The sequence below is a fragment of the Salvelinus fontinalis genome, chromosome 29 (assembly GCF_029448725.1).
Source record: "Salvelinus fontinalis isolate EN_2023a chromosome 29, ASM2944872v1, whole genome shotgun sequence".
NCBI lineage: Eukaryota > Metazoa > Chordata > Actinopteri > Salmoniformes > Salmonidae > Salvelinus > Salvelinus fontinalis.
Genome location: NC_074693.1, coordinates 32129721 through 32273899, shown reverse-complemented (window position 1 = coordinate 32273899; position 144179 = coordinate 32129721). Strand labels below are relative to the sequence as shown.

The window sequence follows — 144179 nt, the reverse complement described above, 5'->3', positions numbered from 1 at the left end:
TGTGCCATGCCCGCCACAGGAGTCGCTAGTGCACGATGAGACAGGGATATCCCTGCCAGCCAAACCCTCCCTAACCCGGACGATGCTGGGCCAATTGTGCGTCACCCCATGGGCCTCCCGGTCGCACCTGGCAGAGCCTGGGCTCGAACCCAGAATCTCTGGTGGCACCTTAGACCACTGTGCCACCCGGGAGGCCCCTTATGATGCATATTTAGTGTGGGCTATATATAGTACTCTGCATTTGTGTAAAGGTTAGGTTACTTGGTCCAACACTCAAGGGTGTGGGGCCAGCCAGCCTCATTATTGCAATAATTAATCGATATTGAATAAAGATGATTGTTTGAAGAAATTACAGTGATTGACACTATCAAACACATCAGCAAGTGGCCACTCCATAAAAAGTGTAGGGCCAAGGGTTATTTCAACATAACTGTACCAAGGTGTTGTCGTATGTAAACAAGTGGTGCTCCAAAATAGGAAGATCTGTCTCACTGTCTGGAGGTTCTGGCTGGTATGATTGGATAGAGAGCACCCAGATTATAAAGCATGTCAGTGGGCATTGGGCAATCGGGCGGGATTGTAATCCATACCCAACTCTCCAGCCAGTAAATCGTGATGAACTCACTTACCAAAATAATCCTATTTACACTCTGTAGACAATTTTGATACAAGAATAAATGTTTCTGACTCATATCAATGCCACATAGGCCATTTACCCAAACCAGAAGCCATGGATTACAGGCAACATCCACACTGAGCTAAAGGCTAGAGCTGCCGCTTTCAAGAAGCAGGACTCTATCCCGGAAGCTTATAAGAACTCCCGCTATGCCCTCCGACGAACCATCAAACAGGCAAAGCGTCAATATAGGACTAAGATCGAATCGTATTACACCAGCTCCGACGCTCGTCGGATGTGGCAGGGCTTGCTAACTATTACAGACTACAAAAGGAAGCACAGCTGCCCAGTGACACGAGTCTACCAGACCAGCTAAATGACTTCTAAGCTCGCTTCAAGGCAAGTAACACTGACACATGCATGAGAATATCAACTGTTCCGGATGACTGTGATCACGCTCTCCGCAGCCGATATGAGTAAGACCTTTAAATAGGTCAATTAAGTTTTCCAATGACAAAACAGTGGTAGGCCTGATCACCGACAATGATGAAAAGGAGGACCAAGCACACCCTCTCAACTTCTTTGGCACTCCGGTACCGCTTGCCGAGTGGTAGCAGAGAGAACAGTCTATGACTAGGGTGGCTAGAGTCTTTGACAATTTTTAGGGCCTTCCTCTGACACCGCCTGGTATAGAGGTCCTAGAAAGCAGGAAGCTTGGCCCCAGTGACATACTGGGACGTTCGCACTACCCTCTGTAGTGCCTTGCGGTCGGAGGCCAAGCAGTTGCCATACCAGGCAGTGATGCAACCAGTCAGGATGCTCTTGATGGTGCAGCTGTAGAGCCTTTTGAGGATCTGAGGACCCATGCCAAATCTTTTCATTCTCCTTAGGGGGAATAGGTTTTGTCATGCCCGCGTCACGACTGTCTTGGTGTGCTTGGACCATGTTAGTTTGTTGGTGATGTGGACACCAAGGAACTTGAAGATCTCAACCTGCTCCCCTACAGTCCCGTCGATGAGAATGGGGGCGTGCTCGGTCCTATTTTTCCTGTAGTCCACAATTATCTCCTTTGTCTTGATCATGTTGAGGGAGAGGTTGTTGTCCTGGCACCACACGGCCAGGTCTCTGACCTCCTCCATCTCGTTGTTGTCGGTGATCAGGCCTACCACTGTTGTGTCATCGGCAAATGTAATGATGGTGTTGGAGTTGTGCCTGGCCGTGCAGTCATGAGTGAACAGGGAGTATAGGATGGGGCTGAGCATGCACCCCCGAGGGGTGAGGGCCCTCGGAGTGTGGTGTCAGGAAAATAACCTCACACTCAACGTCAACAAAACAAAGGAGATGATTGTGGACTTCAGGAAACATCAGAGGGAGCACCCCCCTATCCACATCAATGGGACAGTAGTGGAGAGGGTAGTAAGTTTTAAGTTCCTCAGTGTACACATCACGGACAAACTGAATTGGTCCACCCACACGGACAGCGTTGTGAAGAAGGCGCAGCAGCGCCTCTTCAACCTCAGGAGGCTGAAGAAATTTGGCTTGTCACCAAAAGCACTCACAAACTTCTACAGATGCACAATCGAAAGCATCCTGTCGGGCTGTATCACCACCGTAAGGCTCTCCAGAGGGTAGTGAGGTCTGCACAACGCATCACCGGGGGCAAACTACCTGCCCTCCAGGACACCTACACCACCCGATGTCACAGGAAGGCCATAAAGATCATCAAGGACAACAACCACCCGAGCCACTGCCTGTTCACCCCGCTATCGTCCAGAAGGCGAGGTCAGTACAGGTGCATCAAAGCAGGGACCGAGAGACTGAAAAACAGCTTCTATCTCAAGGCCATCAGACTGTTAAACAGCCACCACTAACATTTAGTGGCCGCTGCCAACATACTGACTCAACTCCAGCCACTTTAATAATGGGAATTTATGGAAATTTATGTAAAAATGTATCACTGGCCACTTTAAACAATGCCACTTAATATAATGTTTACATACCCTACATTACTCATCTCATATGTATATGTATATACTGTACTCTATATCATCTACTGCATCTAGCCATCTTTATGTAATACATGTATCACTAGCCACTTTAAACTATGCCACTTTATGTTTATGTACCTTACATTACTCATCTCATATGTATATACTGTACTCTATACCATCTACTGCATCTTGCCTATGCCGTTCTGTACCATCACTCATTCATATATCTTCATGTACATATTCTTTATCCCTTTACACTTGTGTGTATAAGGTAGTAGTTGTGGAATTGTTAGGTTAGATTACTCGTTGGTTATTACTGCATTGTCGGAACTAGAAGCACAAGCATTTCGCTACACTCGCATTAACATCTGCTAACCATGTGTATGTGACAAATAACTTTTGTTTTGATTTGTGTTGAGGATCAGGGTGGCGAATGTGTTGTTACCTTCCCTTATCACCTGGGGTGGCCCGTCAGGCTGTCCAGGATCCAGTTGCAGAGGGAGGTGTTAATTCCCAGGGTCCTTAGCTTATTGATGAGCTTTGAGGGTACTATGGTGTTGAACGCTGAGCTGTAGTCAATGAATAGCATTCTCACATAGGTGTTCCTTTAGTCCAGGTGGGAAAGAGCAGTGTGGAGTGCAATAGAGGATGCATCATTTGTGGATTTGTTTGGGCGGTATGCAAATTGGAGTGGATACAGGGTTTCTGGGATGATGGTGTTCATGTGAGCCATGACCAGTCTTTCAAAGCACTTCATGGCTACAGACGTGAGTGCTACGGGTCGGGAATCATTTAGGCAGGTTACCTTAGTGTTCTTGGGCACAGGCACTATGGTGGTCTGCTTAAAACATGTTGGTATTACAGACTCGGACAGGGAGAAGTTGAAAATGTCAGTGAAGACACTTGCTAGTTGGTCAGCGCATGCTCGCAGTACACATCCTGGTAAGCCGTCTGGCGCTGCGGCCTTCTGAATGTTGACCCATCTAAAGGTCTTACTCACAATGGCTGCGGAGAGCGTGATCACACAGTCTTCTGGTACAGCTGGTTCTCTAATGCATGTTTCAGTGTTATTTGCCTCGAAGCGAGCATATAAGTAGTTCAGCTGGTCCGGTAGGCTCGTGTCACTGGGCAGCTCTCGGCTGTGCTTCCCTTAGTAGTCTGTAATGGTTTGCAGGCCCTGCCACATCCGATGAGCGTCAGAGCCGGTGTAGTACGACTCGATCTTAGTCCTGTATTGACGCTTTGCCTGTTTGATGGTTTGACTCAGCAGACATTCATTTACTCAATAAATGTTTATTTTGTTCGATAAAGTCTCTTTATATACAAAAACCTCCGTTTTGTTTGCGCGTTTTCTTCAGTAATCCACAGGCTCAAACGCAGTCAAAACAGGAAGACAAAAAAATCCAAATTGTATCCGTAAAGTTCATAGAAACATGTCAAACGATGTTCATATTCAATCCTCAGGTTGGTTTTAGCCTAAATAATCGATAATAATACAACTGGACAATAACGTCGTCAATTTAAAAGGTAAACAACAATTGCTCTCTCTCTGTCGAGCGCATGAAAAAGCTCTGCGACACTTTAGCGTCCAGTCATTCCGAATGCTCTTATTCCCTCATTTTTCAGAATACAAGCCTGAAACTATTTCTAAAGACTGTTGACATCTAGTGGAAGGCATAGAAACTGCGGTTTGAGTCCTAAGTCAATGGATATTGTTATGGCATTGAATAGAGAACTACAAAACCACAAAGAAAAAGAAATCAGTTCTGTTATACTCACAGACTCTATTTTAACAGTTTTGGGAACCTTAGAGTGTTTTCTATCCAAATCTACCAGTTATATGCATATCTTATCTTCTGCACCCGAGAAGCAGGCAGTTTAAATTGGGCATGCATTTCATCCAAAATTCCGAATGCTGCCCCCTACCCTAGTGAATTTAAAGTCCCTGGCTACTAGGAGCACCGCCTCTGGGTGAGGGTTTTCTTGTTTGCTTATGGCGGAATACAGCTCATTCAATGCTATCTTGGTGCCAGCAAGAGAACAGCTACAAAGAATATAGATGAAAACTCTCTCGATAGGTAATGTGGTCTGCGGCTTATCATGAGAAACTCTACCTCAGGCGAGCAATGGCTCAAGACTTCCTTAGATATCGTGCACCAGCTGTTGTTTACAAAAATACATAGACCACCGCCCCTTGTCTTACCAGACGCCGCTGTTCTATCCTGCTGGTACATCATGTAACCAGCCAGCTCTATGTTGATATTGTTGTCGTTCAGTCACGACTCCCTGAATATATGATATAAGTTATGATGTTAAAGTTTTTAATGTCCTGTTGGTAGTTTAATCTTCCCAATAATTCATCCATTTTATTGTCCATATATTGCATGTTTGCGAGCAGAATTGAGGGGAGTGGGGGTTTATTCAATCGCCTCCTACTCCTCAGAAGGCAGCCCGCCCTCCGGCCTCTCTTTCTCCGCCTCTTCTTCACGCAGATCACTGGGGTCGGGGCCTGTTCCCAAGGGAGCCGTATATCCTCCGTCTCAGGCTCATCAGAGTCGTGAAAGTAGAAAAATGATTCTGATAGTCCATGGTGAGTAATCGCAGTCCTGATGTCTAGAAGTTCTTTTCAGTCATAAGAGACGGTAGCGGCAACATTATGTACAAAAATAGTTTAAAAAAAATAAGTTACAAACAACGCAGATAAACATTTTTAAAAACACAATGAGTTGGGGGCACGTAAAACATCTGCCTTCTGCTCCGGCGCCATTTTAGCGAACCTTCACCCCAGTCTCAGGTCCTGAGCACTCTGGAGCAGGCTTTCATCAAGGACCAATCAAGTTATAGAAACATCTCAAGGATGATCAATGGAAACAGGATGCACCTGAGCTGAATTTCAAGTCTCATAGCAAAGGGTCTTACTTTGTAAATACTTACGTAAATAAGGTATTTCAGTATTAGATTTTTTATACATTTGCAAACATTGCTAAAAACCTGTTTTTGCTTTGTCATTATGGTGTACTGTGTGTAAATTGATGAGGGAAAAATGTATTTAATCAAATTTAGAATAAGGCTGTAATGTAACAAAATGTGGAAAAAGTCACGGAGAATGAATATTATCCGAATGCACTATATGTACATTAGTGATGTGCATCTTTCCCTTTCAAGACAATTCGATACATGGTCTTCGATAGGATACAGGAACAATAAATGTTAGTTTGAAACGATTTGGTGTGATTCGGTTTGATTCGAGAACGAATCGATGCGATTCGGTTCGATGTGATACGGTACGATTCGATGCACTAGCATTTGTTGCATAAACACATTCATTTTCCATTTGAAATTAAAATCTGCTGCTGATGGAGTCCATGAGCTGGGCCTCTCTGAGCATCTGGATCTGTGTGCGTGTGTGTGTGTGTACGTGCGTGCGTGTGTGTGTAAATGATGTACATATGTCTATGCTGTATGTCCTGTAGTCATCTGATCAGAGCCATAAGGGATAACATAAGGGAGACAAGGGTCCAAACACTTAAAGACACACCCTATCGCCTCAGCCCTCAAATTAAGTGGGCACTTCTGATGACGTATCATTGACCACCCTTGGTCAGAAATTCGTCACCCGTTCATCCCACGATGATTGTGTTTTCATCCACCGGTAGCTTGTGGGTGCTTTAAATGCCCTACAGTCAATTATGAGTGCATATCTACTTATATTAAATATATCACTATTAATATATGCCTACTGTATGATAGCTAGCAAATTAATTAGCTAACTAACGTTAGCCTGCCTAGCTGGAACTTCTGAAGAAGGGAAATGTTTTATTTCTACAATTTCCAAAAGATAACCAAACAAAAACATATTTCCTTTTTTGAGACGTGTTTGTGCCGTCATGTGCATTAGTAGCACAATTTCTAACTTTTTTGCATTCGTTTTTACTTACACTTGTATGTTGACTTCTCCATTGATGTTGTTTTTAAGTTTTAGCGGACTTTTCTTAGCGGATGTACAATCGTCACAAATTGAATTATGGGGAGTTTTAGGACCCGGAGTGAACATAACTGTACACTCGCAAAGCCAACTAAAAACGAAGACTGAGGGGCTTACGTTGCAAACTTCCCTTGCTTGGCTAATCATTTGGACCGCCTTCCAAGATGGCGACGGGGATTCCCCCAAGGGCATAAGACAAGGGTAAGTAGACGAGGGTGTTTCTTTTAAGTGTTTGGACCGCAGCCTAAGCATCTACCACCCAACTACCACTATCAAATTAGGATAGGGGGGGGGGGGGTGTATGTAGTCTTTTTTGTCCCCCCACTTTGGTTCTGAAATCACCATCACCCAGCTAATTAACTTGTCATTTTTGCAGATTAAGTATTTCAACTGAACCGATAAATATCGAGCAGAACTTCAGATAGCAAAACTTTGGTATCAAAACTACCAAAACTATTGCTGATGGTGAACCTGAACAATCCCAAAATATATATTGTAAGCCCCGTTCAGTAGGTAGGCTATAGCCAGATGAGAGTCTCCGGTAGCTTACTTTTATTTTGGGAAAACACCATTTTCAACAGTGCATAGATAAAAATAGCCTAGCAAATTACATAGGTTGTCACTCAATTAATAAAAGCTAATATGGTAAAAGACATTTCAGCGTTTGAATGCTGAAGATGCCGCACAGATGTGCAAGATCAGGAAGAGGCCACCTACCTTGCATTGGTCAGCGCGCAAAGCTGGCCACAGTGAGGGGACACTGATATTGCCTAGGTTGTTCGGCATGCAAAAGGACTTGTAGATCAATGACTGTCAACACAGTTACATGCTTAGTTCGACACTGAAGGAGAGGACGCATCAGTTGTCACAAAATATGAGGTATTTTCGGAAGGTAGAAAGAAAGTAATATAAGCAAAACATTTCTGTGAATGTAATTTGGATCGGTTTGGGGCCCGCCAACCAATTAAATCTTAAACATTTGAAATGGGGACCGGTGAATCGTTACATCCCTAAAGTAGGCCTACACGCATCTCTGGAATTTGTTTAATTAATAAGGCATTACATGCATTTTAGCAAAGATGCAAATATTCTACATGTGTTTGAAATACATTGAAATACAAAATCTGTATGGGGTCTTGATAATGGACCTTGTTTTATTTCCTTAGACACCTGAGCAACATTCTATAGGCTACTTGGCTTCAAACCTCACCTTCAGCTTGCAAGAAAAGGGGAGAAAACCTTTTATAGCAGGCTACTACCTGAAATTGTCCAGTTGGACTGCTGATTTTCACTTCTATTTCAACCTATTTTCACCTGTTTGCTTCTATTAAACGTACCGATTAGGCAGAAGGCAGTAGTGGGTCTGTGTGTTGAGAATGTAGGCCCAGAGAACAGTGTTACAAAGGAGACTTCAATAGCAATTTCCTTATGGGGCTCCCTACAGGGCCAGCATTTACTATAGCCCAGGAAAACCACACTGTGGGCTTATTAACACATATACCCAGAGACAGACATACACAGTGCAAATAGACCCACACATACTGTATACAAACAAACACATACACACACTGATGGCACATCAGTGTCCTGCTGTTCTCATGCGGAGAGAGCTGTGGAGGACGTCCACACACCACATTAGCTGATGTCATCAGCAGAGAGAGACATAACATTCCACAGCAGTACTCCGCTGTGTTCACTGACTGAATGGAGTGGAAAGGGAAGCGACACACTTTTTATATATTCATTCAAATAATACTCCCTTTCAATTGGAATACCTGGATAACCAGGAAGTATAACTGTTCCATATGCCTGCCACAGCCGACCTGGGATTTGAACCCATGCCACAACGGACGACAAACAGCACGGTCAATATCACTGACCCAGAACAGCCAAGGCATATGTGGTCCCAGGGTGACAGTACTTCAGGTTTCAGGAAAGCAGTAGCCATACTAACTGAGGTAAAAGTTGAGGAGTAGAGGTCTTCACGGATCCGCCTGTACCCGAATACCTGAGACCCTGTCTGGGACCCGAGCGGGTTCGGATCGAGAATTCAAAAAAATGTTGCGGATCTGATATGATTTTCAAGGGTCTCAAGTATGTGTAATTTGAACTGAAGGGCTCGTACAGATCCGATTTATAACTGCTGCAGTAGAGAGAGAGAGAAATAATTTATGCTACTACTCTATCTTTTCACAATAGTGTACATTGTTGTTGTTGTTGGCCAATCATAAGTCATCAAATCTGCAAGAGGCTACAGTCATAGAGCCTCCATGTGGGGCAAAAGTTAGGAGATATCTAATCAATGGAAGATGGAATTAAAATGACGGAATTAAAAGTTAAAGGTGAAGGATAGGCTACACTGACCAAGAGCAAACAGGTATGCTGCTACTTAATATTCTGAATGAAGTTGTTGTAATTTGTAACTGTAGGATGAGAAAGGGCATTCACTGCAGCCTCAATTAACCTAGCTAGATAACGTTAGCTACGTAGCTTAACTAGCTTCTCTTGGTTTGATGCAGTCAAGACAGCTACTACGTAATCATATTTGATGATAAATTACCTAGCTATGGCAGCTATTAGTCTACTATAGCGCGAGTTGGCTTGGTTGGATGCTGTCTCTCCCTGCTCCCTCCCTGTGTCACTCGCTCACAGTATGCCCCCTCCCCCGCATGCTATAGCGGCACCTCTCTCTCCCTCATCTCACGCTTTATCAGCGCCAGTTAATAAAGTAGAGTGAAAATGATTTTTTCTGCTGCTTCCCTCACTCGGATCAGACCAGGTCTGAATCCGACCAGGTCTATACGGAGCGTGTCTAGTTGTCCTCAGGTCTGTTCGGAACAGGTCTCTTTTTGGACCTGTGAAGACCTTTATTGAGGAGTAGTGGATAAAGTTAGAGGTGTTATAGACTGATAAGGTCATTGAGTTGTCATGGCGATGGTAAATCAGGCCCTATAGCTTAGCCACTGTAGCTAAAAGAGTTTGGCTGTGATATAGAGAGTTTGGCTGTGATATAATCCAGCCTTATACATCATTAGGCTGACCTTTGAATAGATTACATTAAGTCCTGTTAATGATCAGTTACAGTTGTATGAAAAAGTTTGGGCACCCCTGACAATTTCCATGATTTCCATTTATAAATAATTCGGTGTTTGGATCAGCAATTTCATTTTGATCTATCAAATAACTGATGGACACAGTAATATTTCAGTAGTGAAATGAGGTTTATTGGATTAACAGAAAATATGCAATATGCATCAAAAAAAAATTAGACAGGTGCATAAATTTGGGCACCCCAATAGAAAAATATCAATATTTAGTAGAGCCTCCTTTTGCTAAAATAACAGCCTCTAGACGCTTCCCATAGCCTCTAATGAGTGTCTGGATTCTGGATGAAGGTTTTTTGGACCATTCCTCCTTACAAAACATCTCCAGTTCAGTTAGGTTTGATGGTTGCCGAACATGGACAGCCCGCTTCAAATCATCCCACAGATTCTCAATGATATTCAGGTCTGGGGACTGGGATGGCCATTCCAGAACATTGTACTTGTTCCTCTGCATAAATGCCCGGGTAGATTTTGAGCAGTGTTTTGGGTCGTTGTCTTGTTGAAATATCCAGCGCCGGCGTAACTTCAACTTTGTGACTGATTCTTCAACATTATTCCCAAGAATCTGCTGATATTGAGTGGAATCCATGCGACCCTCAACTTTAACAAGATTCCCAGTACCGACACTGGCCCCACAGCCCCACAGCATGATGGAACCCCCACCAAATTTTACTGTGGGTAGCAAGTGTTTTTCTTGGAACGCTGTGTTCTTTTGCCGCCATGCATAACGTCCCTTGTTATGACCAAATAACTAAATCTTTGTTTCATCAGTCCACAGCACCTTATTCCAAAATGAAGCTGGCTTGTCCAAATGTGCGTCTGCATACTTCAAGCGACTCTGTTTGTGGCGTGTGTGCAGAAAAGGCTTATTTCGTATCACTCTCTCATACAGCTTCTCCTTGTGCAAAGTCCGCTGAATTGTTGAACGATGCACAGTGACACCATCTGCAGCAAGATGATGTTGTAGGTCTTTGGAGGTGGTCTGTGGGCTGTGTTTGACCGTTCTCACCATCCTTCGCCTTTGCCTCTCCGATATTTTACTTGGCCTGCCACTTCTGGCCTTAACAAGAACTGTGCCTGTGGTCTTCCATTTCCTCACTATGTTCCTCACAGTGGACACTGACAGCTTAAATCTCTGCGATAGCTTTTTGTAGCCTTCCTCTAAACCATAATGTTGAACAATCTTTGTTTTCAGGTCATTTGAGAGTTGTTTTGAGGCCTCCTCTCTTCAGAGGAGAGTCAAAGAGAACAACAACTTGCAATTGGCCACCTTAAATACCTTTTCTCATGATTGGATGCACTTGTCTATGAAGTTCAAGGCTTAATGAGCTCACCAAACCAATTGTGTGCTCCAATTAATCAGTGCTAAGTAGTTACAGGTATTCAAATCAACAGAATGACAAGGGTGCCCACATTTTGCATAGCCTATTTTTCACATCTGATTTAATTTCATACAACTTAATATTGCTACACTAAAAATCTTTGTCTGGACAATACCCCAGTACTCAGCTTTTATTAGAAAATGAATGGCATGCCACTGTGATCATTGTCTGTGACGACAGAGTAAATTATTATGCAGCCTCAGAGGGGTGCCCAAACTTTTTCATACGACTGTATACCTCCAGGCATTACAGGCTAGATTCGTAGCATGACTCGTCCTACAGTCATCTTTCTTTTGCCCCTTGGATTTGAAGCCTGCTGCCCAGGGAGTTGACTAATCCTACCGATTATACAATAGACTCAGGTCCTCCTGAGGACATCATGCCCATGCTTGATACAAACTTGTCCACCTTCTTCTCTCTCTCTCTCTCTCTCTCTCTCTCGCTCTCTCTCTCTCTCTCTCTCTCTCTCTCTATCTCTCTCTCTCTCTCATTGGAGAAAATATAATCACTGCATTCTATACTGCAGTTTATTTGAGGCCACATTATCTCTCTCTCTCTCTCTCTCTGTCTCTTTCTGTATCTCTCTGTCTCTCTCTCTCATTGGAGAAAATATAATCACTGCATTCAATACTGCAGGTTATTTGAGGCCACACATTATCAGTTTTCTCTCTCATTCCCTCTCTCTCCCTCCCTCCATCACAACGGACTATTTATTTATTTCTCTCTGCCCTGTGAGAGAGATGTGTGTCATTACTATTCATGAAGGGAGCCATCTCTTCTAGCACAGATAGAGACAGAGAAATAAGAGAAGCAGAGAGGGGGGGGGGGCAAAGAGTCAGAGACACACACAGCGAGAGCGATGGACTGCAGAGTCAGACTACACGTAATGTTATCCAACGGAGTCACCTCATAAAAATCTATGAAAAACTGGAGAGGGATGGACAATTTGTCACAACTTTCAATTTCTTTTTTAACACCTGACAATACGAGTATAGGGTGCAATTGGTTGACATTGAAGTGGTCTGGAAGGCTTATTGGAGTGGGCGAACTGTCAACACTTTCTACAGAAGTAGACTAAAAGCTTTTAAAGGACAGAGAGACATAAACAGAGTTAATCATTGGGAATAATACAATACAATCCCAACACCTCACATAACAGCACACACTATCAAACTCAATCACCACCATTACTTCTATTTCTGTCTCTGGGATTGGACAACAAATAAACAAACCCCAAAGAACATACGTTCACCCATCAGCGCTTAGCTGTCAATATCTCACGTTCTGTCTCCCACCTACTCCTACTCCTCTTTTCTTCATCTCTCCTTCATTCTGTCTCCCAGTCTTTCTCGCGCGCGCTCCCTCTCTTTCACTCCTCTTTCTCCCCATCTCTTTTTCACTCTTTCTCCCCCCCAGAGTAAATCAGCCTCTGCACAAGGCAGGGCATGTTAGAAGTCAAATCTGGAAAGCGGCAGCACCTGTCCTCTTTTCTCATCTCTTACCGGCTTTAAGCTCATTTCAAAGGCTGTGAACCACCCCCAACTCCCCCTACCTCCCCCTACTCCCCCTCCCAGCCTCTGTACTGAACAGGACATAATGACACTCCTTTAGCAGAGATGGAGATTTCAGCAGTACTGAGAACCAGAGCAGAGTGGTAAGAGGAAGTAAAGGAAGTGACAGACAGAAAGAGGGAGAAAAGGAGAGAGGGCATGAGGACATGAGGACATCAGGCCCTGTGGGAGACTCCCATAATGATATGGATTACTATACTCCATTGTGACCGGTAGACTCCATTTTGATTACATGGCATATGAACACGGTGTACCTTTAGAATCCTCCACAAAAAATGTGCCCCTGTGTCCTCCAACACCACCTGCACACCCCAGCAGGACCTCACAGGAGTAATACCTCTCAATGCTCTACAGGGAGAAAGAGAGAAAGAGTGAGAGATAAGAGAGACCTACATAGAGACAGGCATATATAAAGAGAGATGTAGAGAGACAGAGACATCGAATCATTGGTAAGAGGTAGCAAGAACACCCTAACAGGATAATACCTGCATTTAGTACAGACTCTGCTCAGTGAGAGAGAATGATCAGCACTACTTCCCTGTGAGGCGACCAGTTCATCTCAGCCTTGTTATGTGCTGCCAGTTTCATCTGGGTGACAGCTCATTTCCTCTGAAATACCTGCCTTCCTACAAACTCAGGGGCCAACGCCAACACTATCCCTTATTGGAACCTTTCTTTGTCTCTCTCTCTCTTTGCTCTCTCTCTCTTTGCTCTCTCTCTTTGCTCTCTCTCTCTCTTTGTCTCTCCCTCTCTCTTTGCTCTCTCTCTTTGCTCTCTCTGCTCTCCCTCTGTCTCTCTCTCTCTTTGCTCTCTTTCTCTTTGCTCTCTCTCTCTTTGCTCTCTCTCTCTCTCTGCTCTCCCTCTGTCTCTCTCTCTCTTTGCTCTCTCTCTCTCTTTGCCATCTCTCTCTCTCTCTTTGCTCAATTCAATTCAGTTTGCTTTATTGGCATGACGTAACAATGTACATTTTGCTAAAGCTTACTTTGGATATTTACAATATGAAAAATTATGAGAATCAAAATTGACAACAGTAACAACAATAACCAAGTGTCAAAATAACCATACATTGAACAGTAACAATAAGCATACAGTAGAGTACATGTGCAAGTTGATTGGTCTGTCAGACACTGTCCCTCAACTTATGGCAGGCAGCAATGTAGTGTGCTGCCAACCCACAGTTCTCTGCGTCCTCCCCCAACAGCACGGGGAGCCTACTCTCATCAGAGAGGTCTTTTTATTTTTAAACCTAAGTAATTGTAGTGTGTGCAGTACTCTATTTATTTTGTACCAATTGAGAACTTTGGTCTAATTCCCTGAGATCTGGATCTTCTCTGGAAAATCGTTATTTTAGTCTTTTTGGGGTTTACTGCAGGGCCCAGGTCTGGCAGTACTACTCTAGCAGGTCCAGGCTCTGCTGTAGGCCATGTGCTGTGGGTGGCAGCAGGCATAGGTCATTTGCGAAGAGTAGGTATTTAACCTCTGAATTGTGGAGACTAACACCAGGGGCTGAGGATTTTTCTAGAATAGTGGCCAATTCGTTGATGTAAATATTAAAGAGTGCAGGGCTCAGATTGCAACCCTGGCGAAGGCCCCGCCCCTGGTTAAAGAATTCTGTTCTTTTCTTGCCAATTTTTATGTCATATGTTTTACCCCCTACACCACTTTCAATAACTTTGTAGAACAGTCCTGTATGCCAAACAGAATCAAATGTTTTTTGGAAGTCGATAAGGCAAGCGTATATTTTGGTATTATTTTGGTGGACATGTTTATCCATTAGGGTGTGTAGGGTGTAAATATGATCAGTTGTGCGATGTTTTGGTATAAATCCAATTTGGCTTTTACTCAAGACATTGTGCTTATTAAGGAAGTTTCTCTCTCTCTCTCTTTGCTCTCTCTTTCTCTCTTTGCTCTCTCTCTTTTCTCTCTCTCTCTCTCTTTGCTCTCTCTCTCTCTCTTTCTCTCTGCCCTTTTTCTCTAATGTTCTCTTTCTTTTTCAACCCCTCTCACTCTCACCTGTATTCTCCCTTGCTGGGTTCTCAGAAGTCATGGAAGGTCTTTTCTGTTCATTTGTGGTGGGGTGAGGTAGGTGCAAAGGTAAAGAGATGCTCTTGGTGACATGTTGTACAGTATATTCAGTCTCGACAGACACAAAGGAAGACAAGAACATGAAAGAACATACGTTGAAACACACACACACACAAACACACACACATTCAGGAAGACACAGATAGGTCCTCAGATGAATGAACATACTTTGAAACACACACACACACACACACACAGGCAGGCCCAGTCCCAGACATAGAGAAGAATGAATGGGCCAGTTTAAATCAGCCAAGCTGCTGCTGCACACTGAATACCAATACCTTGATCGAGCACAGCTATGAATGGAGCATACACACACTGACACACACAACCACACACACACACAAATGCCCTCGGCCAGAAACGTAATCATGTGTACATGTATATGTACAAACAAATTGATCTTGCGTCACGCTGTCTCCTTTTCTTTAACTTCATGAGAGCATCTCATACAGTCTCATATATCCTTTTCTCTGTCACACGCTCTGCTTTTCCATTGAATGGAAGGAGGAAAGGAGGGGGGAACATAGTGTTCACAGAGAAATGTGAAGACGGGGGGAAGCTCCAGTATGATCAGCTTTAAGAGCTACACCATCTCTACCAAATCAAATGACAGCCCCCAAGAGACCTCCTCTCTCCTCTCTTTCTGGAGCCGGGCCCGAAGATAGTGATTTCATTTTCGTAAATCTTTCTCTCTTTCTCTCTTTCTTTGTCTTAGACACATGCACACACACTTTTTCACAACCAAACACACTTCCCATATGCATCACTCCACCTCTCTCTCTCTCATTCTCATTCTCTCTCTCCTTCCCTCTGTGTTTTCAATCACATAGCTTTTATAAAGGCCTACCTATGATTGTGTAGAGCGAAGGCGGAGGTAGAAGGCGGGGATGGGGCATAAGAATGAAACTGGTCTTCATAAGAGCTGAGTCATCAGGCGAACATTATTTCTCTCACTGTGCCAAGTCGCAGGGAGTATTGATATTTCCTCAGTCTAAGATGGCCGCCTGCCGCCAGCGTCGTGATTGAGTGCTGTGATTTCCCCATCGCAGGAATAAACCAACACTTATCGACATAAATACATCTTTTGAATTGCAAATACAGTCAATTTGGAAGATTTACAGTGATATTTTACCCCAGAAAGCACACCTTTCTCTGCGTTTCTCCACAGCACAGAACACAAAAGCTATCGCCAATGAGCTCCAGAATAGTAAAGACTTTAAGGCACAGGTGAGTCATTGTAGCACTGTCTTGAGAAATGGGAAGAGAACCAAAATATGCAGTTCTTATTCAAAGAGGTACATTACATTTTCAGTGAGCCGCCAACATACTTTGTTCTTCAATTTCAGCTGCCATTGTGTTGATATAGGACACATAAAGAAGATGAAAATACTGCATGATTCAAAAAATACATGATTATACCTCTCTCTTTCTTTAACTCTCGCTTCAGTGCAGTAGGGACTTGGCAGGTGAAGGGGCGTCCAGGTGGTAGGTGGTATTCCCACAGGAGAAGTCCCATGGTGGGGCTGATGGATGACTCGCTGTACCCTCTCTCTGGGAGTCCCCAGAATCAACCTAACTTCATCTCCTCCTGCTGTTAGAATAGGACAATGATTAACATCCTGGCCACCGGCAAGTACCACAGAAACACACTTTCAGGGCACCAGTTTGAGGAGCTCAGGTCGGTAGAAGAGCTTGCTTTAAACACTGACTAGCGTGAAAAGAGCAATCGGAGCATTGAGAGGGGTGGAGACAGAACTGCAGTGAGTATGAGAGTTGAATATCCAAAAGACAAACTGATCAAACCTACATGTACATTTAGAGTAACTTTGGGTGAACTCCTGAGGTGTTGTTCGCCTATTGATATGATGAGGCAGGCAGCCAATTAGAGTGGAGAGATGGTGTGGACTGATTAGCAGGCCACAGCTGAAGAGGATGGGGGGGGCACAAGCAAGGGGTGGACACTAGGGGGGCTTCTGAATTTATTTAAGTGGATCACAGGAAATCAAACCAGCTCATTAATTTATAGCCTTGTGTGTCACTTGTTACTGCAGAGCTGATCCTCATTCTGATGTTTTACATTTAGACCCAGGCTGAGCTCTGACTGGGAGAACTGATCAGCCTTGTTATAAGTCTGCAGTCAGATGATCGCCCTGTCATAATCGATTGATCCCACAGCCAGTCAGTCGGTAAGCATTTTTCGTTTGTATAACGCCTGGCTGTCAAAGAGTCATTGAGCACAGGCCCAGGTATGAATAGTCAAACCCAGAGACTACATATTATGATGAGCCCTGATTGGCCTACATTTCAGACCTCATTAAAAACTGAAAGTCATACTGCAGGTTGAAAAAAGAAAACAATGTGAGGATAAATGAATGCACAGAAAATCTCAATTGTTTTCTAGTTCCTAGAAGTAAAGAATGTAAGATGACTTTTCTTTGTGATCAAATGAATGATAAGCTAAACAATGGCAACGCGGATCTTAGTGCAGTGAAGTTCAAGTGCAGTTCAACACTTGCAACGTAGATCAATGCTGCAAACCAATGTAAACGTACCGACATTTTGAATTTTTAAACTGTCATTGAAGTCTCCATCATCCAGACGGTGAAACTCATATCTGCTGCTGGCAACTATGTTCCGTTTTTTACATTTGTTTTCGTAGTGGATTTCTGCCATGAACAACAAAACAACACAAAGGAACTAACTAGGGAGAAGCTGACACGCTAAATACCCAGGGGGAGAGAGAGGAGAATGTTTTAAGTGTGTTTAAACCCAAACAATGTGTTGTTTTTTTGTTTCACCGAATATAATAAATATAATAACTTTAATCCCTGAGTATACACAAGAGTGCTCATTAATTCCATCTCCATGGAGACCAGCACATTAGCACCGCAAACAAGGATCAAAACAACACAATGTTTATCTCTGTCCCTCTGTCACTCTCCCACAATGCAACCCGATAAACACCCAGACAAAAAATAGAACAAAGACTGTGTGAGGATGAAGGAGAATTACCCACCTAGAAAAGTCTAATACAAACATCAGGAGGGATGTGATTAAACATAATCTGCCATATACTCATTATTAAGGTTGTTTTCACGGTCAAATTGTTTGTTTGCTAAATCACAAGATGGAACGACCTTTGTTGATGTCATGGTTGCGATGAGAACAAAATCAGTTCATGTGCACGAATACACTATTATGTGTTTACCACTGAGGCACACACAGTGGTAAACGAACTGATATTCAACACACACAGAGATTTGAGGGTGATTGGTAACCCGTCCGTCAATCTGTCTGTGTGGGATGAAAGATTAGAGGAGGTAGGACTGGCCCACACCTGAGGAACGGGAGGGAGAAGGTCACCAATTAAAAGCCCAGTCACTAACCAGATGTGCCACAGGCAGAGGTCAGAGGTCAAAGATAGTTAGTACTTGAATTATGCATTTCACTGACTCTGGCTCAACCGTCACCCAAGGGCCACACACTCACACATATCACACATACTGTACATGCACACACACCTTAGAACTCTACTAATGAGCGTAGGTGGGGAGGCATCAAAGGTGAGGTTATTAATACTCCAAGGCTTCACTTAATATTTCAGTGACAGTAAAACTCTGCTAACATTCTCAATGAAGGTAAATCACATAGACCATTAACAGACCTGCTGTGTTCAAATAGTTTGCAAATAGACAAATCTATCACATACTTTGATGGTTTGATTGAATCTGCCTGGAGTGCTAGATGAGCGGGATTTGCCCGTTTGTCACTATTCCAATGGTTCCATTGTGCAAGGCCAGCTCAACAAAACCCAACAAAAGAATTTAAAGATTTTTCTGAAATCAAGTACTATTTGAACCCAGGTATGTTATCAAAGACCGTTGTACAGGCCACTTGTCACCTAAAACACTCACAAATCTTTACAGATGCACAATCGAGAGCATCCTGTCGGGCTGTATCACCGCCTGGTATGGCAACTGCACCGCCCTCAAAGGCAAGGCTCTCCAGAGGGTAGTGCGGTCTGCACAACGCATCACCGGGGGCAAACTACCTGCTTCCAGGACACCTACACCACCCGATGTCACAGGAAGGCCAAAGAGATAATCAAGGACAACAACCACCCGAGCCACTGCCTGTTCACCCCGCTATCATCCAGAAGGCGAGGTCAGTACAGGTGCATCAAAGCTGGGACCGAGAGATTGAAAAACAGCTTCTATCTCAAGGCCATCAGACTGTTAACTTCTCTGGGATATGTGGGACGCTAACGTCCCACTTGGCCAAAAGCCAGTCAAAATGCAGAGCGCCAAATTCAAATAAATTACTATAAAAATCTAACTTTCATGAAATCACACATTAAAGACACCAAAGTAAAGCTACACTTGTTGTGAATCCAGACAACATGTCTGATTTCAAAAAGGATTTATGGCGAAAGCACACCTTGCGATTATGTTAGGTCAGTACATAGCCATAGAAAAACCCAGCCATTTTTCCAGCCAAAGAGAAGAGTAACAAAAAGCAGAAATAGAGATAAAATGAATCACTAACCTTTGATGATCTTCATCAGATGACACTCATAGGACTTCATGTTACACAATACATATATGTTTTGTTCGGTAAAGTTCATATTTATATCCAAAAATCTGAGTTTAGGTGGGACGCTACTGTCTCACTTGGCCAAAACCAGAGAAAATGCAGAGCACCAAATTCAAATAAATTACTATAAAAATCAAACTTTCATTAAATCACACATGAAAGATACCAAATTAAAGCTACACTGGTTGTGAATCCAGCCAACATGTCAGAATTCAAATAGGCTGTTCGGCGAAAGCAAACAATGCTATTATCTGAGTTAGCACCATAGTAAACAAAGAGAGAGAAGCATATTTCAACCCTGCAGGCGCGACACAAAACCCAGAAATAAAAATATAATTCATGCCTTACCTTTGACGAGCTTCTGTTGTTGGCACTCCAATATGTCCCATAAACATCACAAATGGTCCTTTTGTTCGATTAATTCCGTCAATATATATCCAAAATGTCAATTTATTTGGCGCGTTTGATCCAGAAAAACACTGGTTCCAACTTGTGAAACGTGACTACAAAATGTCTCAAAAGTTACCTGTAAACTTTGCCAAAACATTTCAAACTACTTTTGTAATACAACTTTCGGTATTTTTTTACGTAAATAATCAATCAAATTGAAGACGGGATGATCTGTGTTCAATACAGGATTAAAACCAACTGTAGCTAGCTTTCTGGTCACGCGCCTCTAACAAACAGGACACTTCGAGTGACCCTCGTTCAAGATGGCCGTACTTCTTCATTACACAAAGGAAAAACCCTCAACCAATTTCTAAAGACTGTTGACATCCAGTGGAAGCGGTAGGAACTGCAAGAAGGTCAATTAGAAATATGTATTCCCAATGAAAATCCATTGAAAAGAGAGTGACCTCAAAAACAAAAAATTCTGAATGGTTTGTCCTCTGCTAAATAAGTTCTGTTATACTCACAGACATGTTTTCTATCCAAATCTACTAATAATATGCATATCTTATCTTCTCGGGATGAGTAGCTGGCAGTTGAATTTGGGTATGCTTTTCATCCAAACGTGAAAATGCTGCCGCCTATCCTAGAGAAGTTAAACAGCCATCGCTAACATAAAGAGGCTGCTATCAACATACAGACTTAAATCTCCGCCCACTTTAATAAATGGATCGTTAATCAATTTAAATAACGCCACTTTAATAATGTTAACATATCCTACATCACTCATCTCATATGTATATACTGCTCTATACCATCTACTGCATCTTTCCTATGCCGAACGGCCATCGCTCATCCATATATTTATATGTACATATTCTTATTCATCCCTTACATTTGTGTGTATAAGGTAGTTGTTGTGAATTTGTTAGATTACTTGTTAGATATTACTGCATTGTCGGAACTAGAAGCACAATCATTTTGCTACACTCACATTATTTTATTTCTTTATTTCACCTTTATTTAACCAGATAGGCCAGATGAGAACAAATTCTCATTTACAACTGCGACCTGGCCAAGATAAAGCAAAACAGTGCGACACAAACTCCAACACAGAGTTACATATGGAATAAACAAACATACAGTCAATAACACAATAGAAAATTCTTTTTTTGCAGCTCTTTCAGAACATCAGCTATCTGGATTTGGGTGAAGGAGAAATGGGGAGGCTTGGGCAAGTTGCTGTGGGGGTTGCAGGGCTGTTGACCCGGGGTAGGGGTAGCCAGGTGGAAAGCATGACCAGCCGTATAAAAATGCTGATTTAAATTCTCAATTATTGTGGGTTTATCGGTGACAGTGTTTCCTAGCCTCAGTGTAGTGGGCAGCTGGGAGGAGGTGCTCTTATTCTCCATGGACTTTACAGTGTCCCAGAACTTTTTGGAGTTTGTGCTACAGGATGCAATTTTCTGTTTGAAAAAGCTAGCCTTTGCTTTCCTAACTGCCTGTGTATATTGTTTCCTAACTTCCCTGAAAAGTTGCATATCACGGTGGCTATTCCATGCTAATCCAGTATGCCACAGGATGTTTTTGTGCTGGTCAAGGGCAGTCAGGTCTGGAGTGAACCAAGAGCTATATCTGTTCCTGATTCAAACATTTTTGAATGGGGCATGCTTATTTAAGATGGTGAGGAAAGCACTTTTAAAGAATAACCAGGCATCCTCTACTGAAGGAACAAGGTTAATATCCTCCCAGGATACCCAGGGCAGGTCGATTAGAAAGGCCTGCTCGCTGAAGTGTTTTAGGGAGCGTTTGACAGTGATGAGGGGTGGTCGTTTGACCGCTGCCTCATTACGGATGCAGGCAATGAGGCAGTGATCGCTGAGATCCTGGTTGAAGACAGCAGAGGTGTATTTGGAGGGCAGGTTGGTTAGGATGATATCTATGAGGGTGCCCATGTTTACGGATTTGGGGTTGTAACTGGTAGGTACATTGATCATTTGTGTGAGATTGAGGGCATCTAGCTTAGATTGTAGGACAGCCGGGGTGTTAAGCATGTCCCAGTTTAGATCACCTAACAGTACGAGCTCTGACGATAGATGGGGGGCAATCAATTCACATATGGTGTCCAGGGCACAGCTGGGGGCAGAAGGTGGTCTATTGCAAGCGGCAACGGTGAGAGACTTGTTTCTGGAAAGGTGAAAAAAGTAGAAGCTCAAATTGTTTGGGCACAGACCTGGATAGTATGACAGAACTCTGCAGGCTATCTCTACAGTAGAATGCAACTCCACCCCCTTTGGCAGTTCTATCTTATCGGAAAATGTTATAGTTAGGGATGGAAATTTCAGGATTTTGGTGGACTTCCTAAGCCAGGATTCAGACACGGCTAGGACATCCGGGTTGGCAGAGTGTGCTAAGGAAGTGAATAAAACAAACTTAGGGAGGGGGATTCTAATGTTAACATGCATGAAACCAAGGCTTTTACGGTTACAGAAGTCAACAAATGAGAGCGCCTGGGGAATGGGAGAGGAGCTAGGTGCTGCAGGGCCTGGATTAACCTCTACATCACCAGAGGAACAGAGGAGGAGTAGGATAAGGGTACAGCTAAAGGCTATAAGAACTGGTCATCTAGTGCGTTCCGAACAGGGAGAAAAAGGAGCAGGTTTCTGGGCGCAGAAGAATAGATTCAAGGCATAATGTACAGACAAGGGTATTGTAGGATGTGAATACAGTAGAGGTAAACCAAGGCATTGAGTGACGATGAGAGAGGTATTGTCTCTAGACACCATTTAAACCAGGTGATGGTTTAAACCAGGGTGATGGTTTAAACCAGGGAGGTTGAACAAAAGGGTTAGCTAAGGCATATTGAGCAGGGCTGGAGGTTACGTCGGCAGACCAGTCGTGATGGATCGGCAGGACTCTGTGTAGGTAAAGGGTCCAGGCCAATTAGCAAAATAGGTATTGTAGCCCACGAAAATTGGCTGATGGACCTCTTCAGCTAACAGTCCGATATGCTCTCGACAGCTAGTGGGCCATGGCTAGCAGGCTAGCAGATGGGCATTCAGGGTACGTCGCAAAAGAGGACCCTGTTGAAAATCCCCTCGGGCGGATTACACAAGTAGACCAGTTGCGAAGGATCGGCGGGGCTCCGTATCGGCAGTAAAAGGGGTCCAGGCCAATTGCCAGGTATTAGGTATTGTAGCCCAAGTAGTGGCTGATGGACCTCTTCAGCTAGCCGGGAGATGGGCCTAGCATAGGCTAGCTCCAGGCTAATTGGTGCTTCCTTTGGGACAGAAACGTTAGCCAGGAGTAGCCACTCGGATAGCAGCTAGCTAGCTGCGATGATCCAGGTGAAGAGGTTCTGTCACGTTCCTGACCTATTTCTGTTAGTTTGTTGTATGTGTTAGTTGGTCAGGACGTGAGTTTGGGTGGGCATTCTATGTTGTCTGTTTCTATGTTGGTTTAAGGGTTGCCTGGTATGGCTCTCAATTAGAGGCAGGTGTTTGGCGTTCCTCTAATTGAGAGTCATATTTAGGTAGGTTGTTTCACAGTGTTCGTTGTGGGTGGTTGTCTCCTGTGTCAGTGTTTGTCGCACCATACGGGACTCTTCGGTATGTTTGTACATCGTCATTTTTGTGTAGTCTATTTTCCCTGTCCGTGCGTTCTTCGTGTTTTATTGTAAGTTCGTATGTCTAGGTTTGTCTACACATTCGTTTTGTTATTTTGTTAGTTAATTCAAGTATAGTTCGTTTTCTGTCTTCGTTGTCTTGTCGTGTCTTAATTAAATCATGTCATTTCACAACGCTGCGCCTTGGTTCAATCACTACTCCTCCTCTTCAGATGAAGAGGAAGAGGATTACCGTTACAGAACCACCCACCAAATTACCAGAACCAAGCAGCGTATGTTCGAGCAGGGTAATACACAGGACTACTGGACTTGTGAGGACGAGCTGGATGGAAAAAGTCCTTGGGCGCACATTGGGGAATATCGCCGCGCTCGTGAGGAGATGGAAGCAGCGCGAGCCCAGGAGTGGTGGTATGAGGAGGCAGCAAAGAGACGTGGCTGGAAACAGGAGAATGAAGCTCAAAAGGGCTAAGAGGTAGTGGGCCAAGGGCAGGTAGGAGACCTGCGCCCATTTCCCAGGCTAACCGTGGAGAGCGGGAGTACGGGCAGATGCCGTGTTACGCAGTAGAGCGTACGGTGTCTCCTGTACGTGTGCATAGCCCGGTGCGGGATATTCCACCTCCCCGCACTGGTAGGGCTAGATTGAGCATTGAGCCAAGTGCCATGAAGCCGGCTCTACATATCTGGCCACCAGTACGTCTCCTTAGGCCGGCTTACATGGCACCAGCCTTACGCATGGTGTCCCCGGTTCGCCTACATAGCCCGGTGTGGGTTATTCCACCTCCCCGCACTGGTCGGGCGACGGGGAGCATTCAGCCAGGTAAGGTTGGGCAGGCTCAGTGTTCAAGGGAGCCAATAAGCCTGCACGGTCCGGTATTTCCGGCGCTACCTCCCCGCCCCAGCCAATTACCACCAGTCTACACCACGCACCAGGCTTCCAGTGCGTTTTCAGAGCCCTGTTCCTCCTCCACGCACTCTCTCTATAGTGCGTGTCTCCAGCCCAGTGCCTCCAGTTCCGGCACCACGCACTAAGCCACCTGTGCGTCTCCAGAGCCCTGTACACACTGTTCCTTCTCCCCGTACTCGTCCTGAGGTGCGTGCCCTTAGCCTGGTACCACCAGTGCCGGTACCACGCACTAGGCCTATAGTGCGCTTTGAGAATTCAGTGTGCCCTGTCCCTGCTCCCCGCACTAGGCTTGAAGTGCGTGTCTCCAGTCCGGTGCCTCCAGTTCCGGCACCACGCACCAGGCCTACAGTGCGTCTCAGCCGGCCAGAGTCTGCCGTCTGCTCAACGGCGCCTGAACTGTCCGTCTGCCAAGCTCCGCATGAACTGCTCGTCTGTATTGAGCCTTCAAAGCCGCCCGTCTGCCATGAGCCTGCAAAGCCGCCCGTCTGCCATGAGCCTACAGAGCCTTCTGCCAGACTGGAGCCGCTAGAGCCTTCCGCCAGACTGGAGCCGCTAGAGCCTTCTACCAGACAGGAGCAGCCAAAGCCTTCCGCTAGACAGGATCAGTCTGAGCCATCCGTCTCCTCAGCGCCGTCTGAGTCATCCGTCTCCTCAGCGCCATCTGAGCCATCCGTCTCCCCAGCGCCATCTGAGCCATCCGTCTCCCCAGCGCCGTCTGAGCCATCCGTCTCCCCAGCGCCGTCTGAGCCATCCGTCTGCCCAGTGCCGTCTGAGCCATCCGTCTGTCCCGAGCCATTAGAGCCGCCCGTCTGTCCCGAGCCGTCAGAGCCGTTAGTCAGTCAGGAGCCGCTAGAGCCATTCGTCAGTCAGGATCTGCCAGAGCCACCAACCAGACAGGATCTGCCAGAGCCGCTAGAGCCAGACAGGATCTGCCAGAGCCGCCAACCAGACAGGATCTGCCAGAGCCGCCAACCACACAGGATCTGCCAGAGCCGCCAGCCAGCCATGAGCGTCCAGAGCCGCCAGCCAGCCATGAGCGTCCAGAGCCGTCAGCCAGCCATGAGCGTCCAGAGCCGTCAGCCAGCCATGAGCGTCCAGAGCCGTCAGCCAGCCATGAGCGTCCAGAGCCGTCAGCCAGCCATGAGCGTCCAGAGCCGTCAGCCAGCCATGAGCGTCCAGAGCCGTCAGCCAGCCATGAGCGTCCAGAGCCATCCAACAGCCATGAGCGTCCAGAGCCGTCAGCCAGCCATGAGCGTCCAGAGCCGTCAGCCAGCCATGAGCGTCCAGAGCCGTCAGCCAGCCATGAGCGTCCAGAGCCGTCATCCAGCCATGAGCGTCCAGAGCCGTCAGCCAGCCATGAGCGTCCAGAGCCGTCAGCCAGCCCGGAGCTGCCAGTTATCCGGAACTGCCCCTCAGTCCAGAGCTGTCTCTCTGTCCGGAGCTGCCTTTCAGTCCGGAGTTGCCCCTCAGTCCAGAGCTGTCTCTCTGTCCGGAGCTGCCTTTCAGTCCGGAGTTGCCCCTCTATCCTGAGCTACCTCTCTATCCTGAGCTACCTCTCTATCCTGAGCTACCTTGTCTTGGTGTTGCCCCTTATATTAGGTGGGTGGAGAGAGAGGGGGGTCATTCTAAGGGGGAGATGCAAGCTGGGATTGACTATGGTGGGGTGGGGACCTCGTCCTGAGCCTGAGCCACCACCGTGGTCAGATGCCCACCCAGACCCTCCCCTATACTTTGTGCTGGTGCGCCCGGAGTTCGCACCTTAGGGGGGGGGTTATGTCACGTTCCTGACCTATTTCTGTTAGTTTGTTGTATGTGTTAGTTGGTCAGGACGTGAGTTTGGGTGGGCATTCTATGTTGTCTGTTTCTATGTTGGTTTAAGGGTTGCCTGGTATGGCTCTCAATTAGAGGCAGGTGTTTGGCGTTCCTCTAATTGAGAGTCATATTTAGGTAGGTTGTTTCACAGTGTTCGTTGTGGGTGGTTGTCTCCTGTGTCAGTGTTTGTCGCACCATACGGGACTCTTCGGTATGTTTGTACATCGTCATTTTTGTGTAGTCTATTTTCCCCGTCCGTGCGTTCTTCGTGTTTTATTGTAAGTTCGTATGTCTAGGTTTGTCTACACATTCGTTTTGTTATTTTGTTAGTTAATTCAAGTATAGTTCGTTTTCTGTCTTCGTTGTCTTGTCGTGTCTTAATTAAATCATGTCATTTCACAACGCTGCGCCTTGGTTCAATCACTACTCCTCCTCTTCGGATGAAGAGGAGGAGAATATTACCGTTACAGGTTCAGAGCTTTCGGTAGGAATCCGGAGATGTGGGGAAAAAGGAGTCCGATAAGCTCTAGGTTGAATCGCGCTGTGCAGGATGGCAGGAGTTGTCCGGGCTAAAGGTTAGCTGATGACCACTAGCAGTGGCTAGCTGACTACTAGCTAGTAGCTAGTTAGCTGGCTAGCTTCTGTTGGGGGTTCCGGTTCGAAAGTAAAGAAAATAGCAGATCCACATAACATTGGGTGAGGAGACAGGAGTTGGAGTTGGACGTTAAAAAATATTTTTTATATACAGTAATCCCTCGTTTATCGCGGGGGTTACGTTCCGAAAATGACCCGCGATAAGTGAAATCCGCGAAATAGAAAACTTTTTTTTTTTTACAATTAGCAACTATTACATGTATACAAATACAGTGACTCACGTGTAGGCCGTTTCACTGCTCTTCAGAGCGTTTCGTCGACATTATGGGTTTAGGAGATGTTCGAAATTACAAGATAATTTGGCCAACTTAATGTAAATTTGCCAAGCTGTTTTATGTACGTACACATAACTGCACGAGACGACAAAATGATAGCACAATTCGTAGCATGTTTTGATACAAGAAGCGGGAGTGAGTTTTTAGCGAATCAGAATGCAGAGCACAATGCACCAAAAAAAAAAAAAAAATCCGCGAAATAGCGAATCCGCGATAAGTGAACCGCGAAGTGGCGAGGGATCACTGTATATACGAAATATATGCGAAGAAAATGCGAAGAAAAAAATATATAAAAAAATTTAAATATACAACCATGTGTATGTGACCAATAACATTTGATTTGATTTGATGGTGCATTGGACTACTCTATCAGTCTGTGTGTTTTGGTGTGTCAATGACTGTGTATGGTAGTTCATGTTGAAGATTACTACTTGGGTAGTTGAAATGATGATGGGAGGTCATATTCTCTCCACTTTCCCTCAAATTACCTCCACGTCCTTTTGGGTCTCATTAAAAAGCCATTCCCCAATATGTCACTCACAGCCCCACCGTATGGTTGGCATTAACAATGAAAGCAATGGAAAAAAGAGCTCTTAGTTCATTATCATTTTAGTGAGGCGAGGATTATCAGTCTTCAGTGCCTCTCGATGTATCCTTTCCTCTCCACCTCTCTCCTTTCCTTCTCTGTCACTATTCTTCAGTCCAAGGCAGGGCTAACACAGGAATACATGTTTCATTAGTTGTATGTATATGGTATACACCATTTAACGAAATGCTTACTTGCAGGTTCCTTCTCGACAACGCAACAACAATAAGAAATAATAGAAGATAAGAACATGAACATAAAGTAAACGGCTCAGTAGAATAGAATAAACATTTTAGCATAAGTATAATACAGGAAGGCACAATTTATAGTCCAATATTTGTTTAAATTGTGAGGTATTAGCAATACTAAATAATAGTATGGTAGCAACAATTGTTGTGTGTGTGTAGCTACAATGTGTGTGTGTGGGGGAGTGTGTGTGTGTGTGTGTGTGTGTGTGTGTGTGTGTGTGTGTGTGTGTGTGTGTGTGTGTGTGTGTGTGTGTGTGTGTGTGTGTGTGTGTGTGTGTGTGTGTGTGTGTGTGTGTGTGTGTGTGTATGTGTGTGGGTGGGTGTGTGCGTGCGTGTGTGCGTGAGTGGGAAAGTGCATGTGTACTACGGTGTGGAGAGTCAGTCCAGTTCAAGAGTTCAGCAGTCTGATGGCTTGTAGATAGAAACTGTTTCTGAACCTGTTGGTATCAGGGGACAAGGGGGTGACAGAGAGTATCTAGGAGAGAGAGGCAGTGGGTGTCTACCATGTTAAAGGTTCTGAGTATAGCAAGGCTGTAGGAGGTAGAGAGGAGAGGAGAGGACAACAGAGATAGGGGGAGGAGGTGACAGGATGTGGTTGAGAAAAGTGGATTGTGTGTCATCTTGAAGGTCACGGATGACATCTTTGATTAGCAGAGTTTGGTCACTGAGACAGAGTTTGGTCAGTGTGTGCGTGCAAGAGTGTGTGAGGGGGGGGGGGGTTGTGGGTGTGGGTGTGTGCTAAGGTGCAGAGAGTCAGTGCAGCTGGTCAGGAAAGTTAAAGTGTTCACCAGTCTGAAAGCTTGAAGATAGAAACTGTCTCTGATCCTGTCGGTATCATGCCTCACTCCTTCCCAATGGTAAGGGAGTGAACAGCTCGTGGCTGGGATGTGTGGGGTCCATGATGATGCTGGGGGACTTCCTCAGGCATCGTTTCAAGCAGATGTCCTGGATGGGTGGGTGCACGGTCCCAGTGATGTACTGGGGCGTCTTTACCACCCGCTAGAGAGCCTTGCGGTTGTGGAGAGAGCAATTTCCGTACCAAGCCGTGATGCAACAGGTCAGGGTGCTCTCGATGGTGCAGTAGTAGTATTTGGAAAGGACCCGGGGTGGCATGCCGAATTTCTTCAGGCGCTTTAGGAAGTAGAGGCGCTGTTGAACCCTTTTGACAAGATTGGTGTTGTTGGTCCATGTCAAGTCCTCAGTGATGTGGATGCTGAGCAGTGCATGCTCCCCAGAGGAGAGAGGGGAGAACCATCCTCCTCAGTGAATTTCAGAAAAATTCAAAAATTGAAACAATAAAAAAGATGGCATTTTTAGATAAAACTATACCAAATATATTCACATCACCGAATAATTGACTTAAACACACTGTTTTTCAATGAAGGTCTGCAGTAGCCTTAACAGCACTCTGTAGGGTAGCACCATGGTATAGCTGGAGGACAGCTAGCTTCCATCCTCCTCTGGTTACTTTGACCTCAATACATAACCTAGGAGGCTCGTGGTTCTCACCCCCTTCCATAGACTTACACAGTAATTATGACAACTTCTGGAGGACATCCTCCAACCTATCATAGCTCTTGCAGCATGAACTGACGTGTTGTCATACACTACTGATGTACAGAAATATAGCCCCTGAGAAATACAGCACCTGAGAAATACAGCCCCTGAGAAATACAGCCCCTGTGAGAGTCAATGCAGCCATTTATCTGTTCATTGTGTCAGAGAAGCTTCTCAATCAGAGACTCTGTCCAGGAGGAACTAAATGAGCGCTACTGTCAATAGACAGGCGTGAATTTCCCTTGCTTTCTCATTTCAAATGGATCCAGAAGAGGTTTGTTCTTACACTAACATCTAAAGGTTGTGACATTAAAGGTAGCATTAGGATGTCGGTGTAGGGTGTAGGGGGGAACCTACGAGGGGACAAGGGGGTGACATAGAGTGTCTAGGAGAGAGAGGCAGTGGGTGTCTAGCATGTTAAAGGTTCTGAGTATAGCAAGGATGTGGGGGATAGGAGAGGACAGGAGAGAAGAGAGGACAAAGTGGGTGACAGGATGTGGCTGAGAAAAGTGGATTGTCTGTCATCTTGAAGGTCACGGGTGCCATCTTTGATTAGCAGAGTTTGGTCACTGTGTGTGTGTGTGTGTAGTGTGTGTGTGTGTGTGTGTTTACACATGTGTGTGTATGCAAGTGATCTGTGTGTCGGTATGTGTGTCTCAGTCTGTGTGGGTTTGTGTGTGTCGGAAATCAGAATAATTTCCTGCTGCAAGGCACAGGCTGTCAGCACAATTGATGGGAACCCAATTAGTTTATTTTTCACATTTAATTTCTCCTTTTGTGGCACTGCAAATTGTCAGCTGCCTTCCTCCGTGCCGCGACCATGCCGCGTCTCCTTTTAATAGACTTTCCTTATCACTTTCTGAGGGCAGAAGGGAAGAATGTAATGGATAGAGCAGCCAATTAGATACATCCATATCCTTCTTTATAACACAGCCTCTGTTTATCATCTGTTTATTATCTAGTTCCTGACATTTAGATTATTCTGAGTTTGTTTGTTTGTTTCCAGGAAGCAAAATATAGTGTTTATTTCATCCACTTTAAAGTTTAAACCCCTTGCTTTGATCGCATATCATTTGAGATTCTGTATACTGATGTTTTAGGGGCACGAAAACTTCCAAAACACCCAAAACATAATGTGCCTTAATACATATTGTTGGCAATTGTTTCTGTGTTTTTCTGTTTCTGTCTGTGTCTGGGTTCATCTGGTATGTACGTGTTTGTGTGGGTGTGTACAGGGCCTTGACTTTTTCCACATGTTGTTGTGGTACAGCCTGAAATGTATTGAATAGAGATTTTGTATCACTGGCCTACACACAATACCCCATGATGTCAAAGTGAAATTATGTTTTTTAGAAACATTTTTAAATTAAATCAAAATGAAAAGCTGAAATGTTTAAAGACAATACAGCTATTCTCATTTGCTTAGACACAATTTTAAAAACTCACACCCAAACATCTAACCTCTGCGTCCCAATTCAAACTTTGCCCTCAGACAACACACACAAGCTGTCAAAAACACAGACTGCATGACTGTCTGTTAAACACTGGAGTAATTCATTCAAAACACTGCTACTAAAATGTTTAGAATAGGTTTTCAGAGAAATAGTCTGGAACTTTGTAGAATAACAGCACTGACTATCCAGATAACACTTTCAGGAACAAGTTACTCAGCATCAGCGCCCTCATCATCTCGTCTCAAGTCTGGCTCAGCCCATAATATCTCATCAACGTCACACATTGTTTGCTCTTGCCAGGCAGCGTGGGAAAAATGCTCTTATGTGCCTTAGAAAACCCTGGATAGACTCCACAGAAACATCACCACAGGCGTCCACCATTGCCTCCAGGAGGTTTTGCTGTGCGTAGGGGTTGTGGTCATAAACTCTCCACCACCATGCTGAGAAAAATTCCTCAATCGGATGCAGAAATGGGGAATATACTGGCAAACAAAGAACGGTGAACCTGGGGTGGTCATGGAACCAGGTGCAAATCAGAGAAGCCAAGTGGAAACTCATGTTATCCCAAATGACAGCATATTGGGCTTGCTCTGGTTGCCCTGGCTCCCCTTCCTGTTGAATAATGTTATTGTGCAGCTGATGTAGAAATTGAAGGAGTTGTGTCGTGTTGTATGGACCCACTTTGACATGGCGGTGGAGGACACCATGATTGCTGATGGCTGCACTTAGGGTGACGCTGCCTCCTCTCTGGCCAGGAACTTGTATGGTGGCACATTGACCAATGAAGTTGCGCCCCCTTTTGCGCCTTTTTGTTAGGTTGAACCCTGCCTCGTCGATGAAGATATACTCCTGTGGGTCAGCCATGGCATCAAGCTCAAAGTTTCTCTAAAGAAGTCGAAAAACACACATTTTACTGTTCTATAAATACAGTACTGTAGTGTACTACTGTACTGGAATGAAAGATTGTGTACTGCAGTTACTGTAACACATTGCTATACAGTACTGTATTGATATGATGGAGAGATGGTCCATACTCTACATACTGTAAAAATGATGTACAGTATAGCAACTACCTGCACATATTGGAATCGATGCTCCTTAACCTCTCTAGGGTATGTGGGAAGGTAGCTTCTCACCTCGTCAACAGCCGGGGCGCCAAATTCAAAACAACAGAAATCCCATAATTAAAATTCCTCAAACATACAAGTATTTTACACCATTTTAAAGATACACTTGTTGTAAATCCAGCCACAGTGTCCGAATTCAAAAAGGCTTTACGACGAAAGAACACCAAACGATTATGTTAGGTCAGAGCCAAGTCACAGAAAAACACAGCCATTTTTCCAGCCAAAGAGAGGAGTCACAAAAAGCAGAAATAGAGATACAATGAATCACTAACCTTTGATGATCTTCATCAGATGACACTCATAGGACTTCATGTTACACAATACATGTATGTTTTGTTCGGTAAAGTTTATATTTATATCCAAAAATCTGAGTTTACATTGGCGCGTTATGTTCAGTAGTTCCAAAACATCTGGTGATTTTGCAGAGAGCCACATCAATTTACAGAAATACTCATAATAAGCATTGCTAAAAGATACAACTGTTATGCATTGAATTTTAGATCCACTTCTACTTAATGCAACCGCTGTGTCAGATTTCAAAAAAACTTTGCGGAAAAAGCACACCAGGCAATAATCTGAGTACAGCGCTCAGAGACCAACACAACCCAAAGAGATATCCGCCATGTTGTGTAGTCAACAGATGTCAGAATAGCATTATAAATATTCACTTACCTTTGATGATCTTCATCAGAATGCACTCCCAGGAATCCCAGTTCCACAATAAATGTTTGTTTTGTTCGATGAAGTCCATCATTTATGTCCAAATACATCCTTCTTTTTGCGCGTTTAGCCCAGTAATCAAAATTCATGACGCGCGATCACTAGTTTCAGACGAAAAGTCAAAGAGTTCCGTTACAGTCCGTAGAAACATGTCAAACGATGTACAGAATCCATCTTTAGGATGTTTTTAACATAAATCTTCAATAATGTTCCAACCGGAGAATTCCTTTGTCTTCAGAAATGCAATGGAACGCAAGCTAACTCTCACATGAACGCTTATGGTCAGCTCGTGGCTCTCTGGCAGACCTCTGACTCATTCCCCTCTCATTCGACCCCACTTCACAGTAGAAGCCTCAAACAAGGTTCTAAAGACTGTTGACATCTAGTGGAAGCCTTACGAAGTGCAATATGACCCCATTTCCACAGTATCTTGGATAAGCAAAGAGTTGAAAAACCACAAACCTCAGATTTCCCACTTCCTTGCTGGTTTTTCTCTCAGGTTTTTGCCTGCCATATGAGTTCTGTTTTACTCACAGACATCATTCAAACAGTTTTAGAAACTCCAGAGTGTTTTCTGTCCAAATCTACTAAAAATATGCATATCCTGGCAGTTTACTCTGGGCACGCTTTTCATCCGGACGTGAAAATACTGCCCCCTACCCCAAAGAAGGGGGTGCTTTTCTCAATAGGGGGTGCTGCTGGGACTTTGTAATATTTACGTTCCCAAATTAAACTGCCTCGTACTCAATTCTTGCTCGTACACTATGCATATTATTATTACTATTGGATAGAAAACACTCTCTAGTTTCTAAAACCGTTTGAATTATTTCTCTGAGTGAAACAGAACTCATTCTGCAGCACATTTCCTGTCAGGGAGTGAGATTTCAGAAATCGAGGTCCCTGTTCTGAGGCCAGTTTATAAGTCCCCATGTAAGCCATCGGGCTACATGCACTGCATACGCCTTCCTCTAGATGTCAGTAAGCGGGGCGAATTTGAATGGAGTGGATTGCGCAATCTGGGCCACTATAAATGATCATGGAACGGAAGTACCATTCTTTTCAACTCGGCATCTGGCGCAAGGGGACATCACAATGGCGTCCTGCAAACGCTTTCGTTTTAGCAGTTCTATATCTCCGGTCATGTTTTTATACGTTATATGTGTTAACCTTTCACGAGTATCTACCCCGGGTCCGGGATCACCCCCCACCCCCCCCCCCACACTGAGTAGCATAGCCTAGCATAGCGTCACAATTAAATAGTAGCATCTAAATATCATTAAATCACAAGTCCAAGACACCTAATGAAAGATACAGATCTTGTGAATAAAGCCACCATTTCAGATTTTTAAATGTTTTACAGGGAAGACAAAATATGTAAATCTATTAGCTAACCACGTTAGCAAAAGACACCACTTTTCTAACTCCATCAGTTTCTTACTCCATCAGGTGCTATCACCAATTTGGCTAAACTAAGATATTGATAGCCACTAACCAAGAAAAAACCTCATCAGATGACAGTCTGATAACATATTTATGGTATAGGATAGGTTTTGTTAGAAAAATGTGCATATTTCAGGTAGATATCATAGTTTACAATTGCACCCACCGTCACAAATGGACTAGAATAAATACATAGAGCAACGTGTTTACCTAATTACTAATCATCAAACATTTCGTAAAAATACACAGCATACACTAATCGAAAGACACAGATCCTGTGAATACAGACAATATTTCAGATTTTCTAAGTGTCTTACAGCGAAAACACAATAAATCGTTATATTAGCATACCACATATGCAAACGTTACCAGAGCATTGATTCTAGCCAAAGAGAGCGATAACGTAAACATCGCCAAAATATATTAATTTTTTCACTAACCTTCTCAGAATTCTTCAGATGACACTCCTGTAACATCACATTACAACATACATATACAGTTTGTTCGAAAATGTGCATATTTAGCCACCAAAATCATGGTTAGACAATGACAAAAGTTGCCCAGCTGGTCAGACAATGTCGTGCGCCATATTAGACAGTGATCTAGTCGTATACATAAATACTCATAAACGTGACTAAAAAATATAGGGTGGACAGCGATTGATAGACAATTTAATTCTTAATACAATCGCTGATTTACATTTTTGAAATTATCCTTACTTTTCAATACAGTTTGCGCCAAGCGAAGCTACGTCAAACAAAATGGCGTCATAAGCGATTAACATTTCTCGACAGAAACACGATTTATCATAATAAATTGTTCCTACTTTGAGCTGTTCTTCCATCAGAATCTTGGGCAAAGAATCCTTTCTTGGGTCTAATCGTCTTTTGGTCGAAAGCTGTCCTCTTGCCATGTAGAAATGCCCATTGCGTTCGGCATGAACTGGAACCGTGCCCAGAGATTCACAGTGTCTCAGAAATAAATGTCCCAAAATCGCACTAAACGGATATAAATTGCTATAAAACGGTTTAAATTAACTACCTTATGATGTTTTTAACTCCTATAACGAGTAGAAACATGACCGGAGAAATATAACTGGCTACACTAATGCTTGGAAAAAGAGCAGGTCTGTGTCCACCGCTCTCCCGACGCATCTGGAAAAGAGTTCCTACCTACACGTTTTGTTTTATAGGGGCTGTGATTGCGCAATCGATACCATTCAAATCGTCATCATGTAAAGGCATCCAGGGGAAGACGTAAGCAGTGTCCGTATCCTGATAGCGTTCACAGTGGCCTTTAAACTGACTCCAGATCAGGGGCCAAAATGTGTGAAATCTGACTCCATGTCAGGGAAATTGCTGTAGAATGAGTTCTGTTCCACTCAGAGACAAAATTCCAACGCCTATAGAAACTAGAGAGTGTTTTCTATCCAATAATAGTAATAATATGCATATTGTACGAGCAAGAATTTAGTAGGAAGCCGTTTAATCTGTAATGCAATTATGCTAATGAGAAAACAGCACCCCCTGTAGTCGCAAGAAGTTAAAGACATCATAAGTTAGTTAATTTAAACCGACTTGTAGCAGTGTATATCAGTTTATTGCGATTTTCCTGGATTTCTTTGTGACGCGCTTTCACTAGTTGGGCACCTCTCCAGTGGGTGGCTATCGTTAGCTGCTATTTCTCAATGAGAAGAGGACATCTTTCAACCAAAAGACGATTGTTCTGGAGAAAGGACACCTTGCCCAAGATTCTGATGGAAGCTCGGCAAATAGTAAGCAATCTTTATGTTGTTAATTCGTATTTATGTTGACAAATGTCAAATAATAATTCCGCCATGAATTTCGGTGCGGTCTCGCTTTAGCGCACGCTGTATGCTGAAGTAACGTTCATTTTAAAAATGTAACACAGCGATTGCATTAAGGACTAATTTGTCTTTCATTTGCTGTCCAACTTGTATTTTTTAGTCAAGTTTATGAATAGTTTTTGATTAGAATAGGTGCCTCTCCAAGATGGTGCCGGAGAGATTGCTTGAAGTTTTGGCCACTAATCACATTGTATAACCACGAATTGTGCCACTAAATATGCACATTTTCGAACAAACTCTATATGCATTGTGTAATATGATCTTATAGGACTGTCATCTGAAGAATTCTGAGAAGGTTAGTGAAAAAATTAATATATTTTGGTGGTTTATACGTTATCGCTATTTTTGACTTGAATCACTGCTGTTGTGATGTTTGCTATTGTGGTAAGCTAATATAACGCTATATTGTGTTTTCGCTGTAAAACACTTAGAAAATCTGAAATATTGGCTGGATTCACAAGATCTGTGTCTTTCATTTGCAGTACGCTGTGTATTTTTAAGAAATGTTTTATGATGAGTAATTAGATAATACACGATGGTCTCTGTAGTTATTCTAGTTGCTTTGGTGAGAGTTGTGATAGTGGCTGCAATGGTAAACTATGATTTATACCTGAAATATGCACATTTTTCTAACAAAACATATGCTATACAATAAATATGTTATCAGACTGTCATCTGAGGAAGTTGTTTCTTGGTTAGTGGCTATTTATATCTTTATTTGGTCGAAATTGTGATAGCTACCTATGCAGGAAAATAATAGTGGACAAAAAAAGTTGTGTCTTTTGCTATCGTGGTTAGCTAATAGATTTACATATTGTGTCTTCCCTGTAAAACATTTTAAAAATCAGAAATGATGGCTGGATTCACAAGATGTGTATCTTTCATCTGGTGTCTTGGACTTGTGATTTAATGATATTTAGATGCTACTATTTACTTGTGACGCTATGCTAGGCTATGCTAGTCAGCTTTTTTACTGGTGGGGGTGCTCCCGGACCCGGGATTGGGAGGAAGTAGAAGTTAACTCTATTTGAATTCCTTTCAAATGGCACACGGTACAGCTGCTTTGTCCTTATGTGGTTCTTCTGAACGATCCGGTCAATGGTGGAAATGCTGATGCTGTCAATTCCTTGGAAGACTACCTGGTCTTCAACTATTTGGGTTTGAATTTCCCTCAAACGGAGGATATTATTGGCAATCACCATATTCGCCAGGGCAGTCTCCTGCTCAGCTGTGAGAAGTCTCCGCCTACCTCCAATAGATGGCCGACTCTCAGTTCTGCAAAAATGACATTTGACCATTAATGACCTATGTTCATCCATTACTGTGTTAAAAACTACACTGAGAACAAAGTGGAGATTCAGTCTATATGCACTACAACATCACATGTATCACAGTAACTACAAGGCAAATGACCTGTTTTCTCTTCTGAAAGTTCCCGACAATGGATACAACCGTGTAACGGCTTAGGTTGGGTTGCACTAGCTGTCCAGCTTCTCTCATAGTCCTCTCATGTATGAGCACATGATGAACTAGGGTGTCACGGATTTCATCTGAGATTACTTGTCTTTGTTGTTGTTCTCCTCGTCCTCGTCCTTGTCCTCGTCCTTTTCCTCTCTGTTGTCATGCAACTTCAGCATTGTTAGGATCCATTCTTCCAAAACGCATGGACATGCCTCTAGGCCCTATTTATTGATCCTGCGATTCTGATTGGTGTGTTAACAATTTTGAGCCTTAGTGTTTGCAGCTGGAGAAAGGTATGCTCTTTGAGTTTAGGTTGTGGTGACTTGAGTTAAATATATTGAGAGCATGTGTTTGCTGAATGAAAATATAGTGCAATGAATGATTTATTATCCCATTTTTGTGTAAGGTTTTGCAGAAAGAGTTTTGAATATTGAAATGTATGGAAACAGGTGAATAGTGTTTACGGTTATGGGAAATGTGTGTGTTTTTTAGAATGATGTAAGGGTATGGGTTTTTGTGCTACAGGAACCAGTTTTTGTGTTTAAGCTATCGAGAAAAACTGTAAGTATTCAACCTCTTTGTTATGGCAAGCCTACTTCAGGAGTAAAATAAGCTGCATAGTAAGTTGCATGGACTAACTCTATGTGCAACCCCACACCTACAATTATCTGTTCGGTCCCTCAGTCGAGCAGTGAATTTCAAACGCAGATTCAAACACAAAGACCAGGGAGGTTTTCCAATGCCTCGCAAAGAAGGGCACATATTGGTAGATAGGTAAAAAAAAACAAATATTAAACAGACATTGAATATCCCTTTGAACATGGTGAAGTTATTAATTACAGTTTGGATGGTGTATCAAAACACCCAGTTACTACAAAGATACAGGAGTCCTTCCTAACTCAGTTGTTGGAGAGGAAGGAAACCGCTCAGGGATTTTACCATGAGGCCAATGGGAACTTTAAAACAGTTACAGAGTTTAATTTCTGTGATAGGAGAAATGGACTGTCTGAAAATGTGAAGAATTTTTTATTTTATGTGAATCACATTTTATTTGGCGTACCCCTGCCGGCATTGCACGTACCCCCATGTGGGAATACCTGGTCTAGGTTATTGGTTAGAACTTAATACAATGGCAACAGGTCCCTAGCGGACCAACACAATATGACGCATGTTACCCAGTTTCGGAATACCTGCACTACACCATTAAAGATAGGGAATGTTGTAAAATAATTTGTATTTGACTTTCTATGTATAGTATTTATAAATAGATAAAAGACAGCAGTAGAAGAAAGGATAATTATTGAAATAATACATCTTCAAATATAAGGAACTGGAAAACAAAAGTACTCAAAAGCTCGAAATTAGGTAGGAATCAACATGGTAGGGATAAAAACACAGCAAACAAGGGACATAGAAGGCACAGTATGTGGGTATGTACCGGTGAATATGTGTGGGGGAGTGTGGTTGTGATGGAAGATGAGGTGTGTGTTTTTGTGATTGGAAAGTGTGGTGAGTTAAGTGAGTGAAAAAGGAAAATGGTTGCAAATGCCAGAGCCCATGTGTATCTGCGGGCAGGAGTAGTGACAGAGAGAGTTTTCAATTTTGTACAGATAAGGGACATACATTTAAGAAATAAATAACAAAATAGTCTATTTATTTATTGTCCTATCATGATGGAATGGTCCCCAGCCCTATACCCTAGACACCCACCTGAGCAACCCACACACTAAGAAGAAGTCCTTATCTGTTTTATAGGCCTAGTGAAAGTAGCCTATACGCAGCCAAGACGTGGTCAGAGACCCACTAAGCAGCACCACCCCCTCAAGAGTCTGAGTATGCCTGGGAGGGTTGATCCAACAAAGCCAAAGCCCCTGGGTGTGTGTGCATAATATACAAGGAATTTTTCAAAGCTGCTAATGAGTACCTTGACGACTTTGTACCTAGCCGGTGGTAATTCCGGTGGAGACCCCCACCTAAGTAGTGGCAGTGCTGGCAACACTAGCTGCAGTAACCCATGGAGAGGGGGTCACACTCAGACAATCAGAGACGGGGAAAATGATTGTGGGCCTGGCGGCACAAAATAATCAACAGGGTTGACTGCTCAGAGATGCTTGGGGAAATGGTCACAACAGGGGACCAGCGTGTGTGTGTTTCGGGGAAGGGGTGTATCTGAGCTCCATCAGCTAGGATTTGACATTGTTTAAGCAAATCTCCCCATTCTTGCTCAATGTTGCATGCCTTCTCAATCAGCTACAACTGTATGCATTCGCACATCAAGTCTTCTCTTGAGTTGGGCTCGGAGATAGAACAACTGTTGAACATCTGAGCTTGTGGTTGTTTGTTGGGGAGAGTGTGTGAATGTATCCCACATCTGTTACTAAGGTGTAATGATGTTAGGGAAGTATAGGATGAATCACAATAATTGTTTCTCAAAATATTAATTGCTTGCCCAAAAAATGAAAATATAGGATGAGGTCAGGGCTTTGTGATGGCCACTCCAATACCTTGACTTTTTTGCTTTTAAGCTATTATGTCACAACTTTGAAAGTATGCTTGGGGTCATTGTCCATTTGGAATACCCTTTTGTGACCAAGCTTTAACTTCTTTGGGCTGCAGGCCCGCAGCCGGGCACAATATGACAACAGCCACTTCAAGTGCAGGGCGCGAAATTCAAAATATATTTTTTTGAAATATTTAACTTTCACACATTAACAAGTCCAATACAGCATATGAAAGATAAACATCTTGTGAATCCAGCCAACATGTCCGATTTTTTTAATGTTTTACAGCGAAAACACCACATGTATTTATGTTAGCTCACCACCAAATACAAAAAAAGGACAGACATTTTTCACAGCACAGGTAGCATGCACAAAGCCAACCTAACTAACCAAGAACCAACCAAACTAACCAAGAAACAACTTCATCAGATGACAGTCTTATAACATGTTATACAGTAAATCTATGTTTTGTTCGAAAAATGTGCATATTTGAGGTATAAATCAGTTTTACATTGCAGCTACCATCACAGCTACCGTCACAAATAGGACCGAAGCAGCCAGAGTAATTACAGACACCAACGTCAAATACCTAAATACTCATCATAAAACATTTCTGAAAAATCGATGGTGTATAGCAAATTAAAGACAAACATCTTGTGAATCCAGCCAATATTTCCGATTTTTTTAAGTGTTTTACAGCAAAAACACAATATAGCATTATATTAGCTTACTACAATAGCCTACCACACTACCGCATTCATTCATCAAGGCACGTTAGCGATAGCAATAGGCACGTTAGCGATAGCGAATAAACCAGCAAAAGATATATCATTTTTGACTAACCTTGATAAGCTTCATCAGATCACAGTCCTATAACATCAGGTTATACATACACTTATGTTTTGTTAAAAAATGTGCATATTTAGAGTTGAAATCAGTGGTTATACATTGTGCTAACAAAGCATCTTTTTCCCAGAATGTGCGGATATTTTTATGGCACTCAACTATTCTGACCAAATAAATATACATAAACGTTACTAAAAAATACATGTTGTATAGGAAATGATAGATACACTAGTTCTTAATGCAATCGCCCTGCAGCCCAAACAGGTTAACTTCCTGACTGATGTCTTGAGATGTTGCTTCAATATTTCCACATCATTTTCTTTCCTCATGATGCCATCTATTTTTTGAAGTGCACCAGTCCCTCCTGCAGCAAAGCACCCCCACAACATGATGCTGCCACCCCCGTGCTTCACGGTTGGGATGGTGTTCTTCGGCTTGCAAGCCTCCCCCTATTTCCTCCAAACATAATGATAGTCATTATGGCCAAACAGTTCTATTTTTGTTTCATCAGACCAGAGGACATTTCTCCAAAAAGTACGATGTTGTCCCCATGTGCAGTTGCAAACCGTAGTCTGGCTTTTTTATGGTGGTTTTGGAGAAGTGGCTTCTTCCTTGCTGAGCGGCCTTTCAGGTTATGTCGGTATAGGACTCGTTTGACTGTGGATATAGATATTTTTGCACCTGTTTCCTCCAGTATCTACACAAGGTCCTTTGCTGTTGTCCTGGGATTGATGTGCACTTTTCACACCAAAGTACGTACATCTCTTGGAGACAGAACGCGCCTCCTTCCTGAGCGGTATGACGGCTGCGTGGTCCCATGGTGTTTTTTTTTCTTTTCTTTTTTTTTCTTTTTTTTTCTTTTTTTAGGGGTGGATCAGCTTAATATTGCGGAAAGAATGTTGCTTCCAATGTAATTGTCTGCATCATTTCCAATCCCCCATATTTTGGGGGGTAAATATATATATCCATTCACGTATGCATACATATGGTCCCATGGTGTTAATACTTGCGTACTATTGTTTGTACCTTCAGGCGTTTGGAAATTGCTCCCAGAGATGAACCAGACTTGTGGAGGTCTACAATTTGTTTTCTGAGGTCTTGGCGGATTTCATTGGATTTTCACCTGATGTCAAGAAAAGAGGCACTGAGTTTGAAGGTAGGCCGTACATCCACAGGTACACCTCCAATTGACTCAAATTATGTCAATTAGCCTATCAGAAGCTTCTAAAGCCATGACATCATTTTCTGGAATTTTCCAAGCTGTTTAAAGACACAGTCAACTTATTGTATGTAAACTTTTGACCCACTGGAATTGTGATACAGTGAATTATAAGTGAAATAATCTGTCTGTAAACAATTGTTGGAAAAATTACTTGTGTCATGCACAAAGTAGATGACCTTAATCGACTTGCCAAAACTATAGTTTGTTAACAAGAAATGTGTGGAGTGGTTGAAAAACGAGTTTTAATGACTCCAACCTAAGTGTATATAAACTCCCGACACCCCTTGGGTACACTGCAGCATCCACCGAGAGGCTTTTGCTGCCAAGGGAATGCCTGACAGCTTGAAAGACATTTTGGACACTACAGTGAAAATGTTTAACTTTGTTAAAGCAAGGTCCCTGAACTCTCGTGTATTATCTGCACTATGCAATGATATGGGCAGCGACCATGTAACGCTTTTACAACATACAGAAGTGCGGTGGATATCAAGGGGCAAAGTATTGACACATTTTTTGGAATTGAAAGACGAGCTGAAAGTTTTCTTTACTGACCATCATTTTCCCTTGTCTGACCGCTTGCATGATGACGAGTTTCTCACACGACTGGCTTATCTGGGTGATGTTTTTTCTCACCTGAACGATCTGAATCTAGGATTACAGGGACTCTCCGCAACTATATTCAATGTGTGGGACGAAATTGAGGCTATGATTAAGAAGTTGGAGCTCTGCTCTGTCTGCATTAAAATGGACAACACACAGGTCTTTCCATCATTGTATGATTTTTTTTGTGTGCAAATTAACTAAAGCTTACGGACAATGTCAAATGTGATATAGCAAAGCACCTGAGTGAGTTGAGTGCGCAGTTACGTAGGTACTTTTCCCAAACGGATGACACAAACAACTGGATGCGTTATCCCTTTCATGCCCTGCCTCCAGTCCACTTCCTCTAAATTGTTTCTGTGAAAATTGAATTTAATCAGAAGCCACTGCCAGATTTCTGGATTGGGCTGCGCTCAGAGTATCCTGCCTTGGCAAATCACGCTGTTAAGACACTGATGCCCTTTGCAACCACGTACCTATGTGAGAGTGGATTCTTGGCCCTCACTAGCATGAAAACTAAACACAGGCTGTGGTGAGTTATTCACACTTTGATGAACAAATGAGGTTTTATATGTAAGATGGCTAAATAAAGAGCAAAGTTATTGATTATTATTCTTTTATTATTTGTGCCCTGGTCCTATAAGAGACCTTTTCACTTCCCACGAGCCGGAATGTGACAAAAACTCACATTAATTCTTATGTTTAATAAATGTATTGTATAGTGTGTGTGTGGCAGGCTTACAATGATGGCAAAAAACAACATTTGAGAGTACGCTGACCTTGGTGCTAGAGGGGGTACGCAGCTGGAAGTTGAATGTTTGATGGGGTACGGGACTATAAATGGTTTGGGTACCACTGGTGTAATGTATTTGTAGTTTATTTCTTTATCAACTGTCGTATTTTATTGTTTTCCTGTTTTTTATTAAAATCCCTACCATGGATAGTAATGGGTGTTCCATTATTTGACTCCTCTATAGGAACGTTGTATAATTTAGAATAGCCATGGAGTAGCCTTGGTGTCTTGGGAAAGTTGGTTATCAATATACATTTTATTTGACTATAAGAGCTACACATTTTAGTCTATTCACTTTGAAGAGTGGGTACCGACACTTTGAAGAGTGGGTACCGACACTTTGAAGAGTGGGTACCGACACTTTGAAGAGTGGGTACCGACACTTTGAAGAGTGGGTACCGACACTTTGAAGAGTGGGTACCGACACTTTGAAGAGTGGGTACCGACACTTTGAAGAGTGGGTACCGACACTTTGAAGAGTGGGTACAGACACAGGTTGAATGTTTGAAGGGGTACAGGACTATAAAAGTTTGTGAACCACTGACCTAGACTGTTTGTGTGTGTGTATCTTATGTTATCATTTAGCTTGTTTGTAAATAAATAATCAACTCAATTTGTGTGGTACGGAATGATTTAGTGAGACCCGGGTTTGTGCAGATTTACAAATTATGTTCAGAATGAGACTGATGAGGAAATGAATTAATTAGTGACTGCTATGAAATCAATATTCTGATATTCTTTGAGTTAAATCAGAAAACGGTAAATCATTAAACAAACTTTTCCTGTGGTGCCCCAGGTTACTGAATTAATGGTTACCTGATTAATTTAATCACGTAATTATAAACATAGTTAATTATTTGATAAATAGCATGTCATCACATTAACGATAATACGTCACAACAATAATGATTATGAATTCAGAGGGCAGAAATGATTAAATATTAAAGCATTCGACTTCTCACTAAATGCTTCAGTCATACAAAAGCTATACTTAAATCCGAACTGGTTCTCTAGCAGATGTTCTAAGAAATGCTCACCCCGTGTTCAAGAATGTCCTTTTTCCATTTATTCAGATTACAACCTCTCATTTTCGGTTATTTGAAAATGAAATAATCTCCAAAATATCACTATTTTTAAAGCAAGTCATAGAAAGTGGATTGCAATTTCAGTTTAATCCACTTTTGAGAAACATCACAGCACAGTTGAACACTGGATGGTGTTCAGAGATAGACAGGGGTTGAGGGTAGCTGAAGGATGGGAATTAAAACAAACAAAAAGATAATTAATGTAAAATATACTGTGTCCGTAAAATGTATATAGTATGTATAAGCTTGAAGTAGAAGCCTAACATGCTGACCAGACCGGACACGTCGTGTGCGCGAGTGTTGCAAAATAAATTTAGAAATCCATGTTATTCAATTATTGCACCCACACTGCTCGCGCACGCCAACAAGCGTCTGCGACGCCAAGGGCTAAAATAGAAGTCGTTCATATTTCTGACGCAGATCGCGCTGAAAGTCCTGCCTCTCCCATCTCCTCATTGGTTTATATAAGCAGGTACCAACGTGCCATCTCCTCATTTGTTATACCCACGTGGGTGATTGAAAGACGAACCTTGTTGCCGGTTGTCGTGGTAATACAATGACAGTTTAGATGCGTTCACCATATAATTTAAACGATGAAAAAGCCTGGAAGGAGGAGAGATGACTAGAAACGATTTGGTTGGTCGTTTAATGTGTGGATTAATTGTCGGAGTAGAGATCCTTGTGCATTTCAGGTAAAATAACAACTCAATGTTTATATCCCAGGACAAATTAGCTAGCAACAGCAAGCTAGCTAAATAGGACAAATTAACGTTAGCTAGCAGGTGCAAGCTAACTAGCTAAATTGCCATACATGTGTAATGCTTTTCGACCTATCCCCAAATTAATGTCATTGGTTCCGAGTTTGTTTTGATATTTAACCTGCGTGTCGGGATCGCGTTTGTTGTGGGGGGGGAAAAATACATTTATGCACGATAGCGCACGATGGCGCACATGCTCAGCCAGTTTGGGTTCCATGTTAGTGTTGTTGTTCATTAGTTTACTCCAATTAGGGGAAGGGTGGTAGGGTTAGGGGGAAATAATAAAGGAAAATATATATTTTTAAATGTATATACAGTACCAGTCAAAGGTTTGGACACACCTACTCATTCAAGGGTTTTTCTTTATTTTTACCTTTTTCTACCTTGTAGAATAATAGTGAAGACATCAAAACTATGAAATAACGCATATGGAATTATGTAGTAACCAAAAAAGTGTTAAACAAATCAAAACATATGCTACATTCTAGATTCTTCAAAGTAGCCACCCTTTGCCTTGATGACAGCTTTACACACTCTTGGCATTCCCTCAACCATCTGGAATGCTTTTCCAACGGTCTTGAACGAGTTCCCACATATACTGAGCACTTGTTATCTGCTTTTCCTTCACTCTGCGGTTCAACTCATCCCAAACCATCTCAATTGGGTTGAGGTTGGGTGATTGTGGAGGCCAGGTCATCTGATACAGCACTCCATCACTCTCCTTCTTGGTCAAATAACCCTTCCACAGCCTGGACGTGTTTTGGGTCATTGTCCTGTTGAAAAACAAATGATAGTCCCACTAAGCGCAAAACAGATGGGATGGTGTATCGCTGCAGAATGCTGTGGTAGCCATGTTGTTTAAATGTGCCTTGAATTCTAAATAAATCACAGACAGTGTCACCAGCAAAGAACCCCCACACCATCACACCTCCTCCTCCATGCTTCACGGTGGGAACTACACAAGCAGAGATAATCCGCTCACCTACTCTTTGTCTCACAAAAAACTCAGACCAAGGGACATATTTCCACCAGTCTAATGTCCATTGCTCGTGTTTCCTTTAGTAGTGGTTTCATTGCAGCAACTCGACCGTGAAGACCTGATTCACGCAGTCTCCTCTGAACAGTTGATGTTGAGATATGTCTGTTATTTGACCTCTGTGAAGAATTTATTTGGGCTACAATTTCTGAGGCTGGTAACTCTAATGAATTTATCCTGTGCAGCAGAGGTATCTCTGGGTCTTCCTGTCCTGTGGCGGCCCTCATGAGAGCTAGTTTCATCATAGCGCTTGATTGTTTTTTGACTGCACTTGAAGAAACTTTCAAAGTCGTTGAAATTTTCCGGATTGACTGACCTTCATGTCTTAAAGTAATGATGGACTGTCGTTTCTCTTCGCTTAATTGAGCTGTTCTTGCCATAATATGGACTTGGTCTTTTACCAAATAGGGCTATCATCTGTATACCATCCCTACCTTGTCACAACAGATGTATGAGAATGTTATTGTATCCATATTGAATTCAGACTGTAACACAATAAACTGTGGAATAAGTCAAGGGGTGTGAATACTCTCTGAAGGCAATGTATGTACATTAGGGATGTGCAAGTGTATGTGTAACACATAGCGCTATGAACTCAATAGGCCTCCCTCTCTCAGTGTGTGATGGGCCATCATTGCCCCCTGCTGTCTGAGTTAAGCAGGGCATGATGCCAGTCATCTAAGGAGAGACATTAGAACCCTCTGTTGTAGACTCAAGGCATCTGTCCATGTGTCTGTGTGTTTCTGAGAATTTGTCGACTAGATGTATTGATGGCACACAGGCCTTTTTTTGCAGACTAACAGGTACCATGACACGTTCCTCTCCTCTTTTTCAAATGTTCTCTATATCTACTGTCATTTTATCAGACTGTCTTACTCTGTCACCATCACTTTCTCCCTTCCTAGTTGATAGCTGTCTAGCTAAGATCAATGACTTCATGTCTCTGCAAGACTGTATTTGGGAGTGAACAGAGCGGTGTAATAGTTCTCTATGGAGTCAGACAGATTCCCACTACCCCTCCCCTTCAGAGGAAGTCCTGCTGAAATAATCATAAATGTGGCATCAAGCGAAATGTCATGTGTCCCTTTTCAGCACAGAGAGAGGGAGAGGGATGGAGGGAAGGAGGTGGGGAGGTAGTGGGGGGGGGGGGGGGGTAGATGAGAGACTGACAACACAGAGGCAGAGTAAAGGACAGCATTTGAACGCCATCGACAGATCTCACATTTCACAGAAGCTTGGGTATACAGAAAGATAAGCAGATGAAAGAACTGTGTGAAAAATGCACAACTAGCCTATAGAAGAAGGGGACTAGATGGGGGACCTTCGGAGGTACACAGGGGGACCACACAGAGCAGTGGGTATATACATGTGGGTGAGGATGGAGTACCTGTGAAGCACTGTCCAGGTGTCCCCTATTCATGTGTTTGTGTTGTATTCGTTTCTTTGTGTTGAGGGTGGAACTGGATATGGGGAGGAACCGAAGTCCTAGTGATGTTTCAAACTGCCAACATAAGTGACGTCTCACAAATATAGAAAGCTTCCTGGTACACGCTGCCCACACACACGCACAGACACACACACACCTCGCTCTATACACACTTTGTGGTGTTGTGTCTTTGCTTATTTGTTTTTTTTTATTTGTTTGTCATTCGTTCTTTTTGTACAAATAACAATTATAACCGTGCAATTCCTTTTCTGCTTCCCTCGGTGTGTCCTGAGAATGTGTTTGTGTAGGCGCCTCTCTTCATGCAGTTCTTTAAGTCTGTGAGTTCTTTGTGTTGTAGTCTCAACACTCAAAAACAGCCAAGAGTAGAAAGTCTATCTTGACTTTTCCGTGATCATTCTACCGACACACTCATCACTCTCTTTCCCTTAAGACAGACTTCATGATCTCCTATTCATCCCTCCATCCATCTCTACAATCCTCTGTGGATACACCCAGAATATGACCACATCTCTCAGTGTCATATGCTGATTATTCATCATCATCACCACCACACACACACACATCAACTTCACACATCTGAGTTTTGTTCATCCTCATCCTTAGTCTGTCAGTGGAGGAGCAGCTGCAGTCCCAGATTGTAGTGGTGCTGCTATCTCTAGATTCTGGTTGATGGATCCTGCTTTGTGCTCAACAGGTCTGCCAGAACCCCTTCACCTGGTTCTCTAGGTTACTGCGCTCATGAACTGAACTGGTCTGAATGGTTAGAGAGTGATCACTTGATCACTTACATACAAGAGAGAAGCTTTGGACTTGCATACTGTAGAACTTCAGCATTCCTAAGGAAAACCTGGAGACTGTTCTGATTGTGACACCTGGAACAGCACAACACACACGAAATCCATACTCAAGCCTCTTTGGGTTTTACCTCTCTTTCGCATTGTTTGTATACGTTCAACTCAATATTGTCACTTGATCTTACATTTACTCACTGTCTGCGTCAAAAAAGACACAAAATGGTATTGTTACATGAGAAGTCTAATGTCCCAATTAGGGTTGTCTTTGTTAGCGTTTGACGTGACGCTGAGACAGACATGACGCCTCCCTTAGGGCATTAATATCTGTTGTTTACTGTGCCGTGTCTAAATTAGCGACCTGACACAATGCGTGTCACACTCTCTAACACGATGCCTGTTCACAAGGTCGTTGAGTCTAAAAACTCCCGGGTGCCATACCCTAGGCCTAGTCACCTCACTGAGTCATCTCAATGGAAATATCCATAAATTGACACAAGAAAAATCTACCTTCTGATTAAAACCGCGGAACTGTAGTTGAGAACGGAGGACCGATCCAGTCGACTGAACTGTCTGTGGTGCTGAAAGTTAGTTCAGATCTATAGGTATATGTTCATCGTACACGGATCGTTATAACATTTAACAATGTATTACACCATAATAGATAATGTTACAAACATGCTAGCTCCTGCAGGCTTAAAGTGTCATATTTTGCACAGTCTGTCCTGGTCTCGCTACAAGGGTTCACAGCTGTTCCCTGAGCTGACAGGTTTGACACTGAAAGTGATTTTCAACTTTCCCCTTCATTCCTATTCAGGTTTGAGAGGTTGACCTCCCGTCAGCTCTACTGCTGTGATTTGGCTGTCAGATAACTAACTCAGTGTGCTGTCAAAGGGAGAAAGACCATTTTTGGGGGGGGGGGGGGGAGTACTGTGGTAAAAACTGGTAGTTACTCCAAGAACTTAGAAGGCATTCCTGTATATAATAACATATGCCTGTCTGAGAAAATATGCATCACTTAACTTGGAGCGAAACTTCATAGAGAGAGGGAGAGAAACAGTAAAAGACAGATGAAAAGATAAACAGATAGAGACAGAGACAGAAAAAGACAAGCAGCCACACACAGAGATCCTCTCTCAAATATACTGCTTTTCTGTGTTGTGTTTTTGTTTTTTTGGGGCCTGTTGAAAGTGTCAGCTGTCGGAAGGTAATGATAGTGATAGCCATGTCCAACTCCGGCCTGCTGGCTGTCTCCTGTCTCTATCGCTGCCAAGCAGCTTTCAGCTCAAGGACACAAGCACTTGAATGGCTGCCGCCCAAAAATGAAAAGGGAGAAGGAGGGATGAAAGAGGAAAGATAGAACGGAGGCACGGTTTGAGGTAGAGGGGCAAGATATCAAGGAGAGATGGGGGAAATAAGAGAAACGGAGAGAGGAGAGACAAATAAATGAGAGATTGGGAAAAAAGAGAGGGAAAAAAAAGAGTGGAGGACAGACAAGACAGTAAGAGATAAGAAGAGGTGCCTTCTCCACAAATCGCTCCTAAATCATCGCCCACCAGTGGAGAGGAGAGTGGGCCGTCACATCTGAGATTTCCATTCCCTGAAAACGCCTGCGTCTAAACAGGCGAGAGGCGGGCGAGGCGAGCGCTCCACGTGGACAGCAACCTGAGCCCTTTAATCGAGTGCCAGAGCGCTCTCATCCCCAAACCCAGGGAGAGGAGGAGGAGAGGGGGCGGAGAGGAGGAGGAGAGGAAGAAAAGCTAGATGAGGCTGTAGCCCCTGAGCTTCTCATTTAAGAAGAAAGAGTCTTTGATTTTTAGCAGCTTATAGCCCGTTGCCCTAGAATGTCATCCAACACGCTGGATCAAATGGCAGCGCAGAGGGAGAATTATAAACTCATCTGGGAACTAAACTCCTGCTTTCTGAAGGGGATTGGGACTGACTATCTTTGATGGTCTTAAAAAAACAGTTAGAAACTAGAGGACGAATCAGGGTCCAGAATGTCAGGTGGAGAAAATTAAAAACCTTGATGGATAAAGTTTACTGGAAAAGAAAGACTGGTTTGTTTTTTCAGCATCTCTGAGAAACTCTTATCTACCGTTGGCGACGTTGAGGTTTTTGTTCTAACTCTTGGAAAGCGTTCAGCTGGCTGCTCACAAAATCCGTACGGAATTATTTGGCCAACATTTTATAATCTAGTCAAGAAGATGAAAAAGCTTATCTAGGCTAACTATCTGTATCTCCTATAGAGATATGGTTTCAAAGATGGGTTCACTGGCAGTATAAGTGCTTTTGAAACCTTAAAGCTCTCTGTATGTAACACTTACATTGGGCAAAGATTTGTTACAACTGAAAACCTTTTTTTAGGCTCCTATCTGTTGGTTAGACGACAGCCAATCCTACAGGTGTGGAGCTGCAGCCTTCTTTCCCATGACTGACAAGCATGTTCATTTTGTTTTCTTGCCAGTTTGTGATGTCCTGCATAATCAACCTCAGGCTTGAGTGAGTTTGTCTTTCCTCCACCCACACTCAGTGACATTTGGTGCAGTTTCTGGTACAACGTGAAATGGAAGATTCTCTGTGATTATTCATATTTTTATAGCTACCTTCTTTCAATCCAACACGATTGTACCATAACATTTCTTGCCTTCCTCTGCTTTGGGCCAATGATTTCCTCTTCACTTCAGCTTGCTCTTTAATACATGCACCTTGTTTGGAGAGCAATTTAGCAGCAGTGTTTATTTTCCTAGGAGAGACATTCAGATTCCGGTTTCTGAGATTCAAAGGGGCCTCCATTTGCTTTGTGGCACCTGTACCCTCCCTACCTGTAATCGCCTTCCTCTTTCTCCTCTCTTTCTCTCTGAAGATATTCATTCGAAGACGTATTAGGGTAAAGGAAGGTCAGTGGTGTCTATTTTCTGTGTGGATGAAACAACCTCAGAAGATGAGTAATTACTGAGTGTCACAATGTAATCAGCAGTGGACAGACACATACCAGAGCTTCTCAGCAGGAACTAGAGGCAGATGATGCCCTCAACTTCACTTCTTTGTTGAAGTAGTTTAAGGGTTCTTTAGAAGGTGGATGGATGGGACCTGACGAATGGCGCAGCGGTCTAAGGCACTGCAATGCAGTGCTTGAGGTGTCACTACAGACCCGGGTTTGATCCCAGGCTGTGTCGCAGTCGGCCACGACAGGGAGACGCATGAGGCAGCGCACAATTAACCCAACGTCGGCCGGGTTCAGGGAGGGTTTGGCGCATGCACGCTGATTTCGGGCGGCAGTTGTACAGTGTTTCCTCCGACACATTGGTGCAGCTGGCTTCCGGGTTGAGCGGGCAGTGTGGCTCGGCAGGGTCGTGTTTCAGAGGACACATGGCTCTCGATCTTCGCCTCTCCCGAGTCAGTACGGGAGTTGAAGCGATGGTACAAGAATGTAACTACCTATTAGTGAGAAAAAAAGGTGTAAAAGTACAATAAAGAAGGTGGATGGACACTGATGACTATTTTGCCGATTTAGTGGGAACTGACCACATCATAGACTTAGATAGACTTTGTATTTTTTTTGTATTTGTCCCATTATGGCATCGGTGAGAGCACGGCCAGTACCATTGAGGCCATCTACATTTTTAAGTAGTACATTTTCTTGCATACTGCCATCTGGAGTGTGTTGTTTGGACATGTAGAAATCCAAGATTGGCCTGATGACCTGATGGCCAGGATGGAATCATGAGTTCCTTCCTTAACCCATAGGAAGTCCCACCCAGTTGGCTACTTCAAAATGGTGGAAGACCTCAATGGCAATGTCCATGCAAGTAGTGATATCTTTTCATCTCTATCGGACCACATTCACAACCATGCATCCACTTGACTACTTCCTGTTCTCTTCCACATTAATTAACATAAAATCAACCAGAATAGATCAAAGTAGTTGCTAGGTAGATAATCAATTACCAATTTAAATTACAAACAAATGATTCACCATGTTTTAGAACTACACAACAGTGACCAACAAAAAAATATAAATGTCTTGCATGAAATCATTCTAGAGTTGAGGATAATTATGTGATGGATCTTGCCATTGAATGTCTTAAACTTAAAAATCAATATTTATTCAATTAGGTGACCTGGACATTTTTAGTTGAGTGTACCTGTTGTGTTTGCAGTATTAGTAGATTTCTGTCATATAAAGGACTTCAATATCTTGGAATTTAAATCACTGTATCAAATACAATATATTGTATACAACACCTAACATATACAGTTGACTGACCATCCTCTTCTGTATTCAATGGCCCCTTTCACATATAAAGAATCACACAACTCACACTGAGGTCTCTCTTTCCAGTCTCCAGTCTGTACTGTGTTTCTGTCTGGGAGAGAAGGAGTGTGTGTGCACAGCCAGGGAGAGAGACTCAATATATCTCACTCTGTATTTCTAAAAGGATGTGTGTGTGTGTGTGTGTGTGTGTGTGTGTGTGTGTTTCTAAAAGGATGTGTGCGTGTGTTGCTGTTGACCTTTGTACCTGAGAAATTGCAGGGTTCTCTAAATATTAGGTCGAGGGTCGATTACTGCTGGTTAGGAACCATTCACAAAATGGTCACATTGAATGTTTTCGTTTCACAACTGGAACCAATATGTTCCCAAAAACACCCTCCCACACCACACACACAGCATGAGTTCATATCTCTCTCTTTCTCACACACACATACACACACACTGTCTGGTTGGTTTTCAATCAGCATGTCCTTGAGAATCACTGAAGGTTGTTTTTCACATCACTCAGTTCCCCTTTCTCTCATTCTCTCTCTCTCTCTTCTGTTTTGCCCGCTCTCCCCTCCCAATTAGATTGCACGTCAGTCAAGGCAATCTGCTCTCCCTCGTTAATAAGCACTCATTAGGGGTGGCCACGCTTGGTTTTCTTAATGAACTGATGAAGTTAAATGAGTTGGAAACGCAGCGTTCAGAGGGAAAAACAGCAGACACCTGAAACAGAGATGAATTGACTGTCTGTGTCTGTGTGTGTGTGGTGAGGGGGGGGGTGCATGTGTGTGTACAGGACACTGACCAACTCAAAAGGCACAGCCATCTGATTATAAAAATCAAGGCCCACGTTTCAATACAATGTATTCTTGTAAATGAACATTCTGAACTTCTGTGAACTTCCATTTGCAGAGCCCCTCAGTCTATCTCAACATAGTTTTGTCATAAATATTATGACATGACATTTGTGCCATGTTGTTTTTAGTGTTATTGATGAACGCAGGAGAGTTGTGTTGCTGCTGTAATGCTACAGAGACAAACACACTGTGCTCTCTTCGTGTCAGCATCCATTCTAGCTCACACCAGGATCCACCAGCCAGCTCCACAGCAGATATTACTCTACCAGCCTTGGTGACCCTGCAGAGAGAGAGAGAGATGGAGAGGCGGAGGGAGGATGGGGAGGGGGAGAGCGAGAAGGAGAGAGACAAAAAGAAAGAGTGGGAGAGAGAGATGGAGAGGAGGAGAGCGGGAGAAGAGAGGCGGGAAAGAAAGAGAAAAGGAGGGAGAGAAGCAGAATCACTCACACAAACCTTTGGATTCACACTTATAACTCAGAAGCATAGAAAATGACAGACCAATCTTCTGTTGCACAACTACATTTCAATGTTTCACATAACAGGAAAGCAGCCCTAACAGTCACAGCATGAAGGTGTTGGAGTAAAACACTTCAGTCAAGGGCAGTTGACTGGCTTGTCAAGGTCATGGACAGAAGAGGAAACAAATGGAAATCTGTTACTGTCTATGCTACTCATATGTGGGAGGGAATGCGTGTGTGTGTGTGTGTGTGTGTGTGTGTGTAACGGATATGAAATGGCTAGCTAGCTAGCGGTGGTGCGCGCTAATAGCCTTTCAATCGGTGACGTCACTTATTCTGAAACCTTGAAGTAATAGTTCCCCTTGTTCTGCAAGGGCCGCGGCCTTTGTGGAGCGATGGGTAACGATGCTTCGTGGGCGACCGTTGTTGATGTGTGTAGAGGGTCCCTGGTTCGCGCCCGCGTCGGGGCGAGGGGACGCCATAAAGTTAAACTGTTACATTGATGCTGTTGACCCGGATCACTGGTTGCTGCGGAAAAGGAGGAGGTTGAAAGGGGGGTGAGTGTAACGGATGTAAAATGGTTAGCTAGTTAGCGGTGGTGCGCGCTAATAGCCTTTCAATCGGTGACGCCACTTATTCTGAAACCTTGAAGTAATAGTTCCCCTTGTTCTGCAAGGGCCGCGGCTTTTGTGGAGCGATGGGTAACGATGCTTCGTGGGTGACTGTTGTTGATGTGTGCACTGGTTCGCGTGAGGGGACGGACTAAAGTTAAACTGTTACGTGTGTGTGTGATACTACTGGATGTAAGGGAAACATTCAATGGCCTCTGTTCTCAAAAGGATTTCTCCAATATGTTCGACCAACAGTAATTACCAATAGACTGGCTGGAAAGGCCACTCTCCCTTCAGAGTCCCCGTTCAAAAAAGCCATCTCTACTTATTGTAGTCGCATATCTGTGCCAGATATAGCTTCCCCATCTCTGAGTGATGCTTTCAAATGTTCCTGCAAACATGATGAACTGGAATTAAACTTTTCTCCCATTTCCTGAAACAGCAATTTCTATGTTAGAATCAATCTTTTTTTTCTCTCTCTTTTTTTCCATCCGGTTGGTTTGATAAACAGCTACTTATCTAGAGTCGAGAGAGAGACCAGAACCAAAGAGAGTGACATAGTCACAGTCACATAGACAAACACACATAAACACAGAGCGAGAAATAGCAAAAGCGAGAGAGAGAGAGAGAGAGAGAGAGAGAGAGAGAGAGAGAGAGAGAGAGAGAGAGAGAGAGAGAAGCATATTTCATTAAGTCTTATTACAAGGTTCTGCCGTCTGTTCCACGACCCACTACAATTTGTAAGCCATTACCACCCTCTAAAAATAACCAACTTAACACACGCCAGAGCAGAGCCAGCCAGGGAAATTTTAATAAACGTCATGTAACCGTTATAACAATCAAATTTAATGGGCCAGCAACACGACCCAATAGTTGCCTCAACACAGTTTGCATAAAGGGATGACAAGTAAACCCAATAACAGAATAATACATTATCATTTTACATATTTAATTCGGAACGCTGAATGTGTTTACTTGCCATATCTTTTCCTTTAACAAAGAGGGAAGGTACAGCGAGGTAAAGGAGGATAAGAGAGAACACAGGAAACAGAGAAACAGAGAAAGGCAGTGAGGGGGAGAAGGAGGATACTCTAGAAAGAAAGGTTAGAGAATAAAAGTGATTTGGAGACGATTGTGGTTAGTTTACAGTAATATATAAGCAGCCTGGAGCAATGGCATATCGGCTACTCTTCCTGTAAACCTAGAAGATGATCTATTCCTGTTCTTTCTGGGGAACAAAATTCAGTTACACTCAACAAAAATATAAACACAACATGTAAAGTGTTGTTCCCATGTTTTATGAGCTGAAAATAAAGATCCCAGAAATGTTCCATACGCACAAAAAGCTTATTTCTCTAAAATGTTGGGCACAAATTGGTTTACATCCCTGTCAGTGAGCATTTGTCCTTTGCCAAGATAATCCATCCACCTGACAGGTGTGGCATATCAAGAAGCTGATTAAACAGCAGGATCATTACACAGACGCACCTTGTGCTGGGGACAATAAAAGGCCACTCTAAAATATGCAGTTTTGTCATACAACACAATGCCACAGATGTCTTAAGTTGAGGAAGCGTGCATTTGGCATGCTGACTGTAGGAAACTGTCGCCAGAGAATTGAATGTTCATTTCTCTACCATAAGCCACCTCCATTGCTGTTTTAGAGAATTTGGCAGTACGTCCAACCAGCCTCACAACCACAGACCACGTGTATGCCGTCGTGCAGTTTGCTGATGTCAACGTTGTGAATAGAGTGCCCCATGGTGTTGGTGGGGTTATGGTATGGGCAGGCATAAGCTACGGACAATGAACACAATTGTATTTTATCGAAGGCAATATGAATGAACAGAGATACTGTGACGGGTTTGGAGGGTTTGGCCGGTGGGGGGCTTTACTTAGCTCATCGCGCTCTAGCCACTCCTTGTGGAGGGCCAGGCGCCTGCAGGCTGACTTCGGTTGTCATTTGAACAGTGTTTCCTCCGACACATTGGTGCAGCTGGCTTCCGGGTTAAGCGGGCGGGTGTTAAGAAGGTCATGTTTCGGAGGACGCATGACCCGACCTCCAGAGCCCTTTAGGGAGTTGCAGCGATGAGACAAGATCGAAATTGGGGGGAAAAGGGGGGAAAAGACCCCAAAAAAAGAACTATAATAATAATGTTGATTGATAAATAGCCTACTCAGGCTGCAGGTAAAACAGAGAAAATGTTGTTACTTAACCATAGTGTGTGAATGTATGCATGCATGCATTGTTTGTGTGTGCATATGCATAAATGCATGCATTCTGTGTGAGTACACGTGTACTCAATTCTCTCTCATTAACCCATATAAATGGAGGCTGTTGTATAAAATGCATACTCTACTGGTTGACTTACCACTACAACAACCGAGTACCAAACAGAGGCGAGACAGAGCCGACAGGACACTGTGTGTGTGTGCGTGCGTGCGTGCCTCAGAGCATCACCTACTTTTAGCCATGTTAGAAGTGGTTTGCTACTATGCATTCTCCTCTTTGACAACCCTCTCCACTACCAGCATCTGAAACCAAAGCACAGAGAGCATCTGTGGTCAAGAGTTAACTAGCACTCACTCTCTTTTGTTCAGTTCATTCACCTTTCACACACACTCCGGTATTTACATTCTCTCCTTTTAACACTCCCTGAGCTGTCCCTCACACCTTGTCACTTCCACTACTAACACACAAACACACATGCATTTTGAAATGTACACTCTTCAAAGCTAATCTACTCCAGCATTGATTTTTCCCACTTTGTTCCTCTTGTTCTCTCAGCTCTCTGTATCGGAGGAGGAGAACAGGGGCCATGTTCAGAAGGAAAGAGGGGAGAGAGAGAGAAAGGAGAGAGGGGGGAAAGTGGAGAGGGGAGGGAGAGAGGTGCAAGAAGAAGGGTTGATGGTTGAGTCGTGTTAGCACCTGCACACACGAAAGTTAAAAATCTATCAATCACAGAGAGGAGGGAAATAAAAAAGGGAGGATGGAGAAAGATAGGACACAAAGACCAAGGTTATCCCCTGTGGATTCTGCCTGAGCTTTTAGAGTGCTCAACCCCTTTGCTTTAGATGTCAAACTCATCAAAAACCTGTTGGTTGTTGAGTGTATTTACGAACAGCTGAATCTGTCCTGAAGGGAACCTCTGTCACCTCCAGCCTTGAGCTACAACACAACAACTCCTCTTCCTTTCAGACACCTCTGGGCTATGAACTTCTCCTGAACCAGAGAAGAACGACAGGAGAGGATAAGCTTTTCAAATGTAGAGGAGAGAGGTGATAGCAGGACTCGAGAGTGTCTTTCAGATCACAGACGACAACCACAGACAACTGGGTTGTGTTCCAGAGAGCTTTCTTGGATTCTGAAACCATCCATCTCTCAGTGTGGAAAGGTTACAAAGTATCCCCTGAGACCTTGGCTGCCCACTCCGGTCTAGTCAGGCCACACCACAGATCAACAGGCGATAGAGAAGGCACCAATGGCTGCTTTCTGTTTTTGAGTCTCTCTCCTTCTCTTCTTCGCTCCCTCAGGCAACACCCTCATTCATCTAACACCTCGCTACACATGGAGAAATAATCAATGCAGGCAAAGTGTAATAGCGGAGAGAAAAATAATCGATAGTCTCACATACATACAATCATGTGTCTGTATGTATGTGTGTAAACTCAGCAAAAAAAGAAACGTCCTCTCACTGTCAACTGCGTTTATCTTCAGCAAACTTAACATGTGTAAATATTTGTATGAACATAACAAGATTCAACAACTGAGACATAAACTGAACAAGTTCCACAGACATGTAACTAACAGGAATGGAATGTGTCCCTGAACAGAGTCAAAATCAAAAGTAACAGTCAGTATCTGGTGTGGCCACCAGCTGCATTAAGTACTGCAGTGGATCTCCTCCTCATGGCCTGCACCAGATTTGCCAGTTCTTGCTGTGAGATGTTACCCCACTCTTCCACCAAGGCACCTGCAAGTTCCCCGACATTTCTGGGGGGAATGGCCCTAGCCCTCACCCTTCAATCCAACAGGTCCCAGACGTGCCCTGGCCACATATGCAGTCCTCATGCCTCCTTGCAGCATGCCTAAGGCACGTTCAAGCAGATGAGCAGGAACCCTGGGTATCTTTCTTTTGGCGTTTTTCAGTCAGTAGAAAGGCCTCTTTAGTTTCCTAAGTTTTCATAACTGTGACCTTAACTGCCTACCGTCTGTAAGCTGTTAGTGTCTTAACGACCGGGTATAATATCAGTCTGTCGGCGTGCAAGGAAGAGGACGTGCTTACTAACTTTACGTTTCTATTGAACATACTACTTTCCGTATGAAATATTATAGTTTATTTACATTTTAGGATACCTGACGATTAAATAGAAACATAGTTTGACTTGTTTGAACACATTTTAGCAGTAGCTTTTTGGACACCTTTGTCTGCAAGTTGAACGAGCGTATAACTGAAATCGATGGCGCCAACTAAAACAGACTTTTTGGGATATAAAGAAGGATTTTATGTAACAAAACGACCATTCGTGTTGTAGCTGGGATCCTTGGGATTGCAAACAGAGAAAGAGTTTCAAAGTAAGTGATTTATTTCATCGCTATTTGTGATTTTATGAAGTCTGTGCTGGTTTGAAAATATGTTGATGTGAGGCGCCGTCCTCAGACAATAGCATGGTATGCTTTCGCTGTAAAGCCTATTGTAAATCGGACAACGCAGTTAGATTAACAATAATTTAAGCTTTCAAATTATATCAGATACTTGTATGTTCATAAATGTTTAATATTACAATTATTCATTTGAATTGCGCGCCCTCCAATTTCACCGGATGTTGTCGACAGGTGTCCCGCTTTACCAATTATCTTTAAAAGACAGGGTCCTGAAAAGGGGACATTTCTTTTTTTGCTGAGTTTATGTATGCACTAGCTAGCTGTGTCTGTTAGGATACTTTTTATTGTAATAACTCTTTATATGTTCAGTGGCAACCCTTCATCCAGGGCAGAGCCCCACCTCTTTACCTTGAGAGATATATATATATATAACGAAACGTCCATTTTTCAGGACACTGTCTTTCAAAGATAATTCCTAAATATCCAAATTACTTCACAGATCTTCATTGACAGGGTGGCTGGAGTCTTGGACAATTTTTCGAGCCTTCCTCTGACACCACCTGGTATAGAGGTCCTGGATGGCAGGAACCTTGGTCCCAGTGATGTCCTGGGCTGTACGCACTACCCTCTGTAGTGCCTTGCGGTCGGCGGCCGAGCAGTTGCCCTACCAGGCAGTGATGCAACCAGTCAGGATGCTATCGATGGTAGAGCTGTAGAACTTTGAGTATCTGAGGACCCATTCTAAATCTTTTCAGTCTCCTGAGGGGGAATAGTTTTTGTCGTGCCCTCTTCACGACTGTCTTGGTGTGTTTGCTCCATGATAGTTTGTTGGTGATATGGACACCAAGGAACCTGAAACTCTCAAACTGCTCCAGTACAGCCCCGTCGATGAGAATTGGGGCGTGCTCGGTCCTCCTTTTCCTGTAGTCCACAATCATCTCCTTTGTATTGATCACGTTGAGGTAGAGGTTGTTATTCTGACAGCACACAGCAAGGTCTCTGACCTCCTCCCCATAGGCTGTCTCATCGTTGTCGGGGATCAGGCTGTTGTGTTGTGTTGTCGAGTAACTTAATGATGGTGTTGGAGTCGTGCCTGGCCATGCATGTTTTGGGTGAACAGGGAGTACAGGATGGGACTGAGCACGCACCCCTGAGGGGCCTCTATGTTGAGGATCAGCATGGCGGATGTGTTGTTACCTACCCTTACCACCTGGAGGCGGCCCTCAGGAAGTCCAGGATCCAGTTGCGGAGGGAGGTGTTTAGTCCCAGGGTCCTTAGCTTAGTGGTGAGTTTTGAGGGCACTATGGTGTTGAACGCTGAGCTGTAGTCAACAAATAGCATTCTCACATAGGTGTTCCTTTAGTCCAGGTGGGAAAGGGTAGTGTGGAGTGCAATAGAGAATGCATCATCTGTGGATCTGTTGGGGCGTTATGCAAATTAGAGTGGGTCTAGGGTTTCTGGGACAATGGTGTTGATGTGAGCCATGGCCAGCCTTTCAAAGCACTTCATGGTTACAGATGTGAGTACTACGGGTCGGTAGTCATTTAGGCAGTTTATCTTAGTGTTCTTGGGCACAGGGACTATGGTGGTCTGCTTGAAACATGTTGGTATTACAGACTCAGTCAGAGACAGGTTGAAAATGTCAATGAAGACACTTGCCAGTTGGTCAGCTCATGCTCGGAGTACAGGTCCTGGTAATTGGCCTTGTGAATGTTTGGCTACGGAGAGCGTGATCACACAGTCATCTGGGACAGCTGATGCTCTCATGCATGATTCAGTGTTGCTTGCCTCGAAGCCAGCATAGAAGTAATTTAGCTTGTATGGTAGGCTCGTGTCACTGGGCAGCTCGCGGCTGTGCTTCCCTTTGTCATCTGTAATAGTTTGCAAGCCCTGCCACATCAAACCAGCGTCGGAGCCAGTGTAGAACAATTCAATCTTAGTCCTGTATTGATGCTTTGCCTGTTTGATGGTTCGTCTGAAGGCATAGCGGGATTTCTTATTAGCGTCCGGGTTAGAGTCCCGCTCCTTGAAAGTGGCAGCTCTACCCTTTAGGTCAGTGCGGATGTTACCTGTAATCCATAGTATCTGGTTGGGGTATGTATGTATGGTCATTGTGGGGACGACGTCATCGATGCACTTATTGATGAAGCCAGTGACTGATGTGGTGTACTCCTCAATGCCATCAGAAGAATCCCGGAACTTATTCCAGTCTGTGCCAGCAAACAATCCTGTAGCTTAGCATCTGCGTCGTCTGACCACTTCTTTATTAGGTCATTGGTGCTTCCTGCTTTAGATTTTGCTTGTAAGCAGGAATCAGGAGGATAGAATTATGGTCAGATTTGGCAAATGGAGGGTGAGGGAGAGGTTTGTACGCGTCTCTGTGTGTGGAGTAAAGGTGGTCTCGAGCTTTTTTTCCTCTGGTTGCACATTTAACATGCTGGTAGAAATGAGGTAAAACAGATTTAATTTTCCCTGCATTAAAGTCCCCGGCCACTAGGAGCACCACCTTTGGATGAGCATTTGCCTGTTTGCTTATGGCCTTATACAGCTCAATGAGTGTGGTCTTAGTGCCAGCATCAGTTTGTGGTGGTAAATAGACAGCTACAAAAAAATATAGATAAACTGTCTTGGCAAAAAATGTGGTCTACAGCTTATCATGAGACACTCTACCTCAGGCGAGCAAAAGCTTGAGACTTCCTTAAAAATATTACATTTTGTGCACCAGCTGTTGTTTACAAATATACACCGCCACCCCTTGTCTTACCGGACTGTTCTATCTTGCCGATGCAGCGTAACCCCCGACAGCTGTATTTTATCCATGTCGTCATTCAGCCACGACTCGGTGAAACATAAGATATTACAATTTTTAATGTCCCATTGGTATGAAATTCCTGATCGTAGCTCGTCTATTTTGTTATCCAATTATTGTACGTTTGCTAATAGGACTGATGGTAGAGGCAGATCACCCACTTGCCGTTGGATGCTTACAAGGCTCCCCGACCTACGTCCCCGATATCTATGTCTCTTTCTCATGCGAATGACAGGGATGTGGGCCTTGTCAGGTGTCTGAAGTAAATCCTTTGCGTCTGAATCGTTAAAGAAAAAATCTTCGTCCCGTACGAGGTGAGTAATCGCTGTCCTGATATCCAGAAGCTTATTTCAGTCACAAAGGAGGGTGGCAGAAACATTATGTATAAAATAAATTACAAATAACGCGAAAAAACACGCACAATAGCACAATTGGTTAAGAGCCCGTAAAACAGCAGTGATCTCCTCTGGAGCCACTCTCACCACTCCTCCGGCGCCACTCTCACACATATATACACAGTACCAGTCAAAGGTTTGGACACACCTACTCATTCAAGGGATTTTCTTTAATTTTACTATTTTTTACATTGTAGAATAATAGTGAAGACATCAAAACTATGAAATAACACATATGGAATCCCGTAGTAAACAAAAAAGTGTTAAACAAATCAAAATATATTTTAAGTAACCAACCTTGCATTGATGTCAGCTTTGCACACTCCTGGCATTCTCTCAACCAGCTTCATGAGGTAGCCACCTGGAATGAATTGCAATTAACAGGTGTGCTTTGTTAAAAGTTAATTTGTTATGGTCAAACACCATTTTGTCCAAAGGTTTACTATGGGTTGGTAACAGGCTGATTAGTTGGCTATTTGAGCCAGTAAAGGAGGCTTTACTATTCTTGGGTAGCGGAATTACTTTTGCTTCCCTCGAAGCCTAGGGTTACACACATTCTAGTAGGCCTAAATTGAAAATATGGCAAATAGGAGTGGCAATATCGTCTGCTATTATCCTCAGTAATATTTAATCCAAGTTGTCAGACCCCAGTGGCATGTCATTGATAGACACCAATCATTTTCTCACCTCTTTCACACTCACTTTACGAAATGCAAAATTACAATGCTGGTATTTCATAATTTCGTCAGATATACTTGGATGTGTAGTGTCACTGTTTGTTGCTGACATGGCATGCCTAAATTTGCTAATCTTGCCAATGAATCATTCAATGTAGTTGGCAATATCTGTTTGTTTTGTGATGAATGAGCCTTTTTCCCAGAATTTCATTTAAGGTGCTCCAAAGCTTTTTAATATCATTCTTCATATCATTTTTCTTTATTTCATAGTGTAGGGTTCAAGTCCGGGCTCTGGCTGGGCCACTCAAGGACATTCAGGGACTTGTCCCAAAGCCACTCCTGCATTTTCCTAAGCGCTCTGGAGCGGGTTTTCATCAAGTATCTCTCCATTTATCTTTGACTTGATCCTGACTAGTCTCCCAGTCCCTGCCGTTGAAAAACATCCCCACAGCATGATGCTGCCACCACCATACTTTTCTGTAGGGATGGTGTCAGGTTTCCTCCAGACGTGATGCTTGGCATTCAGACCAAAGAGTTCAATCTTGGTTTTATCAGACCAGAGAATCTTGTTTATCAAGGTCTGACAGTCTTTAGGTCCCTTTTGGCAAACTCCAAACAGGTTTTCATGTGCATTTTACTGAGAAGTGGCTTCCGTCTGGCCACTCTACCATAAAGGCCTGATTGGTGGAGTGCTGCAGAGATCACTGTCATGATCTCCCACAGAGGAACTGTCTCCATTGGGTTCTTGGTCACCTCCCTGACCAAGGCCCTTCTCCCCCGATTGCTCAGTTTGGCTGGGCGGCCAGCTCTCGGAAGAGTCTTGGTGGTTCCAAACTTCTTCCATTTAAGAATGATGGAGGCCACTGTGTTCTTGGGGACCTTCAATGCTGCATACATTTTTTGGTACCCTTCCCCAGATCTGTGTCTTGACACAATCCTGTCTCAGAGCTCTATGGACAATTTCTTCAACCTCATGGCTTGATTTTTGCTCTGACATGCACTACCAACTGTGGGACCTTATATAGACAGGTGTGTGCCATTCCAAATCATTTAGAGCTTGATTGGCTCAGTGTCATGTCACTCATCGGGACACTACGTCAGTGCAAAATCTATACGGAGAGCTCGATAATTCAAGCCCCTTGGGTGCTGCCATAGAGTTACATTAGAAGTGCCCATCCAAGAAGGCTCAAGGTCATTGGCCACAGATAAAATAACGTCAAATCACGTTATATCTATCGAATATTGTAAGAGCTTTCATTGTCTGCTTATATGCCCCCTTTATTTATCCTACAGTTCAGACTTGGTGTAAAGGGAGAATACTGTAAGAACAGCCCATGTTCTGAATTCCGTCGCTGTACATTTCAAAAGTGCTGAACAAATAGTTATATTGACTACGTCCAACCTAGCTTGCTTATTAATTGTCTCAATCGAAATTACGGATTGCCTCTTATCCGCTCGTCGTTCCCTTATGCCATAGTTTGTACATCTTAATTGTCAGTAGAAACCACATTTGTTTAAGCAAGTCAGCCATATCAGCTATGTTTTTTTAAAGGCAGTAAATTAGACAAAGTGCCCTTATTTTATGACTTTTTGCAAATTCTATCAGTTTCCCACATCGATTCAACGTCATTACAGATTTTTCTTAGTAGAAACGTGAGAACAACGTTGATTTTACCCGTTTTTGCACAGTGGGGATAGACAGAGATAAAGAAACAGCAAGAGAGACAGACACAGAGACACAGAGATACAGAGAGAACTCGTTCACCAATTACCATTGTGCCACAGACTTAACTTCCATCCTGGAACTACATATCAAATGTGAGTGTTCATGGTTTTTTTACTTAACCTTTATTTAACCAGGTAAGACCCATTGGAGGCTGAAAACAATTTTGCGAGGGCGACCTGGCAAGAGGACAAATGTACTTGTCAGTTCAACACTGCACGAATCAAGACATTAGGCTTACTTTTTGATTTGACACAGCGCATACCATATTTATTTCCCATTTCTGGTGGCACAAGACTGTTTCGTGTTTTTCTGAGCACTTGTTGGAAGGGTAGTCAAATGTGGGGTTTGAGCGCCGCCTAGTGCTGAGTACAGATATAACCTGTATAATCTCTAAAAACTCGGTGCACGTCGGCTGCGGCACACACTCAGATCGCAATCACGCACCTATAATAGATCACATATCTAAATGGAGCCCTACATTACCCAGTCTAACAGTTTTAGATGTGATTTGAGATAGTTGTGCTTATATTTGCAGGGATAAAGGCTAAGCATCAGTCAATCTACTCATATAAAGATAGTAAGCGCTTAATTCAGTGTTTTAAAGCTCAGTTTCTCTTTTTCATACATTTTGGCTGACTTTAGTAGCCTACATCAGTCAACCAAATTTCTAATTAATGTCAGATCACATTCACTGTGTATCGGTCTGTAAACGGAGAGTCCACTAAAACTCAATTAAAATGACTTGAGGGCTCTAATGATTAATGTAGCCGAAGGTTAGTGTTAGACAAGGTGGCAAGTCAATGGCCGTTGGCCATAACCTGAATACGTGCAACCACACACACACACTTATAATCAGAAAATATATGCCACTTATGCTTTATCAGCATGTTCAAGGCAATGGCTTGAAAAATCATGAGGAAATCCTCCAATGTTGAGTAGGCTACTACTGGTCATTCATAAACCACTCACTAGAACCAGAGGTCAGGTATGTTTAACATGTTTGACATCTGATTTTAGTTGATATCAAACTGAATCTTTCTCTTGTATAATTGTGTAGCAGGTAGCTACACTATGCATGTGTGTCTGGTTCTGTGCCTATACACCAACTTCACGAAGATAAATTAGCTCCCCCGAGTTTCTCTCTCCCTCCCCTCCTTGACAGTCTTATTTTTCCTAATGTTTCCTAAGATCTAAAAGCTCTTTCAGGATGGGAGAAGAGGAATGAATACATGTTTCTCGTGTCAGACCAACGAGCAATAATTAGCGCCGAGTGGCTGAACCATAAGCGTTCCTTTCAGAAGAAACACATTCTTCATGTTCAAACGCTTGACACACACGTCGCGGGTAGCAGGTTTCTCTGTTGGAGCTAGCACTGTGGAACGTGCTCATTAGGGTAAGGATCTGCTGTATGCCCTCTGAGTCCTCCTGTTCTCCTGCTCGGCTCAGCAGGAATCCATCCCAGACAGGCTTCAGAAAGACACTAATTACAGAAATCTCTGCTCTGGTACTGTAAGCTGTTAGCATGCTGAGGGGAGCGGAGCTCTGCCTGCTCATCCTGTGATGAGGGGACGGGAAGGTGAGACCGAGGTAAAAATCTCATTTTACAACATGTTCTTGTTATAGCTGGTTCTCTTCCTAAATCATATACTGTAAGTGGCATGATCAAGCCATGGTTTCAGTGGCGACTCATCATTCAGGGCAGGGGGCTTGCCTGTTTTGCATGTTATTTTGGCATTAATAAGTGTCATCTATCAGTTTGCAAACAATGTAAAAAATATATATAATTCAGTTAATAAAGCCGCATACAAACATGGTGTCTTTTTTGTTTTCTTGAGTAAGGCAGCTCCAAAATGCAGGTGTTTCAGCCTAGCTCAGTGCTTTCTGTGGTGGGGCAAGCCAGCAGAAAATACGGAGCGTTGCGCCGTGATTGGCTCAGTGTTCTGTCACTCATGGGGAAACTATGTCACCGGGAAGTCTAAGGGGAGACATTGAAAATTCTAGTCCTTTGGCTGCTGCCATAGAATTACATTAGAAGTGCCCATCCAAGAAGGCTCAATGTCATTGGCCACAGATAAAATGACATCAAATCACGTTATATGTACAGTAGCTTTGATTGGACTGATCATGTCAAAATCATACTTTCAAAATCTTAGCTAGCAGTCATCATCATGAATCAAATGGACAATCTACTGGCAAATCCTTTCTAATCCTTGTTATATGAAGAGAAATAATGAAGAGAAATTATAGTTAACCTGTCTAGGATGAGGGTGCCGCTAGCGGCACTCCCCCCCCCCCCCCCACTGAAAAACCAGTGCCGCGAAATTCAAAAAAAATATTTTTTTTAAATATTTAACTTTCACACATTAAAGTCCAATACAGCTAATGAAAGACACAGATCTTGTGAATCCAGTCAACATTTCCGATTTTTAAAATGTTTTACAGGGAAGACACAATATGTAAAGATGTACATCTATTACCTAAAAACACATTAGCATAATCCACCATCTTTTATTTGTCCACCAACACCAGTAGCCATCACCAATTCGGCTAAACTAAGATATTTATAGCCCCTAACCAACAAAAAAACTCATTAGATGACAGTCTGATAACATATTTATGGTATGGGATAGGTTTTGTTAGAAAAAAGTGCATATTTCAGGTATATGGCATAGTTTACAATTGCACCCACCATCACAAATGGACTAGAATAATTACAATGAGCAACGTGTTTACCTAACTACTAATCATCAAACATTTCGTAAAAATACACAGCATACACGAATCGAAAGACACAGATCCTGTGAATACAGACAATATTTCAGATTTTCTAAGTGTCTTACAGCGAAAACACAATAAATCGTTATATTAGCATAGCACATAGCACATAGCAGCCCAGCATTGATTCTAGCCAAAGTGGGCGATAACGTCAACATCGCCAAAAATATATTAATTTTTTCACTAACCTTCTCAGAATTCTTCAGATGACACTCCTGTAACATCATATTACACAATCCATATAGAGTTTGATCGAAAATGTTTATATTTAGCCACCAAAATCATGGTTAGACAATGTGAAATGTAACTCAGCTGGTCAGAATTTGTCCTTGCGCCACTTAGACAGTGATCTACTCTTATACATAAATACTCATAAACGTGACTAAAAAATATAGGGTGGACAGGGATTGATAGACAATTTAATTCTTAATACAATTGCGTTATTACATTTTTTAATTTATCCTTACTTTTCAATACAGTTTGCGCCAAGCGAAGCTACGTCAAAAAACATGGCGTCCTAAGCCACTAAAATGTTTCGACAGAAACACGATTTATCATAATAAAAATGTCCTACCTTGAGCTGTTCTTCCATCAGTATCTTGGGCAAAGGATCCTTTCTTGGGAGAAATCGTCTTTTGGTGGAAAGCTGTCCTCTTGCCATGTGGAAAAGTCAACTGCGTTCGGGATGAACTGAAAAGCGTGCCCAACTTTTCACATCGTTGCAAAAATAAATGTCCCAAAATCGCACTAAACGGATATAAATTGCTATAAAACGCTTTAAATTAACTACCTTATGATGTTTTTAACTCCTATAACGAGTGAAAAGATGACCGGAGAAATATAACAGGCTAAACTAACGCTTGGAACAGGTGCGCGCCGGTGTCCACTTTGCTCATGACGCAGCTCCCAAAGAATGACTAGCTTCAGGGTTTTTTCATTTGTAGGGCCTGTGAACGTGCAATCGACCCCGTTGGAATCGTCATCACGTAAAGGCATCCAGGGGAAGACGTAAGAAGTGTCCGTATAGTCATAGCAACGACAGTGCCCTTTTAAATGACTTCAGAAGAGTGGCCAACATTTCTCAAATCTGACTCCATGTCAGGGAAATTGCTGTAGAATGGGCTCTGTTCCACTTAGAGACAAAATTTCAACTCCTATAGAAACTATAGACTGTTTTCTATCCAATAATAATAATAATATGCATATTGTACGATCAAGGATTTTGTGGGAAGCCGTTTAAAAAATTAGCCACATTAGCATAAGTAGTCTAAACAGCGCCCCCATCCCCAACAGGTTAATACAATCGCGGAATTACATTTTTTAAATTATCCTTACTTTTCAATACAGTTTGCGCCAAGCGAAGCTACGTCAAAAAACATGGCGTCCTAAGCCACTAACATTTTTCGACAGAAACACGATTTATCATAATAAAAATGTCCTACTTTGAGCTGTTTTTCCATCAGTATCTTGGGCAAAGGATCCTTTCTTGGGTCTAATCGTCTTTTGGTGGAAAGCTGTCCTCTTGCCATGTGGAAATGCCAACTGCGTTCGGGATGAACTGGAAGCGTGCCCAGCAATTCACAGCGTTTCAGAAATAAATGTCCCAAAATCGCACTAAACGGATATAAATTGCTATAAAACGCTTTAAATTAACTACCTTATGATGTTTAACTCCCATAACGAGTAGAAACATGACCAGAGTAATATTACTCCCTCCACTAATGCTTGGAACAAGTGCGGGTCGATGTCCTCCAGGCGCATTACGCAGCAAGAAAAGAGTTCCTAGCTACAGGGTTTTTTAATTTGTAGTGCCTGTGAACGCGCAATCGACCCCATTCAAATCGTCATCACGTAAAGGCATCCAGGGGAAGACGTAAGCAGTGTCCGTATACTCATAGCAATAACTGCGGCCTTTTAACTGACTCCAGATCAGGGGCCAAAATTTCTGAAATCTGACTCCATGTCAGGGAAATTGCTGTAGAATGACTTCTGTTCCACTTAGAGACAAAATTTAAACTCCTATAGAAACTATAGACTGTTTTCTATCCAATAATAATAATAATATGCATATTGTACGATCAAGAATTTTGTGGGAAGCCGTTTCAAAAATTACACGATTAGCATAAATAGTGACAACAGCGCCCCCATCCTCAACAGGTTAAAGCGTATCGGTGCTCATCGGCCATTGGACATAAACATTACACAACAAGTTGGAAATCGCAATTTCAACAATGAGTGGTTCGGAAGGAATCAGTGACAGTGGCTGTGTGGTCCCAAATCTGGGATTAAGGGGCTCTTTTCTAAATGTAAAATGGTAAACATTCAACATTGTGTCACATCTACTCCTGCTCCTCCCCTCCGGTGTTCGAAGTCGCCGGTATACTAACCACCGGTCCTGGCAACCATCATTACGCACAACTGGCCTTAATCATTACGTGCACCTGCACGTCATCATGAGGCACACCTGGACTCCATTACATGACTTATTACCTCCCCTATATCTGGCACTCCCTTAGGTTCCTTCTCCAGTCAGTATTGATCCTGTGTTTATGCAAAGACGCTACTGTTGTGTTGTCGCGGTCCATGTTTGTTGTTTTATTAAACGTTTCACCTGATTCACGACTCACAGCGTCTTCGTTACGGAATACTGACTCAAACAATGGAAGCCGCAGTAGAACAAAATATCTCCCAGACGGTCAACGAGCAGGGATACCTTCTACGTCAACAGCAGGAACAGCTGGCACAACTGGGGACGGCTATGGGAGAGGTTCTTCGCAGTGTGCAACGTCTCAAACATACCTGAGAGGCGTTGCCGTCAATTAGCAGAGGATACTCCACAACCAGTGGACCAAGCGAGCCAGCACAACAGCCCATTCAGCAACCTGCTCAGGTCAGCGATGCCCGTTTGTCCCTCCCAGATAAATATGATGGCACCCCATCTAAATGCCGTGGCTTTCTACTTCTACTTTCTGGCTCCTCTACTTTACTCACAAGAGGGGAGCGCCCACCACCAAGAGGTCCAAGGTTGCCACAGTTATTTCTCTGCTGACTGGGTGGGTGGTAGGTAATTGAAGACAGCTGTTTCCCCTGACGAGAGGGAGGGTTCAGAGCTCCAATCATCGATGGGGCTGAACAATCAGCTGCTTGAGAAATCCAGGATTCCATTTCCTGAAATACACACACACACACACACACACACACATACAAACCCACAACAACACAGAAACTGGGGAACGTAACAAGAAGCTTGAGGTCACGGTCAGCCTCACTTCCGGGTACTGGCCTCAGTCCAACGGGCAGGTGGAGAGGATGAACCTGGAGACGGGGAGGTTCCTGAGGTGTCACTGTCAGGACCGGCAGGGAAAGTGGGCTTGATTCCTTCCATGGGCAGAGTACCAGAACTCCCTACGTCACTCCCCCACTGGGTTGACCCACTTCCAGTGTGTTTTGGGTTTCCGCTTGGCCTGCAAGGAACTGAGCCCCCGGTTTGTGGGACCGTTCAAGGTTCTTCGGAGGGTCAATGAGGTGACATATCGGTTATAGCTTCCCAGTGACTACTGTATCTTACCTTCTTTTCATGTCTCCCTTCTCAGGCCAGTGGTTCGTTGGCCCCTTTTTATTTTTATTTTTTATTTCACCTTTATTTAACCAGGTAGGCCAGTTGAGAACAAGTTCTCATTTACAACTGCGATCTGGCCAAGATAAAGCAAAGCAGTGCGACAAAAACAACAACACAGAGTTACACATAAATAAACGTACAGTCAATAAAACAATAGAAATATCTATGTACAGTGTGTGCAAGTGTAGAAGACTAGGGACGTAAAGGCAATAAATAGACCATAGAAGCAAAATAATTACAATTTAGCATTAACACTGGAGTGATAGATGTGCAGATGATGATGTGCAAGTTGAGATACTGGGGTGCAAAAGAGCAAGAAGGTAAGTAGTAATATGGGGATGCGGTAGATTGGTTGTGCTATTTACAGATTGACTATGTACAGATACAGTGATTCAGTACCTGGTGGACTGGGAGGAGTATGGCCCAGAGGAGCGTTTTTTGGTTCCGGTGGAGGACATTCTGGATCCCAACATTATCCATGATTTCCATCTTCGCTGACCGGCCCGCTCCTCGTCCTCGGGGTCGTTCCTCTGGCCAGTATACTAACTACCGGTCCTGGGCTCCATCATTACATGCACGTCATCATGAGGCACACGTGGACTCAATTACCTCACTTATTACCTCCCTTTGGTTCCTTCCCCAGTCAGTATTGATCCTGTGTTTATGCAAAGACGCTACTGTTATGTCTTGTTCCATGTTTGTTGTTTTATTAAACGTTTCACCTGCACCTACTTCTCAACTTACAGCGTCTTCGTTACACATTGGCTGTGCTGTCAATGAAGCATGACTTATGCAGCGCTCAAAACAACTGTTAACTCGTAACTGCGAAAACGTGAGTTCAAGACAACTGGGAAGTCAGGGATAAACGGGCTCGCGACTGGGAAAATACATAATTGTAAATCCATCCTCCAGTTGTTTTGAAAGCACCATAAATCCAGAGAATGCCAGACTTTGATGACAAATTTTGCCCTCGAAGGACCGCTACGCCATCTTCCTGTTCAAGTGAGCACAGCACAAGGTGAGTTCAAAAATGTATTGTATGCTGCTGCATAAATTATGTAATGTGTCGTGGAAATTTCCTGTATTACTCAATAAAGAGAGAGAGCCAACCACACACAAGTCAGAGTTAAATTATATATTCCATTCTTAATATATAATACAAGCTTCACCAAAGCCCTTTAATGACTCTCAGATCAATTCAGTGTCAATAAATGAATTCTCTGAGAGTCCTTTACAAAAAAAATCTTAGTTTCATTTATAGCCAAGATACACCCCTCTCAATTTACAAAGAATCCTTTACCTGAAAGAAGAGTATCCTATCGCTAGACAGCATCAGCTATAAATCATCGTTCAGTTTGATCTCCCAAGACAAGGTTTAAATCTCATGCTTGATACTTCACTGTCTACCAAAACATTCCCTCATCCAATGGCATATATCAATTGTCATTTCTAGATACTCCCAAATCTGGACAAACTCAAAATCAGACAGTGAGCCCCTTAGGTCAAATACTAGGTCAAGATAAGGGCAACCTCAGAGGGGACATACAATGGTTCCAAACATGGCCAAACTCCTTCCCCCTATGAGAAAAGTAGGGAGTGACTGGCGTACAGACATTGTATGAGAACTAACTGGTTCCCCAATTAATAACTCCATCCCTTCACATGGTTTAGGAATAGTTACAAACAACGTTCCCATAAGAAAACAACGTTCCACTCTGTCCTCCTCCCCTTCTAATATTCTACTTAGCACCACATGGTTTAACAGATACATTGACATATGGAGACAAGCCTGACCTCTCCCCTCTCTGGCCCCAAGTTACCAATCCCCAGCTCACAAGATTCTAATGACAAGTATCTCACAAGCATATGTTGAAAATAACATCTTATCTATCTATGTTACTTAGCTAAATCTGATTCTGCCACGACATATGCCAGGGAGACATGTATACTGTAGCTAAGAAATTATTACTAAGTGTATGTTGTGAAGTAAGATGTTAGTAGCCCATGTGCCTCACCATAATAATTTGGTCTATTTACACCTCTTAATTTCACCTACTGTTCTGACTTGGTGCACATGTACAGTGGGGCAAAAAAGTATTTAGTCAGCCACCAATTGTGCATGTTCTCCCACTTAAAAAGATGAGGCCTGTAATTTTCAAAGATACACTTCAACTATGACAGACAAAATGAGAAAAAAATCCAGAAAATCACATTGTAGGATTTTTTATGAATTTATTTGCAAATTATGGTGGAAAATAAGTATTTGGTCAATAACAAAAGTTTCTCAATACTTTTATATACCCTTTGTTGGCAATGAGATCAAACGTTTTCTGTAAGTCTTCACAAGGTTTTCACACACTGTTGCTGGTGTTTTGGCCCATTCCTCCATGCAGTTCTCCTCTAGAGCAGTGATGTTTTGGGGCTGTTGCTGGGCAACACAGACTTTCAACTCCCTCCAAAGATTTTCTATGGGGTTGAGATCTGGAGACTGGCTAGGCCACTCCAGGACCTTGAAATGCTTCTTATGAAGCCACTCCTTCGTTGCCCGGGCGGTGTGTTTGGGATCATTGTCATGCTGAAAGACCCAGCCACGTTTCATCTTCAATGCCCTTGCTGATGGAAGGAGGTTTTCACTCAATCTCACGATACATGGCCCCATTTATTCTTTCCTTTACACGGATCAGTCGTCCTGGTTCCTTTGCAGAAAAACAGCCCCAAAGCATGATGTTTCCACCCCCATGCTTCACAGTAGGTATGGTGTTCTATGGATGCAACTCAGCATTCTTTGTCCTCCAAACACGACGAGTTGAGTTTTTACCAAAAAGTTATATTTTGGTTTCATCTGACCATATGACATTCTCCCAATCTTCTTCTGGATCATCCAAATGCTCTCTAGCAAACTTCCGACGGGCCTGGACATGTACTGGCTTAAGCAGGGGGACACGTCTCGCACTGCAGGATTTGAGTCCCTGGCGGCGTAGTGTGTTACTGATGGTAGGCTTTGTTACTTTGGTCCCAGCTCTCTGCAGGTCATTCACTAGGTCCCCCCGTGTGGTTCTGGGATTTTTGCTCACCGTTCTTGTGATCATTTTGACCCCACGGGGTGAGATCTTGCGTGGAGCCCCAGATCGAGGGAGATTATCAGTGGTCTTGTATGTCTTCCATTTCCTAATAATTGCTCCCACAGTTGATTTCTTCAAACCAAGCTGCTTACCTATTACAGATTCAGTCTTCCCAGCCTGGTGCAGGTCTACAATTTTGTTTCTGGTGTCCTTTGACAGCTCTTTGGTCTTGGCCATAGTGGAGTTTGGAGTGTGACTGTTTGAGGTTGTGGACAGGTGTCTTTTATACTGATAACAAGTTCAAACAGGTGCCATTAATACAGGTAACGAGTGGAGGACAGAGGAGCCTCTTGAAGAAGTTACAGGTCTGTGAGAGCCAAAAATCTTGCTTGTTTGTAGGTGACCAAATGCTTATTTTCCACCATAATTTGCTCATAAATTCATTTAAGTGAGAGAACTTGCACAATTGGTGGCTGACTAAATACTTTTTTGCCCCACTGTAGCCTATAACCTGTTTTTGAGAAATGTAATCATCGAATGTTGGTGTACAGGGAGAACACTGTAAGAATGGGGCCCATGTTCTGAATTCTGTCGCTGTACATTTCAAAAGTGCTAAACAAATAGTTATATTGACTAACGTTACATCCGACCTAGCTCGCTCATTAATGTCTTAATCGAAACTACCGATTTCCTCTTATCCGCTCGTCATCCCCTTATGCCATAGTTTGTACATTTCAATTTACATTAGAAACCACATTTGTTTAAGCAAGTAAGCCGTATCAGCTTTTTTTAAAGGCAGTAAATGAGGCTGAATTAACTGTTTTGTTGACAGACAAGGCTCCACTGATAGCCAGGTGTAGCAGTGATAAGATTTGTGGGCACTGTTTGTCACTGTTATAGTGCAATTAATGCATTGTTCAGAGTTGTGTAGTGGCTTTTCTGGCATGCATCTAACTTTTTGTGTCACGAATCCCGCTTCCTGAGTCTGTTTTTGCCTGTGTTCTGTCCTGGAGTGTTTTTCCGGTGTCCTGGAACGCACCCTGTCTGGTTGCCGGGCGACGTAGCTAGTTGGGAGATCTGATTACCTGCACCTGTATCCCATCAGCTATCTGCACACCTGGTCCTGATCATCCCCCCTCCACTTTATAAGCTCTGACCTGACATCCATTCCCTCCCGGATCGTTAGCCATGAACATCATTCACCCGGAACACTCATCCCATTCTTACCTGGTCGTCGGTGACTTCAGTTACTTCCTTGGATCTGCCTATTCAATCACATCAACTCACCTCCGCTGCCCGCTCCGCCACTTGGATTTTTCTATCACTACATTTAAACTTGTAAATAAATACTCACCTTCGTCTTACTCTCCTTGTCCTGGTCTGCTTCTGGGTTCTACTTTAGAAAAAGCGTGACATTTAGGAACAGTTGAGCTAACGTAGGCTAATGCGATTAGCATGAGGTTGTATGTAACAAGATAATTTCCCAGGATATAGACATATCTAATATTGGCCAAGCTTAAATTCTTGTTAATCTAACTGCACTGTCCAATTGACAGTAGCTATTACAGTGAAATAATACCATGCTATTGTTTGAGGAGAGTGCACATATATGAACTTGAAAAGTTATTAATGAACCAATTAGGCACATTTGGGCAGTCTTGATACGAAATGCAACGGTTCATTCGATCAGTCTAAAACTTTGCACACCCTGCTGCCATCTAGTGGCCAAAATCTAAATTGTGTCTGGGCTGGAATAATACATTATGGCCTTTATCTTGCATTTCAAAGATGATGGTACAAAATAAACACTTAAGGTTTTTTTTCTTTGTATTTTCTTTTACCAGATCTAATGTGTTATCCTACATTCATTTCACATTTCAACAAACTTCAAATTGTTTCCTTTCAAATGGTATCAAGAATATGCATATCCTTGCTTCAACACCTGAGCTACAGGCAGTTAGATTTGGGTATGTTATTTTAGGTGAAAATTGAAAAAAAGGATCTGATCCTTAGGTAAACATACTGTACACTACACTATAACCAAGACAGTGTGTTCGTTTCCAATTCATTGTTAATAGGCCTGTTTTTCAGGCTGAAAGGTGTGAGATACTATCACTGGGGAGATTTTAATTTGTTTTTAATGCATCTGTCTCTTTCTGCCAAGCAGCTGTACTTACAGAACCATTGTCTCCCTCCAAGAAGGGAGATTAAGATGTGATCAGTTTTGCCACCAGAAGCCCTGTCTCGAGAGCAAAGAGACAAGGACATTCGTCTTAATTCAGCCACGCACCTGTCAGCATTACACACACACACACAATATTCCATCTCCTACGTGCCAACATGTGCAGCACTTTTTCTCTACTTTAGCTCCTATTCTCTCCATTTCTGAAACAGCAAAACGTGTGCAGGCAACAAGGAACCTGTTATCTCCTATTTTGAGTGTATTCTGCTGTTCATAAAAATATGACATAAATGCATGTATTTCAAGGCAGAATTGCTGCACTGCAAAACCCCTGTCTGTAATTAACCTGGAGTAAACTTTACTGAAGACTCTACTGTTAGGTTATGTAACATTAGATAAGTTAGTTCCACTTTATCCCGATCCAATAAGACTTGGGGTTCTCAGTATTGCAAACCAATAGATCAGGGATGGACAGGCCCACGGATCAATTGAAAAAATAAAAACAATTGAAACTCAGTCGGTCTCAACTTCCAAGTTAGAATAGTAACATACACAAGGTGCAATTTCAAAATATGGTTGCGCATCAGCAGTTTCTCTTGTTATGTCAGCCACTGAATTAGCCCATGTCAGCTAAACATTTTTAGATTGGTAAATTAGTCTAGTGGGCCAGCTATCTAAATGTTGTAATCATGGTCGAATTACCGGTCGGGAAGCCCCCACAGATTTTGTAAGTCAGTCTCACTCATATCATATTAAAAACTGTCAACATTTCTCTCCACCCTATGGAAAAATGTGTAGAATTGCATAAAATTAGCTGTAAAATGTAGAATTGCATGAAATTTGTTATAAATTTACAAAATCTTATCTCCCACCCATGGAAAAATGTATACAATTGCTCAAAATGAACTCTAAAATGAACTCTAAAACTGAAAAAATATCTCTCCGCTGCCAAGAAGGAGGGCTGATAAAACATTTTGCTCTAAATGTGGGAATGCAAACCTATGAGCAACTGCAGCCCCTCAGACTCCTCCTCCTTGGCTGGTGTCCTTGGAGACTGGAGTTGGCCGGCCTGTCACACCTAGGCCTGATTAACTAATGGGCTACCGGAGCTCCTTAAAAATGAAGCTTCCAGTTCGCTCTCGGTTTGCTGCTGGAGGGAGAACACCAATGGTGAAGCGCTGCTGCTGTCACCACCACTACAGCATCTACCGTCACCTGGACCTGTCACGCCCTGGCCTTAGTATTCTTTGTTTTCTTTATTATTTTAGTTAGGTCAGGGTGTGACATGGGGAATGTTTTTGTTTTGTTGGTTTTGGGTGTTTTTTATGGTATAGGGGTTGTTGTATAGTATATGGGTTTGTGTGGAGTACAGGTGTCTAGTGTTGTCTATGTATGTTTAGTTGTCTAGGAGAGTCTATGGTTGCCTGAATGAGTTCCCAATTAGAGACAGCTGATTTCGGTTGTCTCTGATTGGGAGCCTTATTTAGGGTAGCCATAGGCTCTCATTGGTTGTGGGTAATTGTCTATGTAGAACGTTTGTAGCCTGTATGTATGTGCACAACGTTTGTAGCTTCACGGTCGTTTTGTTGTTTTGTTAGTTTGTATAGAGTTTTGTGTCGTGTTCATCTTCGTGGTGTTAATAAAAGAAGATGGCTTATTTTCCAACTGCTGCATTTTGGTCCGTCAATCCGCCACACGATCGTGACAGAATTACCCACCATAGGACCAAGCGGCATGGAAAGCGGCAACAGGATCTACCTACACAGGATTCATGGACATGGGAGGAGATACTGGATGGTAAGGGGCCGTGGGCTCAACCGGGAGAATATCGCCTTCCTCGTGAAGAGCTGGAGGCAGCTAAAGCCGAGAGGAGGCGATATGAGGAGGCAGCACGGAGACAAGGCTGGAAACCCGTGAGTACAACCCAAAAATTTCTTGAGGGGGGCCTTAAAGGGAGTGTGGCGAAGTCAGGTAGGAAACCTGCGCCTACTCCCTGTACTTACCGTGGAGAGCGAGAGTACGGGCAGACACCGTGTTACGCAGTAGAGCGCACGGTGTCTCCTGTACGCGTGCATAGCCCGGTTCGGTACATTTCAGCTCCACGTATCGGCCGGGCTAGACTGAGCGTTGAGCCGTATGTCATGAAGCCGGCCCAACGCATCTGGTCACCAGTGCGTCTCCTCGGGCCGGCGTACATGGCACCAGCCTTACGCATGGTGTCCCCGGTTCGCCTACATAGGCCGGTGCGGGTTATTCCACCTCCCCGCACTGGTCAGGCGACGGGGAGCATACAACCAGGTAAGGTTGGGCAGGCTCGGCGCTCAAGGGAGCCAGTACGCCTGCATGGTCCGGTATTTCCGGCGCCACCTCCCCGCCCCAACCCAGTACCACCAGTGCCTCCTCCACGCACTAGCTATATGGTGCGTGTCTCCAGCCCTTTACCACCAGTGTCTAAACCACGCACCAAGCCTCCTGTGTGTCCCCAGAGTCCTGTACGTCCTGTTGCTGCTCCCCGCACTAGCCCTGAGATGCGTGTCCCCAGCCCGGTGCCACCAGTCCCGGCACCACGCACCAGGCCTACAGTGCGCCTCAGCCGGCAGGAGTCTGCCGTCTGCACAGCGATGACTGAACTGCCCGTCTGCCAAGCGCCATCTGAGCCATCCGTCTCCCCAGCGCCATCTGAGCCATCCGTCTCCCCAGCGCCATCTGAGCCATCCGTCTCCCCAGCGCCATCTGAGCCATCCGTCTGCAATGAGCCTGCAAAGCCGCCCGTCTGCCATGAGCCTGCAAAGCCGCCCGTCTGCCATGAGCCAACTGAGCCGCCAGCCAGACAGGAGCCGCTAGAGCCGCCAGCCAGACAGGAGCCGCTAGAGCCGTCCGTCAGACAGGATCTGCCAGAGCCGCCAACCAGACAGAATCTGCCAGAGCCGCCAACCAGACAGAATCTGCCAGAGCCGCCAACCAGACAGGATCTGCCAGAGCCGCCAACCAGACAGGATCTGCCAGAGCCGCCAACCAGACAGGATCTGCCAGAGCCGCCAACCAGCCAGGAGCAGCCAGATCAGTCAGCCAGCCATGAGCAGCCAGATCCGTCAGCCAGCCATGAGCAGCCAGATCCGTCAGCCAGCCATGAGCAGCCAGATCCGTCAGCCAGCCATGAGCAGCCAGATCCGTCAGCTAGCCATGAGCAGCCAGATCCGTCAGCTAGCCATGAGCAGCCAGATCCGTCAGCTAGCCATGAGCAGCCAGATCCGTCAGCTAGCCATGAGCAGCCAGATCCGTCAGCTAGCCATGAGCAGCCAGATCCGTCAGCCAGCCATGAGCAGCCAGATCCGTCAGCCAGCCATGAGCAGCCAGATCCGTCAGCCAGCCATGAGCAGCCAGATCCGTCAGCCAGCCATGAGCAGCCAGATCCGTCAGCTAGCCATGAGCAGCCAGATCCGTCAGCTAGCCATGAGCAGCCAGATCCGTCAGCTAGCCATGAGCAGCCAGATCCGTCAGCTAGCCATGAGCAGCCAGATCCGTCAGCTAGCCATGAGCAGCCAGATCCGTCAGCCAGCCATGAGCAGCCAGATCCGTCAGCCAGCCATGAGCAGCCAGATCCGTCAGCCAGCCATGAGCAGCCAGATCTGTCAGCCAGCCATGGGCCGTCCCTCAGTCCGGAGCTGCAGTCCCTCAGTCCGGAGCTGCAGTCCCTCAGTCCGGAGCTGCCATTCCTCAGTCCGGAGCTGCCATTCCTCAGTCCGGAGCTGCCATTCCTCAGTCCGGAGCTGCCCCTTATCCTGGTGCTGCCCCTTATCCTGGTGCTGCCCCTTACCCTGGTGCTGCCCCTGACCCTGGTGCTGCCCCTGACCCTGGTGCTGCCCCTGACCCTGGTGCTGCCCCTGACCCTGGTGCTGCCCCTGACCCTGGTACTGCCCCTGACCCTGGTACTGCCCCTGACCCTGGTACTGCCCCTGATCCTGGTACTGCCCCTGGTACTGCCCCTTACCCTGGTACTGCCCCTTACCCTGGTACTGCCCCTTACCCTGGTACTGCCCCTTAGTCCGGAACTGCCCCTTCATGCAATGGGGTTAATGTGGAGGGGGTCGTTTGGAGGAAGCCTAGGAGGTGGTTAGGTACTGTGGTGACGTGGGGACCGCGACCAGAGCCGGAGCCGCCACCGTGGATGGAAGCCCACCCAGACCCTCCCCTAGACTGTGTATGGTGCGCCCGGAGTTCGCGCCTCAAGGGGGGGGTTATGTCACGCCCTGGCCTTAGTATTCTTTGTTTTCTTTATTATTTTAGTTAGGTCAGGGTGTGACATGGGGAATGTTTTTGTTTTGTTGGTTTTGGGTGTTTTTTATGGTATAGGGGTTGTTGTATAGTATATGGGTTTGTGTGGAGTACAGGTGTCTAGTGTTGTCTATGTATGTTTAGTTGTCTAGGAGAGTCTATGGTTGCCTGAATGAGTTCCCAATTAGAGACAGCTGATTTCGGTTGTCTCTGATTGGGAGCCTTATTTAGGGTAGCCATAGGCTCTCATTGGTTGTGGGTAATTGTCTATGTAGAACGTTTGTAGCCTGTATGTATGTGCACAACGTTTGTAGCTTCACGGTCGTTTTGTTGTTTTGTTAGTTTGTATAGAGTTTTGTGTCGTGTTCATCTTCGTGGTGTTAATAAAAGAAGATGGCTTATTTTCCAACTGCTGCATTTTGGTCCGTCAATCCGCCACACGATCGTGACAGGACCACATCTCATCCAGCCACCAATGACCGGCATTATGAACTCCAGTCTCCAAGGACACCACCAAGGAGGAGGAGTCTACAATAAATCAATTGGAAAGCACAAAAGGAGGCACAGCAAAACATAGAAATTCAACAAACCACAGAAATAAATGCAACATTTTAATAAAATGAGCAAAATATGTTAAAAAGATCAACACAAACTCAAAATAAAAGTAATAAATACACATAAAAGGGGAAACAAGGAAGGGCAAAACGTGACATGTTCTGGGTCAAGCTGTTTGTAGAAAGCTATTTGTCAAAAATTCCAGTTGTTGACATTACACTAAAGTACATTGAGTGAGCACATTGGAGTAGGGAGCATGAAAATAGTCCGTGCTATCGGAATCCTTGGAATGTCCCTACACGGTTGACGCTAATAATTAAATATGTTAGTGTCAGGGCTGCCATGTCTGTGATTTTCCTCAAATTGGGCTACTTTGAAAACGATGTCGGGGGTGAAAATGTATTGGTTGCGTGTTGCGGGTTTTTGGGCTACATCTAAATTGTACCGCTGCCGCCAAAGCAATTTCTTACAAGTATATATTTCACTGTGACCTGCTGATTATCAGGCAGTGAGGCAGACTGTTTCTGAGTGAGGAAGAGGTGGGGACGGCTGTGTGTGTGTGTGTGTGTTGAGAAGACAGTTGGCTGAGTCGAGACAGAGCAGCACGCTCACACGTCCGTAGGCTATTTAGATTGTCATTATGGAGACACCTATTTCCAACCCCTTTTCCATAAAACATTAATTAACGCGCTAGAACTGATGGGCATCAGATTTTAGGCACTTTAGTAAAATTCGCTTGGAAGTGGTTTAGACTGTATTCTAATCATATTAAGCGAAGGGTGTCTTGATTTGCACCCTTTGTACAAAATAATGAAATGCAGTACTACAGGATATTTCTTAACGTAGCTCTTAGCTAACTATAACTTGCATGTTCAAGTATCTCCAACCATGATCAACTGACCATGACCTAACCATCTGGGTGGTATTCCGAGCTGACAAGGTACAAATCTGTCGTTCTGCCCCTGAACAGGCAGTTAACCCACTGTTCCTAGGCCGTCATTGAAAATAAGAATTTGTTCTTAACTGACTTGCCTAGTTAAATAAAGGTATAAAAAAAAAATATATATATATATTCAGCATGTTTACACATATGAATAATACAAAGAGTTTATGCATGCTCAGTTATTGGGTCTCGAGCGCTGCCCGATTAGACATTTTAAATTAAAGTTATGGAACTCCCTCTCGTGCTTCAGTTATGGGGAAAAGTCCACAATGAAATTGACATTAAAAATGTGGAGAATGACACATTTGCATCTGTTGGCCATCAATTACCCTATTCATTTATATGCCAATGTAGGCTACTGTAGTCTACCATTTTATACAATAAATACATTGAAATGACAATATCACTGGAGTCATTGCAAATCAATTTGTGCCTCTTGTGCAGCCTAGCTGGAGCTTGCAAATGGGTTGAATAAATAGCCTATGACTTCAGTTTATTGTTGTAGTCTTGTGTTATTATTAATGGCCATGTTTAGTTAATGAAATTGGAAGTTATCAATTGTGATCATGGTCATAGTTCTATCGCAATTGCCATCAACTGTTGTTAGTGTAACGGATGTGAAGTGGCTAGCTAGTTAGCGGTGGTGCGCGCTAATAGCCTTTCAATCGGTGACGTCACTTGCTCTGAGACCTTGAAGTAGTGGTTCCCCTTGCTCTGCAAGGGCCGCGGCTTTTGTGGAGCGATGGGTAACGATGCTTCGTGGTTGACTGTTGTTGATGTGTGCAGAGGGTCCCTGGTTCGCGCCCGGGTCGGGGTGAGGGAACAGACTAAAGTTAAACTGTTACATTAGAATGCATTAGATTGAAGGTAACGGTCAACCAGATTAGGCTATGTAAGAAATTGTAATAGAGACTGGAAACTAGTAATAACTACATTTCAACATAAGCCATATTTTATACAAAAATACACATACTCCTCATTTCTCTTGGACATATGCTGGACTTATTAAGACACCAACTACAGACATACATAATTCCCCTCCCCCATAATAACCACAGAACACACCCAACACATGGTTGGAGCTCAAGACAAATAACTATCTCAGGAACCAATGGAACGTGGACACCAGGCCTGTTCAGGACTACCCAAGACCCAGATCGACCAATCGGAAGGCCAGACTCGCAGATCTACCTACTTTGCTTGTTGTCTATATAATACTGTACAATTCTTGAAACTACCTCTTTTCCAGACGGTTCAATAAGAATCAGACAGAAAGAGCCTTGCTGCAAGATTTTACTAAGATATCTTTACATGTGATTAAACGGCCTTATTATAAAATTATCCACCTCGTCCTATTGTCTCCTCTTGTTCTCCTGTCAACAGTAAACGTTTTACTAACAGACTTGGTAAGCAGAGGATGGTTTCATCTTTGAATTCGGCCCAATAGAAAATTAATCGGACAGGAGACGAGAGGGAGAAAGATTCCAGAGGAGAGGTGACCTTTTCGAGGGAGAATCGCGATTCAACCCACCCAGGAAACTGATCAGAGAGCTCGAAAATAAAGGGTGAGCAGATGCCTGTTTAATCAAAATCTGTATATTGTATTATAGTCAATATCTAAATTCAATGATCAGTACTACTGTGGTGAGTGTGAATTGTTGCTAAATTTATGTGGAATTGTTTAGAATTTAAGGCATTGTGTACAGATATCTAAGTATTAATAGGTCAAAGACTTATTCACATAGTCTGGCACTACGCGGTATGCTGATCGAGTAGGTGTACAGTGAAGAATAAGCTTTATAACGATTCACACAGTCGGGCCATATTTGACAGTCGATCAGATAGGGGTTACCGTGAAGAATCCATAATTAAAAGATGGGATCCAAATAGCCGGGCAGTAGTTAGATTTGGCAAATCAGCTAAGTGTTACCGTGAAGACCCATAAAAAATATAAAAAAAATATATAACGATTCACAGTCGGGCCATATTTGACAGTCGATCAGATAGGGGTACCGTGAAGAATCCATAATTAATATAATACGATTCAAATAGTCGTGCAGTAGCTATATTTAGCTAGGTGTTACGTGAGAAATCTAATCTGATATTGCATGTGTAAGTTGTGTTGTAATTGTATGTGTAAGTTGTGTTGTCGCAATGTGGGGGATTGAACGTTCCACGAGACCGAATGCTACTAATTAGCTATATGCTAAGTTCAGGCTGCAGTTCATAGTGACCGCCGAATCAGAATCTGTGGGCCGCGGTGAAGCAGCCATTTACGGTTGATGAGTTGACCTGGTTTTTCTCTCTTGTGCTGTTGATAAATCCTTAAGGGTTAGAATTAATTTGACAATTATTTTAGAAGCGCTAGAATATACTAGTATGTTGTCCCCAAAGGAAATGTCTTAAATGTTTTGGCAAAGTATTTAATTAATCGGAAAAAAGTTCAAATTAATCGAAAAAAGTTAAAAGCAATAATATCTTTCGAATAAAAGATCTTATAATTGCCATTCCAATTATATCAGGAGCGCTTGAATTCATTAGTATATTTTTCCAAAAGGAAACTTCTGAAATATATTGCCAAAGTATTCAATTAATTGAATTAGCGAAAAGCAATAATATTTTTATTATAAGTACCTAAAACTGTCATTCCAATTATATCAGGAGCGCGTGAATATATTCGTATATTGTTTCAAAAAGATATAGCTGAAATATTGTTGGAAAACGAAAATAATTCATCGAATACACGGCAATAAAATTCTTTGTCCACGCGGGTCGGACACGAGACTGGGGGGGGGATTAGAGAAAAAATACATCGCTGGTTTCGATCAGTGACGGGCTAAAGTATACAAAGATAATAATAGACCCAGACATAGCTTAACGACAAAATGACCACGACTATCGTCCCCAAACACAAATTCAACGAATATTTAGATCAGAGAATGAAAGACAGAGCAAGCGGGAGATTACACTACAAACCCGTTAAAAGAATTTGGGAGGAAGTGAGGCTGAGATGGACGCAAGCAGGTTTCCTTAGTGGAGTCGCCCCATCAAAAGGGCAACTCCTCATTATGGAGAAAGAATTGGAGGAAGCAGTGAAGCAAGGGATAGAATGTGAAGTTGAGAAGAATAAGAGTCACTTATTTAAAAAGGCAGGAACAAAGCAAAGGGAAAAGGCAGAGGCTGAGATGAAAATAGGATTATGGGCGATTGAGGAAATTAGGAAAGCTCTCCCTTACAGGAAACCTGATACGATGGGGGTGGGCACTGGAGCACCAACTGACACCAAAGAGGGCAGGCCCAACAATAATGACGCCCCACCTACCACCACAGCAGCCCCATCGGCCCCAATCCATCTCAGGGGCACTGTGGGGTTAATGGCAATTCCCCAGGCTCAGTTCAACTCCCATGTGCATCACCACATCACCCAATACAATAAGGATAAGGGAGGGGCTGAAACACAAATCCAGTCCCTACAGGTACAACTTTTGAAACTACAATTGAAAGAGGCCCAGAAAGGAGAGAACCCCAAGAAACAGATGGTGGCTGAAGACCAACAAGAAATCTCACAAATTATTGAAAAAACTGTTTCCCGAATGATACAGCAACAACAACTACCCATCTTCACCCAGCAGGGACCACCTGTACACCCACCCCAGGAGCAGCCATTCCAACTGCCGTATGCCTACCCGCTTCAGCCATACCCTTCGTCGGAACCACCACTACAACCCTACTACCCACTACCACAATCAAACTATTCACCCACATGGGGACAGCCCCAGAGGTACTCTGGATCTTATGGAAGCTGTCATAATTGTAAACAAGCTGGGCATATGGTGCGACAGTGTCCGCACCCAATAACCCCGGCCCAAAGCCAGTTTCTGGCCAAAAGGGGACGAGGATACGCCCCTAGACCAAGGGGGAGTCAGGCCAATGATGTATCAACCACGTGCGGCCCTTCAACCTGCATACAATCACCCCAATCCAGACCCGAATCAGCAATCACCTCCCCCTTTTCAGGGCATGGGTGACGAATATGCCCCATGGCCCTGAAGCTGCTCACCACTAACCTACACTCATCATTGACCTGGACTACTGAAGCATCAAAGGCTTTTGCACTCTTGAAAACAGATCTCTAAGTGGCAGTAGCCCTAACAGCACCTGACTAAAAAAAAAACAAGTTCCATCTGGATGTTTCTGAAAAGGAAGGATTTACATCATCCATCCTTTTCCAGAACCTAGAGGGGGAGAGTAGAGTTTTGAGGTATCACTCCTCCAAACTGGACCACATTGAAGGGCAAACCACATGCTCCAGGTATGTGGCTGCAGTGGCAAAAGCTTTTGGAAAAACAGCCCACATGATAATGTGCCATCCATTGGAAATCCACACCCACCATGGGGTTGCAGCATATCTGATGAGCAAAGAATTCACGTTCAGCGCTGAAAGGAAAACGAAAATCCAGAATAAATGCACACAATCACACATCACATTTGTCAACACTGACAAAAACATGGCAGACGCACTCAATGCTGAAGGTCTACCCCACTCCTGTCCAGAAAGAGCTGCACAGGAACTGAAACGGAGACCTGACCTGGGGAACGAACCACTCACCAACACACACAGATATGGGGAAAGACAATGTGACAAATGGAAAAAGGTACCTGTTAGTTATGGTAGACAGGTTCTCTAAATGGGTTGAGGCAATACCAACAGCAAGGGAGGATGCAAAATAGGTCATTAAGTGGCTGCAAACCGAACTCATGTGTATTGTTTAATGACAAACGCTCCATGTACCAATAGGGTCGGATGTGTAAATGTCAACTGATTAATGGATGTTGTTTAATGATGGGGTTAGTGTACAGGCCACAATCTCATAAGTCTCGTGGAACGCGCCAATCAAATGTATGTGCAGGTTTGAAGTTGATTTGGGTTAAAGTCCTGCCCCTGGCGTTGCTGGCCATGATAGCCTCTCCAGGTGCAGGCACCCATCTCTCTCCTCATGAGACAATGGCTGGAGGAGTCATACTGGGTTCAGCAAGGGAGGGAGGTCATATGCCCGCCCTTGATGTACAACAAATTGTAATGTTTGATAATTGACGGAACTTTCTGCAGCTCTCTCCACACAGATTCACAAGGTCCAACGGGGAAGCTGACGGGAGATCTGGCACCACTGAAGGAAAAATTGGTGACTGGGTGGGGTTAATGTCCACAAGAGAAAGTGGCTAGAACCCAGGTGGACTGGACTGTACGAAGTGAGGGAGGTTACTTCACACTCAGTCCAGGTCAAAGGTAAATCAGGCGCACCTTGGCACCACCTCACACATTGCACTCCAGCCCCAATCCCTTCTAGAACACTGACAGAAGTCAGAGCTGATTTAACCTGTCTAGGATCAGCGTGGCGCTAGCGGCACACCCCCCCCCCCCCAACTGAAAAACCAGTGCCGCGAAATTCAAAAAAAATATTTTTTTTAAATATTTAACTTTCACACATTAAAGTCCAATACAGCTAATGAAAGACACAGATCTTGTGAATCCAGTCAACATTTCCGATTTTTTAAATGTTTTACAGGGAAGACACAATATGTAAAGATGTACATCTATTACCTAAAAACACATTAGCATAATCCACCATCTTTTATTTGTCCACCAACACCAGTAGCCATCACCAATTCGGCTAAACTAAGATATTTATAGCCCCTAACCAACAAAAAAACTCATTAGATGACAGTCTGATAACATATTTATGGTATGGGATAGGTTTTGTTAGAAAAAAGTGCATATTTCAGGTATATGGCATAGTTTACAATTGCACCCACCATCACAAATGGACTAGAATAATTACAATGAGCAACGTGTTTACCTAACTACTAATCATCAAACATTTCGTAAAAATACACAGCATACACGAATCGAAAGACACAGATCCTGTGAATACAGACAATATTTCAGATTTTCTAAGTGTCTTACAGCGAAAACACAATAAATCGTTATATTAGCTTAGCACATAGCAATTAGCAGCCCAGCATTGATTCTAGCCAAAGTGAGCGATAAAAGTCAACATCGCCAAAAGATATTAATTTTTTCACTAACCTTCTCAGAATTCTTCCGATGACACTCCTGTAACATCACATTACAACATGCATATACAGTTTGATCGAAAATGTTTATATTTAGCCACCAAAATCATGGTTAGACAATGTGAAATGTAGCTCAGCTGGTCAGAAAATGTCCTTGCGCCACTTAGACAGTGATCTACTCTTATACATAAATACTCATAAACGTGACTAAAAAATATAGGGTGGACAGGGATTGATAGACAATTTAATTCTTAATACAATTGCGTTATTACATTTTTTTATTTATCCTTACTTTTCAATACAGTTTGCGCCAAGCGAAGCTACGTCAAAAAACATGGCGTCCTAAGCCACTAAAATGTTTCGACAGAAACACGATTTATCATAATAAAAATGTCCTACCTTGAGCTGTTCTTCCATCAGTATCTTGGGCAAAGGATCCTTTCTTGGGAGAAATCGTCTTTTGGTGGAAAGCTGTCCTCTTGCCATGTGGAAATGTCAACTGAGTTCGGGATGAACTGAAAAGCATGCCCAACTTTTCACATCGTTGCAAAAATAAATGTCCCAAAATCGCACTAAACGGATATAAATTGCTATAAAACGCTTTAAATTAACTACCTTATGATGTTTTTAACTCCTATAACGAGTGAAAAGATGACCGGAGAAATATAACAGGCTAAACTAACGCTTGGAACAGGAGAGGGTCGGTGTCTTCCACGCGCGTTACGCAGCAAGAAAAGACTTGCTAGCTAAAGGTTTTTTTCATTTGTAGGGCCTGTGAACGAGCAATCGACCCCGTTGGAATCGTCATCACGTAAAGGCATCCAGGGGAAGACGTAAGAAGTGTCCGTATAGTCATAGCAACGACAGTGCCCTTTTAACTGACTTCAGAAAAGTGGCCAACATTTCTCAAATCTGACTCCATGTCAGGGAAATTGCTGTAGAATGGGCTCTGTTCCACTTAGAGACAAAATTTCAACTCCTATAGAAACTATAGACTGTTTTCTATCCAATAATAATATGCATATTGTACGATCAAGGATTTTGTGGGAAGCCGTTTAAAAAATTAGCCACATTAGCATAAATAGTCTAAACAGCGCCCCCATCCCCAACAGGTTAAACAGCTTAAATTCGATTCCAAATGAAGACATTCCTGACTCAGGTGATGCGGAATCAAACTCCGCCTCCCCTGATAAAGGAACCTCGCCCAGTTAGAGGGATATTTCTCCCTCCCTGGGCAAGGCTAGGGATATCTGGCCCCTTATTTGTGATATTCCTACTGATATTTGGGGTGTCCCTGGGCACTTTCACATGGTTAATAGAATAACTATAACCGGATCCCCATGGATGTATGTCACGGACACTCTAGTCTAACTAGATAATAATAGATTTAAAAAATTAAAAAATTAAAAATTTGGAAAACAATAGTTAAAATAAGAAACTAATATGGCTCAAATTGAGAAGGTTGAATAAGAGTGGGTGGAGAGCTGTGCAGAGAATGGACAGAAGATGGCAGTATTGCAGCACCCAATGGTCTCCCAGTCGACGGGGGGCCTGGTTGAATGCTGGTGACATAATTTTGTTTTTTGGAGTAAACATTAAGGTTAAGGGTTTCCGTGTTCCCAGAGATAAGATATCTTAAAAGAATACACTCATATTGGAATAGGAGTTTTACTTTCTGAGTTTTATTTAGGCAAGGGACTTTGAGAAGATAAAGGGTTATTTTGGTATGTATAGATATGGTATGGAACACGAATGTAGGTGTAACCTTTTGACCTATTTTCTGTTTTCATTGCATTTTCCGGCGACTTGATCACTCGCGGGGAAATGTAGTGAGAATAATGAGATTGTCATTTTGGATACTAGTTTTGAGGTAAATTGATTATAATAGAGTTTATAACTCTTGACCATAAGGTAAGCATTTGTATTGGCCATTAGAAGATAGAGATAGGTTAATTAAGGTTATGTTAGGACTTTAGAGATTGACACTATAAGACCTGTTGTTATTTTTAAATCCATGCAGATAAAGTCAAAACAGTGAGACACTTAGTTAATATTGTAAAGGAACACATAGTTGTTATTGACTATTATTAGAAAAAGGCAGACAGATGGGTCTACCCCGCACTGTTGAGACCTTGAAGGTTTGAGAGCAGAGTGGGGAGGGTGGACCAGGAAATGAGCAAGGTAGGCTGTGAAATAAGATAGGAGAGAAAGGGGTTAACATATATAAGCAGCACAGATACATTTCAAAGTAGATAAGTCACTTGACACAGAATTGGAAAAAAATAGATATGAATGTACGCCCAAGGAAGAATTGGATATGCGGGGAATAAAAGGGACGTTCTTATAATATGATGTACTAAGTCATTATTTAGAGTAGGTAAGGTTGATACCTGGCCAGAGCCAGGTATCAAACGAAGGAGGGTACATTGTGGTCTAGGAAAGGATGGGGCCTATTGGATAATAAACCTATTTAAAATTAAAAATTTCTAGTTAACCAAACCTGTATGTCCAAGAGTTTATGCATTGCAGGTGAATTAAGGGAGAAGGTGAATCACTCGACCTGGGGGCATATCGCACTTGGAGGGTGAGACACACTGACACTGCCGAATGATCACAGAGTTAAGGAGAAGAACCGTTGCTAATAGAGCTCGGGGATCAACTCCTTAATGAACTTCTTGAGAATACAGGGGGTGCTGTTTCGCATTAGCATAATTGCCTCTACAGATTAAACTGCCTCTTATTCAATTATTGCTGTTACTATATGCATATAACCATATACGATTGGATAGAAAACAAGCTATGGTTTCTAAAACCGTTCCAATTTCGTCTCTGAGTGAAACACAGGTCATTTCACAGCACTTTCCCTGAGCCAGAAGAAGATTGCAAGATGTGTATGCTCGCTTCAACGCTCTGCCTATATATGGTCATGCCACCTATGACCCGAAACAGACTTCGTTCTTCTTCCTCTAGGTGTCAGGAAGTTGTCAGAGGAGAAATTTTTTGTTTATCTTGTACTGACGTGAAATAAGACCTATTTCTTTAGCGTGACCGACAACTTCCGGTTTTCTCAGAAGCGCGTCTTAGAGCTGCCATTGTCTTTTGTTATGCTGACGTTACGGATGAAAACTATCTCCGTCTCGAAGTTTGTTTGATACATGTGACCATATCACCGTAATGTATGTTTTTTCAATATAGTTTAATCCGATTATTAGAATTTTTTCGGGAGTTTTGCCGTGTTCCGTTCTTTGAGTTTTTTAACTTTGGACAGGGACCGTGCCAGTCGACCAGTACCCAGGCTAAATGAAGAGGGGAAGTTGCCATTGTGAATGGATTGAACGACTCATCAGGACTAAGGACACCTTGATCAACATTCTGATGAAAGATCAGCAATAGTGAGAACCAATTTACGATGTTATTTCATATATCTGTCGTGCATGTGAACTGGTCGGGCGCGTCCAGCTGGTTCTGGCTGGCCTGGTTATGCTAATTTAGCGCTACATTTTGTTTTCGCTATAAAACATTTAAAAAATCTGAAATATTGTTTGGATTCACCAGATGTTGGGCTTTCAATGTCTGTACGCTGTGTATTTTTTCTGAAATGTTTTAAGACAAGTAATTAGTTATATAACGTTGGTCTCTGTAATTGTTCTAGCTGCATCAGCACTATATCAGATTGCAGCTGCAATGTAGAACTGTGATTTATACCTGAAAAATGCACATTTAAAAAAAAAAAACTATGCTATACCATAAATATGTTATCAGACTGTCATCTTATGAATTTGTTTGTTGGTTTGTGGCTATCAATATCTTAGTTTAGCCGAATTGGTGATAGCACCTGATGGAGTAAGAAACTGTTGGAGTAAGAAAATGGTGTCTTTTGCTAACGTGTTTAGCTAATAGATTTACATATTTTGTCTTCCCTGTAAAACATTTAAAAAATCTGAAATGGTGGTTTTATTCACAAGATCTGTGTCTTTCATTGGGTGTCTTGGACTTGTGATTTAATGATATTTAGATGCTACTATTTAATTGTGACGCTATGCTAGCGATGCTAATCAGTGTGGGGGAGGTGGGGGGTGCTCCCGGATCCGGGTTAGGTACTCTGTAGAGGTTAATGAAGAATTCCCTGCCCCCGACCTTTCCTCACTGTGTTCGTTCATAGAAGTGAAAGTGTTGCTTGATCTCTGGCTGATGATGTGTTCTCTGGGAGAGGGTGGGGTTTTACAGGACTGCTTGTAGTCCTGAGCTGTCTGATCAGGATACGATGGGGATGTTACCATCGCAGTGCTGCCAGAACCACCACCAGTTCCAACGGACCAGGGTTCAGCCGGCCTCCTCCATCACTTCAAGACCAAGTCCCACGCCATCACCTAAGCTCTCCAATCTGGTACAGATAATAAATATAAAAGACATCTCAGATAGTGAACATTTGGGGACTGAAACTGGTTATGAGGAAAGGGAGAATATGTGGTTGGCCTACAAAACACTTAATAGAAAGGACTGTGTCGTATGTGGACATGCCAGACCTATTCTGGCTGCTCACCCATTTGTCCTAAGTAATGGGGAAGGTTGGATGTGCATATTGGAAAAGTTCAAGCCAAATTCAACCCTGTGTAAAACTCTGAGTCTTGTGTTCCCAGTGGTCCCTCCCCAGAAGGTACCGTGGGGAGTTAAGGCATATGGGGGATACAACAGCTGTATCACTGGTACAGGTAGAGGTATAGACTATGGAAGGCTCCCTGCTACTACCTGCATCACTAATACCACTATGAACTAGAGGTGTTGCTGATGTATGGTGGATGTGTGGACCTGCCAGGCGGTTGACCCCATTTTTGAAAGGAAATTGTCGTTGCTCATGTGTTTTGGCCAGTCTGATACCACCATTGCCTATTATTATAGCTAATCAACTTCTGGGAGCTACACAGGACACAGAGGCTTGGGACCAACCCAGGAGACGGCAGAAACGTGACGCTCCTTGGTCCGAGGGTAAAGATAACATGCACACTAACCTGTTGGGGGTCCCAATAGGGGTCCCCCACGAATTCCAGACATTAACCAGGAATGATGGCCTGTGGCATCTGATGCCCATCATTGGCCCAGCTATTGTTGATGCTAAAACAAAAGGTCTGGATCAATTATATCTACTATAATTAATGATGATTTGTTAAACACACCCACACAGGACTTACAGGGATGGCTGAACAATTGGATGCTACCTCACAAACCAGTAGACACAATAGACTAACACTGGACATAAGTCTGGCCAACCAGGGAGGTGTATGTAAAAAGATTGTAGAACAGTGTTGCACGTTTGTTCCTAACAATACTAGTCCGGATGGGAGCATTTCAAAAGCTCTGAGTGGGTTGGCAAGGTTATCAGTGGAGATGAAGGGTCTTGCAGGTGTGGAGGAGAGTGGACTGTTCCCCTGGCTGGGTGGTTGTTTTGGTAAGTACACTGCAATGATGATTACTGGATTTCTGACACTAGTTGTTGTTTTTCATTTCTGTGTTGCCTGTATCATACCTTGTTTGAAGAAGTTTGTTACAGATGTGTAAGGGGCCTCTGGTATGATGCCGTTGCTTGATGCTCCAGTTGGAGAGGCTGATACGAAAACGAGCTTCCGCAGGAGAGTGGGCTGACAGAGGAGGACCCTTGGTTTGCTGTAGATGATGTTGTTGAATGAATAAAAAGTGATGTTTGTCCTCCCTGTTGTGAAGGTTTGAAGTTCCCGGGTGGCGACGAGCCCACCTGGTACAGGTTGTATAGAGGGATGGACCGGAGGGTTTAACATATTCTCGTTTTTTGGTTTACTAATGTGTGGTTGGCCACTCCAGGTGTAGTTATTGGAGTGGTCTCCTTTTTGGTCCTTGCTCAGTTACGACTCAACTTACATTGATGCTATTGGTGTCCCTAGGGGGTGCCAGATGAATATAAACTGGTGGACCAAGTGACAGCTGGGTTTGAATCATCATTTTGTTGGTGGTGTACAGTTAATAAAAATGTGGACAGAATTAACTACATTCATTTTAATGTCCAGAAACTGGGCAATTGGACTCAACAAGGCTTCGAGGCGGTCCATGGACAATTGGCAGCTACGTCCCTGATGGCATTTCAAAATAGAATCGCGGTTGATATGTTATTGGCTGAACGGGGGGGGGGGGTCTGTGCAATGTTTGGTGAACAGTGTTGTACTTTCATTCCCAATAACACAGCTACGGATGGGAGTCTGACTGTAGCATTGGAGGGACTTCGTACCCTTAATGGTAAGATGAATCAGCATTCTGGAGTGGACACTACTATGTGGGACTCATGGATGGATGCTTTTGGTAAATATAAGACGCTGGTTTCCTCCATCCTAGTATCAATTTCTGTTTTTGCGGCCATTCTTGTACTTTGTGGATGCTGTTGCATTCCATGTGCGCGCACACTTGCTAGCCGTGTTATAACTGCCGCCATAGACCCTAATCAGGAAAGGGCCCAAATGTTCCCATTGCTTGATGATGGGGAAGCTGGACCTGTCTATCTATTTGAGGACTAAGATACTTTTATGTCACGTCTCTTGTGAGACGCGAAGAGAGGGAATTAAAAATTAGTCTTCTGACAAATTTTATCCCTTAGCTTTGTCTTTTTATACTTTTATGTCACGTCTCTTGTGAGACGTGAAGAGAGGGAATTAAAAATTTGTCTTCTGACAAATTTTATCCCTTAGCTTTGTCTTTTTATACTTTTATGTCACGTCTCTTGTGAGACGTGAAGAGGGAATTAAAATTTGTCTTCTGACAAATTTTATCCTTTAGTTTTGTTTTTTTATATACTTTTATGTCACGTCTCTTGTGAGACGTGAAGAGAGGGATTTGTAAGAAATTGTAATAGAGACTGGAAACTAGTAATAACTACATTTCAACATAAGCCATATTTTATACAAAAATACACATACTCCTCATTTCTCTTGGACATATTCTGGACTTATTAAGACACCAACTACAGACATACATAATTCCCCTCCCCCATAATAACCACAGAACACACCCAACACATGGTTGGAGCTCAAGACAAATAACTATCTCAGGAACCAATGGAACGTGGACACCAGGCCTGTTCAGGACTACCCAAGACCCAGATCGACCAATCGGAAGGCCAGACTCGCAGATCTACCTACTTTGCTTGTTGTCTATATAATACTGTACAATTCTTGAAACTACCTCTTTTCCGGACGGTTCAATAAGAATCAGACAGAAAGAGCCTTGCTGCAAGATTTTACTAAGATATCTTTACATGTGATTAAACGGCCTTATTATAAAATTATCCACCTCGTCCTATTGTCTCCTCTTGTTCTCCTGTCAACAGTAAACGTTTTACTAACAGCTACAGGTTAAAAAAATCCTTGTTGACAAGCATAGGCCTATTCAGTTCATATCCATATGTTAATACTTGATTCAGTGATTTAAATTAGACCCCATCCTCAGTAGCCTATCCCAGCATGCTATTCAGCAACAGAAGCACTTCTTGCCTCGCTATTCATGTTGAATAAATTATTCTGTCAATTTGAACTAAGCAAGTGTAACGGATGTCGTCGGAAGAGACCAAGGCGCAGCGTTCATAGAGTTCCACATAATTTAATCACGAAGTGAAACTAAAACAGGACAAAACAATAAAGAATACAACGACCGAACAGCGTCGATGTGCAAACTCCCTGCACACAAACAAAGAACAAGATCCCACACAGAAAGAGGGAAAAGGGCAGCCTAAGTATGATCCCCAATCAGAGACAACGATAGCCTCTGATTGAGAACCACACTCGGCCAGAAACAAAGAAATACAAAACCTAGAATGCCCACCCAAATCACACCCTGACCAAAACAAAATAGAGACATAAAAAGGATCTCTAAGTTCAGGGCGTGACAGCAAGCTGCTAAATTGTTAATTTTACATCTTGCCTAGGCTACTGTAGGCGATCTAAAATTAGATGTAAGCCTATAGGCTCCCTGCATCTAGCACTTTATTTAACTAGGCAAATCAGTTAAGAATGAATTCTTATTTACAATGACGGTCTACCCAGGCAAAACCCTCCGCTAACCCGGACGACACTGGACCAATTGTGCGCGCCCTATAGGACTCCCGATCACGGCCGGATGTGATACAGCCTGGGATCGAACCAGGTTCTGTAGTGATGCTGCGCCACTCGGGAGCCCACTAAGCAAACCTTGGCAAAATTGAATTACACGTAAATCTCGCAATTAGACCATTTATATCATCTGGCACATAGTAAAGGCACAATTGCCAGAAAATAGCCTAACATTCGTGTTTTGAAGTTTAAGGGCGAATTATATTTTGTCTTGCAACATATTAAAATTACTTTATTATTTACATTAGCAAGCAATAAATATTATTTTGATGGAAAACCGAATTTTGCTTCTTAGGTTGTTAGAAGTTAAGTCAAGATTCCTTCTTATTTCGCTCGCTAACTTTATAGAAATAGGGTTTATTGGCTAAATGTGACAACTCTTGCTGCGGAAAAAATGGGGTTCTTTTTAAGGCCTTGTGGGCGGGTTTTGTGTAGACATTGGGAAAAATATTTTGCTAGACCTGGCAACCCTGGTTAGGGCGGAGGGGTGTATGGACATCCCAAGGATCCCAGAATGCACTGTGCATAAAAACTGCTGTACAGATCAATCAATAGCCCTTATGCACATTCCATGATCGAACGTTCTAAACACACTTCCTATCGGTTTGGCAATTTCCGGTCAGTGTAGTTGTTATCAACAAAATAACGTTACTACCATTATGTCGCAGTTTTTTACTAGGTGTCTTCAGGACTTGCCTCAAATTAATATTAATGATGTACATCGAATTGTTAAATCAGCCTCCGAGACACCAGCTAGCAAGAATGAAAAGGGGTTCAAGATGTATATAGGAAGCTACAAAGACAACTATGAGGGTGAGTACCAAGACAGTGACAGATATAACATTAGCTAGCTACAATCATTAGCTAGCTAATTTAACTATTAACTGTAGCTAGCTAGTTAATTTGTAAAATTATGTAACGTTGACAGAATCTACCTAAGAATGTGTGTATTTTAGTTAGCTTGGTTAAGTTATGCTTGCTAGCTATATTTGCTAGCTAAAAATAATAACAAAGATACATTGACAGGGGAGATCACCGTGAGGGCTGCCTGTCACAGGTCCATGAGGGAGAGTGAAAAGCCGCACAGCATGAGAGTAGGGAAAGGTTGGTTGGTCTGGTTGGATTTCCTCAGGTTTTTGCCTGCAAAATCAGTTTTGTTATACACAGACAATATTTAGACACTTTTGGAAACTTTAGAGTGTTTTCTATCCGAATCTGTCAATTATATGCATATTCTAGCATCTGGACCTGAGAAATAGGCCGTTTACTTTGGGAACATTATTTTTCCAAACATAAAAATCCTGCCCTCTAGCTTCAAGAGGTTTTAAACATCTCCTGCGAGACACTGTCATTATGGTCAAAACGTGTTGGGAGACTGTGTCAACGTTTAATCTTATCAATAGATATTAATGATGGGTCCCAATCCCAATTTAGAATTGCCCACTTAACAGGTCATTTGGTAAAGATCTGTTGATGCAGTGTTTGGTAATTGTGTTACTGAGACACAATGTATTCCTGTATAGTTAAATGAGCCCCTAGTTAAGAAGACTAGACACTACTATGTTTATTGTTATTTATGGTCCACATCATTCTTGTTTCTCACTTCAGTCTTTCATCGCACTTATCTTCACAGATGGTGTTAAAGCACTCCGTACCAGTGATAGTGGTCCAAAGCCACTGCTCCTGTGTTGCAGGAAGTGCTCTGTGCAATCGTCTAGTGGCCCTTCTTTACCAGACAGCGCACTACTCTCAACTAAACATTCCTGCTGCACCACCAGTTCACAGCTGCACAGACACAGAACAGCGTTGGCACAAGCCAAGAACACTTGTGAGTATCAATATCAATAAAAAAATGCACCTGAAAAGTATTCAGCCTATGTAACAGTAAATCCTTGTTAATTAGGGTGTGAAACCAGGTCCGGTTGATGGGATAGAGTTCTGTAAACCTACCAACTTGTGTGCTGATGGAATAAGGTAAGTTGGAGGTTCCTAGAATGGAAACATTTTGGAAAACATTTTCTTGTGATTGTTTTTGTATCCAAATGATAAGCCTAAACAGTGGCGTCTTTACGATGTAATGACAAATGTTTGGGACAAAGACTGGGGTGAAATATATCATCTATAAATCTGTATATTTTAATTCATTTTATTTGAACTTTCGGGCTTGTGCTGTTTCTGGAAAAGTTACATGAGTCTTTGTCATAGTAATCTCTCCAACCTGATGTTAAGGTTTTAAATATTTTGCAGAAGTTCTCTCTACAAAGCACTCAATAGATACATGCCTGACATGGACCTTCTCCGCGTCTCAGAAACGTATTCCAACTTTTCTCCACTTACTGCCCCTCTTGTGACAACAATGGAAATGTCAGCTGACGTGCCCCTGGTTGAGTCCGCCTTTGGGCCAGTGCAAGCCGGCAGTGTTCTGTCCTATCAGCTTCCACAGCCAAAGACCCGTGAAATTGTGAAGATTGCCGATGCCCCTTCTCCACCAATACTTCCATTAGATGGCTACAGGCTTCAGGCTTCCCAGTGTGCTTGCGTCCTTAGCCATCAGGAGCAGTTCCACCAAGGCATTAGAGACAACCTACGAGATGTCACACAAAGTCGAGGTTGCTACAAGGCGGCAGAGCAGCAGCCCGGAATGGCATCAGCTCAGGAAAATGAGAATAACATCCTCTCGTTTCCGAGAGGTTTGCCATGTCCGGGGAGAGACCTCAGCTGACCACCTAGCTGAGCGGATGTTGAAGGGATCTGGTATGCAGACCATGGAGATGAAGAGGGGGCTAGCCATGGAGCCAGTGGCTGTATAGGAGTACTGCACACTGAAGAATGTTAACTTATTTCCGTGTGGCTTCGTAGTGCACCCAGATGCTCCGTGGTTGGGATCCTCTCCAGATGGCATCATATTTGATCCCAGTGTAAGACCACACTTTGGACTCTTAGAGGTCAAGTGCCCAAATGTACCAAGTTATGTTGACTGCCCTTACCTGAAGATACAGAATAGAGAGCTGAAGTTGAAAAGATCTCATGCTTACTACTGGCAGGTACAAGGTCAAATCGTTCTCACAGGTTGTAGCTGGTGTGACTTTGTCATCTGTGCACAGGAGGACATCCTAGTTGAAAGGATATATAAAGATCTACAGGTTGTAGCTGGTGTGACTTTGTCATCTGTACACAGGAGGACATCCTAGTTGAAAGGATATATAAAGATCTACAGGTTGTAGCTGGTGTGACTTTGTCATCTGTACACAGGAGGACATCCTAGTTGAAAGGATATATAAAGATCTACAGGTTGTAGCTGGTGTGACTTTGTCATCTGTACACAGGAGGACATCCTAGTTGAAAGGATATATAAAGATCTACAGGTTGTAGCTGGTGTGACTTTGTCATCTGTACACAGGAGGACATCCTAGTTGAAAGGATATATAAAGATCTACAGGTTTCAAAAACTATAAGAGGGAAGGTTGACCACTTGTATGTTTACCACTACTTGCAGAAGTGTCTATCTCACACCTGAATGGATCCCCTGCATGGGTGCCAAGTTTAGGGGTTTTATGAAAAAGAAGTATTGATGTTCTTGTGAAAACTACAGTAGAATAGATTTGTTTAAAAAATATATATTTCAGCAAATGTTCAACAGTTCAGTTAATCAATTACACATCTCTAACATTGTATTCAATCTTGCATTCTGGCTACTCTGTGTTTACTTGATTTCTTTCCCCCACCCCTGTTACTCATTGCCTAATTAAAGCCAATACAAGCTCCACACAAACTGATATTCACTGCAACACAAATGATTGATACATGTCGTAGATAAACAAATTATTATGTTGCTGCTAGCAAATAAACACATGTACATTTACACTGGCTTGGCCCATGCTCTGGACCGGATCAGAGACAGCACAGTCCATAGGCAGAGCACCTTGTTCTTCATTGAAGTAGTGTTTCTGAGCCGTTACAGTCAGAGGTTAAAAGGTGAAGGCTGATTGAGGAGGAGCTATGAAGGCACAGATCAGAATCAGAGAGGGGTTGAGTTATTTTAGGTTCCATCATGTCAGTAAAAGCAGGTCATGGTGATAGAAGCCCCTGTACCTCTCTGTAACCAGACAACTAACAGTACACTGATCTATCGAGTGGGCCTGAGGGGGTTTCATAACTAGCTGCATTCACCCACTAATGGTAAATCCTCAGAGGAAGGAATGTGTTTGGTTTTAATTCCACTAGTGGATTAAACTATTATCTAATGACGAGGGGAAGGAAGAAACTAAAAGTTCCCCCCCGTTGGCGCACTGCCTGTTTTAATGAGATTAGGGTTACATAATGTGTTACGTCTTGAGGTTTCCTTATTAAGAATGTGCACACAAACACACAGAAACACTCTGAAAGTGAGGCGGCCGGGCCAGGCAATTTTCTGCTGTTCCCCCTCACATCTCCCTCCCATTCATGGGCAGGAGTACAAGGGGCATTTGGGGTAAATCCTCTGGGGTTGGGAGGCAGCCAAAATGTATAAACCATCAGCATTCAATGTATTCAAAATTGGGATTAGGAGAATGATCTTTTCATTTGACTACCCGACTGACTAATCTCTTCCATACTCCCATCCTTCATTTGATAATTGCCTGGAGCAGTCATGTGATTGTCTCATTCAACGCTGATGTCACCGACATTCCTAAGGAGAGATTCTGTTCTCCAATTGAAATGTAGGCCTGTAAATAGATAGGCAGGGCCTGCTGTGCTGTCAATGCAGTTTTTCTAATGGAGAACAATTGATTTAGTTCTACAGAATAAATGAGTAGGCCTACATACCGATTGTTGAAACGATTTCCTTCGTCTTTTTTGTTGTCCTCTAGGGAGACGTAAAGTATGTATGGCCAACTGACTACACAGATAAAATCATGTTCTTCCGTAGTTGAATAACTTGAGTCAAACAAAATATCCACTCCACTGGCATTACCAGCTACAGTATCTTTAACCTTGTGTTTTGGAAACACCAACACTCAGATGCCACATATCATACAGTGCATTGTGAAAGTATTCAGACCCCATCACTGTTTCAAAATGTTGTTACGTTGTAAAATGGATTAAATGTTTCTCTCCAATCTACACACACAACCCCACAATAACAAAGCAAATGTATTAAAAATGTAAAAATATCACATTTACATAAGTATTCAGACCCTTTACTCAGTACTTTGTTGAAGCACCTTTGGCAGCGATTACAGCCTCGAGTCTTCTTGGGTATGATGCTACAAGCTTGGCACACCTGTATTTGGGGAGTTTCTCACATTATTATTTTCAGATCCTCTCAAGCTGTCAGGTTGGATGGGGAGCGTGGCTGCACAGCTATTTTCAGGTCTCTCCAGAGATGTTCCATCGGGTTCAAGTCCGGGTTCTGGCTGGGCCACTCAAGGACATTCAGAGACTTGTCCCAAAGCCACTCCTGCGTTGTCTTGGCTGTGTGCTTATGGTCGTTGTCCAATTGGAAGGTGAACCTTCGCCCCAGTCTGAGGTCCTGAGCGCTCTGGAGCAGGTTTTAATCAATCAAGGATCTCTCTGTAGTTTGCTCCGTTCATCATTTCCCTCAATCCTGACGAGCCTCCCATACCCTGCCGCTGAAAAACATCCCCACAGGATGATGCTGCCACCACCATGCTTCACCCTAGGGATGATATTGGCCAGATGATGAGCAGTGCCTGGTTTTCTCCAGATGTGACACATTGCATTCAGGCCAAATAGTTCAATCTTGGTTTCATCAGACCAGAGAATTTTGTTTCTCATGGTCTGACAGTCCTTTAACTGCCTTTTGGCAAACTCCAAGCAAGCTGTAATGTGCCTTTTACTGAGGAGTGGCTTCCATCTGGCCACTCTACCATAATTATCCTGTTTGGGCTGCAAGCCCGACGTCGGAACGAAAATGACAACAGCTGCAGGGCGCGAAATTCAAAATCTATTTTTTTTAAATATTTAACTTTCACACATTAACAAGTCCAATACAGCATTTGAAAGATAAACATCTTGTCAATCCAGCCAACATGTCCGATTTTTTAAATGTTTTACAGAGAAAACACCACATATATTTATGTTAGCTCACCACCAAATACAAAAGTGGACAGACACGTATGATTATGATTATGATGTATGAATTATGATTCAAGTAGCATGCACAAGCCAACCGAAATAACCTAAAACCAACCTAAAGAACCCAGAAAAAACTACCTCAGATGACAGTCCTATAACATGTTACACAATAAATCTATGTTTTGTTCATAAAATGTGCATATTTTAGCTATAAATCAGTTTTACATTGATGCTACCATCATTGCTACAGCATAGCTACAGTCTGAAATCAGACGGGAGTAGCCAGAGAAAATACAGACACCAACGTCAACTACTAATTACACCTCATAAAACATTTCAGAAAAACATATGGTGGATAGCTAATGAAAGACAGATATCGTGTGAATAGAGCCAATATTTCCGATTTTTGAAGTGTTTTACAGCGAAAACACAATATATCGTTATTAGCTAACAACATAAGCTAGCATACGGCAGCATTGATTCTAGTCAAGCGCTAGCGTAGCACAGTTAGCACAGTTAGCATAGCACAGTTCGACAGATATATGAAAAAGCATCCCAAATTGGGTCCTTATCTTTGTTGATATTCCATCAGAATGTTGTAACGGGGTCCAATGTCCAGTACAGTCTTTAGTTGGGTTCCAGAACGAAATATTTCCCTCTTTGGTTAGCAAGCACCACGGCTGTGCGGCGCTAATCTTTCTGTCTTCAAAAAATTCTTCCAAAACATCACATCTAAAGTCCAGAATAAATTGCAATAATATAATTAAAGTATATTGAAAAAACATACTTTAGGATGATTTTGTGACATGTATCAAATAATATCGTAGCAAGAGATCATATTCACCTTTATCGAGCTTCTTCCAGGAGCCGAGTCCAAATTCTTCCTCCCGCCCGGAATTTTTTTTTAACTGCGCAGGTCTCACAAGAAGGTGTGGTATTCAGTCCATGGAAGAGATATTCGACTCCTTTCAACTCTCACTTCCGCATTACACCCAGATGAAGGCATATGACGTGTTTCTACGGTCCTAAGTGTCATGACCTTTTATAGACAAGGTCTTAAAGAGACACATCGCATTTTGGAAATCTCAATTCGGCTGGGAAAATGGCTGTAAAAATAGTTCTGTTCGACTTAGAGAAATAATTCAAACCTTTTTAGAAACTATAGACTGTTATCTATCCAACAGTAGTAAATATATGCATATTGTAAAATCAAAAATCTCTTAAGAGGCCGTTTGAAAATGTGCACATATTTTCCAGTTTTTTCAATATTCACCCTGCAGCCTGAAGAAGATAAAGGCCTAATTGGTGGAGTGCTGCACAGATGGCTGTCCTTCTGGAAGGTTCTCTAATCTCCACAGAGGAACTCTGGAGCTCTGTCAGGGTGACCATCGGGTTCTTGGTCACTTCACTGACCAAGGCCCTTCTCCCCCAATTGCACAGAAGAGTCTTGGTGGTTCCAAACTTCCATTTAAGAACAACGGATGCCACTGTGTTCTTGAAGACCTTCAACGCTGCAGACATTTTTTGGTACCCTTCCCCAGATCTGTGCCTCGACACAATCCTGTCTCGGCGCTCTATGGACAATTTCTTCAACCTCATAGCTTGATTTTTGCTCTGACATGCACTGTCAACTGTGGGACCTTATTATAAGACAGGTGTGTGCCATTCCAAATCATGTCCAATCAATTGAATTTACCACAGGTGGACTCCAAGTTGTAGAAACAGCTCAAGGATGATCAATGGAAACAGGATGCACCTGATCTCAATTTCGATTTGCATAGCAAAGGGTCTGAATAATTATATTAATAAGGTATTTTTAATACATTTGCACACAAAAAACGAAACTTGTTTTCGCTTTGTCATTGTGGGGTATTTTGTGTAGATTGAGGATGTTTTATTTCATCCATTTGAGAATAAGGCTGTAACAAAACAAAATATGGAAAAAGTGAAGGGGTTTGAGTACTTTCTGAATGCACTGTATGTATATTCCACATAGTGTACATGCAGTAGTTCATTACTCATGTGCTCAATGGGGCCCTGAAGCATTCCAGTGTGTGTGTGCTCTATGAGCAGCTTATTGAATCACACTCCACTCGGTTCAGTCCCTCCCCTATCACACAGATTAACTAAGGACAAACCGCACTTCTCTCATTTCATTTGATCATTATGTAGTGTGCCATATCTCCTGTGTGTGGTTGTATGCTGTGTGTGTGTGTGGCGCTCACAGAACAGTTATAGTAAGCTATTGTGGCAGCCAGATCAGCAGAGTGGGGGAGAGTGTGACTGGCACTAGTCTATTCAGGAATGCTGAGTAGCTGGCAGAATCCCCTAAACTCTCACACGGAGCAGTCCAGTCACATCCGCCTGCTCTGGAACATTCTATCACGTCATTACATCCGTTTCAGAAGAGTCCAATCTTGCTCAGAAGAAATAGTCTACCCACCAGAACTGGAGATGGAGAGAGAAACAGACCGGAGGAGTGAGGGGGAGAGAGAGAGAGTGAGACAGCGGGAGTGCTCCATGTAGCGCCATGGAGACCGCCTGGACAATGTGTAGAGTGTAAGTCTGAAGCCAGGGTTTGAATAGGAGGGCTGTGTGTGTGTGACAATATTTAAGAGAGCTCTTAGAATAGTCGTAAGAAGATGTCATGCGTTTGAGATTTTATCAAATCCTTGAAGTGTCTAGGTAAATAAAGATGGCTTGAAAGACATCACCCCATAGCACTCACTTCTGTAATCATGAAGTGATTTGAGAGGCTAGTTAAGGATCATACCACCTCTACCTTACCTGACACTCTAGACCCACCTCAATTTGCATACCACCCCAATAGGTCCACAGACGATGCAATCGCCATCGCATTGCACACTGCCCTATCCCATCTCAAGTGTGCGTGCCCAGCCCCCTCCTGTACTCTCTGTTCTCCCATGACTGCGTGGCCATGCACGCCTCCAACTCAATCGTCAAGTTTGCAGATGACATTAGTAGTAGGCCTGATTACCAACAATGACGAGACAGCCCTGGCGGAGTGGTGCCAGGAAAATAATCTCTCCCTCAACGTCATCTAAATGAAGGACTTCAGGAGACAGCAGAGGGAGCATGCCCCTATCCACATCGATGGGACCGCAGTGGAGAAAGTGGAAAGCTTCAAGTTCCTCTTCGTTCACATCACTGACAATCTGAAATGGTCCACCCACACTTATGGTGTGGTGAAGAAGGCGCAACAGCGCATCAAACTTTTACAGATGCACCATTGAGAGCATCCTGTCAGGCTGTATCACCACCTGGTATGGCATCTCCACCACCTGCAACCGCAGAAAGTCCAAAAAGATCATCAAGGACAACAACCACCTGAGCCATGACATGTTCACCCCGCTATCATCCATGTGGTGAGGTCAGCACAGGTGCATCAAAGCTGTGGCCGAGAGACTGAAAAACAGCTTCTATCTCAAGGCCAACAGACTGTTAAATAGCCATCACTTGCCGGCCTCCACCCACCCTGCCCTGAACTTAGTCACTGTCACTAGCCGGCTACCACCCGATTACTCAACCCTGCACCTCAGAGGCTGCTGCCCTATGTACATAGACATGGAATCACTGGCCACTTTAATAATGGAACACTAGTCACTTTAATAATGTTCACATACTGGTTTACTAATTTCACATGTATATATTCTAATTAATGCCATCCTATTCAACTAGTGTGTGTGTGTGTGTGTGTGTGTGTGTGTGTGTGTGTGTGTGTGTGTGTGTGTGTGTGTGTGTGTGTGTGTGTGTGTGTGTGTGTGTGTGTGTATTATACTATTCTGTACTACGTATTCTACAGACAGAATATTTAGTATCCACATACTGTCCATAACGTCTATACATCCCAACCACCCACCCTGGACTGTGACATTGCTGGTCCTCATATTTTGAGATTTCTTAATTCCATTGTTTTACTTTGATTTGTGTGTATTGTTGTGTATTGTTAGAGATTACTGCACTGTTGGAGCTAGGAACACAAGCATTTCACGACACCCGCAATAACATCTGCTAAATATGTGTTTGTAACCAATAAAATTAGATGAGGAGAATAAGTAATAACTCCAGAGGGGATACTGGAACCCCACTAGAGGTCAGTAGATGGTAGCAAATAAATACTGCACTCCTCTCTTCCTCATCTCTCTCTTCTCTCCTCTTCTCTCTCTGGAGAGGTTTATAGTTTTAAACATAATCCTGCATTGGAACACTCTGTCCTGGGTATTGAGTAACTCCCCTACCCATGCCCCCGGAACTCTAAACCTGTGTGTGCATGTGTGTGTGTTACTGCCCACCTCCCACCCCCTGTGGATTTTTCAAGTGTCCAGATACATCTGTCTGTCAGCTCCACCTGACTAGCTGTGAAACCCTCACTGTCACTGTCACTTATGACTAGCAATGATGATGACCTTATAGTCCCCCTCTACTCCTCTAGTCAGTCTCAAGACAGGCTTACTGGGTATAAATTGTCACACCGTCACCAGCTGGAATGTCACACTTGACACAGAACCCTAGAGAGGGACTGAGACGGAGAGAGAGAGAAATTGGGGAAGACCGAATCGGAGAGAACTGAAAGCAGCAGAGAACTGAATTGGGAGGAGTCAGATTGTCCGAATTGAGTGAGAGAGAAAATCAGAAACCCCTGAAGGAGGAGAAAGACAGTGAAGGAGCACATCAAAGTAGAATAGAGCTAGAGAGTTCTGATTTTTTCAGACAAGACTAAACAGTGGTGACAATCACTAAACCACACTGACATATTTTCAGGATGGAGATGATGGGTAAGACCACATATCTGTCTCTCCTTTATATCCAGTCCCTGTCTACTCTCTCTCTCTGTGTGTCCTCTTCCTAGCTATTCACTCACAAAATGGCTTCCAAGGTACGCAGAGGATGAGTCCGAGCCTGACTGTTGTCAAAAGGGTGTGTCCTATGAATTTGCTAGCCTTTCTAATCTGTGGACATTTATTGTGGTAAACGGAGCAAAATAATGTGTTGCGGTTGATTTGTCAACCTAAGAGCATTCCATGCTACACTGATTTAGTCGGATTCAGACATGATCTTTCATGTGAGAGCCTAAGAGACATCTGCACCACAGACAGTCTATGCTGACTGCTGGGTAACTTGACAGGAGTGAACAGGATTACTCTCTGCACTCATGTTTCACAATGTCTCATGAGCTGTCAGGGGAGTTTGTGTATGTAGGTGGGATTATGTGCGCACACGGTTTGTGTACAGTGTTTTGTATCTCTAATATGTTGTCTCTGTGTCCCCAGTGTGTCCGATGGGCAGCAGCAGGCTCTTTGGTACCCTGGCCCAGCAGGACTACTACTCAGAGCACCAGGACTCGGACCAGGACCCAGAGGGCCTGGAGCAGGCCAACCCAGACCAGCTGTTCAGAGACTGTGTGGAAGCCCTCCAGAACCGGCCGGCCTGGCCACACAGGTACCTGGTCTACCTTGCAAACCCAACACACCAGCACCAATACAGGAACCATGAGCAGCAGAACACATCATCCATACAGGTCATGATGTGGAACATCCTAGCTCAAGGTACATAGACCTCTGATGGATGATAGAGTACTGCAGATTACAGACCACCAGAGCATCTGTATGTCTGAGTGTACAAAACATTAGGACCACCTTACTTATATTGAGTTGCACCCATTTTTGCCCTCAGAACAGCCTCAATTCATCAGGGCATGGACTCTACAAGGTGTCAAGTGTTCCACAGGGATGCTGGTCCATGTTGACTCCAATGCTTCCCGCAGTTCTGTCAAGTTGGCTGAATGTCCTTTGGGTAGGGGACCATTCTTGACACACACAGGAAACTGTTGAGCGTAAAAACGAAGAGTTGCAGTTCTTGACACACATACCGCTTGGCACCTATTACCATACCCCGTTCAAAGGTACTTAAATCTTTTGTCTTGCCCATTCACCCTCTAAATGGCACGCACACACAAGCATTTTACAAGTGACATCAATAAGTGATCGTAGCTTTCACCTGGATTCACCTGGTCCGTTTATGTCATGGAAAGAGCAGGTGTTCCTAATGTTTTGTACACTCGGTTGGTATCAAGACTGCAGAACATGGTACTGCTCAGCATTCACGATCAGAAATGGGGAGAAGTGTACAACAGTATACGGTTATGTCTACTCTGGTAATGTCAGCTAACTACATTTACACATTACAATTTAGTCTTTTAGCAGACATTCTTATCCAGAGTGACTTACAGTAGAGTTCATACATTTTCAGCATTTTTCGTACCGGACCCCTGTGGAAATCGAACCCACAAACCCTGGCGTTGCAAGCGCCGTGCTCTACAAGTGAGCCAAACTGGTCCCTGCTAACGGCTCTCTCTCCTCTCAGCTCTAGGGGGGGGGGGCGAAGATGGCTTTGCGCATTGTCCTCTGGAAGCTCTGATCTGGGCTGAGAGGAAGTACCTGGAGCAGATCCTCAGTTACCGCCCTGACATCCTGTGTCTTCAGGAAGTGGACCACTACTACGACACCTTCCAGCCCATCCTGGCCAGCCCGGGCTACCAAAGCTCCTTCCTGCCCAAGCCCTGGTCCCCCTGCCTGGATGTGGCCAGCAACAACGGCCCTGATGGCTGTGCTCTCTTCTACCGCCGCTCATGCTTCAGCCTTCTCCACACCTCCCACCTGCATCTCTCCTCCATGATGCTGCCTACCAATCAGATGGACGTCGTGCAAACGCTGTGTTGCCGGGTGACAGGCCAGAGGCTGTGCATGGCCGTGAGCCACCTGAAGGCGAGGAGCGGCTGGGAGAGGCTGAGGGTTGCCCGGGGGTGGCTGACTTGCTGCAGAGCCTGACGGCTATCACCTCGCAGCCGGCTGGCTCAGATCCCAGCGTCGTCTGGGTTAGGGGAAGGTTTGGCCAGCAGGGATGTCCTTGTCCCATCGCGCACTAGCGACTCCTGTGGCGGGCCGTGCGCAGTGCACGCTGACACGGTTGCCAGGTGTACGGTGATTCCCCCAACACATTGGTGCGGCTGGCTTCCGGGTTAAGTGGCATTGTGTAAAGAAGCAGTGCGGCTTGGTTGTGTTTTGAAGGATGCGCGGCTATCAACCTTCGCCTCTCCCGAGTCCGTACAGGAGTTGCAGCGAAGAGACAAGACTGTAACTACCAATTGAATAGCACGAAAAAAGGGTAAAGAAATATATAAAATAAAATATAAACTCACTCATGGAAGAAGAAACAGAATTGCAGGATAGTTTTAAAGCTGTAACATATCTCTGCCTCATAACAAAATGTGTAGAATTACAGTAAATTAGCTTAAACTGTAATTTAAGCTTTAAAACTGCCTCGTAGAATTTCAGGATACAGTGCCTTGCAAAGTATTCATCCCCCTTGGCATTTTTCTTATTTTGTTTTCTTCAACCTGTAATTTAAATGGATTTTTATTCGGATTTCATGTAATGGACATATGCAAATCAGTCCAAATTGGTGAAGTGAAATGAAAAAAACTAAGAACGGAAAAGTGGTGCGTGCATATGTATTCACCCCCTTTGCTTTGAAGCCCCTAAATAATATATTGTGCAACCAATTACCTTCAGAAGTCACATAATTAGTTATATTGCACACAAGTGGACTTTATTTAAGTGTCACATGATCTGTCACGTGTTCTCAGTATGTGTGTGTATATTAATATCACACACACACCTGTTCTGAAAGGCCCCAGAGTCTGCAACACCATTAAGCAAAGGGTACCACCAAGCAAGTGGCACCATGAAGACCAAGGAGCTCTCCAAACAGGTCAGGGACAAAGTTGTGGAGAAGTACAGATCAGGGTTGGGTTATAAAAAAATATCAGAAACTTTGAACATCCCACAGAGCACCATTAAATCCATTATTAAAAAATTGAAAGAACATGGCACCACAAGAAACCTGCCAAGAGGGCCACCCACCAAAACTCAAGGACCAGGCAAGGAGGGCATTAACCAGAGGCAACAAAGAGACCAAAGATAACCATGAAGGAGCAGCAAAGCTCCACAGCGGAGATTGGAGTATCTGTCCATAGGACCACTTTAAGCTGTACACTCCACAGAGCTGGTCTTTACGGAAGAGTGGCCAGAAAAAAGCCATTGCTTAAAGAAAATAATAAGCAAACATGTTTGGTGTTTGCCAAAAGGCATGTGGGAGACTCCCCAAACATATGGAAGAAGGTACTCTGGTCAGATGACAAAAATTTAGATTTTTGGCCATCAAGTAAACGCTATGTCTGGCACAAACCCAACACCTTTCATCACCATCCCAAAAGTGAAGCATGGTGGTGGCAGCATCATGCTTTGGGGATGTTTTTCCATTGGCAGGGACTGGGAAACTGGTCAGAATTGAAGGAATGATGGATGGCGCTAAATACAGGGAAATTCTTGAGGAAAACCTGTTTCAATCTTCCAGAGATTTGAGACTGGGACAGAGGTTCACCTTCCAGCAGGACAATGACCCTAAGCATACTGCTAAAGCAACACTAGTGGTTTAATATGAAACATTTAAATGTCTTGGAATGGCCTAGTCAAAACCCATACCTCAATCCAACTGAGAATATGTGGTGACTTAAAGATTGCTGTACACCAGCAGAACCTATCCAACTTGAAGGAGCTGGAGCAGTTTTGCCTTGAAGAATGGGCAAAAATCCCAGTGGCTAGATGTGCCAAGCTTATAGAGACATACCCTAAGAGACTTGCAGCTGTAATTGCTGCAAAAGGTGGCTCTACAAAGTATTGACTTTGGGGGGGTGAATAGTTATGCCTGCTCAAGTTCAGTTTTTTTTGTCTTATTTCTTGTTTCACAATAAAAACTATTTCGCATCTTGAAAGTGGTAGGCATGTTGTGTAAATCAAATGATACAAACACCCAAAAAATCTATTTTAATTCCAGGTTGTAAGGCAACAAAATAGGAAAATTGCCAAGGGGGTGAATACTTTCACAAGCCACTGTATTGATGTTCAAAACTGCAACAACAAATCTCTGCCCCATGACAATGTGTAGAATTATAGGAATTTAGCTTGCAAATGCCAAGAGTCGGGCCTTTAAAATGTTCCTTCCCAGAGCCCGAGACTTGGTTTGTCCGGCTATGTGCTGCCAAGATCATAGTAAAACTCCTTGTATGCTTTTTTTCTCTCTCACTCAAGTTGTGCTGTTTGGGGGGGAGCTGATGAATTTGCTATCAGGAAAGGGATCCCTGGACCATTAAGTTTGAGAACCCCTGGTATAGACAATAGTATTAGCAGCAGCATGGCATGTACTGCTATGGCAGCATATATTCAAAAGGGACATTTGCCACTGAGTGAAAGTGTGCACTTTTAAGGGGACATAAGTGTTTCCAATGACCGCATCGTGTGATTTTAACCAATTATGAGTAGGCATTGCCAACTAATTGTCATTTGATTTTTTTTACTACAAAACAATGTGCCATCTTCACATATGATGTTGGGGTGGTGCTGGAGATTAATATAACGCAGAAAAAGTTAGAATTTTCCATATTTATGTAAAACCAAATGTGAGCATTGCGAGACCTGGTTGGTTTAAGGAGGATACAGGTGTTTTGACCAGTGGACCGTTTTCACCTTTCAGCCCCCTTGTGTAGCAACCATTTAGATGCTTGTCAGGGTCCAGGCCTTGCAGCCGTACAGGAACCTCAGCTTCAAAAAATGTACAGTATACAAGACCAACTAAATCCAACTGAATATTTGTAAGTATTTGAAAGCGATTCAGTGCCAACAAGCATTGACTGAGACAAGATGTTTCTATTCATGTTAGTTTTTATAATACATTTCAGTTTAAATCTACATCAATACAGCGAGTACAAGAAAATAGCGTAAATGTGGGATATACTATCTAAACTCGTCTTTTCTTGACACAAACATCCTTTCGCTCCCAAACTTGAACAGTAAAAAAAGAAACACAAAAGAACATTGAGTGTTGAGGGACAGTGCTGTGGGGTACTACTACTGCCCGATAGCCATACAGACAGAATGGGAACCAACAAAGTCAGATGAAAAGCCAAAGCAAAGATTCCAACTATGATACAAAAGAACTGCAGTTGCATCGAACTTCGAATACATCATACGTAACCTGCTGCAGAGTATCAAAAAGGTTTTACACAAAGACCTTCCTTATATTATGTTTTTGATTTTAAAAAAGGATTTACAATCTAAGGCTTGCCTGTCGTTTGAGTTCCAACGAGCTTCTAAAGAGTATGTATACAAAGTCGCTTTTCCTCTCGTCTTCCTGGTTTTCTGATGTGGAGGGACGGAGGGCACTGCAGCTCCAGTTTGAAGACTAGCTTCCTGGTAACTAGGCGCTCCAACTGAGGTCCAGTTCAGAGCTCTCCTACTCTGTATGGTCCAACAGCTCCACTGCCCAGTGAGAAAAGGATGGGAAGTGAAGACTACTTCAAACAGTGTCAATATGGAGTCAGTAGCCCTCAGGCATCAAGTTCAAGATTCAGGGGCCACTGGGTTCTGTGCCGACTCCGAGGCAGAGGGGCCCTCCGGGCTGGACTGGGAGGGCTCCGTGCTCGCTGAAGGAGGGGATGGGGTGGACTCTGGGAGGGCTGTGGGGGGTGAGATGGCCTCTTTTACAGGGGGTGTAGTGGGGGTTGGTACAGGGGTGGTGATGGCAGTGGAGGGAGGGGGCTGTGGTATACCTACAGGGGAGGCCGCAGGTAGCTGCTGGTTGGGGGGCTGTGTCACAGGCTTTGCCAGTATGAGCGGAGGGGCTGGTTTCTGCATTATCTGGAGCGTGGCGGGTTTAGCCTGCACGAGCTGGGTGACTGGTTCGGCCTGCACGAGCTGGGTGACTGGTTCGGCCTGCACGAGCTGGGTGACTGGTTCGGCCTGCACGAGCTGGGTGACTGGTTTGGCCTGCACGAGCTGGGTGACTGGTTTGGCCTGCACGAGCTGGGTGACTGGTTTGGCCTGCACGAGCTGGGTGACTGGTTTGGCCTGCACGAGCTGGGTGACTGGTTTGGCCTGCACGAGCTGGGTGACTGGTTTGGCCTGTATGAGCTGGGTGACTGGTTTGGCCTGTATGAGCTGGGTGACTGGTTTGGCCTGTATGAGCTGGGTGACTGGTTTAGCCTGTATGAGCTGGGTGACTGGTTTGGCCTGTATGAGCTGAGCTAGCTGGCCTGAGAGCTGGGCTGAGAGGTTTCCCTGCGTTAGCTGAGCTAGCTGGGCCGCAGGGATGGTGATGATGGTGATCTTCTCTCCGCTCTTGGCCCCGGAGGGCATCATGGTGGGCAGGGTCTGGATCACCAGCTTGGGCCCGCTGGCATGGGCGTTGCCCAGGGTGATGGGAGCCTGGGTGGTGAAGACGGTGGAGGAGTTGAGGGTCATCTGACCCAGCGTCGTTGTCATGACCATGGGCATGGCCAAACGCATGGTCCTGTACATCAGACAGAAACAAAAAACGATTTATTAATGAACCTTCCAAATGAGTTCACTGTGCATTTGTATGAAGATGTACACAGAGAGAGCATGCATAATTATTTCATGATTAATCATGCTTCACCTGTTGCCGGACGCAGTGGGGACGACAGTGACGTAGCTCTGCTTTGTCTGGGTGGAGGTGGCAGGGTCAAGGGTCAGGGTCTGGACCGCCCGGTGGTGCTCAGAGGGTTCCCCCTCACACTCCTCGCCCTCTTCATCCCCGTCATCGTCGATCACCCTGATGTTCTTGGGCATGTCTTTAAACTGGTAAGCCAGTCTCTGACCCTCCACCTTCGCTAATATCCCCCGCTGGTAGTAATACCTAGACAGGGACAACCCTGCCAGTCAGACGACTGCACTTACACTCAGAATATGTGCGGAAATACAACCCAAGATGTTATTTAACACAAGTGTCACAGCCTAGCATGTATTTTGAAAAGGGGACTTTAAAAGGGTCAAATGCATGCATTTTAAACAGGCATCCTAGCCAAAATTTAGAATGTCATTAGTCATTCCTTAGCATAAAAGTAGTAAAGATATGTTGCGTCAACAACAGCCAGCCTTACTAACCATAGTGAGGAATTGCCTATCAAACAGAATGGTATCCCGTGGTTACCTGAGTGCCCGGCCCATGGTCTCGTAGTTCATGTCAGGTTTGTTCTTGTGTTTGCCCCACAGTTTGGAAACCGCCTTGGAGTCCACCAGTTTGAAGATGCCCTTGTCCCGCTGCATCCACTTGATGTACCTGGGACAGGTGTTCTTGTCCTGGAGGAGATCCAACAGGAACTCCCATAGGTAGGTGGTGCTCCCTGGAGGACAGCGGGAGAGAGAAGACCAACGTCATTTATAGAGGACCTCTCACACAGGCTGATTCCTGAATCAGCCTGTGTGAGTTGCTAGCTTGAGTGTGAGTTGCTAGCTTGAGTGTGAGTTGCTAGCTTGAGTGTGAGTTGCTAGCTTGAGTGTGAGTTGCTAGCTTGAGTGTGAGTTGCTAGCTTGAGTGTGAGTTGCTAGCTTGAGTGTGAGTTGCTAGCTTGAGTTGCTCTACGTAGAGAAGCATCCCTTCATGGGCTTGACAAACCCTAGCCCCTGCTGTGTGGGGTACCTTTTCCCTCTCTGGGTCTCTTCCTGATCCCCAGGTCAATGGTGCAGTTGGTGTCAGGCTGAAGCTGTTGTATCTTCGACCTCCTTCCCCCTGCAAGGAAACAAACAAAACAACTTAGTACACTTCCTATAGAGGACCGAGCATGCCCCCATTCTCATCGACGGGGCTGCAGTGAAGCAGGTTGAGAGCTTCAAGTTCCTTGGTGTCCACATCACCAACAAACGAACATGGTCCAAGCACACCAAGACAGTTGTGAAGAGGGCACGACAAAACCTATTCCCCCTCGGAGACTGAAAAGATTTGGCATGGGTCCTCAGATCCTCAAAAGGTTCTACAGCTGCACCATCGAGAGCATCCTGACTGGTTGCATCACTGCCTGGTATGGCAACTGCTCGGCCTCCGACCGCAAGGCACTACAGAAGGTAGTGCGAATGGCCCAGTACATCACTGGGGCCAAACTTCCTGCCATCCAGGACTTCTACACCAGGCGGTGTCAGAGGGCACTAAAAATTGTCAAGGACTCCAGCCACCCTAGTCATAGACTTATTATCTGCTAGCGCATGGCAAGCGGTACCAGAGCGCCATGTCTAGGTCCAGGTTCTAAACAGCTTCTACCCCCAAGCCATAAGACTCCTGAACATCTAGTCAAATGGCTACCCAGACTATTTACAATGCTGCTGCCCCCCCCCACACCCCCCACTCTCTGCTACTCTGTTGTCATCTCTGCATAGTCACTTTAATAACTCTACCTACATGTACATACTACCTCAACTAACCGGTGTCCCCGCTCATTGACTCTGTATCGGTAGCCCCCTGTATATATAGTCTCTCTATTGTTATTTTACAGCTGCTCTTTAATTACTTGTTACTTTTATCTCTTATCCATTATTTTTTTTAACTGCATTGTTGGTTAGGGGCTCGTAAGTAAGCATTTCACTAAGGTTGTACTCGCCACATTTGACTAATACAATTTGATTTATAATATACAACTGTTAATACTGGGTTGGACACGGTGATCAACACAGAGATAGATAGTACGAAAGCATTTGGTTGGTGTCGGAGGCAGACCTTTCTTCTTCTTGGCAGAGGGAGGCTCGTAGTCGGGGGGTATAGGGAAGCTGTCCTCCTCAATGGGCTCACACTCTGTAGACACCTCCACCACAGTCTCCATCATCACGTCCTCCACTGAGACACACACAGAGACAATAGTTTGCATTATTACAACCACAGAGCAGTGATTTAACTCAGACTGGCAAATGGTAATAAAACAAATTTATTGGTACAATGAACTGACAGGTTACACGGCAAGCAAAAAAAAAATGTATAAACAGTCGGCATCATGTCCTACCCACTTGTAATGCCTAGTCCCCAGCAAGGTCAGTGGGGGAGGCGTTGAGTGGTTACCTGTGTTGTTGCGGTCTCCATGGAAACTGCTAGGGGAGTCCATGTGAAGAAGGGCCTCGGCTGCTTCGAAGGTCTTATCAAAGCACATGGCGCCCCCATGTGATGACACCTCTACTACGACAACACAGGAGCGATGAGGGAAGAGGAGGAAGGAGAGAGAGAGGGTAGAGAAGTGAAAATCCATTCTACATTTCAAGTCAATGTAATGTTCATTCAACTAGTTTATTTCAATGATTATTTAACCATACCGCCCTATGGCTGGGGCCCTATAACCGCAGACACCACAAACAATCCCCCTTGGAAACAGTTAGCTGGACAAGACAGCTGTTGTCTTTCTGTAAAAAATGAGGGGTGAGGCGAAGTAAACCTGTACTTTTAAGAAAAGGGTAGTAAACTGTGTAGACTTTATTGCACTCATTCACTTTTTTCCCCTTTACGACCCTCCTCCCATTCCATGTTTGATCGTGCATAGCAACAACTGCCTACAGAAGTAGTTTCATCTTTAGGGTGGTCATTGGTCAACATCCAATAAAACTCTCCCCTCCCTCAAGCATCAATGGCTTCTGTCATTCTTCCAATAGGCTCAGCTTATACACCACCAGATGTCCTTTATTGAGATGGTCCTGGATGGAAACAACCCTGTCCCACTACTACTTTCAGTGACAATGTCAACTCTTAAGGAGCTAAGTTATGTCTAACACCCACGCTCCTCTTGCTTCCCTCTCTAAAGCGAAGATTAAGCAGCCAACCCTTGCACGTCTCTCTATCGACACAATCCAAACCCTCCATCTCACTGCTGAAATACGTCACTGTCCAACCCTGTACCCCCACCTCTTTCCCTGCAGCCCTCTCACCTGTCTCCACCACCTCTGTGACCACCTCCTGCTCATCTCCCACGTCCTGCATCAGGTAGGTCCCGTCATCGTAGACCAGCACCTGGGCAGCGTAGCACTGCTCCACCTGGGCACTGGGAACCTCCTCCACCACCACCGCAGGATACTCCTCCCCATCCTCCCCTATTACTGTCTCCACTATCTCCTGCACCACCTCCCCCTCCTCACTCTGGAGACAGGACAGAGACACATTGAGGGAGGCGCAAGCTGAAACGTCCATTGTGTGTATGTTTGAACATTGTTTAATTATTTACTCCACAAAACTGCAAGACAGAGATGTCATGGTCACCAGATAAACAAGTTGTTATTTATTGGTTTACTTCACAATATTGTTCATGTTGATGAGATCAGCCGTGGTCCTACTGCTTTACATTTAGAATAGGCTTCTGGGTTGCGCTGGTATAGCAAGTGAAATACCTTTTTGTATGGGGAAGGTTAGGGCCAGGCAGTGGTAGGTATATGTCGTATATTGACTTATTTTTTAGTGGGCAGTGCGTATACTCACGTCTTAATCCCCACGATGAGTATCAAAGTAGTGTAGTAGAGGTATACGCCGTATTAATTAATAAGGCTGATGGAACAGGTCAGAATGTTTAGCTTAAAATGTTGATCAACTATTAAATGTGCGCATGGCGGTAGGCCTACGCGCAAAAGTTCCAAAATGAAATTTGTGGGAAAACACTGTTCTAAAATGCTCACTGCACATGCAAGCGCTTTCATGAACAGAGATGTAAATATCATCTACAAACGTAGAAAGAGGGTAGACCTAAAGATGCAACAACTATCATGGATTGCTAATATGACTAGCATAAAGCCTTTGTCTGCTAAACAATGAAAGAAAGTTGATTTGAGAGCCAATAGAACAGGTGAGTGCACATGAGGAAGTCTTTATAAAATAATTGCCTCCACGTTTCTACGGTGAGATTTTGGCTATAGGTTAAACATGCCTAAGCAAGGTAAGACATGCCTCAGAATATGAAGTAAAACGCCCAGGTTTCAAACATTTCAGGAACAGGAAAAATATAGTAATGCTAATGATAGGCCTAACTTTCTTCTGGTAGATGGAAAGGCTTTCCCAAAAACCTTCTTCATTAAATGTTAACTAGCTACAAAGTAGCTAAATCCAGTGGCCATTTGTTTTGCAAACTCCATCTCATGTGCGCTACAGAAACACCACTAACCAAACAGTGCTAGGTTCCTGTGCAGTTTAATTTAAGGGTAACTAGACTCAAATCTATATTTCTTCAATTTTTCCCAGACCTCAAAGTAGTCTCCTGATGTGGTTTAAGCATTATTGTGGGCTTGGAACATACAATTTTGTTGTTTTTCTATTAGCACGAGAGAGAACCTGAATAAAAATTAAGAAAAGAACTTAGACCTGTGAATTTCTGATTCACTTTCAATTTCTGAACCTTATTTATCTGTTTTAATAGTAGGCCTATTAGCCTACTTGCACCGTACAGTTTGGGTTGGCCTGACTGTGAAAGACCAATTTGGGAGTTATCATTTTAGGTCATTCAGAGTGCCACTGTTTGTCATATACTTTTTCCAAATAGGCCACCTTTCCTTCACCTGACAGGCCGTTAGGGTAATATTGGGCAAAATTAGAGTACACCCACTTCTCCAAGCACTACTACACCACGGGCCTGGTGATACTATCTTACCTGCTCAGTCTCTTCCATGACAGTGACGTACTCCACCATATTCCCTCCACCATCTGCCACCACAACAGAGGTCATCACTCATTCCTACAGGAATAAAATCGTTTCAGTAAGGGAACCTGAGCCACCCTCTTCCCCATCACAGATTATGAATAGTTCTGTATCGGGCCCTAAAGTAAGTACTAGTATCTTCATCACTGTTAACTGAGAAACTAAACTAGTTTCTCAGTAACGTAAATGTATTCAACATAATAATAGTACGAAATTTACCATTTGAAAACCTTTTTCAGGAATAGTAGGGAGCAAACTGCACACTGTATAATCCAATGCTTGCTGGTTCGGACATCACGTTCACAAGCGTGCACCAATGTTTACATAATTTGAGCAGTTTCCGGCCTGTACTGTAACAAACGTTAGCTCTAGTTACTTAGCCAGTAACGTTAGTTAACTGTACATTGACTGGTATATAACGTTAGGCGTGTGTTCTACGTTGTGTGTGTTATAGAGATGAAATAGAAGCAAGTGAAATAACGTTAGCTAGCTTGTTAGCGGCCAACAGACTAAAATAGAGAACGTTAGCTAGATGGTTTGTTAGCTAGCAACGCTAAAGTTGGCTATCATATGGCCATCCTTGCCCAATAAATACCACATATCCAATAATGGTATTGTGTAAAATCTCGCAAAAATAACGTTCCTTACCTTCGTATGTTGCTTTTCCTGCGGTGGATAGCTTCACGCTAGGCCTAACGTTAGCTGTGTAAACTAACTGCTAGCTATCCAAGTTGACCAGACCGACGTCGACGTGCTCCTCAATTGAAATACTCTCAACTGTTTGCAAGCTAACTGTAGCAAAAATTAGATTTTTACGGACAAACAATACTAAAATGCTGTATATTGCATTTGTTTACGTTAGTTCTGTTTTACAGGATGTTTCGCTCACTGCTTTCCTGCGCGCCGTCTCTTCGCGGAGGGAGTCAGGTCAACCTCCTGGAGCCCCATAGCGAATGACACATTGGCAATGATGACGTCAGAGCACCGCGCAACGAGCTCCTGGCTTGTGGCCCCAGTCGTTACAAAAACTCACTGTTCGATAAAGCCCTTTCAGAAAACTTCTGTAAATAGAAATGGCTACATGAATTCATCCATTGTGATTACTGGACGACTGCCGGTGTATGTCATAACTAACTACATGAGCGTCAGTCTGAATATTGTGTTGTAGTCCTATGGTTGTGAATTTATATTCTCATCCCCCAATTGAGCCCGGGACAAGGTTAGTGGGTTTACTATGACAAAAGTAGTGCACACAGGACATAATTAGTGCCATGTTGGGTTTTCAATAGCAGACATGGTAGAGGCATTTCAAAGTTGAGACACACAAAAAGTAAAGCAACAGACAACTGAAATATTCATTTTTGATTCCCTCTTTATTTCAGAAAAACAGCAATGTTTCACAGTCAGTTTCTGGCCCATGCTAGGCCATTGCACAGCGGCAAGCCATCCACTCACATGGCAGAACAAGCCACTATATACAGTACCGTCAAAAGTTTGGACACATACTCATTCCAGGGTTTTTCTTTATTTTGACTATTTCCTACATTGTAGAATAATAGTGAAGACATCAACTATGAAATAACACATATGGAATCATGTAGTAAACAAAGAAGTGTCAAACAAATACAAATATATTTTATATTTGAGATTCTTCAAAGTAGCCACCCGTTGCCTTGATGACAGCTCCGCACACACTTGGCATTTTCTCGATCAGCTTCATGAGGTAGTCACCTGGAGTGCTTTTCCAACAGTCTTGAACTAGTTCCCACATGTGCTGAGCAATTGTTGGCTGCTTTTCCTTCACTCTGCAGTCCAACTCCTCCCAAACCATCTCAATTGGGTTGAGTGATTGTGGAGGCCAGGTCATCTGATGAAGCACTCCATCACTCTCCTTCTTGGTCAAATATCCCTTACACAGCCTGGAGGTGTGTTTTGGGTCATTGTCCAGTTGAAAAACAAATGATAGTCCCACTCAGTGCAAACCAGATGGGATGGCGTATCACTGCAGAATGCTGTGGTAGCCATGCTGGTTAAGTGTGCCTTGAATTCTAAATAAATCACAGTGTCACCAGCAAAGCACCCCCACACTTCCTCCTCCATGCTTCACAGTGGGAACCACACATGCGGAGATCATTCGTTCACCTACTCTGCATCTCACAAAGACACGGCAGTAGGAACCAAAAATCGAACATTTGGACTCATCAGACCAAAGGACAGATTTCCACCGGTCTAATGAAGGCCTGATTCACGCAGTATCCTCTGAACAGTTGATGTTGAAATATGTCTGTTACTTGAACTCTATGAAGCAGAGCTGCCATTTCATTTTATTTGGACTGCCATTTCTGGGGTGCAGATAATTGTTGATTTCTGAGGAAGGTAACTAACTTATCCTCCGCAGCAGAGGTAACTGGGTCTTCCTTTCCTGTGGCGGTCCTCATGAGAGACAGTTTCACCATAGCACTTGATGGTTTTTGTGACTGCACTTGGAGAAACTTTCAAAGTCCTTGACATTTTCTGAATTGACAGACCTTCATGTCATAAAGTAATGATGAACTGTAATTTCTTTTTGCTTATTTTAGCTGTTCTTTCTATAATATGGACTATCTTCTGTATACCTATCCTACTTTGTCACAACACAACTGATTGGCTCAAATGCATTAAGAAGGAAGAAATTCCACAAATTAACTTTAACAAGGCACACCTGTTAAATGAAGCTGGTTGAGAGAATGCCAAGAGTGTGCAAAGCTGTCAAGGCAAAAGGTGGCTACTTTGAAGATTCTCAAATATAACATATATTTTGATTTGTTTAACACTTATTTGATTACTACATGATTCCATATGTGTTATTTCACAGTTGATGTCTTCACTATTATCCTACAATGTAAAACAATTGTACAAATAAAATAAAAAACTGGAATGAGTAGGTGTGTCCAAACTTTTGATTGGTACTGTATATATCCCATACAAAAAGTGCCTGCAAACATTAGGACAGACAAATTGAATTATCCCACTCCTTAATTAGGAATAAGCTTACATTCACTTATCAATGGTCTCAGTCCCTTTTCAAATATGCCTAAACATTGCAAGAACTCCAATATATAAAGTGAGAAGAACTAGTTCTACAACTAATCTGTAGAGTACAGTGAGAGCCTTGTATTGGCCTACCGATTATTTTAACTGGTTTTGACAAAGTAACATTTATTCATGATTCTAACACAAACGAATAAGTCATACCATTTGAAAAGCAGACAAAACCATATCAACACACTTTACTGAGCCATCGAGCGCTGAATTAACTTATGCAACCACACAAGCCTGACTTGAGTAAAAATGCAACTTTCATATGATAACAACAACACACGACTGTTTATACCAGACTCGGAAACCATATTATACACTCAAAAAATTGCTTTTTTCTATTTCAGATACAGCTTCACAATAAGCTATAGAGGGTCACCATTAAATGACTTGTCTATCTAACAGCTGTGTATTCTATAGCCATGGTGTGGAACAGAGAGAAAAACTCTACAACAGAGGGTGTGGGAGAAAGTAAAGAGACAAAAATGTCTGCCTTGTGAAATATAGCTGAATAGCGATATCATGAAATATGCTAGAGTCAAGCTTAAGCGACACTGAATGTAAAAACCTGACCGACTCTCATAATGCTCATTTCCCAAAAAGAATCCCATGTCTGTCTTGCAACTGAGAAGGTTTGTTCAACTTTAATACTCCGACTGCATTAATAAAAGGTCTGTGGATCACCAGCTGGAGGAAAAGAGGAGGACTACCGAGGTAGTCTACTGTGTCTCGTCTCCCAAAAACAAGCCAGTGACTCAGAAATAGAGAGTCTCCAATCACAATGTCTTTGAGAGTTAAATACTTATGTTCACATTGGAATCGGCTCAACGAGGAAAAACCTGAGGATAGTTAAAGAATGCTGGTCACACCAAAACCACGCCTTGTCCTGCCCAGTCCTGAAGCAATTAGTGGTTGACTTTTGGTGGCTAAGCATCAGATGTGTAGTATTGCATTGGATGAAGATGAATCAAGAAACACCATTGGAGTGAATCTAGTGTGAAGTTTCTTAGGTGAAGTAAACAAGGGCATGGGGAGGATAGTCAAGGGCATGACCACGGTGCAAATTACAGGGGAGCTCCCCTATAAGGAGAAAATAATGATCATTTGAGTATTGGTGATGTAGTCTATTGTTATTTTACCCTATTGAAGTAGATATTCGATCACATGTACTTATCTGAAGCCTGTATGTGTTCATTTGTGTAGGCCTACCGGGGTTCAAAGTTAATTGTGATTAACATTGTAGTCTAGTAGGTTGACCCTGTGTGTTAGGGTGACCATATGTCCCGTTTTTTCACGGGACAGTCCCGTTTTCAGCCACTTTTTAGGTGTCCTGACTTAGTCACAAAAAATGTTAATTTCTTCTGTTTTTCCAGTGGTGTAAAGTACCTAAGTAAAAATACTTTAAAGTACTACTTAAGTATATTTTTTGTACTTTATACACCATACATTTGCCCTGACACCCAAAAGTACGTGTTTCATTTTGAATGCTTAGGGCAGGAAAATGGTCCAATTCACGCACTTATTAAGAGAACATTCGTGGTCATCCCTACTGCCTCAGATCTGGTGGACTCACTAAACACAAATGCTTTGTTTGTAAATTATGTCGGTGTTAGAGTGTGCTCTTGGCTATCCGTAATTATTATAATATTTTATTTAAATTGTGCTGTCTGGCCCTCCCAAGTGGTGCAGCGGTCTAAGGCACTGCATAGCAGTGCTTGAGGCGTCACTACAGACCTGGGTTCGATCCCAGGCTGTTTTACAGAAGCAGTGCGGTGTCAAGAAGCAGTGCGGCTTGGCAGGGTCTTGTTTCAGAGGACGCATGGCTCTCGACCTTCGCCTCTCCCGAGGCCGTACGGGAGTTGCAGCGATGGGACAAGACTGTAAATTCCAATTGGATATCACGAAAATGGTGCTGTCTGATTTGCTTAATAAGGAATTTGAAATGATTTATACTTTTACTTTAGATACATTTTAGCAATTATATTTGATACTTAAATATATTTAAAAACATTTAAAAAAATAATTTTACTCAAGTAGTATTTTACTGGGTGACTTTCACTTTTACTTGAGTCATTTTCTATTAAGGCATCTTTACTTTAACTCAAGTATTAAAATGTAGTACTTTTTCCACCACTGCGTATTTCAATTTAGAGTTCCCATTCATTTGATCAGAATAGACATTGATTGCATTCCAGCCCGACAAAACGTAGGGTATAGGCTAGCGAGCCAATGTGTCATATCGTCAACCAATCACATTGGGTCAAATTCTGCCGGGCCCAGTTCCAGCGAGCTTCTAATGGAGAGCTACAAAAGTAAGTTAATATATAACTATTTCAGTCCAATAGTTAGTCTAAGGTATTTTGGCAAACTTGTGTAACTTTGGCAAACAGTTACATTCTCCTGACGTCAACCAGGAAAGTTTACATGGCCAAATATTCCCAGATTATTATAATTTAGCTTGCCCGGTGTGACGGAGGGGGACTTTTTTGGGGGGAGGGGTATTTTTGGGGGGTGTTGTACATCTAGAAAAATATACCAGATCATGTATTTTTCCATAAAGCAGGCATTATCTGAATATATACACAGATAATTCCCTAGATCAAGACGGGAAGACAAGTTTTATACTACAGATCAATATTCAATATCAAGGGTCAAGGGTCAAAGGTCAAAGTGTGTGGAGGGGTTAGGGAAGGCACATCCCCTCTTCTCCCTCAGGGTAGAGAAACTATATATCATCCAGGGGCTCCAAGTGCTTACTGTGACGAATAGAAAGAAGAAAAAAAAATTGACATAAATACACAGTGTATCAAGACTGGTGCATTACAGACCAGACAGAAAAAAGTAAGTAGGCATCTATTCACCAGCGAAAAACCCTTACAGGTTCAGGTTTGACTCCGTTACACACCCACAAAGGAAAATGTTGCTTCCTAATATCTTAGAGAAGTGACTACAGGAGGCGACTGTAGTAAAGCTCTGTACCTGTCAGGTGGTTCTACTGCATCTGCATCCTAAGCAGCCGTCGCTTGCCCTGAAGACAGACGGTGAGATCACGTTAGATCACAATACTATGACTAGCACTGAAGTGACAGTATCCTATTAACCTAGATTTCTAAATGTGAGATACAACTCCCAGTACTACCGCCACGGCTGTTGCATCATCATCATTCATGATTTTGTAATTGAAAATGATCTATGAAAACAAAATATATAACCATCTGTGCATTTATAGACAGTATTAGTCCTATTTTCATCTACTATTCCAACTAATCAAACATTCTATTGATCAGTTGCATGCTGTTAGTTGTCAAATTACCTGTTACCTCAGCAGCAGGGGCCTCATCATCATCTGGAGATGGGATGATCCTGCCGGTCATGGGGCCGACCCCCAGGACTTTGGGCCTCTTTTCAGTCTTGGCTGCTCCCTCCAGCACTACTACAATGTACTCCTTCTTGGGCGCCTCCACAGGTGCCACCACCACAACTGGGGCAGCCTCCACTGCAGCTGGGGCCTCTTCCATCACAGCCTCTTCCACCGCAGCCACTTCTACGGGTGGGGCCTCTTCTACGGGTGGGGCAGCTGGGACCTCCTCCACTGCAGCCTCCTCCACCTCAGGTGGGGCCTCTTCTACGGTTGGGGCCTCTTCTACAGGTGTGGCCTCAAGTGGGGCAGCTGGGGCCTCCTCCACTGCAGCCTCCTCCACTGCAGCCGGGGCCTCCTCCACTGCAGCCGGGGCCTCCTCCACTGCAGCCGGGGCCTCCTCCACTGTAGCCGGGGCCTCCTCCACTGTAGCCGGGGCCTCCTCCACTGCAGCCGGGGCATCTTCTATGGGTGCAGCTTCAAGTGGGGCAGCTGAGGGCTCCTTCACTGCAGCTGGGACCTCCTCCACTGCAGCTGGGGCCTCCTCCACTGCAGCTGGGGCCTCTTCTATGGGTGCAGCCTCAAGTGGCACAGCTGTTGCCTCCTCCACTGCAGCTGTGGCCTCCTCCACTGCAGCTGTGGCCTCCTCCACTGCAGCTGGGGCCTCTTCTACGGGTGCAGCCTCAAGTGGGGCAGCTGTTGCCTCCTCCACTGCAGCTGGGGCCTCCTCCACTGCAGCTGCGGCCTCCTCCACTGCAGCTGGGGCCTCCTCCACTGCAGCTGAGGCGGCCTCCACTGCAGCTGGGGCGGCCTCCACTGCAGCTGGGGCGGCCTCCACTGGGGCGGCCTCTTCGACTTCTTCTACAATAGGCACAATCACTTCTTTGACCACTTCAGCGACTGTGGTCACCTCCAAAGCAGAGGCTGCTGCCAGAATGACTGGTTCCACTGCAAGACAGAACCCAGCGCCCAAACATCACTCACACTCATGTTACAAAAAGACTGACTCACAATTTATCTCCAACTCAATCAACATAGCATATATGCACCCAGTGTAACAGGAGAAAGGAGATACAGGAAAATAGAGTGAGTTAGACATGCCAACGTGAACATTGTAGACTTCTGTGTTCAAATCCCAAGAGATGGTGAAAGACGCTTTCTTGTTTAAATAGTACAGTTTGACCAAAACCCTTACGGTCTCAGCCCACTGTGTGGGTTAGGGAGAATACACAGACCAACACGTAGCCATTAGCCAGACAGAGGTCACAGGGAGAAGACGATTTGTACAGACATAGGTGTTAGCTTGTGCTTCTTCTGATTAAAAAGGCAATCCGAATGTCTTGAGACTACTTTTAGGTCATCCGTGCATTTTTGTTGCGTTTGCATCAACATTGTACAGACCAAGGTGTACTTTAACCATGCATTGACCTCTATTGCCTGCATCACTTGCTCCCCAAAAATCCCATATCTAAAAGTTCAGCTGGACCAGTCATTAAAACCTCTATTGTTGCACATTTTGGTGCATGATGCAAAGCAGAAATGCATTGGACCAATGCAGAATGTCAGGCTATGGCAAGAATGCCACCAGAGCATTGAGTGACAGCAAAATAATGGGTGGTTTTGAGAGAGTTAGGATGGAGCCTACGGGTGCAGAACTTCAACATACAGGGTAGCAGTGGCATGTGTGTAGATGGCAGGCATAGAAAAAAAGGTGCGGTGACGGGAAAAACATTGAATGGAAGAGGGTACAGGAAGCAGTAGAAGCAATGAAGGAACACTGTGTGGAATAGCAGTTAGCTGTACATGACAATTCCCCATATGGTGCATGTATGCAACACAAAATGCCGTTAAGTGTGAACGAGTCATTTCTAATGTGAATAGAAGACATTCCAAAATAAGTCATCAGAACATACAGCAAAGACAGTACTTTTGCATGTTGTCCACCATCCTTCAATAAAAGAAAGAGGCCACCTCAAATAAACTCAAATGCCTTCCTGACAAATATCACAAAGGAACACACAACAAATGGGATAATGGTTTGATTTCAAACATTTGTCTTGACATTTTTTCACAACTAGGGAGCTTTTCTGACATGTGTCCAGGGCTAAAGTAAATTGTTTGTTGACTCATGGGGCAACAGTGCGGATGTGAATGAACTCTAGTGTCAGTGTGGTGGATTTATCCCGAAGTTCTTCATAGTACAACAAGCATAATATTAGATCAGAAGTGTATTGTCTTGTCATTTGTCCTGGTGATGGAAACCACCGTTGTTTTGGAAAGACTTTGTAGGGCACCCGAAAGCCCTACAAGCGTAGCGTATTAGCACAAGCAAACCAAACCCAGACAAATTCAACACGGGAGGGGATCTTTCCAGTCATTTTATTGTACGGCTCAATTAATTCCCTTAATCAATTACACGACTACTCACTACGTTAGCTAGTTGCCTCTGAGGTAAGGCAGGGGAGAGATTAAAGGGCATTGATACATGGGGTCAGTGGAGCTTTGTAAACAGTGTTTGAGAGGAAGAAGGGAGAGAGGGAAGGGGTGAATAAAGGTAGTTCGGAGGGGGAAAGGGGAAATAATCTGTTTTTTTGTCACATTTCACTATTGGGGGGAGGGGGCACAGTGATTTGCACTATTGTGTATTTCTATCCTTACTGTGATATGAGGTTGAGATGGATGACATCACTGCCACTTTCTAAAAGGTCTCACAGCGGTGATCATCTGCTGTTCTGATTGAATTCACTGGTAAAAGCTGCTTTAGCACTTTTACCATCTGCTGGACTCAAATATACCGTACACAGTCAGGAGAGTTTGAAATACAGAAAATCAAACCCCACACAAAAACCTTGAAGCTTCTGTCTTCTAGCTTTTCACACTTTCACTTACAAAATCAGCCATACCATTAGTTACTCTCTGCCCTCAAAGTAAACTCTAATAAACTAGTAAATAAAAAGTGTTCTCTTCGACAGAATAACCTTCACGGCAGAGGAGTCTAGCTCTACAGTGGTTTTAGAACCAGGTGAGATCAGTGTTAGACGCTGTAGTGGTAATCTGTGGTGTAGGTAAGGAACAGTGTACACATAACCTCCCTGTTGTTGCTGGCCTATCGGAGTGTGTGTTGGGCTGGTGGTGAAGGACAGCGTGTGCCTCCCTGCGGTGTGTGTGCGTTACTCAGCAGCAACAGCAGCCTCTGGGGCTGCCTCCTCCTCTGGGCCCGTACCGTTGATCTCCTCCTCCGGCTCTGCCACGGCAACTACCTCCTCAGCAGCCTCTTCCACGGCCACTTCCTCTGCTGCTGCCTCCACTTCATTTGCCACCTCGACGACCTCTTCTGCGACCTCAGCAACACCCTCTGCAATCTCCTCCACCACAGTCTCCGCTTCCGCTGGTGTCACCTCTGCCTCTACTGCTGCTGCCTCCACAGCAGGTTCTTCAGAGACTGCCTCGGACACTGCTTCTGCCTCGACTGAGGCCTCTTCCGCGGGTTCTGCTCCGTTTTCTGCCGCTACAGCCTCCTCAACTGCAGACTCCTCTCCAGCCTCTTCTGCTGCTGCCTCCTCCTCCTCTCCTCCCTCCTCAACCGCCTCCTCTGCTTCCTCCTCTCCTCCCCAGGCTGCTGCTTCCTCACCTGAAATAAAAAACAGAGAGAGAGAGAGAGAGAGAGAGAGAGAGAGAGAGAGAGAAATATATGAATCAGTAAAAAATGGCATCGGCCTTTGAAACACTGCCTGAGTAAGCTTTACAACACGAAATAAGAGTATTTGCAGTGCATGTGAATTACACTACTCACGCCTACATAACACTAGCCTATAATATAACAGAATATTCCGATAAAGTACTATTTCTATGTTTTTATCTTAAATCATATTTACATTCATTACTTATCATTTAGCTGCCATGTACACAACCACACACTGAAACAATCACACAACGCATCTCACGCGCCCATGCCACTCATCTTACCACACCTCCGGCTCATACCACACTCCACCTGGAAGGGGCAAACAAATCCCTACAGAAGAGAATTCACTGCAGAACCACATGCAAAGCCCAACGAGACAGAGAGAAAAGGAGGGGAGAGAGGGATAAAAACAACAAAAGGAAAGGAGCAAAATTAAAGTGACATAGGGGAGGTATACAGGATCAGGGGTTAGAGGTCAGAGGGTGGACTAAGGAGTGAGGGGATAAAGATGGTGAATCTTACCATCCAATCAAAGCAACCAATACCTGGAAATTCCAACAATAACAGAAAAGCCAGGTGGTTTGTGTGCATTTAATTTTAAATTGAGGCAGTCTGTCTTTTTACACATTTAGCCATGAACATGATTCCATCCTAGAAGACGCCACAAAAACATGAGTTCATAAAATTAAAATTAAAATGGGGAAATACATAGAACGAAGTGTCCAGAGGAGAAACGTTCAGAAACAGACAATAGTTGAACGTATGGGACGTAGCAGGACTTGTTCGGTCATACAGGAGAAGGAGGAAAGTAGGAGATTTCCCCCTTTTCAGATTCATCCAAAGAGTCCAGTAGGCTATAAAGTCCCCTGACGTATATCCAATTTAGTTTTACACTGAAAAGAGTAAAAATAGGAGAGCGTTAGCGCAAAAAGGAGGAAGAGAACCTTTAACTTTTAACCCAAAAAAGGACTTAAAATCAGATTGTAATTTCACCATTATCAAATACGCAAATTTAACATCAAAGACTATGAGCATCAAATCCCTACAGGCTTATCTCATCAAAATGACTGATAATGCACTGATAATGCCAACAGTGAATTAGCATTCTAGGTTTAAAGGGGCACTAAGATGAATTCACCTGTTTCCGTTTGACGAGTGGCGTCAGTGTGGACATTGAGTTTGGTAGGGAATAAAGACTCTTTAATAAAGAGGTACAGGTTTACGAGAGGTTGGGGGGGGTTAACAGTGAAAGAAGAGGGTTTGAAGGGTGGGCACGTTTTGGGGTGGATCGTACAGTAGGAAAGGAGTAGTGTCAAGGAGGGGAGCCCCCTGTTCTGATTAACAGGTATTTCAGCCAATAGGACCAGGTTAGGGTCAGACGGGAGAAGCTGGGTGGGGTGGGGTCAGAAAGGAGAGGCTGAGTTTTCTACTTTCAGAATCACTCCGATAAAAATGTCTATATCAAAGTCATCAACAGGAGTAGGCCATCTAGAGTTTACCATCTAGAGAAACCAAGACATCCTGTACAGGGAACAGGTCCTCCCAAATATTACCGTCAACAGAAAGTTTTACACCAACTACATGCTTTGGGTCCCCTAACAATATTTTTTCTGCCGATGACAGAAAGCTAAGGCGTTGGGTTGTGAAACTTCCAAAACTAAGTCCAGAAAATCAGAGCGCAGAACCTTTTCTTGACCCGACACCTTATCCGGGTGTCAATTCAAATAAATGGGTAATCTGTCTCAGACCGTTATGCCAGTTCTACTATGCGTAAATAGAACGCATTTAAGGCCAGAAGGTTGGAAGCACTCATTGCTGATAAATTGGCTGAAAATTTTTGCAGGTGAGGCAAATGGCTCAGGCAGTTATTAACCAGAACAGGGAGATCTCAGAGTGGGTGTAAGAAGCTATGTGATTGGTGCTCTGCAGTGACTAACCAATGAGGATTTAGGAACCTTACAATGAGTGGAGACATCACTACAAACTATACTGTAGATTATCATCATGGCATTTCACAGCATTCGGCTCAATCATTGAAATGCAATACATGAAGACTCCACTCATTTCAGAGCCCATGAATCCGATCCTTTTCCCCACCATTGGTCCTCAGAATTCTGTGAAATGCAGTTTTGTGAATGTATCTAGAGAAAAATCTAGGTGCGAGTGCACCAATAGAGTAGGTGTGAGTGCACCAACAAAATTACAGTGAGAGAATAATCAAATCCATGCCAAGGTACCCTTAGTCTAAGACAAAGTTTCATTGGTCACTCAGAAAGAGAGTCATTTAACAGGCTGTGAGTTATTATAAAAATGAAAGACATTAGCCAGTAGAGCCACACATAGGCACTCACCCTCCTCTTCCTCATCCCTGCCTGAAAACAGACACAGAGAAGCACAGTGTCACATATTTACAGGGTTTTATATGGATTGTATACTGAACAAAAATATAAACGCAACATGTAAAGTGTTGGTTTCATGAGCTGAAATAAAAGATTCCAGAAATGTTCCATACGCACAAAAAGCTTATTTCTCTCAAATTTGTTTATATCCCTGTTAGTGAGCATTTCTCTTTTGCCAAGATAATCCATCCACTTGACAGGTGTGGCATATCAAGAAGGTGATTAAACAGCATGATCATTACACAGGTGCACCTTATGCTGGGGGACAATAGACGGCCTTGCTCCCCAGTGGGTGGGCCTACGCCCTCCCAGGCCCACCAATGGCTGCACCCCTGCCCAGCCATGTGAATTCCATAGATTAGGGCCTAATGAATTTATTTCAACTAACTGATTTCCTTATAAGAACTGGAGAACTGAAATCGTTAAAATTGATACATGTTGCGTTTAAATTTTTGTTCAGTATAATATAGGCTATGGAGTATATGGATTAGAGATCTACACAATGATCCTGCTGTATGTAAACTCAGCAAAAAAAGAAACGTCCCTTTTACAGGACCCTGTCTTTCAAAGATAATTCGTAAAAATCCAAATAACTTCAGAGATCTTCATTGTAAAGGGTTTAAACACTGTTTCCCATGCTTGTTCAATGAACCATAAACAATTAATGAACATGCACCTGTGGAACGGTCGTTAAGACACTAACAACTTACAGACGGTAGGCAATTAAGGTCACAGTTATGAAAACTTAGGACACTAAAGAGGCCTTTGTACTGACTCTGAAAAACACCAAAAGAAATATGCCCAGGGTCCCTGCTCATCTGCGTGAACGTGCCTTAGACATGCTGCAAGGCGGCATGCGTACTGCATTTACATTTTAGTCATTTAGCAGACGCTCTTATCCAGAGCGACTTACAGTAGAGTGCATACATTTTTATTTATTTTTTACATTTTACATACTGAGACAAGGATATCCCTACCGGCCAAACCCTCCCTAACCCGGACGACGCTATGCCAATTGTGCCTCGCCCCACGGACCTCCCGGTTGCGGCCGGCTGCGAAAGAGCCTGGGCGCGAACCCAGCCCAGCGCGAACCCAGAGACTCTGGTGGCGCAGCTAACACTGCGATGCAGTGCCCTAGACCACTGCGCCACCCGGGAGACCCTTACTGCAGATGTGGCCAAGGCAATAAATTGCAATGTCTGTACTGTGAGACGCCTAAGACAGTGCTACAGGGAGACAGGGCGGACAGCTGATCGTCCTCGCATTGGCAGACCATGTGTAACAACACCTCCACAGGATCGGTATATCCGAACATCACACCTGCGGGACAGGTACAGAATGGCAACAACAACTGCGGAACGCACAATCCCTCCATCAGTGTTCAGACTGTCCGCAATAGGCTGAGAGAGGCTGGACTGGGGGCTTGTAGGCCTGCTGTAAGGCAGGTCCTCACCAGACATCCCCAGCAACAACCGTCGCTGGACCAGACAGGACTGACAAAAAGTGCTCTTCACTGACGAGTCGCGGTTTTGTCTCACCAGGGGTGATGGTCGGATTCGCGTTTATAGTCGAAGGAATGAGCGTTACACTGAGGCCTGTACTCTGGAGCGGGATCGATTTGGAGCTGGAGGGTCTGTCATGGTCTGGGGTGGTGTGTCACAGCATTATAGGACTGAGCTTGTTGTCATTGCAGGCAATCTCAACGCTGTGCGTTACAGGGAAGACATCCTCCTCCCTCATGTGGTACCCTTCCTGCAGGCTCATCCTGACATGACCCTCCAGCATGACAATGCCACCAGCCATACTGCTCGTTCTGTGCGTGATTTCCTGCAAGACAGGAATGTCAGTGTTCTGCCATGGCCAGCGAAGAGCCCGGATCTCAATCCCATTGAGCACGTCTGGGACCTGTTGGATCGGAGGGTGAGGGCTAGGGCCATTCCCCCAAGAAATGCCCGGGAACTTGCAGGTGCCTTGGTGGAAGAGTGGGGTAAAATCTCACAGCAAGAACTGGCAAATCTGGTGCAGTCCATGAGGAGGAGATGCACTGCAGTACTTAATGCAGCTGGTGGCCACACCAGATACTGACTGTTACTTTTGATTTTGTCCCCACCTTTCTTCAGGGACACATTATTCCATTTCTGTTAGTCACATGTCTGTGGAGCTTGTTCAGTTTATGTCTCTGTTGTGGAATCTTGTTATGTTCATACAAATATTTACACATGTTAAGTTTGCTGAAAATAAACGCAGTTGACAGTGAGAGGACTTTTTCTTTTTTTGCTGAGTTTATATGAATGAGGTTGTCGTAGTATATCTGTCTGATCTGTACTCAGTTATGATTTTGGCATGGTGTTTTATTGTCCCCCACAATGAAATCAGGGAGGAGACTGTGGATCTTTCTCCAAACGTCCGTCTGTTCGTCAGTCACACGTGACATCTCAGACAGCACTGGGCCAATTTGGACGAAACTTGGGTGAATGATGAGTCTTGCCAAAGAGATCCGTCATTTACAAAATTACACTGATTGGCCCAAGTCGGGAGCTATAGCAATTAACTGAAATGTGTTGGTCACACGCAATCTCAATTGGCCCCATGGGGGGCGCTGCATCATTCGTGGGGGACAACATGTTTAATTTTGCCTTGTTTATCTTTTCACACGTGTATGAGCGTGCATGAGCGTTTATGGGTGAGATAGCCGTGCACTTGTGTGATGATATCTGTGTAGTTGGGAGTTTATCGTCACGGTGAAGCCTGCCAAAATAAACATCCATTGCAAGTGGACAATAAAAACTAGATATATATCTAATCTCGTGTTTATACAGCACCAGTAGAACGATATGGTCCTCCCCCAGTGTCAATAAATAACCAACTCCCTAACCACTGTTGGATGACATAATAGCTGCAAGCATAAATAGAATAGTCTTGGACGGGAGAGTGTTTTTGTTAGCAGGAAGTGATTTTGGCAGAGACGAAAAGGAGTGATAGTGGGATTCGCAGGTCTCCGACAGCTGCCTGGACACTGGACAGCAATGACGTGGTTCGGCCAGAGAACGTGGGTGGGGGGGTGGCCTGCTTGGCTAGAAGTCCATGGTGGTCTGGCCAAAACTACTGACCGCTTGTTATTTCCACACACACACTGTTGTGTTCCCCTGTAGATCGGGCTGGGCTGTCCTGACCCGCGGGCTGGTCTGTCCGTGTCAGAGTTAATAATACATCATGACAGGAGACACCCTCAGTGTGTGCGTGGGTGTCTATTCTAATGAACTCAGCAGGATTTCCACTGCAGAAGGAAGGCTCTCCCAGAGGAGAAAATAGGACACACACACTGAATAGCCATGCTACTTTAAGAGCATGAGCGTGTGTGTGTGGTCCTTCAGTGACATTCCTCGGACATGGTGAAATAAATCAAGGATTATCCAGGCCTCCTGTCCCACAATCTCTAGCTTGGATCACATCTCTCTTTCTCTCACACACAGACAGGACAGAGCTACTGTGCCAACAATGACTCACGAATAGAGGGCTTAGGCCACTGCACTGAGAGGGGGGGTATGGGGTGGGTTGGCAGCTGGTGGGAGTGTAGCAGGTTTGTATTTTGTATGCGTCAGTTGAAAATGCATTGCAACAGTGGACAATGAATAGTTACAGTTGAAGTCGGGAAGTTTACATACACTTAGGTTGGAGTCATTAAAAGTCGTTTTTCAACCACTCCACCAATTTCTAGTTAACAAACTGAAGTTTCGGCAAGTCGGTTAGGACATCTACTTTGTGCATGACACAAGTAATTTTTCTAACAATTGTTTACAGACAGATTATTTCACTTATAATTCACTGTATCACAATTCCAGTGGGTCAGAAGTTTACATACACTAAATTGACTGTGCCTTTAAACAGCTTGGAAAATTTCAGAAAATGATGTCATGGCTTTAGAAGCTTCTGATAGACTAATTGACATAATTTGAGTCAATTGAAGGTGTACTTGTGGATGTATTTCAAGGCCTACCTTCAAACTCAGTGCATCTTTGGTTGACATCATGGAAAAATCAAAAGAAATCAGCCAAGACCTCAGAAAAAAAATTGTAGACCTCCACAAGTCTGGTTCACCCTTGGGAGCGATTTCCAAATGCCTGAAGGTACCACGTTCATCTGTACATACAATAGTACGTAAGTATAAACGCCATGGGACAATGCAGCCGTCATACCACTCAGGAAGGAGACGCGTTCTGTCTCTTAGAGATTAACATACTTTGGTGCGAAAAGTACAACTCAATCTCAGAACAACAGCAAAGGACCTTGTGAAGATGCTGGAGGAAACAGGTACAAAAGTATCTATATCCAAAGTAAAATGAGTCCTATATCGACATAACCTGAAAGGCCTCTCAGCAAGGAAGAAGCCACTGCTCCAAAACCGCCATAAAAAAAGCCAGACTACGGTTTGCAACTGCACATGGGGACAAAGATCGTACTTTTTGGAGAAATGTTCTCTGATCTGATGAAACAAAAATAGAACTGTTTGCCCATAATGACCATCGTTATGTTTGGAGGAAAAAGGGGGAGGCTTGCAAGCCGAAGAACACCATCCCAACTGTGAAGCACGGGGTGGCAGCATCATGTTGTGTGGGTGCTTTGCTGCAGGAGGGACTGGTGCACTTCACAAAATAGATGGCACCAAGGGAAAGAAAATGATGTGGATATATTGAAGCAACATCTCAAGACATCAGTCAGGAAGTTAAAGCTTGGTCACAAATGGGTCTTCCAAATGGACAAGGACCCCAAGCATACTTCCAAAGTTGTGGAAAATGGCTTAAGGACAACAAAGTCAAGGTATTGGAGTGGCCATCACAAAGCCCTGACCTCATCCTATAGAAAATTTGTGGGCAGAACTGAAAAAGCGTGTGCGAGCAAGAAGGCCAATTTAAACAATTTAAAGGCAATGCTACCAAAAACTAAATTAGTGTATGTAAACTTCTGACCCACTGGGAAAGTGATGAAAGAAATAAAAGCTGAAATAAATCATTCTCTCTACTATTACTCTGACATTTCACATTCTTTAAATAAAGTAATGATCCTAACTGACCTAAAACAGGGAATTTTGACTTAGATTAAATGTCAGGAATTGTGAAAAACTGAGTTTCACTGTATTTGGCTAAGGTGTATGTAAACTTCCGACTTCAACTGTATTTACAGTGAGTGTGTCACGGTCCTTAGCGCCAGGACCAAACCCAAACCGTGTCTTATCCAACAACCTTTCATGACATGATAAGTTAGTTGAGATTGGGAGGTAAGATGGTGGGTGAGGTTGTGCGGTAAGATGGTGGGTGAGATTGTGCGGTAAGACGGTGGGTGAGATTGTGCGGTAAGACGGTGGGTGAGGTTGTGCGGTAAGATGGTGGGTGAGGTTGTGCGGTAAGATGGTGGGTGAGGTTGTGCGGTAAGATGGTGGGTGAGGTTGTGCGGTAAGATGGTGGGTGAGGTTGTGCGGTAAGATGGTGGGTGAGGTTGTGCGGTAAGATGGTGGGTGAGATTGTGCGGTAAGATGGTGAGTGAGGTTGTGCGGTAAGATGGTGGGTGAGGTTGTGCGGTAAGATGGTGGGTGAGATTGTGTGGTTAGATGGTGGGTGAGGTTGTGCGGTAAGACGGTGGGTGAGGTTGTGCGGTAAGATGGTGGGTGAGGTTGTGCGGTAAGACGGTGGGTGAGGTTGTGTGGTAAGATGGTGGGTGAGGTGAGACTGACTCTTGGGAGGCCATGGTTTGGGCGACCACACGGTCTTGGGACGAGCGTTGATATCCGCTACACGGTCGTTGAATCTGGCGTGGTCTGTGGTCACAGTGCTGTATGTCTGTTGGAAGAAACACAAAGAACATTTTAAACGCTCAAAATAGTAATATCTTCACCTCTACCAGAGAAATCTATAAAATTATTTTGGGAGGCAACTTTAGCCATGTCCACCTCCCGAGTGGTCGGGACACTACAAAGTTAAAACACTACAAAGTTTTAGCTGTGCCACTAGAGATTCTGGGTTCGAGCCCAGCCTGGCTGCGACCGGGAGACCCATGGGGTGGCGCACAATTGGCCCAGCGTCGCCCGGGTTAGGGGAGGGTTTGGCCGGCAGGGATGTCCTTGTCCCATCGCGCACTAGCGACTCCTGTGGCGGGCTGGGCGCAGTGCACGCTGACACAGTCGCCAGGTGCACGGTGTTTCCGCCGACACATTGGTGCGGCTGGCTTCCGGGTTAAGTGGGCATTGTGTCAAGAAGCAGTGCGGCTTGGTTGTGTTTCGGAGGACGCACGGCTCTCGACCTTCGCCTCACCCGAGTCCGTACGGGAGTTGCAGCGACGAGACAAGACTGTAACTGACAATTGGATACCACGAAATTGGGGAGAAAAACGATATTTTTTTTTTTTAAATACCTAAAATAATAATAATAACTTCAGCCATGTCACATAATAAAATAGAGCACATTCTAGAGTTGTAAAGGTTTATAAAATAGGCCAGTCTGGTATTATAGTTTATCTCTAAACTACGTCATCTGAACTCAGACAGATCAAACTAAAATGGCCAGGCGTAGACTCACGTATGCGATGGCTCCAGCGAAGGCCCCGCCACACAGCAGGGCGTAGACGATGTTATCACCAGTACCACCGGGGACTGACGACATTTGTCGCCGTGGCAACACTACAAAAAAACAAAAAAAAGTCACGAGCACAACTCACCCAGTCTTCAGAGTGGTCATCAGTGAGAAGGGAACATGGTAGATGTAAACGGGATATTCGACATTTGATCTTGATCCCGCCCTATAACCCTGACTCCCCATTTAGATTGACGTAGACCTAATGCATCAAAACAATCCTCAGAAAGAGCGAGACGGAAGCGTGAGGACAGAGGCTTTGTTGAAGCACAATCCCTGGCTGTTTATTGGATTGGGTGGAATGCGTTTAGGTGTCCAGGAATGTGCCTGTCAGAGCTCATTTGCCTCCAACTGAAATAGACGTCAGTGATTCTCTGGTAGACCTTCAACCAGGGTAACACTGGGCAACTTTTTAAATAGGCTATTGTAAAATAAAATAAAGTAAAATACGAGTTGAATCAAATTCTACCTAAAGTAATTTTCCTAGCAGGTCAGCGCAATAGCAACATTCAAAAGCAGGTAAAATGACCCACCACCAATATTCATTTTTTTTTTTTTTTTTTTTTTTTTTATCACTCTCTCCAGACGCATTTTTTTTTGATGATACTCCGCACAAGGTGGTGCTGTGTCATTTGTCGTAGTTCTTTCACTTTGATTGTGTTTTGCCTGAGTGCCATTACATCAGCAGGAAAACACTGCAGCCAGGCACTTTGTTTACAACTTCAAGACTTGGACCATAGTCACAGATTCCTGCTAATGGTGTTGTAGGTCACTGCAGACAGGCACACAAAAACTAGACACACACAACACACAAAGACGGCACAATCGCACGCACACACTTACTACACAACAAGCATGCACATCTAGAACACAGACAGACATCAAACACACGAAAATTCACGAAGACAGAAATCTACCGTACAGACAGACTGTCACAGAAACAGACTTCTGGCTTTGCCACAGTACAAATAAATCTGTCAAGTAGCTACAGTTGTGAAAACTACCACGAAGCACAAGTGTCCAGTTTCACTTGTACAGTAAACAAGCGTCTAAACTGACAGGAGAGCTTGCATGCCTTTCACAATCAGTGCGCAAAGTGGGGGACCAGTTATTTTAGGCCCAAATAAAGTTGATAATTTAATGGGGAAAAAGGCAATAGGATTTTATTTTAGACATAACTAGTCCTAGTTGGTGTCAATTTCCTCTTGATCCTGATAATTAGGAAAGAACAGTGTCGCTGTTTATAAATGGGTTCTAACTACATAGTATGTGAGTTTCTCCTTTCAAAACAACAACATAGGGATTGTCACTGTACACTGTTATTTATACCAGCTAATCTGTTAAACCCTCCCAGGAGTTTGCAGGGTTAAGGTGGTGTGGGATTGAGAGAGTATGAGGGGTTGTGGGTCATAAGATTAAACTATGATACCTGCTCTGTGTGCCTAAGTACTGGTCAAGGGAGGAGAGTGGGCAGGGAGGGCCCCACTGCCATGAGAAGAGGCCCCTTCTTGCATGTAGATGTAGAAATGTATCAAATATTTTAAAAGATTATAACTAACCCAAGATAGACCACAGCCTGTTGTTTCCAAAGGGAGCAAATGGATCATAGTGGGCAGAACAAGCAAGGAGGTGGGCAGAGCCAAGCACGAGCTAGCGAGATCCTATTGGCATGTTCTAGTATTTATCTAGATATTTCTGTTAGGGAACTGAAGTGCGTGTGAGTAATAACTAAATCTGCCCTTGCAATCCTAAACATCACACTTTTTTTTTACTTTGGCAAAGGGTAAAGTCTACAAAAGTCCACCGTGTTTGTAAACAGATTCTAGTTTTGGGAACAGACAACTGTATTGAGATCAAATGTTTCATTGGTAAAAATAAATAAATAGCAGAATGTCGGCCAAAATCCATCTCGCTCCATCTTCTCCAACTCCCAGCCACTGGGCTTCCTCTCATCACTAAATTTGGTGGTGAATAGAAATGGCAACCGGATGCTTCATATTTACACATCCGATGAAACATCTGGCTCATTGTTCCATCTGTGGTTGTATACTGTACAAACGCAAAGCAGGGGCCGGTGTTATTGCGTAATCTCATAAGAGGCCACCATTGGTGTCTGACAGCAGGACACCGGACAAGCTCGCCTTTGAGTGTGTGTGTGTCAATGGGGAAAACGCTGGGCCAAAAGCTCACCGCACGTCATGTTGCTATCGTTGCCTAGCCCTTGGGCATTTGTCTAAGAGCAGCAAAATCACGTTCTGCAGGGGCTACAGCAAATTACGAGCAATGCCATGTAAGCAAAGGGTGTGGACATTCCACTAAAATGTGAAGGTCCATAGTGTAAGGTAAAGCTGTTGACAATTTAATAAAGGTCCAAATATTAAAATGGACCTTCTCAGAAGCTGACGTAATGTCAGCCTAAATATAAGTGTAAGTACAGCATATGGTTGGTTGCCTGAACTACTGAACTATGCCCATGGTAAATATTTCAAATGAATGCTGACTCCGGCTTTGAAACACTGATTAGGACAAACATTTTTTGTTCAGAGAATGCAAGTTCATTGGTGCGCGCTCCCGTGGAGGCAGCTATATGGCGAGAAACGCGTGCCTCTGTCCGCAGTCTATACATTGAGACCATGGTCACACCACGTGAGCAAAGCATGAACCCTATTTCAATGCCATCTTTGACATAATGAAGGTCACATATTATTAGTGTTTAAAACCACAAACATTATGTAACGAGCTTCCATTAATTAATACATTCCCTTTCAATTGCGTGTTTCGTAACTATGGTTAAAATGGATCATGTGAACACCTAGGCCGTGCAATCGCCCTTAATACAAAGTGACAAGCTGCCATAATCTAATGATTGGAGAGGATTTCAACGATTTATTGGCACAGTAGGCCATCGCTGAGTCTGTATAGTAACACCGAATTCATTTCGGAACAAAATTGTTAGGATACTTTGAGCATGAGATTACTTGAACATGGAGAAAACAGGACTTTCCCTTTAAAATGTAACAATGCTCCAATAAAATGATCAACATAAATACAATGAAAAGATTCAGAGCATCATTGGTCAACATTCCAATTGACCTTCACTTCCCTTGTCTTGTAACACCGGTGCCATCTTTCATATGTGGGATGCGACTGTTTCCAAAGCCAAAACACATGAGAACAAAATGTTCTCTTCTGAAATGCACGCATATTCCTTTGCCCGTAACCTATCCTACATAGGAATGAAAAACCAACAGGCATACACAGTTGCCATCTTGTATCATGTACAAATGTAATGTAATTAGATCTCTCCATATTTTGAACCCATCATGTAAATACTCACCATCTCTAGATAACTGCTGGGCTACCTTCCTTGCCAAAGGCCCATATTTTTGCCAAGCCGCTCTGCAGAGAAACATCGCCGCTCGCTATGCAAAAACGACCGTAGGAATGCAGCGTGTGCCGGAGCAAGGGAGGGCAGAATGAATGGCGTAAACTGGTCGTGTGTGAGAGGAGCGAATGAGAGCCCTATCTAGTTTGCGCTCAGCGCTGGATGTGTCTTCTCAAACGGTTCTTCACCTCCCCCTTTTCTCACGCACAAGGGAAACGGTCAAACGTCAAGCACGTGGAACCTAAACATAAACATATATTTTATTTTATCTGTGTGTCTTTCGTTTTTGGAATGTCTTTCCTGAACGTTTGCTATGAGTGCATCCATTTTACGAGTTCATTGTACGCACCCAAACCCCTTAGTCGATTGACACACCGTTGCACCAACCTAAGTAACATAATTTTAAAACTCCCGATCAAAATCCGTCAATTTCAAGTAGAGATACTGTATCTGACAGGACGGAAATTGATTCGGAGAAGCAAGAGGAAGCGAGTTTGATAAGGTCTCACCCAATTCCTGTACAAAGGACCGAAGACAGCCTTTTAACAAAGTTACTTTTTAACATGTTTTTCATGTGTTAAAATGTTTTACTTTTGTTAAATAATTTATACACATTTTAAATGGCTTTTACAGAATTGGATGTTTTACATAAAAAAAATATTTTATTTATGGTTGTTTTTATTGGTTTTAACAACATGTAATTTTTATCAAACTTAATTGTAATATTCAAATGCTATTTTTATGCTTTTATGACGTTTTTATGTGTAAAAAAAATAGGTACAAAATATATATGAGCTGTTATAAAGGAAATGCGATAATAAAACTTTTCCAAAATAAAAAAAATCTGTGTTTTGCATTGGATACGTCTTAATCTGTCGATATCGTACTTCTACATCGGCGGTGAAAGGTGGCAGAACTAGAGCGCATTTTGTCAAACCACGAGTCATCCCGAAAATTGGTTTTCTCACAAAAACGTCTGTAGCTTTCGAACGGTTTGACCAACAAACTATTATGACCACTCTATGGAAAGGGAGACTCACAAGTAGTGTCACAGGACTCGTCTGACTTTAAAAAAAAAAAAAAAAGTATGTTTTTCGAAGTATGAAGTTTTGTGCTTACCCACGAAAAGGGGATAAATATGTGTAAATATATATATATTTCCTTAACTGTCTTATATCTTATAGATATAGGACAACAACTTCAAAACCTATGATATATTTTTTACTCAATTTTTTTGCCATTTATGAATGTGTTATTCAATGCTTTTCTCTGGGCTATTGTAGTAAAGGCCAAATTAAATGTTTATACCTAGCGGTCCTAAAATTCCAAATCAAATAGCTCAATGATCCATAGTATGAACATCTTAACTTTCCTGTTGTGTTCCGGTCGAATTGGACTGATTTACAAGTTTTCTCTCTGAAAAATGTAGTTCATTTAATCTGATTGTCATAAGGTTCCATGACTTTGTCCACACAGGGCACCTGAACACCCAAAATACGTGCTTCTACACCTGCATTGCTTGCTGTTTGGGGTTTTAGGCTGGGTTTCTGTACAGCACTTTGAGATATCAGCTGATGTACGAAGGGCTATATAAACACATTTGATATGATTTGATTTGATTTTATGATTTTCATTACATTTTGGGTGTTTTATTTAATTTTTGTACACCTGTGGTGTTTCTGGTCAAAAATTACCGGTCATTAGAAATGAATGGGTGAGACTACAATTAGTGTATACAATTTAGTTTAGGCACATGCCCATTCATCAGATGGACACACTTCCTCTCCCAGACCCCCACTTGCATGTGTGTTTGAGCACACACACACACCTCACTTCCCTTCCCTTCTTGGCTTCCATGTCAACCCCCACGGGAACCTTTCCCCAATATATTCTTTCCCCCACGGGAACCACACCTGTTGGCATTCTCACAAGCAATCGCAAAATTGTTTCAATAATATATAGACCTTTTCTCACTGCTCTGGTATATAAAGCTTTTTTGAGGCCTTGCTCATAATTCATTATGTGGCAGCACAATAACCAAACGATATACTGTTTGTGAGGCTCTTGATCATATCTTTGATCATGACACCGGTGAGGAGGAGAGAGGCCAGGGAACTGACAGTGAAGTAGTCTGTGATAAATAGCACAATATGTTTAATCTGAGTATGTTATAGTCAAACTAATCCATACATTATGCTTTTTTGCTCAAAAACAAGTTGTATGAGCTCAGGTCAATGAAGCCTACAGGCCATAAATAGCAAATAGAAGTTAAAAACTTGTAATTTTCACAAGAACTTAAGTTGATAGAAAAAGATCTAACACAACATTAGGTGATAATAAATGTATTATTATGGATTTATAGTCAGCTATAATGGGGCGGTCATTTTGGACCGGGAACACAGAATTAATTAACAAGAAACGAACACAACAGGAGGGTTAAAACAATT

The 144179-nt window shown here is 43.6% G+C and overlaps 3 protein-coding genes and 1 pseudogene across 6 annotated transcripts; 2 read left to right on the top strand and 2 right to left on the bottom strand.

Moving 5' to 3' along the window:
* The first annotated feature begins 97046 nt into the window (after positions 1 to 97046).
* Positions 97047 to 101359, top strand: LOC129827258 (uncharacterized). Its single transcript, XM_055887995.1, has 4 exons — positions 97047 to 97354; positions 98175 to 98369; positions 98445 to 98515; positions 98789 to 101359. The coding sequence occupies exons 1-4, from the start codon at positions 97349 to 97351 to the stop codon at positions 99261 to 99263; spliced, it is 747 nt and encodes a 248-aa protein (XP_055743970.1). The 5' UTR covers positions 97047 to 97348; the 3' UTR covers positions 99264 to 101359.
* A 6043-nt stretch (positions 101360 to 107402) lies between these two features.
* Positions 107403 to 111813, top strand: LOC129827284 (nocturnin-like; annotated as a pseudogene).
* A 588-nt stretch (positions 111814 to 112401) lies between these two features.
* On the bottom strand, positions 112402 to 120169 carry LOC129827848 (ETS-related transcription factor Elf-2-like). 2 transcript variants are annotated; one of them, XM_055889076.1, is made up of 9 exons: positions 119853 to 120169; positions 119157 to 119240; positions 117454 to 117661; positions 116600 to 116713; positions 116264 to 116380; positions 115196 to 115285; positions 114707 to 114899; positions 114173 to 114412; positions 112402 to 114046 (listed from the first exon to the last, which is right to left on the bottom strand). In XM_055889076.1, exons 2-9 carry the CDS (start codon positions 119229 to 119231, stop codon positions 113098 to 113100), a joined length of 1986 nt encoding a protein of 661 aa, XP_055745051.1. In that variant the 5' UTR covers positions 119232 to 119240; positions 119853 to 120169; the 3' UTR covers positions 112402 to 113097. The 2 variants fall into 2 exon arrangements, with proteins under 2 accessions (XP_055745051.1, XP_055745052.1); XM_055889077.1 differs by having other exon boundaries at positions 116600 to 116710.
* A 1764-nt stretch (positions 120170 to 121933) lies between these two features.
* LOC129827849 (fibrous sheath CABYR-binding protein-like) lies at positions 121934 to 142062 on the bottom strand. 3 transcript variants are annotated; one of them, XM_055889080.1, is made up of 8 exons: positions 141685 to 142062; positions 138294 to 138394; positions 137453 to 137558; positions 131677 to 131697; positions 128864 to 129271; positions 125596 to 126588; positions 125262 to 125310; positions 121934 to 125038 (listed from the first exon to the last, which is right to left on the bottom strand). In XM_055889080.1, the coding sequence occupies exons 1-7, from the start codon at positions 141758 to 141760 to the stop codon at positions 125291 to 125293; spliced, it is 1725 nt and encodes a 574-aa protein (XP_055745055.1). In that variant the 5' UTR covers positions 141761 to 142062; the 3' UTR covers positions 121934 to 125038; positions 125262 to 125290. The 3 variants fall into 3 exon arrangements, with proteins under 3 accessions (XP_055745055.1, XP_055745053.1, XP_055745056.1); XM_055889078.1 differs by having other exon boundaries at positions 125603 to 126588; XM_055889081.1 differs by lacking the exons at positions 121934 to 125038; positions 125262 to 125310; positions 125596 to 126588; positions 128864 to 129271 and adding an exon at positions 129903 to 130218 and having other exon boundaries at positions 141685 to 141930.
* Positions 142063 to 144179: the final 2117 nt, after the last annotated feature.

Excerpts from the sequence above, each read along its gene's own strand:
- LOC129827849 (XM_055889078.1), bottom strand. The coding sequence starts at position 141,760 with ATGTTTCTCTGCAGAGCGGCTTGGCAAAAATATGGGCCTTTGGCAAGG. Across the intron at positions 129,272-131,676 it reads CAGGGATGAGGAAGAGGAGG|GTGAGGAAGCAGCAGCCTGG; the intron begins GTGAGTGCCTAT and ends TTTTTATTTCAG. Across the intron at positions 126,589-128,863 it reads GCCGGAGGAGGAGATCAACG|TGGAACCAGTCATTCTGGCA; the intron begins GTACGGGCCCAG and ends TCTGTCTTGCAG.
- LOC129827848 (XM_055889076.1), bottom strand. The coding sequence starts at position 119,231 with ATGACCTCTGTTGTGGTGGCAGATGGTGGAGGGAATATGGTGGAGTAC. Across the intron at positions 116,714-117,453 it reads CACAGAGGTGGTGGAGACAG|TAGAGGTGTCATCACATGGG; the intron begins GTGAGAGGGCTG and ends GTGTTGTCGTAG. Across the intron at positions 114,900-115,195 it reads GAGACCCAGAGAGGGAAAAG|GGAGCACCACCTACCTATGG; the intron begins GTACCCCACACA and ends GCTGTCCTCCAG.
- LOC129827258 (XM_055887995.1), top strand. Across the intron at positions 98,370-98,444 it reads GGCACAAGCCAAGAACACTT|GGTGTGAAACCAGGTCCGGT; the intron begins GTGAGTATCAAT and ends CTTGTTAATTAG. Across the intron at positions 98,516-98,788 it reads TTGTGTGCTGATGGAATAAG|AAGTTCTCTCTACAAAGCAC; the intron begins GTAAGTTGGAGG and ends AATATTTTGCAG.